This window comes from Alosa pseudoharengus, unplaced genomic scaffold (assembly GCF_046254945.1).
Source record: "Alosa pseudoharengus isolate Yale_2024_CS ecotype anadromous, Long Island Sound unplaced genomic scaffold, YU_APseudo_1.1 YU_APseudo_1.1_scf_8, whole genome shotgun sequence".
Classification (NCBI taxonomy): Eukaryota; Metazoa; Chordata; class Actinopteri; order Clupeiformes; family Clupeidae; genus Alosa; species Alosa pseudoharengus.
The window spans coordinates 35,110,558-35,248,057 of record NW_027468870.1 but is presented as its reverse complement, the minus strand read 5'-3'; the positions used below and the strand labels follow the sequence as shown (position 1 = coordinate 35,248,057).

The following is a 137,500-nucleotide window of genomic DNA, read 5'->3' as shown; positions in this document are numbered from 1 at the left end:
CCCGAACCATATGGGCATGGACAGCAGCACAGGCTTTGCCTTTAAGATGAAGGACTATACCACTCGGGCCAGATTGATGGGGGCGGTGAGCTTCAAAGTCTCTGCATCATCGCTTCTGTAATTGCACAGAGCCACGCTCACCACCCACCCTCCTCCTCCTCCTCTTCCTCCTCCACTTCCTCCCCCACCTCCTCTTGGTCGTCATGCCCGCTACACCCGACCACGGAGCAATGGTGCAGCAATAAAGCAATTCTCAATGATGAACACATTCCTATTCCCCCAGGGTGAGGGGGAGGAGGGCCCAGATCCAACCTGCAGCTCGAACAACACACCCACACACATGCACGCACACACACACACGCACAGTCAGTCCCTTTCCCACTATAGTCACTCCCTGTGTGATGCACGCATGCACACACACACACACACACACACACACAAAGTCAGTCCCTCTCTCTCTTTACAGCCATTCTCTGTGTGATACACCAAATTAAGTACACACTTAATTACGTTCACATTAGGGGCCTGGCAAGCACTTTGTTCCCACCACATCAGCCTGCAGTGGCATCCAGCCCTTAGCAGCACCTGGGAAAACTCAGATCAAAAGAATAGTCATCTCTTCATTTCTGTGGAACTGTCTGGCACTCAATTCTCATGGAACATCATGGTTAGCCAAGCAGATATAATGAAAAACCGTTTGTGGATTTTCTGCATTTCGCATCCAAGTGAAAGAATGCAGTAAATGTGGGAACTGATGAGGATTTTGAAGATATTTCATGGATACAACGAAAAAACGATGAAACTGCAGAGAAGAAATGTCTCAGCGACCTGGGCTGGAGAAACCTCCCATTTATGCCAGTCAGCTTTTTAAAAAATAATCTCCTACATCCACATCATACTGTAAGTGGCACATGCTGTGAACTCCATAAGTGGCGGAGACATCCCGCTGGCCGTACGCATGGCTACCTGCTCTGCTGCTAAACCAACGCTGCTGATGCCAGCGCCTTTTTACGAATGCCCATGACTAAGGGGACGCCTGGATGCCTGGTTAGCAGTGGACGACTTTCTCTGGCAGTAGATGCCCTTAATTGGGCTGACCTGTTTAGCACTTGACGCCTCGCTCACTCGCATGTTACGTAACGAGCTCTAGTGTGGTAGGATACTGTATGCTGTGTGGCGGCTGGAGCCGTGGAGAGGGATGGTGCGCCGCCGGCCTGGGCTGCCTGGCGAGGTTTCCTCAAGGCAACAGTGTACAGAGAGTGCCTCAAGAGTGTCTCAACTCGCTCTCTCTCTCTCTCTCTCCCCCCTTTTCTTTTTCCCCCTTTTTCTTCTTCTTTCAGATTTCACTCCGAATTGGCCTCCTCAGCAAGCAAGGCGAAGTCCAGATGAAATATTCATGGTCACTAAATTACAGCAGGAGTGAGAGACACACAGAGGCATGGCTGGGGTGAAGTGTGAACACAACGCAAGGGAGGGAACATGAATTATTAACAGGGTGACAGACAGACAGACAGACAGACAAGTGTACACTCAGGCCTGTAAACACAGCACATACACACAGGCTCACACATGCAGACACACACACATGCACGCACACATACATACATACACACACAAAACAAAAAACACTGTAGCCCAGAAAAGCAATAAGCTAGTCATGGGGAGGCCTAGTCGGTCAATGGTAAAATCCTAATCAGCATGGTTGACCTGAGTGACTGGTCAAGTGTCCTGGTTTGATATATGGCTGTGAAAATGTACACTTACTAAATATTTAGCACAAACTCAAAGAGGTCAACTATTTTAAATACTAATATAGCTGCAAGCAGCAATGTGGGGGCTTAGCAGTGAGCTATAGCAGGAATGGCGTTGCCATGGCATGAGCAAGCACTCACAGCAAGTTTGATGGCAATTGAATAAAGAATGGCTGAGAAATAAGCTAATTTACTTTGTTACAGTGCCCCTAGAGGCCAAATTACACCAATGTCCTTGTGCGTTCTCACAATCAGCTACAATGTCCCTCTACCAAGTTTGGACTTCATACACCAAAGAGGTTCTGAGATGTGAGCTCACTTTCCTTATTACAGCAACCCTAGAGGCCAAATGAGACGGCTTTCCTTGCATGTCCTCACAATCAGCTACTTTGTCCCTGTATTAAGTTTGGCTTTAGTACATCAAAGCTTTGCTGAGATATGAGTTCACTTCCTGTATTGCAGCGCCCCCTACAGAGGCCAAATGATGCCAATTTCCTAGTGCGTCATCACAATCAGGTACCAAGTCCCTATACCAAGTTTGGACTTTCTACATCAAAGCATCGCTGAGATAAGAGCTCATTTCTGTATTGCAGCGCCCCCTATAGAGGCCAAATGATGCCAATTTCATAGTGCGTCATCACAATCAGGTCCCAAGTCCCTGTACCAAGTTTGGACTTTGTACATCAAAGCATTGCTGAGATATGAACTCACTTCCTGTATTGCAGCACCCCCTATAGAGGCCAAATGATGCCAATTTCCTAGTGTGTCCTCACAATCAGATACCAAGTCCCTGTACCAAGTTTGGACTTCATACATTAAAGTGTAGCCGAGATGTTAGCCCACTTCCTGTTAGGTGGTATCGTCGACATGTGTGATTGACTGTCACAGGCAAATAAACTTGAAATTAAAAAATCTGACAAGTATCGTTTGTGCAGCTCGGTCTGAAGATCTCCGCCAAGTTCTGTGAAAATCGGATGAAATTTGTAACCGCTGAAACTTTTCGTAGAGTTTGGACTAAATCCAATATCGGAGGTCCAATATGGCGGAAAGTGACATAATAGGAGTCATTGAACTCAGGTCGGTCCAGAGATTCCAACGGTGCTTGATCATTGGACGGTCCTGAATCAGTGCGCCGAATTTCATAACTTTAGACCCAACGGTTCAATTTTCGGCCAAATTTTTACCCGTTGGTGGCGCTAGACGGCTGGTTTTAGAGATCCGTAAATTAGCGTGAGTGGTCAGTGGAGTGTCCCGAAACTTTCTGCCAAATTTCAGCACTTTTTAGCCAGGTGTTCTATGGGCTGCCATATATAGACTCCAATGGCAGAGGAATAATAAAAGGAAAAGCTAGTAACTCAATGAGAAGTGAAAACAGATGGCCAAGACAGTCCCATATTTCAGCTTAAAGGCTAAAACAGCTGTATAAAAAGAGCTAAAACCATCTACGGTTCTCAGGATCAATATTCGGTACTCTCAAGTCAACAAATTCACTGCCTCCCCATTTGCAGCATCTCCGATCAATAAGAGGGGTTCTCTTACTGGACCTCTGGCACTCATCAGGTTTCTTACCCAGAGGCCAGGGGCATTATCAACATATCAGATCCTGAAATCGGATTGACACGAGGGAATCCAAGTGTAATTCTCTAATTAAACAAAAAATATATAGTGGCTTTGGCTTCAGATAATGCACACACATATGTTATGGAGGTTGTATTAACTGACCAAGTTCAGCTAACATGTTCCTGCTTTCATGAGGATACTGCTGAGGGTAGAGGGGCAGTCTGCTGGTGGACCTGCAGCACCCTCTTGTGGGCGCATTCTGTTACTAAACCCCAGAAAGAATTCTCTGATGCAATGCATATGCCAAATAAAAAGTACTGTTACGCCATGATGCCATTTTACACATATTCCTATGACATGTAATCTTGTGCATATTTCCTTTCTAATGAACACCTGACATAAACACAAAAACAGTTATAAATAAAATGAAAATGACCACCATAAATACACAATAATTATTATTGTAACATATTCCTGTGGTTCAACTAATTGAGCAAGGTATAAACACCATATAGCACAGATAATTCATATACTTACTTGAAGTGTTTAGGGTAGAAACAAAAGGTGATTTATCAACTGTGGCAGTGACCTAATTCAGAGATCTTGAAAGTGGACCTGCAAAAAGAGTGCGTTAAATTGGATGCCCTACTAACACTACAAATACACATCCACTGAATCTAACTTCAAAATAACATACCTGTCTTGTCTTAGGAAGGAGAAACACTTGGAATTTTGTTTAAAACACCAGACAGAAAATTACGGTACTCCAAATGCTGATTACGCCCCCTGCAGGCAATATGTAGCACTTCTACCCAGCCTTGCATTCCTCAAAATGCCATGGGGAAAAAGCCAAGGGGAAATACACTGCATGCCCACATGTTCATAGGGGCAAGGCCAACACACACGGTGGTAGACCAAAGAGCAGGAGTAGCTTTTACTGGGAGGCTGGGGTATGCTTCAATGCACCAGGCTTCACAATTAATTAAAGACATTGATTGGCTTTAAAATTGCTGCCATCTGCCACAGCAGCCCTTAATTACCAGATGTAAGATCAGCCCACAAACCAACTCTCTCCTCAAGGAATGGCTGCTCTCCTCGCTTATGAGGCATACTGACATACAAAGTGTTCATTAAATAGTCAACAGTGAAGACTACAACTAGTGATCGAAACTTTAGGTTTATACTTTCTCCTGTCACCCACTTCCCTTGTCACCTATATTCAATGTAATGTGTCATATTGGTTCTCATGTCAAAAACCAAAATAATAAATTCAATGTTACATAATGACCTTCATGAAATGAAGCTATAGCTAACACTAACTTCAGAATTGAATGGTATGAAAAATTACTTCATAACTAAGCATGTAAAAAAAATACAAGTCTCCAATTGAGATTATTTTTATTTTCAAAATCATTTTTTTATCGCCTCTTCAACAGATAGAGTGCATCAGGTCAGACATTGACCTAATTTGAAAGACAAAAGGTCTTATTTCTCACATTAAATTTCCGACAGACCATTTCCAAAAATTTCATGTTAAAAATAGTCTATAAAAATGTGACCAGCTGATTCAAGGGCAGTCTCACACACACACCAAAGACATGTGAGCCGTCTGTGTGTGTTTATCCCAAGTCAGTGCAAATTGAACGGTGGAAGAACAAACGATAACTGTCAAAGTCTTCCTGGAGGCTCACATGAACGTCTCTGGAAAACTGAACACCCAACTCAGTGCTCTTGTTTCATATTTAACATTCAAAATGTCCATCAAGCTTCTAACCTTCGTCTAAATATCAAATCAGTTTTCTTCCTGAACAACAAAAACACAACTCTCCATGTCATCAACTGTCAGGGAGTGGACCTGCATGCCAAGGCCGTCTTGAAACCAAAGCGGCAGTCGGTGATTTGGGGGGTGGGAGTGTCAGAGCACAAAGAGTCTGCTTTATTTGCTAATTAAACAAAGCAATAGTGTGCTACTGAGAAAGGGTCAAATGTCGCCACTGCTAGCCGCTAACACACCAAGGCTTGGAACTGCTGCACCTGTTCAATTTAAGGTTTATATATGATCAACATTGAGTATTTTAAATACATCTGGAAATTGCCAATTAGAATCATGAAATATTTGGAATAAGAAAATATAAATGAACTGGGCATTTAGCTATTCAACTATTATCCATATTTTTTTTTAAATACAAAAACATGCAATTGGATAGCTGCTTTAATATAATACTTTATCCGGTCATGTTCATGGCCAAATGAGCATATTGCACTTGAGCCAGGTGATAATATATAGCTCAGCTTTTATGATGGATAAGTTATAGATATGTTGGCTTGGTGGATTGTGCTATAGTTGATGCACTTTGACGACCTTACGAAAGTTATTGTGAAGTACTGTAGAATGCATGTCTCAAAATCTTAACCGTAAAAAGAGTTTACTAAAATGATCTAATTATTTGGTCAACCATGTTGCTTTAAAATTTGCTTTAAAGTGTACATCTGTTAATTTATAAAAACAAAACAAGCACTTTGTCCTGGTATGTTAAGTAGCCTACTTAAGCGTTTTTAGGATGATGGGGGGAAAATAAAGTGTCCCTGCATCCACCCATGGTACCAGCCATAAATAAACGCTATTTTAAATTTTAAAATGGTGGCAAACTTCTCATTATCACTTTAGACTTCTATAACAGCAATTAACTTTCTCAAAATCAACTAAACACAAAGAACCACACAAATGACTTTCACCATCAGCAAAAAAAATATAAAATGAAGTGAAGCATGTTGATCACAAAAACAAACAAAATTGAACAAAACAAAATTGAACATGACAAAAAAAGTATTGGTAGGATTACAAATATTTGATAACTTGAGGGGGAAAGGATTAATAATTTTGAGTCTGTGCTTGTCACTGGTCTTCAGGTCTGTTACAAAAAAGCGACAAACAAGTTCAAAACAAACTGATTATAACACAAAGTATGACACAAAAGGAAGAGACCCGTTTGTCTCTCATCCTTCCTTTAGTCTTTTCAAAAGCTCCCACACATTTCAAAAGTTGTCCCTCCTGTATATCTTCACAGAGCTGAGTTAGCCATTTCCTTTCAGTGCAATAATGTAATGTTGAAAAGATGTCCAATTACAAAGATTTGCTTGACTTCCTCTTTTGGTCCCCGTTTCCAAATTTTTTTTTAATCTGTTGTCAACCAATCTGATGTCCCAAAACCTGTGAAGACATGATGTAGCCCAAACAAATCCAATGTCTTCTCCAGGGTTCTTGATTTTTACCGATTTTTACGGTCACTTCCTAGACGGTCCTTTGTGAAATAGATAGATCGGCCTCTGAAAACCTAGGAAAGGTAAAAAGATATTTATAAAATGGATGAAACAGATGACAGAATTCTCGTATCTAATTACCACAAAGTGACATTAAAAGGGCAGTGGCCACTGGCAAGTCAAACTTTGCCAAACAATTAAGTGAAATATTTGACTGCATGGGAGTAAAATTGAGTCTTCTGCCTGCCCAGTTTTACAGGATAGAAGATAACTTCATTGCAGTCTGAACCAGAGGTGGAGAAGTACACAATTCCTTTACTTAAGTTTTAATAAGAGACTTATTGCTTATTGCTTTGAAAAATACTTTAGTATTCAGAAGTACAAGTATTTGTCCTTTTTTAATGTATTGTAATTAGGGCTGTCAATCGATTAAAAAAATGAATCTAATTAATTACATACTCTGTGATTAATTAATCTAAATTAATCGCATATATAATTTTTGCTGTGAAAGTATTTTAAATATTTAAATTCAAATGAATCATTGAATAATCAGCATTAGTGACATTAAAGTTCAAAAACTCTTTCATTATTATTTTCACTGGCCATAATAATCTATGATATGACCTAATATATATGCTGAGGAAATAAATTCAACAGTGCTTTGGGAAGAAGTATAACCTAGGGGACACAATGAAAATAAATTAACACTCCCCTCAATGTCAACACTTATTTCTTTGCATTGATGTGCGACTATAGAGTTGATGAACTCCGGTGATATGCAAATTCCTTGCTGCAGACATTGCAGAGGACTTTATTTTCAACACTTTATTTAGGTATAAGGTATACATCCTTTGGTCAGTCATAGGACATACATTTAGTTCCTTACATCCAACAAAAACATTTGACCTTTTTTTCATAACTTTGCAACTGTTCAAATTGATGCAATAATATAATTTAAATCATTATTCATTCATACAGTAATCAGGTAAATGTACTTAGTTACTGTCCACCCCTGGTCTGAACAGATAGACATCTTCATCTTCTACATCAAATGTACATCATCTTGTTTTCTAATGTACCTTTACCTCTGTAGAGCACCACCCTGAGAATCCCGTTGGCCATACCAAGTGCCACCCCACCAGAGATGTGATAGTTGGTCTTGTCAGCATGGTCACTCAAGAGTCACTCTAGCATTGTAATGAAGTTTTTCTATCCATGAACATCTAGCCTATATATGGTGAAGATTTTTATTCTAATTGGCTACTGCTCTACTTGAAAAAAGCTTTCTTTTTTTTGCATTGCATCTATAAAGTTATTTGCTTCAGATGTTCAACATAAAGTTATTTGCTACTTGATATGTCAAATTGTTTATTTTCAATTTGTCTTTAACATTAAGAGTTTGGATATTAATAATTCATAATTCAGTGTTGAATCTAAGGATTACACATGTATTGTTTTACTTTTAACGTTATGTTTATGTGCTACCCCTCTGAGTCTGTGCCCCAACCTGGCCAGCCCATCAACATTTTTCTAGAATCGTCACTTCAAGATTCAAGATTCAAGAATTTACAATTGTACATTGTACACTGCAATGTTGGTTGGATGCACGCATCTTTCTCTAATTATGGCATCAGTGAGACATTTGAATAATTGAGGGTTATTAGACATTTATTATATTCATTTGTGTTTTGTTATACATATTTGCATCTAACAAGGATTTAGCTTGCATCTACAGAATTGTTTTTAATATTTTATGTGGTGTTTTTAGCTGTTTAAGGAAATTGCATTGTACAGTATGAGGACCTATTTGTTTCTTAAAGCAGGAAATTACCTCAGTAAGTTTGGTGACACACACAGACACACCCACACAGAGACACACCCTGTTGCACTTGATGATAAAATATGAGTGTAGGCTAAACAATTTCAGCATTCAGCACTGTCATTTAGATAATGGTCGCTCTGTTCTGTGAAATACCCCACCACACTGTAAAATAACAAATACAATTATCAAGAACTCTGGGAGTCATTGGAATAGCTTACCTCGTGACAGGTTCATCGGTATTCCGATGAGCTCATAGCTGTTGAAGCCCACCTCTGAGGTCAAGTACGTGGAGAAGTCATCTGGCTTTAAGCGTATGTTTACATAATTCTTATAGATGGTGTCCTGGAAGACAAGGTGGAAAAGTAGGCTGTGTAAGTGCTGTGGAAAGTTACAAAAAAAGAACACTGTGCAGATTTTGTATCCTTAATCAGCAAATGCAACACAGACTGAAGAGACAAAATTATGCAATCCTGACTTCAAAAAGCATAAATTCTCTGTGGATAGCAGCTTGGTCCTGAGCAATCCAGGAATGAAAGGCTCTGCGGTGCTTTGAAAGACTACCCACTAGACACCGAAGAGGGCCCATGTTGCCACCAGACATAGCTTGCACAGAAACTACAGCCTGTTCCAGTTTGGAATACACTGACTTATTGATCCTTTTTTGGCCTACACTGACTTATTGCATCTCCTCCAAGCTACCACAGGAAAGAACATCCTCTTTTTCATATATTTTGCACGTGTTTTTTGGTAAATAATCTATTCCTCAATTTATGAAAAATGCATGCACTTCATAACAAACAACATTCAAGACGGCAGTTTTTCAACCTCAACAAATACCTGCAGTAAATCGCTACTCTTACTCATCGCAGCACTGTTGACTGAGATGACAATGTACAATCGTTTCTAACAGTCAAAAATGATGATTGGCTGTCTGATCAGTTAGTCTGACTTGACTTCCTCACCGTTAGTCTCTTCCTCCTGCCATAAGAGCTCCAGGGCTGCGGCTCCAGTATGAAGATGCCCCCGGGCCGCAGGTGTCTGTAGACCCTGTGAAAGAGCCTCTTCAGGCCTGCGTCGCCCCAGTTCAGGTGGACCCACTTAGTGACACTGAGACAGAGGATCACGTCATACTCCTCCTTCTGAGTGAGCAGAAACTGATCATTCTCGACCACATAGTTGCCCTGTGGAGAGAGGAAAAAAGATGTTGGGCCCAACCAAAAACATTTCAAACAAGTTAATGTACAATGAAAACCATTTCCATATCCGTTTACAAATACTGAGGGATTTTAATCCCTCGTCTCAGTATGTGTACAATACAAAATTAAATGGCTTATTAAATAGCCTGTTTCAGGAAATTAGCACTGTGGTTGTCAAAACAGCATAGCGTGTGCAGTGGGACACAAAAAAAAGGCACCATGTCTTACTGTGACAAAGGAGACGTTAGCAGGGAAGCTTCCCTGCTGTTGGCTGGGTGATTTTGGGAGAGGCGGAGCAGCAATGGGGCCTCGGGAGATGCGAAGAGACACAGGGAAGGTGTGACTCCCTTTTGGGGGTCCTCCTCCTCCACCATCGCCCCCCTCCTTTTTATCACTCGTTCGCTCGTTACTCCTCTCCACCTCTCTCTGTCTCTGTTCAAAACAGTTCCCGCCACTCTCCTCTCGGTTTGACTTCAAACCCCTATCCGCCCCTGGCCTCCCTCGTCGGCCCTCCTCCACAGCATCCTTTCTTTGCTCTCTCTGCTCTTCGAGCATGCCATCCTTCAGGTCATCCATTCCGCGACTCTGCGGTTGGTCCTCGGTGCCGTTGCGCCGGGCCTCGCGGGCCTGGATCTCTGAGAGGTAATATCGGATGTTCTGCCTGGCCGCGTGGATCAACCCACCATCAATGTCCAGTCCTACAATCCGGCTAGGTAGACACTGCTTGGCGATGAACATGGTTAGGTGGCCAGTGTTGCATCCGAGGTCCAGCACGACTCTGCCTTGGAACCACTCGGGCCTTAGGAAGTCCATCCGTGGGTCATCGCTCACCCCTGGGTTGCGGTAGCCATAGTATTTGGTGTAGTTACCGTACTGGAACTTCTTCTTCGGTTGCTGGTTGGTGCCACGGTGATTGGGGGGCATCCGCCGACTGATTGTCCTTGACCCTGAGGTCACCACCGGGGTTTGGAAAGGCTGGCCGTGCTTGACCGGGCCAGGCGCTCGCCTGCCTTTCTCCGGTCTGGCTTGTTTGGCTGGGGTTGTCGACGACGCCCGAGAGTTGTCAGACCTGCTGGATACACGCCGGCGCTTACGCTGGCGACCGGGCAAATGTGGAAGAGCCGGGCCTGCCGCGGTGGGTGCCAATGCGACGTCCGAGCCATCAGCTGGCACAGCATGACCGCCACTGAGTCTCTGAGCAGGCTGGGGCTTCACACTGGGCCCGCTGGAGGTCCTCAGGTCCTCACCGGGGTTGTTGACCGTGGAGGGGTTGTGGTCTGTGGACGGCGAGGTGTTCAGCAAGGCGGCGCCCTCGGGGAGAGTGCTGCCTGCGGAGACCCCAGGCAGAGGGTGCGATAAAGAGGACGAGGGCACGCCCTCTGCGGTAGCGGGCGCCCCCTCTACTGACCTCTCGGCCTCCGAAAAATCCAGCTGTGCAACGCCCAAACCGGCCGGCCCTCCTCCGGCACCTCCGTGGTGGCGGTTGCGGTGTCGTCTCCGCCCGCTGCTCTTCAGGGGCGATATCAGGTCACCCGTGTTTCTTTTGGCCCCGCAGTTAAGATTCAGGGGGTCTGTGATGTCCCTGGGGATAAGAATCTCCACAGGATCACGGCTCTTGAGCGGCAAGGGGGAGGATTTAGGCGTCTCCGCGTTCAGTGCTCGGTTCACTTCCTCGTCCAGCAGGCTATTGAGGTTGAGCGGGTCAAAGATGTTGCCACCCAACTGGAAGTTGGTGGGAAGGACGGGATTGCTCTCTGAATTGGCACGTCGACGCTTCTTTCCAAAGATGGGGTGCTTGAACCCAGTGCTCATAGTGCTGCGCCGCTTGTTGACCTTAGGCTGTTGTGCGTTGTGCTGCAGGCCGCTGTTAGACTCCTGGGCCTGAACGTCACTTTGTTCCAGATCCTTGGTGTTCGAGGTTTTAACCTCCACTGTGTTTGCTGTGCTGCCCATCTCAACTTCTGTAGCACTGCCATCCTTGCTAATGTGTTTGGCAGGAGTCTCCCCTGACGAATTATTATTATTAAAGCTACTCATGGATTGCTGATGGGAGCCAACTGATCTCCCCTGTGGTGGCAAAACAGTCTCTTTGTCAACAGACATCTCTATCATCTTCCTTGCAACACAGCTGACATATGGTATGACATTGACCTAAAACATAAAACACAAATTCACACAATCATCAACATGATGTAGATTCCGAGTGGACACATCTCTCATGTTATCAGTAAAAACAATTATGCTAGTATTGCAATCTAACAATGCACGGAAGAACCATAAAAACAGGAACACGAGTGTAATAGCATCAAAGCAATACAAGTCCCGACAAGTAACCAACTCTTCTAATACAGCAGTGAAAATGAAAACAGGTGGTGTTGGCTCTGAAGACGTTATGGTAACGTTGTAGCTATGTGGCTACATTACAAGTGTGAACAGTAGTGGATACCCACCTTCTCTATGCGTGAACCCGCCTCCAGGTCAGTCTACAATGTGTATATAAATTACCCGCCTCTGCACGTCACGTTCCTCTCACAGTCATGAATAAATCATGAAACATCGAGACAGAGTTCCATTGAAGGAAAAAAGCACACATACGGTCAATGTTGTAGCTAGAATACCCAGCACTCTCAACACATCAGCGGCGCTTTCTCCGCCTCCTCTTAAAGCGACACTACCTTTAGACTCACTCGACTTATACTCAACATCGACAAGAAAAGCAGTCGACTCTGAAGGGTTACAAAATCACGATAGAATGTATGCAAAGCTAACGTTAAAACCGCCAGCGTCACTTCAGTTAGCTAGCCGTGATGATTGTTATCTAGCTAGCTAACGTATTACAAAATCAAAACATATGTTTGGAGGAGAGATTCCTCTCGATTAAACTATTTTTCGTTATAAATGACAGTATCAGCAACTAAATATTTCTGTGTGGTAATGTGTATGTTAGTGAGCGTTATCAGTTTTTTCAACTCCTTTCTTCTAGACTGCACTGGCAACTTTCAGCTCATCTGCAGAATCTCACAGAACGGAGGGTTTCCTTGCTTTATATATCCCAAGCGCTTCATTGTTTTGATTGACTACTTTTACAACCAATTCTAGTGGAAGTTGACGCCAGTGAGCATACAGTTGACCAATGGTATGTGTTCAGAGGACGGCCCGGTCTTGAACAGCCCAAAGTCGGACTGTATAGTCGCCCCAAATATCGCCTGACAGTAAATCAATCTTCCTGAACAATCGTGTTATTGGATTTCACAGACATTTTCTGTTAACAATGACTTTTAGCTGAATACAAATACTATACAGCTGTACAGACAAGTCATAGCAACGACATCAGTAAGGAAGAGCGATAGTCACATTATCAGGCAAGCTCGGTTGTATCTTGAACTGCCTTCACTATCTAGTAAACAATCGTTGATCTATAAGGGCTCTACGAGGGAGTCGAACCTAGGCTATTACTTTCATTTGTGTAACTGTATTTCTCGTATTTTGTAACGTGCTTTGGATAACAGTGGTGCAAGAAATTGTCACATAAATTGTAAGTGCTGTCTCTAGAGTCTCCACTAGGGTAGCTACATGTGGTCAGGAACTAAGTGAACATGGGAAATGAAGTTTTCCTTCATTTGCCAGAATGTCAGACCCTGTTGGCCATCATTGTATTGTGATAACAGAAGTTATCTTAATATCTGCGTAGCACCTTTGATGCTCATAGTTATTGGTCTCAAATGTGTGTGTGTGTGTGTGTGTGTGTGTGTGTGTGTGTGTGTGTGTGTTTGTCATGACCACATTAAGCTATATTAGGCCTAACTGAACACATTTTTTGTAGGATTTTTGCGATTCTCCACTAGTGAATAGGTTATTTGTTGATCAAGCTGAACAAAGAGAATTTTAGTTTTGCACCCCTGGTGTACATTGAAAAACTGAAGAGGCAGAGAGGTAGGCCTACTAAGTGAGTAGCCTACAAATTCATTTTTGGAAGTGCAATCTGATGTGTATCCTCCAGTCAAATTCAGGTTATAACAATTTTGTATCCATAGATTAACCCAAGACAAGACGATTAGTATTTGATTGTAATTTGATTTGATTGTAATTAGGCTGTGGTAAGGCTAGCTGCAGCTATTATCTTGGTGGGGTTTAATGGATTATTTTACACATAACTGAAATAAACTGTAAGTTTTCTTGTCCACTGCCATAGACAAACAAAATCTTCTGGTTTACAGGACAGTTTTCTTTTACTACACTACACACCTTTAGATGTTCAGATTAACCTTTTCACAACTTTAAATGTCAGATTAATTTACAAGCTTTCTTCTAAGGGAATTGGTCTTCAGTTTGATTAGAATTATTGAAGAAAAAAAAATTATTAAAAAAAAAAACACTCTTTCTTGAAGTTGTTTTTATTGTGTGTTTGTATGTGGGGGTGGGGGCAGTGTTGCCATGGAAGCCATTCAGTGGTGGTTACACAAGAGTGTGAAGCCCTTCCATACCTTCTTTCCAACACTGACACTTTTGTTTAGTGACGCCATTAAGCTACATTATAGTGCAGAACTGACACATTTAGCAGAAAATGGTCCGCCCAAGAAACTGATAACTTTAATACTTACTGTAATAAGCTACTTACATTTTCATTGACGGGTGTGGGCCTATTAATTGGAGGTCTGTCCAGTTAAGAAGGAGTTAAACACTGGACTGAACTGGACTTTGACTACCTCATGTCTGTTTCTCTGTTGTTCACTTGAGTCAGTGCTGAATGAAAGACTGCACCATGTTTTTTACTGCTATTTTGGATTGGTGTGACTCAAAGACCTGTTTGCTAATGCTTGGTCTGCTTTTACTCTTTATCAGAACACGGAAGAAAGGAAATTCAGATTTTCCTCCTGGACCATGGGTTATTCCTTTTTTGCATGATATCCTCGTTGGTTTTGGTCATCACACTATAGATAAGGTACTGATATCATATTGTTCTTTTTTATGTTTATTTTGTTTATGTAAAAAGCTAATGATGTAAAAACTGATGGTGTAAATTACATGCTGAAAAAAGGTTTTCCTATCATACAATACGTGTTTGTTCAGAGTTCAACAATTAATTGAATAATTGTCTGTCTGGTTAAGATATTACATTTCATATTAATTATCATTCATATTCAATCAAGATAAATGGGGTATTTTTTATTGAATTCTGAGGGCTTTTGTCAATACATTGACATGTAGTTAAGGAAGATTAGTGGAGTGTAACGATATTCATATTCATTCATTATTTATTGGGAAATGTCTCGAGCACACAGATTTTACCATTCCCATTTGGTACAGATAACATTATGTTTCTTCATATAATATACTACAACCACTTTAAACATATGTTGATGTTTACAGATTTCTCAATGGTATGGACATATTTTCAGCATCAGGAGAGGTGGCATCAAGATAGTCTATGTGTCAGGATTCAAGATGGCATATGAAGTCTTGGTTACCCAAGGAGACAACTTCCTTGATCGCCCTGTGTCTCCTCTCCTTAATGAGGCCTTCAAAGGCAACGGTGAGTGATTGCAATTTGTGTTACAGTATAAATAGTGTTTAACAATAAGCCTTTGTTAATGCAGTAGATTAATAGATCAGTGTTTTTCAACCTTTTTTGTGCCACGGCACACTTTTGACACTTAAAATGTCCCACGGCACACTAACATCCTGTGTGAAGAAAAAATAAAACATACCATAGCCTACAATTTCAAATAATACACAGATATGGCCTTATTATGGCTTCTATGCAAGACCTGCTCAATAAAACAAGCGCCCTCTGTTTCATTTGTAGGTGACTATATCTAATTTAATTGTTGTTATGAACTGGATATGTGATGATTCTGTGAATACTGGATATGGGGCCCCCGTTGTACAATGCCTGCATACCACAAATAGTGCAATCATACAATCAATGAGAGCATGTGGTTATAAATTCTTTGATGCAACAGTTGCTTTTCTGGACCAGTGAGTGACATTTGGGTAATTTTCTGCGGCACACCTGATGATCTCTCACGGCACACTAGTGTGCCCCGGCACAGTGGTTGAAAAACACTGGTATAGATTACAAAACCATATTTCATTCATACTGAAAAGGTCTGTATGAAATACCACATGGAAGGTAAATAATCTGTTGAGTATTTTCTTTTAATTAAAGGAACCGTATGTAAGATTGTTGACAAAACTGGTACTACAACTACTGTAGAGCGGTGTATCCCCCCCGACTGGCAGAGCTGGCAACCCGGATGCCGAAACACTACTGACTTTGTGATTAGTAGATAGGTGGAGGGTGGCACATTAGGCCAAAACACAACATGAAAACATCAACATCAGTTGAGGGCTGCAACTGCAAATGATTTATTAATGTCCAGTGACATATCAGGGCCATTTTATGATTAATTGAAAACCATTTCTTACATACGGTTCCTTTAAACTTGTTTAATGATGTTTCAGTTGATTGATATCTGAACATATTGTGTGTTTTATATTTTTTGAGAAACAGTTTAACAATGTAAACAGAATATCATTACACTCTAGTGATCTTCCTTAACTACATCTCAATCTCCATCATAAGGTCTGTAGGGAATTGTCTCTTGTTAGATAATATGTTTTTGACATAGAAAGAAATTGATTGTTTTTTAGGGAAGCTGAATTAATTCTTAAGAAATAGTTTCCATGTTGAATAACTAAGACTTGCTTAGAATTAATATTTTTCATTATTTGCATTAATTGAATTTTCTCATCCATCTCATACTGAAGGGATTTCTGCTAGCAATGGGTATAGATGGAGAAGGCAACGCCACTTTTCAGTCAGCCATATCTATCCCTTTGGTGATGGCAGAAGAGCCCTGGAACTGAACATTCTGCGGGAGTGTGCACTTCTGACTGAGGCCATCCAAGAGGAGATAGGTCAATGAATATATTTCTAAAATATAGCCTACAGAAATAGTCAATATTTACATGAATGAATGTATGTATGTAGGTATAGGATTATAAACGTATTTGTTCCTCCTTACAGGTGTAGCCTTTGATCCTCATACCAAGATCACCAATGCTGTGACAAATGTTATTGGATTTTTGGTGTTTGGAAAGTGCTTCAACAACAGTTCCAGCGACTTTCAAACACTTCTTAACCTTAATGCAGAAACTGGTTCACTCGTGCGTACACCCCTTGCTCAGGTAGGTTTTCCTATTGTGCACAGAATTAATGTATACCAGACCATTTCAAAGAGATGTATAAAACAGGCATATCGCCAGTTTCTAGGTTATATTGACCATGAACCATGACCATGAAACCATTGTGCTTTTTTTGGTCAGGTCTGTTAATATTTGTCGTGCAAACATTCCTTGGTTGTTAAAGTGACACATCACCAAATCTCCACCTCTTAGTGTTGGCTCATTTCACAACAGATGTGTTTTGGGGTTCACACATGTCACACAAGATCAAATCTGTTGTAGTGTCACAGCTAGTCTAAAGCTGTTAAAGATATGATTGTTATAACTACATGAATGCTTTAAAGCAACACTAGGCAGCAATTTGCTGCTTTTTGAGGTATGTTGTTGGCAGCAAGTTTTGGTATCGATCTCCAACCAAACAAAAACTCCCTACTGCCGCTTTAGTTGCAAGGCTGATTTTGGTTGAAATATTTTCATACCAAGTACTATATACTGCAGGAATGTTGAATGAATATTTCCTTTTATCTTTTAGCTTTATGATATTTGTCCATGGCTCATGAAGCGATTCCCAGGACCTCGAGAGACAATACTGAGCAACTACTCAAAGGTTGCTGCCTTTCTGAGAAAACAAATCGAGATACACAAGAAAGACTGGGATCCTTTTCATCACAGAGACTTCATAGACTCCTACATAGGAGAGATAGATAAGGTAAGACAAGTAATTTCATGGTTCATGTGTAGGTGGATGCAAGCTAAATCTATCTCTGGAATCTATTTTAAACATGTAGGAAATGTCTGTCTGTGCGTACATGCCTGCATGAGACATCCTTACAGATGATGTGATCAGTCCGCAAGTCACCCCCTGATCATCCTGACATCCTCAACGGCTGCCCTACTGAATTTATCAATCTTTTTCACTCAGAGAAGGAAAGACAGAGAGGCAGGTTTCGGGGTTGAAAACCTGGTATACTGCACCTTGGACATGTTTGAAGCTGGCACTGAAACCATGACCAGCACACTACGATGGGCTCTACTCTTCATGATGAAGTATCCAGAAGTGCAGAGTGAGTACCATGTGACACCGACTCTGTTTAGACACATTCTTAGAAGCCTATGCAAGACATGTGGGAATGTGACGCTATTCTGAAATTAACTTTGTGTTTATTTTTACAGAGGCAGTCCAAGCTGAGATCGACAGAGTGGTGGGACAGTCTCGCCAACCCAGCCTGGCAGACAAAGTCAACATGCCCTATATCAACGCAGTTCTCCATGAGACACAGCGGGTTGCCAGTATCCTGCCGTTCAGTACACCCCGCGTGGCACGGCAAGACACAATGCTGGGAGGATATCTGATCCCAGAGGTCTATACTGGTCACAGGCTCTAAATGTTGTCATCATTTGTGCTAGTATGCACTGAGCAGTGTCAGACAGACATTCTTTCAGTTCAACCAGAAAGACTCAGGGAGGCATGATGGAAATTAACGAATATCGAAAATCAGCACCTGAAAGCAGCAGGGCGGGTGCAGGAGTGATGTCATTATAAAGACCGACGTAGACTGGTGATTGGTCAGGAGTAATGATTGAGTGACGTAGCATTGAGTCTTCCTGCCAGAACTAGCGTTGGCACTTCCATTTTTTTGCTCCTGTTACCGGGTTATAGATGGTTTGCTGGCGGCCATTTTTGTACTGCGCTGAATCATGAATGACCCAATGACAAGGTCAGCTATACTTTCTTCTTCCAGGGGACCGTGGTCATAACCAGTCTGTCCTCGGTGCTGCATGACAAGTCTAAATGGATGACTCCAGACAAGTTTAATCCAAACCACTTCCTTGACAGCCAGGGATTATTTTGGAAAAGAGAGGCCTTCTTTGCTTTTTCTGCAGGTATTTCACTACTGGTCCTTCTCAAAACATGATTTTCTATTTAATTTTTTTTTTTTTAACACCAGCATACTGTAGGCTCCATAGGTGTATGCAAAATCCTCTTGATAGGATGGTGTGCCAGTGTGACATGGCATCATTGTGTGTGTGGTTATGTTCAGGGAAGAGGATGTGTCTGGGAGAGCAGCTGGCCCAGATGGAGCTGTTCCTGTTCTTCACCTCGCTCCTCCAGAGATTCACCTTCTCCTCTCCACATGGGGTAGAGCCCAGTCTTGAGACCCAAGGGATGACCGTGATGTCCCCCAAACCCTTCAAAGTCTGGGTGTCAACTCGCTAGTAATGCTGTGAAAAAAAAATGTCTAGAGCCTACTTTATTGTTTGATAGCCTGTGTGGAATTATAAGGTAGAATGTTTCTAAATTATTTGTAAATACTATTCATTTCCTAATCATTGTACATGGCATGTTTTAAATAATTTGTTCCACTGAACTTGTGGTATACATTTGCTATTAATAAACTTTAAACGAAATGCTTCTATTGAATTTATTACTTTTCTGATCAAGTAGAAAAAAACTGAATAATCAGCGAGCATTTCCACATATCTGCCACAGGGTGGCACTGGTAGTACCTTATTTCGAAGAATTGTAAAGTCTTAAACATTTTGTAAACATTTTATGAAACTCTAACCTGGCGGTGGTAGACCATTTCACAATGTGGTGAGCAACTTTATTTACTTTATTAACTTGACTAAATACTCCTACTGTGATTCTTGCATTATAGGGTAGTTAGCTAATTCGCAGCATAAAAAGGACAAAGATACAGGACCAACTTAGCCAACTGGAATCAGTATGGTATCATTTCGCTCAATTCACTGAAAATGCATGAAGACATGACGCTGGAACCGCCCAGTCTTTTGTAGTTTTGCATTGCAGATGTATGTAGAAACATTTTGCATCATTATCAAATATTCCGATCAATAAACGTTATATTTGTGTGTGATAAAGGCTATCTTTGTCGTTGGGCTTTGCTGGTAGCCTAAACCAAACTAAACAATTAAAATGATAATTGAAACCGTTGATAACATTATGGTAGCCTACCACTTTTATGCTGCTGACCAAGGCTGACCTCTAAAAACGCGCAATTAGGTTAGCTACATATTTACATTACACCTTCAGAGAATCTCGGCTCAAAGATCACCTTCTCACCGTTGAACTTTGCAAGCGGTGAATTGTCATGGATTTGTAAACTAGTTTTTTTTAAGCACAATAAAACCGTCGATTGTAGCCGAAGTCGAGCGACATGGCGAAAACAGTGAACTTTTTTTCTTTCTACAGTATTCAGCTGCCACGTCTTGAAGACCTTTGGCGGACATCATCATTATCCTGAGCTGTGTCGATGACTGAATGCCAGCATGCCTCTTGTAGAGTTTGCTGCAGGATGGGTTTCAGGTAAAATTCCTGTCAAATTGGCCAAATACATTTCTTTAGCTGTTTTTCAAGAGATTCCGCAACAGTCAGGCTGTGTAATGATAGAGCAGTTTCTTAATTTAATACACAGTGTTTTCAGAAATTCTAAAAGTATTTTTGCTTACATCTGGAATTAATTAATTGCAGGTGCTTTAGGATTAGCTGTGGGACATCCAATGGACACAGTAAAGGTTGGGACAGCCATTCAAATCACAAATACAACCTTGAATATGTATCATTTAGTCTGCCTCCAGTAAAATTGTCATTGTATGTTATTAGGTACGCATTCAGACCCAGTCCAAGTACAAAGGGATATTTGATTGTGTCAAAAAGACATACACACATGAAGGGGTAAGTGTTCAGCAGTGCATTCTCAACCCTTTTTGCACAGTAGCAAATTTTACTTAAGTTCCATATAAAACATTTCCTGAATGAATGAATATTTGTGTTAGTTTGTATTTTCATTCAGAGATAGGTTGGTTATGTTGCAACCAAGTCATCATAAAGGTTAATAAATTATTAGCATGTCCAATCTTTCTTAATGCTGCTTTGTTCCTTTACAATCAGGTCCATGGCTTTTTTAAGGGCATGGCATTCCCTGTCTTGTCTGTTGCCATCAGCAATTCCGTGCTCTTTGGTTCCTATAGCAATGCCTTGGATTACCTCACCCAGTCCCAGAGGAATGACCGCAGTCAAGGCAACCATGCATCAGCAGCTGCTGTCTTTACAGCTGGATGCTTTTCAGGTGTTGCACAGGTGAGATGGAAAGATGGGGCGTGTTATATACTAATACACTCTTGTGGTAAAAACAAAAAACTATAATATTATGGGTCCTAATTTAAATGGCGGTCAAAGTGCAAAGTCTATCAATAAGAAAAGCTCTTGTGCATGAACTACAGCTATCATGTGACATTTGGGAGCGTTGAGCCCACTCATCAATGTTTGCGGCCAAGGTCTTGTCCATAGTGCTCACATACATGCCCAGAGCTAAATGTGTTCAAGAAATGTGAATCCCCCTCTGCTTATGCTGTCTTTGTAAGTAGCAGCTAACATGTGTGATTTGGATTACAGTCAGTCTGTCTCTCCTCTTTTAGGTTCTTATAAATTTGCTTAAGGTTCACATGGCCAAAGCAGGAAGATAGTCACACTATGCTCTGTTAGCACAGGGCCCTAGATATTTTTAGCAGGTTGGAATTAGCCACCCTTTAATCCTAGACTGGTCTGTCTGCAGGTGTTTGTGACGGCTCCCATAGACCTGGTGAAAGTGCGCCTGCAGAGCCAGACTAAAGGACGGGCTGGTTTGGGAGGGGATAAGTACCGAGGCCCTATGCACTGTGTCTCCATGATCCTGAGGGAGGAGGGGGCCAGGGGGCTCTTCAGGGGAATGTGGGCCCTGGCACTGAGGGATGTGCCTTGCTATGGACTCTACTTCCTGCCTTATGAGCTTACTGTCAGGATGCTGACTGACAAGGACAGAAAACCAGGTAACCAGTCACAGATAGTCAAAGGAAATGAAAAACCTGATCTTGGCACATGCTGAGAAATATTACAATTACCATAAAATTACCATTGTTTTGTTATATTTATATAATTGGAATAGTAGTGTATTTTTGCAACACAATGGTCACAGTGATATATTTGCTTTTCCCCAGTATATAGCATGGCTTGTACTTGTTCCTTCCCTACAGGTACATTTGCAGTATTGATGGCGGGTGGTGTAGCCGGCGTGGTGACGTGGGCCTTTGCGACCCCGATGGATGTGGTGAAGGCACGGCTGCAGATGGTGGGTGCGGGCGGCCGAGTCTACCGGGGTGTGCTGCACTGCATTGCCGTGAGCGCGCGCGAGGAGGGCATGCGTGTCTTCTTCAAGGGCCTCCTTCTCAACAGCCTTAGGGCCTTCCCGGTCAACGCGGTCACCTTCCTCAGCTATGAGAGCCTCATGACAGCTCTAACATCAGGGCCAGCAGACGCCTCCCACCGCTGACACACACACACACACACACACACACACACACACACGGCTGTCAGGCTGCTCCAACTTTTCTTTCCCGTCAGTTGAGCCATATCCGTGGACAGTATTGCCTTAACACTCCACTGCACTGAGTCACTTAGTCACAGTCAATAGCCAAATGGAACTTGCATGTCTACTTGTGTTTTTAACAGTGCTGTGAGCCAGTCGCTCCATTCCATTTGGTCTGCCTAACTGTCTTTTGAACACTTGCTAGGCTCAGTAAGAGAATGTACTGCCAAGAACAGGACTTTATCAGTCAGTACTGATTTATTCCAGATAAGTGGTTTTTGTGAGAGACTACACCACGGAAATATTTATGGCTGACTGAACAGAGAATGTAGATTGGGGAATGTGTGAAAGTCAGTCCTGTTGTATTCCAGGTGTGTAGTCCCAACAAAGAAATCACCGTGGAGATCAAGTAAAATGGACAAAACTGAGCGGAATATCACTTGAAATAAAAATCATTCCAAAACCTTACTGCTCTCCGTGGAAGAAACATTAAAGAGCAGTTGTATGAATGTTTTCAGTTTTAGTAGTATGTTTACTCTAACTTAAATAAATGAAGTCGCCAAACGCATATGAATCTGTTTGTTTTATTATTTTTATCACCCAGTTCATTTGTTGAAGGGTAGTGCTGACAATAACATCCTACCACCCATAGACCCCACCCCTGTTCTATAGTCCAATTTTAAGCACATTCTTATAATGACATATTTAATACTGTATAAGTTATTCAAAACCTACAAATACTATACTTAACTGCATTTCTTGTGACAGTTTTACGCAGTAAAAGACTTCATATTTGTCCGGCTCACCATTCAATTTTGGTGGTATTTATGTAAAGGGTAAATCAACTGCTTGAGGTAACATCATATGAGCCCTTAAACAAGAAATGAGGTGACATGTTGAACATATAGGAAAGAATGTGCCTCGATTGTGAAGAGTGAGGCCATTATGGTAAAAATATTTTATATTTTAAAATGTCACCCTCATCCTTCATTTGGTCAATTTCACTGCAGGCATCTTCTACATGAGTAGTGGAATGTACACTGCACCTTGTCATCACTGATGTAACTTGATTTCTTGATTTAAAAACTGCCAGTTTATTTATTGAATTTATTTAATTATTACTAAACATTAAATGTCATAATACTTTAGTTTTAGTCACTTAATAGCAAATGTAAACACTTGCCATAAATTCAAGTAAATGAAAATTATACTAAGAACAACAAACAACAAGAACAACAATCCCCAAATCCAACCATTCCATTGGACACAGCAGTTTGTAAGTGCAACCTCTTTTCACATACCTGAATGTCTGAGTGAATTTTATTCATGTGATTCTTTTTTTTCCAAAGGTATGACAACATAATCAAAACAAATAACACTAAGAAAGACATTGTCAAAATCATTTTCAAAGAACTGTTCCAACTTAGATCAAATGGTCCTAAGAAATAGTCTAAAAATGCGGCCCTAGCAAGCTGAAGTCTCAGTGCCTGGTCTCAGGTGGCAGAAGAGGAACAAACGTCTAAAAGGTTAATCCCATCCCCTATGTCTACGTATTTTTTCCTGAATGGACACCTAACTCCAAACTTCCACCCTGTAAAACTGAGTGCCTTTGAATGCATGTGTGTGTCTGAGTGTGTGTGTGTGTGTGTGTGTGTGTGTGTGTGTATGTGTGTGTGTGTGTGTGTAAAACAGCTGTAAGTGCTAACCATTCCCTGCTTTTTACCAGCAGAGGAGGACGTAGGACGTATGCGAGTCCACACTCACAGCCGTGGGCTACCGTAGCTGAATGGTCCAGTCGGCCCCTGCGTTCACACCAGGCTTACGCAGAGAGAGCAGCTCAGTGGCCGGTTCAAACTCAAACTCCAGAGCAGACTCCAAGCCACCTGTGGATAAAAGACAACATCAGCTGAAGCCCCAGACTGGATCATGTCTTTAAATATGTTAAAGAAATCCAGTGCAATAATATTAAAAGCTGACAGATGAGTAAGACGTGTCTGAGTAACTCAGAAACAGCACTAACCAGCAGTCCTGAGAGTAGCAGCATTAGGTTTGGTGACTCCCATGAAGACCACCTTCTCTATCCAAGAGGCTGTGGAGAACTGAGAGTCTGGAGACGGGTTGCTGGAGACAAAAAAAAAAAAAAAAGACTTAAAGCCATCTCTTAGCTTTTATCGTTATTTCATTATTCTATCAGTTTCCGTCTTTTAACAATGAGGTAACAAAGAAAGGAAATCAAACAAACCTCGATGACAATTCGCCTTCAGCAAAGGTCAGACGCCTGTGAATAAACTGCTGCTTTTCGTAATTGAAGGTATGGCCATCGTCAATGTAAAGTTCTCCCTCTGCCGTTCCCTGGAGTAATGCAGAGACATGTTTCACTCAAACTGACCAGTGCTTTGAACAGTCAGTGCTCTGACATGCATTGTACTGCAATGGTTTAAGTTTTACAGGTGTCAACAAGTCACCGATATCGTTGGGAAAAGCTCAAGAAAATGTATGAATAAACCATGGTACAATAATCCCATTTTACTTTCATGTTGTTTGACCCAACTTTTTTCGACCACCTGGAATAAAATACTGTACATATACTCCACATACCTGTGCGTTGACAGCCACATAGAGAGTGTACGGGTCATCTTGCATACACAAGGACGACCTCCGTACACGCTCCTTCCTGCTGATGATGGAGCCGCCTCTCTGAAAGACAGGAATCTGGGGAAAAAAAGATATGGCAGCAAGAAAGCATTTAAGGCCGTTCTTCATTTAGGATACCGGTAAGTGTATTATACTAACAAACAATTGTGCCACAGTACAGCAGTGAGTAAAGTATTTCAATTTAAGAGACAAGGCGTCTCAGAGCATTAGTAACTGTAAAAACTACTAGCTTTAGATTTTCAAGCAACATGTTTTAAATATTTTGTTTATTTTGTTAATGTAAATATTTTTTTTACAAAGCCTCACGTCATTTAATATGTCTATCTTTGCAAACAATCGGATCCAGATAGACATGCAAGCATGACTTACGGAGTTCATGGTGACAGGAATGTAAAGATTTTGGTTTCCCTGGTGCTTCTTGTATGTATGGACATCATACCAAACCTTTTTCAGTGAAAAGAAAGAGTATTCAGCGCTTTAATAATAATAAAAGCATACAAACATCACACATATATACCACAATATATAAAGTGTCTACCGTATATACTGTACATAAACTCACCTCTCCTTCCCCAGGCAAGTGGGCTGTTACTCCACGTGATCCTTCATCAGTGACTGGATGAACAAGCAGGTCTTTACCTGATAAAGAAAGAATAGCATTAGGAAGAATGCTAATCTCAGCTTGGGACCAACATTTTTAGACATAATTTCAATAGTGAGGCTATCTTTACCCAGCAGGAACTCATCCTCAATAGCAAACGTAGCAGCATTTTCAGGGTACTCAACCCACAGAGGTCTGAGAGAAGGCACAATCGAGGAAACAATGAATACACAATAGAACTGTTAGCTAAAAAACATAAAACAAAAAATACATCTATTTGTCTTAATTAATAGTTGGTGAATACTCTTGCGCAAGAATAGATGAGCAGCCATATGTTTTCACTACATGTTTTACTTTGCATCTCCATGTATGTGACAAAAAAAAAACTCGAACATTTGAAGACTTTGGGTCCAAAACACTTTATCTCCATTTTTGTAAACATTAATAAGTAATTTATTCAATTGTGTATTTCAGGTAATATCAATAAAATTGCAGTTGTGTTGTTTTGATTAAGTAACGATAAATGTAGTAACAATAACACAATTACAGTTAGACTAAAATTACTTGTAAAACAAAATGTTAAAAAAAATATTTATGAAAATTCATTAAAATGGAAGATATAGCATTTTGGAACCAAACTCTTCATTTTGAAAACTTAAACTCCTTGGGGCATTACATGACTGCCTCCTCACCAACTGGTGCAAAAAGGATGCAGAGATATGGTCAAGCACTCCTAGAGGTCCTCACCTCATGACGGGCTGGCCGGTGCGGTGGGCGTGGTAGAAGAGCTGGTACCAGTAGGGCAGCAGGGTGTAGCGCTGCCGCACCGCCTCGCGGATCAGCGCCGTGTTCTCCGGGCCGAAGAGCCAGGGCTCGCGCCGCGGCGTGTCCAGGTGAGCGTGAGCCCGGAAGAAGGGCTGATAAGCGCCCGCCTGGTACCAGCGCACCAGCAGCTCCGGGTTGGGAGACTTGAAGAAGCCGCCAACATCAGCTGGATAAAGGAACGGAGAGCAAGCACGCCGGGGTAAGAGAGGACAGTGACGGTTAAAATGATGAAATGGCACATAAACGCCATCCTCCACGCTACCTCTCCATATTCTTGCATTTGCATGTTAACAGAGATTAAAAAAAACTTGACACCAAACATCTAGAAAACAAAGTGGACTCTGGCACAGACGTTGAATACTACTGTATCTTTATCAAGACGTTCAATACTACTGTAGCTTCATCAAGACACTATATGAAAACGCAGTAGTGTCAAACTGTCAGTCTGTTTGCACAATTAAAGTCTGCAAATATATCAGTGTGCTCAAGTCCAGTCTACTTCATTTTCTACTAGTCTGATGACCTTGAACTGAGAAGCCAACGTGAACATACAGGAAAGAGTGACTCAGCTACTTTTTGCTGGAAGACACCCAAAACCCTGTTTGTTCTTCAATGATGTAAAAACAAGCCTGTGACAGGAGGCCTGAGATAGTCTTTGAGGACGGTGCTACGTTTCCTATACGTCTATGTAAGCCCCAGGCCCACTCACCTCCACAGAATGAGATGCCCACCAGGCCCAGGCTGAGACACATGGGAATGGACATCTTCAGGTGGCCCCACTCGGCCGCGTTATCCCCTGTCCACACCGCACCTGAGACGAGCAGCAGTGTCGTCAGCGTCACATTCACTCTCAGCGAATATTATGAATGCAAATAGTTAGATGAACACTTGTGGTATGTGTGTGATATTATATGCACCAGATCTTGGAGAACTTTACATTAAAAAGGTTTGAAAAAAAAAAAACCCGTAAGGTTCTCCATTTTGGGGATGGAAAGAAGGGCAGAGATTCACTGGAGGCAGGACGCACCATAACGTTGGGATCCGGCGAAGAAAGCTCTGGTCAGGACAAAAGGCCTCTCCACTCCGCCGGACCTCTGGATAAGACCCTGGGCAGTGGCCATTTGCTGTGTGAAGAGAGAAGAAAAGTGTTGATGTAAGAGGAACAATGGAAAGTCCAATCCCTTCAGCTCACCACAGGGAACCTGTCACTTCTCCTTGGGCATTTGTATGCGTTCTATTTAACATGTATGCATTTGTTTTACCACTAGCCACTTTAGTTTTTGTAATTCATACTTAGTGCAAAGTACATAGTTCTCTTTTGTCTTAGTTTGTGCAAAGTAATTAGTTCTAACTTCTTTGCACTTCCCACTAGTTTAATTACCATTTATATTTAAAGCAACACAATTGAAGTAAATATTATCACCTTAAAATAACAGCTTCAAACTGATTTCGATGCTACACTTACTTACACGGACTTACAATACTGAGGATGAGGACACTGCTGATGTGTGCCCAGTACATCTGGTATGGCACTATGGAACACTGCTGTCATGGACAGGTGCACGACTATTTTCATCGGTTACAGACAAATTCTGTGCCCGGGTTGGGAGACAACTTCCAGCCCCTAACGGGTACGCTGGAAGTTGACGACAAGGGGAATTCCTACAAAGTGTGACTTTAATATTATTATTTAACTCTGTAAAGCACAGGTGAATGATGTCGCATCATCATCAAGTACATATACACAATAAAATTCTGAAACTTGAAATTGGTCACTGCGTCCCTCACCACGTAGAAGCCGTACAGGTTGTGGACATCCCTGTGCTCCCACGTCCCGTGCAGCGCATCCTTGTGCATAGTGACCTCAGGACCGTTGAACACGGAAGGCTCGTTCATGTCATTCCATGTGTAGAGGTTTTCCATGGAGCCCTGTGCACGAGATGGAAGTGGAGAAATGGTTGACTGATCTAACAAATCTCTTTTAGTACACAGAGCTGAGAAAGTGGATTAGAACATTATGTCCAATATTCCAATATTTGGTTTAATGTTCTGCATTTCTTATTAGTGGGTCACTTTGATACTAAAAGTATGATTCTATGTAATGACTGTATGACATCTGTACTGTCCCTGTGTATATCTGTGTGTGACTGTGTTTAGAGATAAGCAGGAATATTATGACTTTGCAGTGTTTCACTGTTCTGCATGGCTGCGTCAGTAGCTATCTGCTCCGGATTGCCAGGCTGCCACTAATCAGGGTCTGATTCAGTGTAGTCCACGTGAGATGGGATGACCAACGCCATCTCCCGTCAGCCTGGAAGGATACTTAAACCCTAACTATTTCCTTGTCTAGTTAGAGCAGCTGATAGATCTTTAGGTGAAGTCATGCTGTCTCTCCCTTGATGCGCATCATTGTAAATAAACTCTGTTCCTGATTTTTCATACTATTGGTCTGACTGGGTCTCTATTAAATCTATGGTATCAAAATTACCATCAGTTTATGGAGGTTCTACCGAGATTGATCAGGATTATATTGATCTATTGAATTAAGGATTGTTCTTTTAACCAAACTTACTGTGTGTGATCCCTCAGCCCGCTGGAAAGACGCGCTCTCGGTGAGTAGTACGTTTTGTTACTTTAAAGTGCTATTATGACTGCCATTTGGGCAAAGGGGTATTGCGTTGAGTAGAGCTCCTGTCTTAAAAATAGACAGTTTGGGTGGTAGTCTGTTGTAGCAGCTATCGGCCCGCAAAAAGAAGGAACAAATTGTGTGCGCACACAGGTTGGGCTTACGTCAACGAATCTCCGGAGAGTTACAGATGATTTGAGTACGGGTCTGGGTGAGAGATCACAATCACTGGGTTTGCTAAATTGGAAAATCTGTCAAATTTTGAGACCAGTCACTTTACGGTAACCAATCAGGAACATGAGTTTATGTCTCAACATGTACATCTATGTATGTTTCTGACCTACGGGTTATGTGTAAGTGTGCTTTGCAATTGTCTGCTACTCTCTGATACTAACATGTCTGAGTGTCAACCTGTCTCTGCTTGAACTATTATTTGGCATAGTTTGTTCGGAGCTGCAAAGTTATTTGAATCTAAGAAAACTTCCGCCTCATCTGCGTTGTTAAGGGAAAGTTAACTTACTTGGCAACTATAGGCTACATGTTATGTGTTGCAACTAAAGACTGAGTTCGTTTTGTCTTTGTCTTCCCTCCTGTCAAGTCGACATGAGGCCTGAGTGAGAGTGTGTGTGTGTTGGTCAGCTGATATGCATGAAGGTTACAGATCTGTTACAGACTGTCAGACAATTTGAAGGTATTGCTTGTCAGAGGGGTCTTACATTATTTTGAAAAATTACATTTTGATGTTGATAGCATACCATATTAACTCAGTCAAGAGTGACAACATGTTTTGTTTTGGTTTGTGTTTGGTCAACATGCCTTAATTATTTTATTTTGTTTGAATAATTTCTACTGTCCTAAGTGTTTTGTTTTTTCCTTTGGAACAAAATGGAGGGGGTGATCTTTCAGTCCTGGTTCTGGGGATGGGCCTCTGGAAACACCCGTAAGGGAGCTGAACACGCAGCAACGAGTAAACCAGAGACTTACAAGCAGACCAGGGCTGTTAGGTTGCTACAGCCCATCCTATCCTTTTTTCCCCCTGGTGATTCAGGCCCTAGCCCTAGAATAAGATATACTCAGAGAAGCCTGAGATTCTAATATATGAGAGATCTGCTCACAACAACAAGTAAGGTAACAAACCACCAACATTTGATTAAGTGACTGAGTAGTCACGCTTGAGTTGTATGACTATGGGTGTGGTTACACTTGACTTATGTAGCCACTTAAGTATACTGTATAAGGACTCTTAGAATGTAAAGCTCTTTGTTTCAACCAGCTATGGTTGTACTATCCTCACTCTTTGCAAAGATTCAATATAATTGGATGATTTTGATCACTGGCTCCTGTCTCATCTTCTTGATTCCGAATTGATTTACCTAACAGAATTGCGAGAGGTCCCAGGATTCCAACATCTGGGCTCAGAACGAGCTTTCTGAAAAACCGTACACGGTGAGGTCTGGGACCTTGGATTTGGAATCCTGAAAGCCCTTAGTTGAGACAGCAAGGCGAGATGGCTGATCTTCTGACCCCCGGTGACGGGATCCTACTGAAAGGGAATTCTCCTGAGACGTCGGAGCGAGAACCAGTGATCAAGCAAAAAGGCGAACGTTCGGTGAGTAAAATAAAATAAAAATTAAAAAAATCTCCTTCAAAGAGAGTCGAGGCCATTTTTGTAGTAGTAGTCTTTGGATGAAAAGAAAACCAGATCGAGCAGGCTCAGGGTTGATTCATCCTAAATAGAAAAACTACTAGGAGGGCTATTTTGTAGTAGTAGTCTTTGGATAAAAAGAAAACCAGATCGAGCAGGCTCAGGGTTGATTCATCCTAAATAGAAAAACTACTAGGAAGGCTATTTGGTAGCAGTAGTGCTCATTGGTGAGGGAAATAACAGTTTTGCATGCTATTTGTGATGATCTAAAGTGTATATTTACACGGTTAGCCTCACATTACTTTGATTTAATCAATGACTAAAATGTCATAGGGTCACAACCTCCTACATCATCCTCCAGTGTTTTATATACATTTTGATATCTGATATCTCCGCCTAGGAATATCTGTTGTTGTAACTAAATTTAGTGAAGCTTTGCAGGGAAAATGAAATGCTGTGTGCTGTGCTATAAAGAGTGTTGAATGCCTGGACCAAAGCATCAAGGCCATTCTTGCTCTCTCCAATCCACTACAAGTCACAGGAGCACATATGCGAGATGATGGGTATGTTAATTATATCAGATTACATATTCCAGTTTTGGTTTACATTTTCCAGTTATAAATTTAATGAAGGCCCCATAGAAAGTATGACCATTTTGCTTAAATACAGGCTAATTGTTCCCCCAAGCTCCCTGCTCCCCATGCTAATAGAACCTGACCCAAGTTATCCTGTTCCACGTGTAGGCCGCAAATACTGGAAGCCATGCGGACGCTATGTTCCTGCTTCAAGGTAGACACAGATGTGTTTTGACTGTTGATTGGCTAGGTGTGTAGGCCTTGAGCCCTGCCAGGTCCTGCTTTGAGTGATGCCACCATACACTATGGTGAGCGACTGGCTGTATGGGTGACAGTGGAAGACATACAGGTTCTGAGGGCAGAGAAGGTTCTGGATAAATGAGGAGCACAAGTGGCAGAACTTGTAGCTTGGACATATGTATTAAGCATTGCTCCACAATATCGTGCTTCTGGCAGTGACAACACTGACAAGAGTTGAAGCATATCAGTTAAATTCATATTTAAGGGCCAGTTTAGCAAAGTTGTAATCTTACCAACAGCAGTGAATTTATTAAATTGTTGATGCTATGACGCACTTAGCTCACGGACACAGTGTTATACGCGACAACATTTTAGCTAAGGGAATAATCTTGCAGCCTTGCTGCAGATCATAAGGGGGAGTCTGATTAAGAGTAGTCTGATAACATAGACAGCTAGCTCTTGCAGTGTATAAAGTTATGATTAAAGATAGCTTTTTCTTTCATGGAGGATGAGAGGTTGTTGATGTTCACTTCACTACACTGAACTAATTTCGAACTAATAGGTTCATATGTTTATTAACAACACACCCACTGCAGTTGTTATATTGGTATTATTTTTTTTCTTCTCATCATTGACATGGAAAAGGTTTTACAACGTTTTTGCAGCTATGCAAACCAGTATCAAGATGATAATGTGGTATGATGACATACATACTAGACCATATCGTTTACAATTATTTTGGATACAGCAATACATAAAAATAAAAATAAAATAATAAAATAAAATAAAACACACCTTTCATTTGTTTCAGACGTTCAGAATACAGTATGTTCAGAATAAAGTGCTAACCAAATTCTTTAAAACATTCCTTTAGGCCTGCTTTAAACAATGTGGAAAAAGGTTAAGATAACTTAGCTTTGCTGTATGATAAACAATTCTTGATATGAGGCACACAAGAAAAAAAGAGTATCCATGAAGATCATGATCATGTGAATTTATATTTCATTGCTAATTACTAATTTGGTGACTGATCATAGCAGTATTGCAATTGAAATCTTTTAATAATGTTGGGCCCAGATATGTATATCTATGTGTTTTGTTTCAGGTGCAATCAGTGATCAAAGGGGGGAGCCTTACAGACTCTACTTTTTCCTTTTTCTTTTGTCTATTGTTTTTCCCCCGCCCTTAAACTGTTTGGTTAATGTTTTTATCACTGGTACTCTGTGGTATGTAAAGTTACTTGATGCGCATCATTGTAAATAAACTCTGTTCCTGATTTTTCATACTATTGGTCTGACTGGGTCTCTTAAATCTATGGTATCAAAATTACCATCAGAGCAAAACTCAAGGCATAGTCATTGACTGTACATTGTCTCCAAACATATTAGTAATTTACACACAAATACAAATATAACAAATAATACAAATGATGTCCATCTTTAAATGAGTGTTTTAACTCTCGTGTTGTCTTGGGGTCAAAATTGACCCGCCACTATGTTTAACAGCATAGAAACTCCCCCTAAGTGATCTGTTTTAGCTTAAACATTAAAAACAGTCAAAGATTGCTTTTGTTCATGTTTCAATAAAAGCTGTACACAACTTAGAGATTGAGTTTAAAAGTCAATTAAACAGCTTCATTTCAGGGGTTTAGTGAAGACGGGTCATTTTTGACCCAAGGACAAGGGCAGTATACGGAATATGAAGACAACACGAGGGTTAATATTACTGGTGAGCTGATTGGCTGGGAGCAGGGGAAACTCATTACCTCATACTGGTCATAAGCAAACATACTAGCCCACCAGGCTCTCATTTCAGGTTTGGTGAAGTCTGGGTAGCCGGCATTCCCTGCAAATGGATAAGAGGGGTTATAGACTTTGCGTCAATGGGTGATACAGTAACATCTTAAAGAAACAACACATGCTATAGCTTGATGACTATCAGACAAGGAAGTTTACCTGGCCAGCACCATCCCTCATAGTCACCACCATCTTTATTTTTAATGTAAAAACCCTTTGAACTGATCTCTTTGTGGATCTTGTAACCGCTGTCCACTTTGATGTGAGGGTCCACAATGGTGACCATCTGTAAATGAGAGCAAGTTAATAAGCAAACCAAAACATGACCAAAATAAACATTACTGTAAAAAACTGTCCTTATGAGTGTCTGTGTGTCTGTGTGTCTGAGTGTCTGAGTGTCTGAGTGTGGCCAGGCATGTATACTTTTCTCTTTTTGTCCTTCAGGTTCTGAAGCATTTCACGAGGCTGAGAGAACTTAAGTGGGTCCCAGGTGAAGTAGCGCTTGCCGTCTGTGTGTTCAATGTCCAGCCAAATGAAGTCGTACGGAATGTCGTGCTCGTCAAAGCCATCGTCCACGGCCTTCACATCCTCCTGGTCATTGTAGTTCCACCGGCACTGATGGTAAGCCAAAGCAGCGAGTGGGGGGAAAGACTGAGTACCTGCGGACAAAGTCTCCATTTCAGGGGGGGGGGGGGCACTCTAACATGACAGAAGAAAGACATACAACTCGTTGATGTGATCTGCGTTGTTCTGTGGTTGATTGCTACCTGTGAGGGAGGCGTACTGGGAGAACACGTCAGTGGGCCGGGGTCCAAGCATAACAAAGACGTCAATGATGCCGCTCTCAGAGATCCAACGCACATCTGTCTGTGACTTCTCACTGCCACCCTACACACCAAGAGAGAAACAAGGGGATGCCAAACAAAAACATGAGGTTTTCTTTAGCGTAATTATCCAGATGTTGAAATTAATAATGATTTTTATATTACATTAATAATGGTAACAATAAAACATGGTGACAATAAAACCACCAATGAGTGCACTTAAGAGTCTGTTCAGTGTGTGCAAAATGGCTACCTGTACGGACGCACTGGAGCTGATGTCCACCCAGGTCTCGGCGGCGTTGAGCCAGAAGACGCCCATGGTCCTGTCTGTGGTGTGCGAGAGGAGCACGGGTACGGCGCCATACAGAGCCATTGGGTTGTGGAGCTCGTACTGGAACACGTCCAGATTGTACAGCCGGTACGGGTCCCCTCCTCTGCACAGAAAAGAGCACTTATGGATTACACTGGTCTTAAGGAAGGATGTCAAATAGAGCAGTGGAGCCCATCCACAACTGGTAAAACTACTACTACTACTGTCATTTGACAGGTTATATCTTTTTTAATGAGAAGAAAAACCCGGACATTTAGATGGAAGGGTGTTATGAAGAAAATATACGCACTCTGTTGATTTAAGTTTGAGGGTGTCTGCATGTTCTGGAATGCCATAGACATGTTCAACTCCGGGAAAAGAGAAGTCTAAACTGATTGAGGTTGGGCCTGGAGAATAAGAGGAGCATACACAAAATGGCTTTTAGAGAAGTCACAGTTAAAGTGAAATAAGCTGAACCGGCAAACGAAAACCGTGAGGTCAAGAGACAACCTCTATAGATAGGACAAAGTCAGGCATTAGTGTACCATTGGGCTTGCTGTCACTGTGAGATTTGAAGGTCTCTTCCCACATGCCTGGCTGATCTTCCTCCTCCTTCACCTCCTCCTCACCCTCGTCCTGGACACAGATTGGAGGGCAAAGGCCGTGAATGGCAGAAGGAACATTTCCCAGAAATCCTAAATACCTGCAACCTAAGTAACATAATATAAACTACTGTTTTGTTTTTTTTAATCATACATAACACATACATACCAGTGTTTCCCCTAGAAATTTTTCCAGCAGCGGTGCTGTTGATCGTAGGAAGCGATCCCCCCCCCAAAAAAAAATATATATATAAAAAAAAAAAAAATGACTCCTTAAATAGTGACTTCTGGTGGATTTTATGAAAGAAATGGACAGATTGAGTTACAAATTATGACATAACCATCAACACAAGGTTGATTATTGCAGTACTTGAACGGGATTATTCATGTTTTTCTTTCACCTTTTTCATTTACATTATTAGTAATTAGCCACTGTACAACTGTACACTGTAGGCCACTGTACAAACTATTACTATTTAGAATATACAGTGCTGTGCATAAGTTAAGACATTTATTTATATAATAACATTTATTTATTTACGATACATGATACATAAAAAAATAATTGATCTCCTATTTTTTTTTTTTATTAAGACAAAAGGCAAAATATGTTTTTTATTCCTCCCTTTAGTCAATTTCAGCATGGGTGTCTTAACTTTTGCACAGCACTGTATAAACTATATAAACTTCTCTTTCATGTCATTACACTGTATTGGTGCTGTGCAAGTCGAATTGAGTGCCTGTCACTTTAATGCCGTGACGGCTTGCTTGATTCTCACGGTTTTAAGCTAACTTAGTAGCGTTGTTGTGCATGGTGCATAAGAATATGTGGATGAAATTAATTATGTTTCCCATGTCATTTGGTAAAATAAATGCTCAAAAACTCGAAGAAAATCTATCTTGGATTATAGTAGATAAGTGTCTTGTATCATATCTATAATTTTGGTGAGCTCTACAGGAATTACAAACTATCTCAGATGTAAATGGTTGCGTATCCTATTACTCAAATTCAATTAAACCCACCAATAGGCTAGCTAGACCTTAGTTTCACAGCCTAGGTATGTTTGCAACACGGCTTGAAAGCATTGCCTGAATCACAAACAAAAACGAAACAATGCGTGGAATTTATCTGGGAATAGGCTGCTACCGAAGGTAGGGGCGAGCTATCTCGCTGGCGTGTTTAATTTGGTTCCTTGGTTAACATAATGTAGGCTACATTTTTTTTGCACAAAATTGCGTCTGCTAATAAACTTAAACATAAACACAAACAAGCGTGATCTCCTGTGGAATCCTGACTGCGCCTTCAACGTTAGCCTACTATTATTTGTTGACATGAAACCTGAACGAACGGCAGCTGTTCCTGAAGTTCACTTGCGTCTATTTTTTTTTTTTAATTAGGCAACTTTTTTTGCAGTGGCGCTTGATTTCCAGGAGCGGCGCTGCGCCGCTGATGAATACATTGTAGGGGAAACACTGCATTCAATACAATGCTTGAATACTCTACTACTAACTACTATGATTCTCATTACTGGCTCAATAATTACAACTGCCTATCCAATAATAATGTTTTCATTTCAGTAAGACTATGCAACTATTACAGGGATCTTAAAACCAATTTGTTCAGAAAGATTCTAAAAAGTAGAAGTAGTAGTGAGAGGACAAGTGCAAATAAATACCTTGTCAGCCACATTCTGTTCCACATCCTGTTCAGTGTCTGTCTCACTTTTACTGAGCAGGCGAAGCACACACATAAACAATGAATCAGTGAGGATGTGAACTTTATGAATCAACACAACAGGACGGGAACAGTCAGGGCCATAATCATGAGAGCTGTCATCATGCAGGCGAGGTGCTACGTTACATACATACTACATGAATTTAAGACAGGTTTTTATTGTATCAGTCATAAAACACATTGATGACGTGACGTAAGAGTCATAGCAAAGCCAATGACAGATTCATGAATATGACCCTGAACCCCTCTATCAGCACAATAGACAACATCTCCAATCACAGAGTTGATATTTTTAAGAGGTAACTATTATCATCAGTGTGATAAATTACAGCATGCTTCTGTGCAGATATACCAGACCACCTTCAATTAAATTTAGGAGCAGTCTGAGGTGTTCAATTACATGTTATCAGTCACATAGAAAAATCAACTTGTCAACTTGCTGAAGAAGTCTACAATCACAAGTGTGCTACACTATTGGGCGAGTCCATGATAACCTACAGTATATACTATTTTAGTGAAAGAAAATGGGACATTAAAATGAACAAAATATTAAGTATGGAAAACAAGGGATCCTACATGTGGTAGTCTAGAAAAGAAAGAGTGAAGTCAGTGTTTACTGAATGCCACCATATGGGTTTGCATGCTATCATACCTAGTAAACAGAAATGAACGTAAGTTTTCCGCTAAAAGCTACAATTGGTCTCAAATTCACATCAGTTGTTTTCTGTTAAGTTGGGACATGTCCAACACAGCACTAAGGATTTACATTCTCCAAAGCAAAGACTTTTGAAGGAAATTATATTGAATGGCCTGAATGGCAGATTTTGTCTTTATTCCTAGATTTGTCTAACATCTATTATGTTGTACTAGAAATCCAATTTAACATGATGTTAACAAACGATGGTGACGACATCAATGCTTATTAACCACACTCGATCCAAGCGATGTGGTTATTTAGGAAATTCTATATTCCAGAAGGGGGCATAACTGCCTTTGTTTTCAGCCTATGCTTGGCTGAACAAAGCATGGCTGACAACACAGCAATCAGAACTCCTGCCTACGAAAGCGAAATGTAGAGCAGGGCAAGTGATAGGTGTTGTACTGTATATTAAATGTGCTATAAACTCACACCGTCTTGCCTAAAGTTTTTCAAGTTTACGTTTTATCTATATTACCACATTATACCATGGGTCATTCTGTGTCAAATCAGATAAGGTTGTTGCTGCACGGTCAGAATAAAAAAAACGGGGCCAAGAATAATAAAAAAAAACATAGGTATAATGTGACCAAGTGTATTTATGTGTGAATGAAACATGGTATATAATTGGCACTTTATAAACAAAATTACTATAAACTTAACTATTACCATGTTGATTTTCATGTTCTTACTAGCTACCCCACATACAATTTAGTCCTATAAACATTACCAAAGAATACAATCACACCTTGTTTTATCCTTAATATCTTCATGTGCATTTGTTGCAGAGACCTCAATCAAATATTGGCTCAGGCAAAATAATGATTGGTGCCATGTGGATACAAAAAACGACTTCACAATACCCTCAAGGCCCTAGGGCCTTATGTAATACGAATGGGCATGAAGTACAGACTTTTAACAGTCCAATCATACCAAGTCTGTCTTCCACCCTACAAAGTTTGGGCAGGCTAGGAATTATACGTTTAAAGATATTGATGCCCAAACATGGCCTCCAAGATAAGGCATTTCTGAGAGTGTAAAAATGATGGTGGAAAAAATTATGAAACATTGGAATTTAAGATAGTTTACAGTTCTTAGTTTTTGGACCTAAATATTTTGAGCAAAATCTGACATGGTGAAGCAACCACTTTCCTAGATTTTGTCTGATTTTACATGAAATGACCCCTGTGCATATGGAATAGGCTACTGATCCAAGAACCACATTTAGAATAACAAAATGGAATGATGTCATGCATGCACAACACAAAACATGTTTGTAGAAAGGGGAAGGTCTTAACAGCAGACAGGTTAGTGTGATGGGGAGGGATCAACACACTGCTGTGATAAGCACTGCTCATTGGTTATATAACAGGAGAGGGTACTGCAGCACTACCACCAGGGCCAGATTCAATTCCTTCACCATATTGTTTTTTTTTTTTACACTTTGAAACTGCTTTGATCTACAGCACTGCCTTAACATCAGAAGAATCATGTTGTGTTGAAGCTTCAATGGGAAAATAAATAATATAAGGATGTATTGTATCTGCCCCTTAGTGTGGTGAGCAGGAAAAACGTAGCAATATACCACAAACATAATATGGTATCATTTGGCTATATACAACAAATGCTTCAAGTATCTATCGGGTGGTAAGTAAAGTATAGCTATTTTGCTAATTACAATTAATTTATTTATGTATTTATTTTAAAAAAACATATTGAATGCATCAATCATCATAATTGTACAGTAGACGACTTTGATCTAGCTCTTGGAGTATAGAGCCAAATGACCCATCTAGTAAGTTTCTCAACAACAGACACGATCAAGAACTAAACTGAGCAGTTACCTAGAGAACACGTTCTTGATCTTATCCCACATGCTACCGACTGTGCTAGTTATTTTATGAGAGATACTGGAAGGCATGTAAAGACACAGAGAGAGAGGGAGGGAGCGATAGATAGATAGAGATAGATAGAGATAGACAGAGTAGAAAAAGCGGAGGAAAAAGAAGAAACACAGAAATGATCATCATATGGCAATGGTTTTGTGACAACATATGCACTAGATAGCTTACAAAGAAGACAGCAATTTCAAATGTTTTATCTACTTAGTGGATACCATGTGCAAATACGTGAAACAGACACCATGTACTGTGTATTAATCAATATAGAATTGTCACACTAATTGACAGGTGTAAGGCGCCAATCAAACATTTACTGTGCATGTAAACAGAACTCGCATTTCATGCCTATCACATAGAGATGTAAAGTCATCGTAACAACGTTGGATAAGTTCTATGCTTAATTGACCACAATATTTGATACATTTTACCACTTTATTTGCTACATTAGCTTACTTTACACAATGATCTGATACTTGTTTGCTGATCGTTTTCTGCCACTTTGGATGAGGCAAAGCTACTGCACATCCTGCTCCTTACTCAAGGGTATTACGATCAACAGTGAAGAATGCAGGCTTCAATGTAACTATCAGCAGCGATGCTGTCAGCAAATACGTTCTCACTCTAAATCTGCAGGAAGGTTCTGCGAATGGCCATCTAAGGACTAGGGCAAATAAGTCAGATAATCATTAGCCAGAATTTGAAATAATAGACAGTTTTGCAAGCCATCCCAGAACCGAAGAAAACAGTAAGAGGGAGTGAGTGTCACGTTAGTATGCCTATCAGTGTGTGTGTGTGTGTGTGTGTGTGTGTATCATATTACATCATGTGTGTGGACACACTCCAGTGTCTGGCAGACTCACGTGTCCTTGCGCAGGCGGAGGTGTTCAAACACCAGCAGGCCTCGGGAGTTGATGGACAGCAGGACGTTCGGCCCGTCCACAATATCGAGACGGAAGGGACGGGCGCTGATGATGAGCCGCTGGGAGTCCGCCCCGAGGGAGAGGACCATGCCATTTTCATCTCGATTTAGCACCGAGAGACTGCGCATACAGTACACAGGGAAAAATCATTAGGGGAAAACCATTAATGAATCTAATGATTGTGTCAGTAATGAGGGGATGACTAATGAGAAATGCACTGTGCTCTTGTGATAGGCTCTGAGCATGTCTAGCGCATGAGGTGATGTGATGATCAGAATCAGCTGTTAGGTATTGACTGAAGAGCACACGGGGAAAAGGGTCAACTTGCAAAGTACAGATATCTTGCATGACAATGACAACACATAGCCATAAGACACCATGACTGATCACATATCATTTGTGCACTTAAAACACACATTGGACATCTCAGAAAAGATGCTAACATATAATACAATTGAGTAAAACCAGTGAGTATTGTGCTTAGGCTAGACTTTGTTGAAGACTATGCAACATTTAAAGTAACATGATGTAGGAATTCCCCTTTTGTCAATTTTCAACATCCTGGGTACCCATTAAGCTCTAAGAGGGTACCAACTTTCTCTAAAACTGACGAAAAGAGCATACTCAGGCGTTCTGGGCATGTTGCTCTTGGGTGCTCCTTGTTGGTGACACCAAACATAATTTCACTGCATTTCTAACTTGCAGTAACTATATGCATGTGACAATAAACTTCCTTGTATCCTTGTATCAAAATGTGTTTTACACAGTCATTTTCAGGATATAAGAATTACGTTGCACTGCTTTAATGCACCATGTTATACTGTCCACGTATGTGCTAAAGAAATTGCTCAATTGCCCAGTCTGGCTCCTCAAAACATTTTACTAGCTTTGTCACTGCATCTCTGTGAAGGGAGACACATGGAGAAGAAGAAGGAAGAGAAGCAATAACAACGTCAAACTATGAAACAACAAACTGCCGCTGTCAATCCACCCAGCTGCTCATCAGCAAGATCGCCCATGACTTCAGACTGTGCTTCCAGTGCTCTCCAGACTGCCAATAAATCCTCCAGATTAGTCAGTTATGACACAGCTGTGCGCGGTTTCACACAAGTCATCATTTCCCTTAGACATTTTTCAGCCGGTTAAATGCAACCAATTGGACCAATTTAACTTGATTTTTTTTTTTACATTTATTTTCTTTTTTACTTTTTATTATTTGTTTGTTGTCTGTCTTGGTGTCACAGGTACGCTGGCGACTACGCCGCTCCGTCCGGCATCTTTTGTCCTGTGTGTCCATGTCTTGTACAGTATGTGGAGCGCTTTGGGTTGCACTCTGTGCATACAAAAATGTGCTATATATAAATAAAAGTGACTTGACTTGACAATAAGAACTTTGGGGATTACAACACCCATAGCTTGTTTAAGCAGACATGTGTGGTTCCTGACAGAGTAGTTCTGCTATTATTTTCCTATATGACCAATACTGCATGTCATGACATGTACTTGATGATAAAGCAAATGCCGCTATGGCCAAACTCACGGTTCAGTAGGGGGGTCTTTGACAAGAACATCAGGCACCTCATATCGTGGCTTGAGCGGTTTGAGCTCATTAATTTTGACCCGTGTCATGTTCCCCTGCAGTCTGTAGAGCTCCAGCAGTAATCGCACCTAGTCCACAGAGGATTCTGTTAATATCAGCTCATATGAATCTGAATAACTACTGATTTGTGTGGGGAGGGAGGTGAGTTTTCAGACCTTGTTGTTGTCGTTGATCAGCTGCAGTGTAAGGCGTGTATCACTGAGCTCCAACGTCTCCAGCAGGGCCCTATAGGGAGACTGTCCAGGCTTCACATCTTTCTGACGCCTGCAGCAAAACACACAAGATCACTGAATGAAAAACTGCTCATTCTTAAAAGATTCTACTCTAAATAATCACTAATTATACAAATCTGACAATATAAATGGCAGATAACGATACGCAATAATACCGGTAATCTTTTAATGATTTTCTCCGATTCTCATCAGACCACTCCATTAGGCCACAATGTCATCCATTGCAAAACAGTGATTGGATAGACAGATTAAAATCAAGACTACATTTAATTTAATTTAAAGATGCAGTATGTTTCAGTTCTTCTAAAGGTTGTTGTTATTTGAGCCAGTCAATCAATTTACATCTCTCTCTTCTGAGTTCTGGAAGCACCATGTTGTCTTTTGCTTATGGCTTAGTTTGACTATATCCACTATTTTCTGTTTCTCATTTCCAGAGCAAGAAGTTTTTCCAAGCAGGGGATTAGTAAGAAACCTGAGTACGGTATGTTAACTCAGTGTACAAGCTAAGGCTCCTGAAAGGAGCCGGGCGCTGATGATGAGCCTGTGGCTTCAGTAAGTTTAGATACTTAATCTGTTAGTTACTTACTGAATTAATTTATACATGTTTGTTACTATGCCTTGTACTTGGAATACCCTCAGGACTGTGTATTAAGACCTTGAGGTTTTCCTGGACAAACTGAGAGGACAGGCAAAGGGCTGAGATGCAATTCCCTGAATTTGACAGAGAGCATAATATTAAGTTAAAACAGTGGTACTCAAACTTTTTCTGTCATTTGCCATTTTGGAAGAGGGAGATTTCCAAGCTAGGCTGGAAACCAGACTCTTTGACTTCGCAGAGAGTCTGGCCTAGATCCATAGGCAAACGTTTATTTCCGGGTGGGAGGGCACAGTTTGAGGTTTAAAATCATTGGAGTTCCTTTGAACCAATCACTAACAACCGGCGTTTCGTCATACAGAGAAGTTTCTCTGCATCACGCCCATAACAAGCAAGCGTGCATCTTATCAGCAAAGTGTCCCACGTTTTATCTGCGTAACTCTCGCCAAAATGCCTCATATGGTGTTTTGTGAATGTACCCAAGTCAAACTTTCATATAAATGCATAAGTACGTCCAAAGCACCACTTTTAAGCTTGTATGCGTTGTCGTTTTCGGGTGAAATTACCTTTTGAATGGGAATCCTACAGGGCCACTACTTTTTTGATACAATCGCGTCAAAATCGATATTTTTCAAACACTAAGAAGGCGAATGTGTACACGAAAAATGCTCGAGTTCATGTGTAGAGACACTGATGAAGTTTAATGTTATGTCGAGCCTTCTTAGTGTTTGAAAAATAGGGATTTTGACGCGACCATGTAGCCTACTAAACTGAAGTTTGACTCAGGTGCATTCGTATTTCAAGTGACAAAATTAAGGTATGACTAAAGTTTAGCTGACGATATAACATCCTACTCGACTGTGACTTTGTTCGTGACACTCCTGTTAATAGGCTAAACTAGAAAGAGCTAAAATAACTCACACCAACCTTATTTGCGCCTTTTATTCACATTTTCTCAGATTTCATAAGTATAAGCCCTTTTCGCTCCCTACATTGATGTATTCCAAGCGGTCTGCTTCGGGGGCGGGGACATAGTAATTGAAACACCATGCCTGTGTAACGTAATCGCTCTCAGGGACGCCCTCTGTTCGCTGGTTGGATCGGCTGCCCAACTACCGAAGTAAATGAGGGCGAATCAACCTATTCCAGACGGAATACTGTAGGGAAAAGAAATCGAGCGGAAGTACGTAGGCAGGCAGAGGCCAGGCTATTTCCAAGCCCCTCCTGAGTGAGCAAAATGGTAACATTATCGCATTGTGGTTCTGGGCATCTGTTAACCTGACTCTCGCCAGATGAATTTCGTTCCGCTTAGCTCCGCCTAGCTTCACTCACATCCATCTGGGACCTCTTCCATTGAGTGATTTCAGCACGAGATTGTATGGTAGAGCCAATCAGGACGCAGGGCGGGAGTTTCATAGATGTGACATAGCGTAGAAGCGACTGTGAGACTGTTATCAGCGTCACGGGTTGGCTTCGATGCGAGTGGTTGAAGTAGCACGTCAATAGATGACGGACAAATGGCTTATTCAATCATATGCAAGCATTTTTTGATTAGGCCCAGCCTTCTGAAGCAACACTCCAATGGATTGGTCCCAGATGGATGAGTGGTGCTAGGTGGAACGAAATTCATCTGGCGAGAGTCAGGTTAGGCATCTGTGGTGGCCTACTGGTTAGGAAATCCCACTTGTGACCGAAGGGTGGTCGGTTCGATCCCTGACTGGTAGGAAAAATGTGGGTAGAGGGGGTGATTGAACAGCGCTCTCCCACATCCACATCCACAGATGAGGTACCCTTGAGCAAGACACCGAACCCCCAACTGCTCCCCGGGCGCCAGGATTAAGGTTGTCCACTGCTCCTAGCGTGTGTTGTACACTACCCGCGGATGGGTAAAATGCAGAGAACAAATTCCTTGTATATGCAAATACACCTGGACAATAATCCTGATTTAAATGTACATTTTACATTTACATGTAACATTTCCTGTCTTGGTCCCCTGGATCTGATGTTTTATAAAGGCCTGCTTATGACTTATATGCTTGTGTGTGGCTATTTTGTTTTGAATGAATGATCTTCATTGTCAGAAAAGAAAGGTATTAGTAAAGCTGGACACTAAAAGACAAATATCCTATTTGTTCGTGCCCCAAACGTTGAGAGCCACTGTTAAACCGATGGGCAAAGTTCCTGGGTAAAGTTTTTCCGTATCGGCCACATTCGGCAACATTTCCAGCCAGAACGCATGTGATTTCCAAGCAAAATTGCTCAAAAAGTTGCCCCACCAATCAAAACCCTTTGAAACGATCCGGATAGGCGATTAACAAACATAATACTGATTCAAAGTACTATATTTGAGAGTGCAGTCAGGTCTTACTTGCAGAAGGCACTTTGTTCACATGTTTTGAAGTTACTACGATCCACAGCGTCAGAGATGCTAAAAAGGACAGGCAACAGGGTCAATAAGAGCAGTCCCATCCTAGGAAATGGAGAGAAAGAGATTTTCGGTTTAGTTGAAACAGACAATAAAGTGGTCTCACATCAAGTACTTTAACTACAAACTATTTACAAACACATAGTGGTATTTCTGTTTTTAATGGGTATCACGGAACATGCAAGCAAGTATTTGTATTGAAATCGATATGGTTAAGTGCTCACACCGACAAACGTTAACGTTAACTGAACAAGTATTTTTCGATGGCGAAGTAGGCTATGGTTATGAACATCTTCGGTACAATGTATTCGCTCATCGATCGACAATAAATCGGGGTATTCTGTAGAGCACAGCAGTAAAGAGTAAAACACTGTTAAAACACTGAGATACACCGATTCCTTTAGTTAATCCTATTAACTTCGCAGCTCAGTAACGTTACCTGTCAATGGGAGCCGCCATGTTTCTCATCAACAGGGTTGACCTTTACCCCCTCATATGACTGGAAGGCGGGCTCTGCCTTTACTCAGATTATACTTACGTTTATTTCCTACCTAAAACAAATCACCAATATTAATATTACTTAAATATATATATTTGTCTCAGTGATCCTCGTAATCTCGCCCATGTAGGCAAAAGTTAAGCTATTTTAAATTGTTACAGAGTCTTTCACTGATTGGACATCTTTCGATGACGACACACAATAAGTTAACGTGGTCCATACACATTTTGCAGCACTTTTTAAGCGTTCTCTTGCGAGGGTAAGTATTTCTTTAACGTTATGACATTTCTAGGACTAATGTTGGTAATATATGTAGTAATCGTTGGATAATTAAGTGCGTAATAATGCGTTGGTACCAATCGGATGGATATTTAGTGAGAGTCGCAATTACAGAGTTAACTTGGTAGTGATGTTAGCCTAGCTCACCGGCTAATTTTTGCCAGCTCATTTGGCTAACTTAAAACACTGTCCTTATCATTGAAGTATAGGCATTTTTAGCTTTACATTGCATGAAGAGATTCCTCTGAGAAATACTTATTGTGTTTCCTGAGTTTGGTTTCACTAAGTGTGCGAACATGCAATTAACGTGAGCAGTCTCAATACCCCAATGCTGACCACGTTGTCAGTTATGGTGATTGGAAAGGCCCATCAAGCCTAATTCCCATTTGTTTGTCTTTTTCAGAGGTCTTACTTACGAGTGTTAATCTGTCTCGGTAAGTTCATATACTTCACTGAGTCCTGCATCTATTGTTAACCTCAAATCCTCCTCATATTGGCACAGATGGGATCATTTGTACCCATTTGTGTAATCTAAAGGAGGGACAACAAATTATCAATTGTAAGGCTGCTCACAGATAATGTATTCTGTGGGTCTGTTCTTATCCTTTGATACAGACAATCTATGAAATGAGATGGTAAATTCAATTTAGCTGTAGTTATCCGTGAAATGACACAAACGTGTTATATTTATTTATATAAGTACATTTTATTTATGTAAATTTACTTAACATTTTACCTGTTACTTCACAGGTACATGGACACTTGGGAAAAGGACCACCTCAGCTCTTAAGTATAGGAGGATTGCAGGACTAGTACCACACTGTTATGATATTGTCTGTCACCAGAGGGGTATTTCACAAAGGCAGAATTAAGACCTCCAAGATAAGTGATTTCTGGTGCATTCAGGGCACTTCGGAATGACAAGGACCGCCCCCATGGCTACTTTGTTTTTCCGACAGCAAGTGTGTGAATGTGTGACAAACACGGATGCCACAACAAAGGTTAAAACATACTCACTAATCCTAAACAAACAACTGTTGCTTAAAATATAGTGTAAGACGCTCGTGAAAGAAAGATATACAGCTTTCAAGTGACAAAAACGGCAAATTCCCAAGTTCACATTAAAACTGTTGGACATGAAAGGCCACATGGACTACAAACGAACTACAACGTGACGACTAAAGTGATGACGAGCCCCTAACTGGGCAACTCTGGGCAAGGTATATCATACTATGTGCCTCTGCAGTGGCAAGCGCTTTCCTAATGACGTTGCGTGCCAAGACGAGGAAGCACTCACACGTGGGTGCATACGTAAATTTGCATTCAGTTGGTCTACCACGACTACTCCTGCTGTTTTACAGAAATACAGGGTGTCCGCGCGGTAGTAAAAGGTAGTAAATAGAATCTACCAAAATTAAGGCCCTTGAAAGGTAGTAAAAGGTAATAAATGCAATTTGACTTGGTAGTAAATTTTTCATCACCACCTCAATATATAATGAGTTTAAATTTTTTGCTTAATATTTGTGTCTACATGGTTTAACTTCATCTTGCCTAATTAAAAAATATATACGTGCTAACAGGACCTGAGTGAGTCGGAGTCGATAGCAATGACATAGAAGTAAACTGTGTAGAGTTCCGTGGTTGACAGCCTATCAGCGACGCCAACAAACAACATTTTCGCCTTTTCAGTTGTTTTACAGGGATACAAACAACGCGATTTTCGGTGTCTCCTTCACGTTGCTTTGGGCGACTTATATGAATCGTGCAGATCCGAAGAGTTTGTTAGGGGCCGGGGATGCAGGGATGCTTTTCGGGGACTCTCGCGTTTTCACGTCATCTAGGCCCTACCGCAGGCTACCAGAGCAGCGTTTATCATATGGGCCTGCTTGTCCGGTGCTTCTGTCACTCATCTGATAATATTTGTTCATTTAGCAAAGGAGCGGTAGATGTAGGCCTAGGCTAGCCTATCACTCTGATAGCAGCTAAGAAAATATAGGCTAGCTGCTACACTCACTCCGTTAGGAGGCAACTCTCTCAGTTTACACTAGGCTACTTCAGCTGGAAGTTTTAACAACTGTGGACTTGACTAGTGTAAGCTTTCGTTCAGCTGACGGTAGCGCTGCCATCTGACTGTGATCATCCAGAACCGTGCAATAAAATTCCACCTAGCCCATCAGTAACAAAGTTCGAACTAGTCACTGACATAGTAACCGACAACATTTTTTTAACGTAACCTAGACCTAGTATCTAATATTACGGAATTGCAAGAAAACAAGTGAAAACAATTCCTTACTTTTAACCACGCAAGTGCGCGTGTCATTTATTAAAACGGTAGAAAACTGAATCAAAGACGGCACTGTCCATCAACAAAAACAGCATGCAGTTTAAAAGTCCCGTTATTTAAAGTCCCAGACATTTAAAGGGACAGCGATCACTCAAGACAGACCTACACCACAACTGAGTGATGAACGTGAAATTCTTTGAATAGCCTATAAAACACTGCATTTAGATGACAACTGCGTGAAGAACTACGCTAATCTAGTTAATGGCGAATTAAGTTTATGGCATTCACATTTAAATCATTCAATAGCCTATGAAAACTTGATCAGTTAAATTGTTCTCATCAAAGGAACAGCAGGCCTACAAAATATTCCAAATAGGCTAGTTTTATTGCAGTGACGGAAAACTGCAACATATGAGTTTTAAAACCATGTTAAATTTGAAAGCATCTAGCTAGTGACAGGAGGGTTTAGGGGGGAAAAGAAAAACTGTAACCTACTTGATTCCACAGTCAATGTTCAGTATTTGGCCTATAATTTAGCCTATAATATTGGCATTTGAATCCAAAATCTATCATTTCCTATCGACAACAGACCCCAGTAGCGCATCGAATCGCATTGCTACACATTTTGAAGTATTGAAAAGAATCAAATCATTGGCTTAAATAATCTATATTGTATCAAATTGTGATTAAACTTGATTTACACTCCTAAATGGCATCCTTACCTACCTACCTAACTGTTGTTTTGGGAAGTATTTATCATGCAAGCATCGTGCATCCATGCTGAGTAATGCAATGAAATCATAGTTTTCAATTTTGCATTAGTAAAGCAGTCCACTGATGTGCATGTTTTCACGGACTGCTTTAGTGTCAAATGTGCAACAACAATACCATACCAATAATAATGGCTTTATATATCCATAGAAATAGATTTCTGGGCCTATCCTTAGACTGGAGTTGTTGTTTTTTTATTGTTTTTTTTTTTGGGGGGGGGGGGGTTGTCGGTGGTGTTTGTTCTTCATTTTTCACCACACATGTTTGGTGTTTTAGCGTAATTTGTGCCAAGGTTATCATTCACCTTATTAAGGCTAAGGGCTGGTTAGGATAACTCAAGGGCTAGGGTTAAGGTAAGGACAACTGAAACTGAACTCGACACTACAAAAAAACATTGTCATTGACAATTACCATACTTAATGATCACAATTAGAAATTATTAGTGTACCTAATATTTATGATGTATACTTTATAGCAAGTAGTAAGTGGTGCTTTGCATAACCCCCCCCCCCCCAAAAAAAAGGGCTGCTGCTTGATGTCGTGTTGGTAGTAAAAAATATTGTGAAGGTAGTAAAAAAGGTAGTAAAAAGTAGTAAATTCAACTCTATGATTCCTGCATATACCCTGAAATAGCCATGATTCCCCATTCCAAAAAGGACAACTTTACTTCATTGTTAGTCTATATCAAAAGCGATTCACTCTGTGTGAATGACACTATTTTCCACGTCTTTTTTATTCCAACCATAAATCACTTATCACCAACCGTGGGCACTTTAGAGCAGAAACGAGAACGCGCACACATCCTGATTTACTTACACCTGGCTTGACATAGTCGCTCCTACTCATCCTGGATTGGCATGAGTGAAACGAGTTGAGCTAGGATGACCAGACAGCGCTATGTCAAACCTCGCTTTATCACTTTATATTGGATGTCTTAATTCTGCCTTTGTGAAATACCCCTCTGGTCAGGACCAGGCTAGGTGCAGAGAATAAATCCCCATGGTAACTTATGTGCCATCTCTTTTGTGAAACCAAGTCAAGGCTAAATTAATCATAATTCATCCAGGATAACCAAAAAATCCCAGCTTAATCCCTTATCTAGGTTTTGTGAAATACCCCTCAGGTGAACTTGCACCGATCAACCATAATAACATTATGACCACTGACCATTATTTCACGCAGGAAAATGGGTGGTGACTCTGACAAAGGCCAAATTGTGATGATGGCTAGATGACTGCAAAATTGCAGCTCTTATGTCGTGTTCCTGGTCTACAGTGGTCAGTAACAAACTGATTCACTGTGTTCTGACACTTTTTGATCAGAACCGACATTAACTTGTTCAGCAATTTGAACTACAGTAGCTCTTGGTTGGATCGGACCATGCGGGCCAGCCTTCGCTCCCCACATGCATCAACGAGCCTTACACACAGGTGCGTTCCGTCAACGCATCCAAGGATTAAAGTTCTCCGTCGTAGGACGGATTTCCGTCAATTTGATTTTAGAAATGTCATATTTGAGATCGATGCAGATCCGATGAGAAAAAAAAATAGGAGGGGGGCGACTGTCACCTTTGCTTTTCCTTTTTTAAGGCAACTACAAATATTAGGGTAAATGTTTAAAGACCTTAGCCTAGAAATCTAGACGCACAATATAGGATGGCCCGCCAGGCTATAAAGACCTAATAATGTTCTTGAGAACTTTCTGTGTCTCAATCAGTGACCGCTCAAGAAGATAGCCTACGTCAGCCATGAGTTTCGCTTTGTTTATGTTGTAGCTACACATCTCAAGCGTTTGCTTAAAAAAAAAAAGAACACGTATGGAGGACTATAACGGTCTAAAAGTTGGATTATAGTGACACAATCGAGACAGCTGATGAGGTTGGCCAATCCGTTTAACTTTTTTGGATAAGAGAAGAAGCGTAGGCTGTGTTCTTTCCGTGCATCAATGTACACAATTTCTTACTATCGCGAACTCTCAGGAGAGGTCATTCGTTTTGGATGTCACATATGACTTGAACAGATAGCCTGCTATGCCACCCGATGTAGGCTACTATTATTGTTACAGTTTTTAATCAGTGCAACCAGGGTAGGAATTTCACGACGGCCATGGCCGTCGTAGCCCCTTGCGTTGGCCGTGAAGCCCCTTTGAAAATTATAGGTTTACAGGCCACGGTGGCCTTGGTGCCCCCTTCTTTCAATATTCTGCTTGGTGTCCTACTAATAGCGATTTTTATTTAGCCTGTGGCCTATCAAAATAATCTTAGCATTCACAGCGCAAATTAATTTAGTCTTTTACGCAGTGGAGAAAGTGACAGCGCAAGAAAGTGCGTCCAAATTCACCCATTCTTCTCAGTTGAACTATTCGCGAAGTAGCCTATTCATCACACAGACATCACAAGTATCACATGAAAGAGCTTTTCTCAGCTTTTAAACGATGTTAGCCGATAATTGCTGTGTTGAACGGTTCGCGAGAAAAGTAAATAATATAATTAAATTTAATCATACATTCTACTGAAGGTTTTGCGTCCATGATCTCCCTACCCATTCATCTCGGTGGAATACTTCACGAACCCTTCTTTTAACACATGACAAACCACATTTCAGAATAAACAGCAGACCTTACCGAACACAAAGGTGTAAAGCAGTCCCCTGTACAGTTAGCCGTTCCAGAGTAATTCAGTTTTGAATTTGCAGTAGGCTAAATTTCGACATGCATGGATGTCTCCAAATTTGGGCTTTAAGTTTTACAATGTGTTTAAATTGTTCCACATGATTTAATAACGGGCCAAATACAAAATGAATGTTACAAATATTGCCTAGATATTGGTAAATCAGAGGACAGCTGACTAAGAGTTTGTGAAAGTAGCCTTAATGATCACAAAATGCTAAGCATGCATCTAGGCTATTTGAGTTTCTTAAAGCTGAGCTGTGCTACATTTAAATTGTTCAATACATGATTTCATAGCAGGCCAAATATAAAATAAATTTTATATATAGCCTAGATATCTGTTTTTATTAGATGATCAGATGATTTACAGTTCTATGTATGTCATGTTTCATGTTTTTGTAATGTTTCATACAGTGATGCAGGTCTACTGCAGTGAATAGGCTAAATACAACTTTGATCATTTTTATAGCCTACTATTGTATAGTTAACTTTGGCCTTGGTGCCCTGACATGTGGCCTTTGTGCCCCCCACCAAATATGCCCAACTGAAGGCCAAGTGGCCTTGCCCCCAGAATGGTGAAATTCCAAGCCTGAGTGCAACTACATTATGTGTAAAGCGACGCAATATAAACCTTAGCCTATGCAATTTATTATCCCGTCTGTTATGACAACAATGTTTTTCACAATTTGCGACGGAAGGTTTTAACTGAGCGTGTTAACATAAAATAATAATAATATTGTCATCATTGCGAACTGTCGAGTAAGGGGGTCATCGTGTTTGTGACGCACAGCCTTGTAGCCTATTTTGCTTAGGCCTCACTTTTAACGACAGTAGGTTGTGAGTGTATGTTGACAAAAAATAATCATGCAATTAAAATAGTCAACTTAAAACTTTGCTATAAAATATTATTAATTTATAGCACAAAACCATAACCAGTAGGCCTACCAGAACCTCGCATATTAGCGTTATGATTTGTGTGCGTCTGTTTGGCAAGGCCACTAGCTGTCATGGATGCGTTGTTGCTAAAGGAAGGCAGGTGTCAAAAGTTAAAAAATAAATGGAGATGGGCAGCTGTTGGACACGGAGGAGAAGCCATGGTGTAAAGAAATTAAAGTGCCAGGGGTGCTTTTGCGCGGTTCGCTGCAAGAAAATTGTTTATGGATGCAATAGGAAAACGTTTTAGCACGCCACCAATCAGAAGACCGCCATAAGGTTAACGTTCGTGCACTTCAGGACATCTTCCCTACCTGGTGCAACTAGCCACCACGACAGAGGTAGGCTACGTTTATCTATGGCTGACCGTTTTTACGTTTAGAAAGTAGGCTACGCATGTTCTTTCATAGCGCAACACGACCTGTCCTTCACCATATCGCAACCTCTTGTCAACCTTATACAATCTGTTGCTGAAGACAAAAGCGCCGTCTCCCGATTGTCGTTATCAAATGCGCAGACCTCCTGCATGAGCACACACAGTATTGCTGCTCATTGGAAAACTGAGTTGTCTGTAAAACTCAAAATTACCATGTTTTCATTAAATGCGGATGAGGCAACAAATGGAAATATGAACAATATCTAGAATGTTCTGATTTGTTACTTTGATGAGGAAATGGGAAGTCTTGCAAACTTGATTTTATAGATTTTACTTGGTGTTGAATTGCATATTAACAAGAAAAAAATCTCCCCTTTAAACACTTTTGGCCTGAAGTAATTAAATAAGAGTGTGTTAAAGCCTTTCTACAATATTGCTGCAGTAGAAAAGAACAGTAATGGCTAATCAGCAATGGTCAGGGATGGTACTAAAATATATTTTTGTTCATCAGGAAAACTCAATCTCAATCAAGAACACTCTCAATTCGCCTTATTCACATGGTGGCCATTGGCGGCTAAAACGAGGCTACAGAGTACACAAACCATAGGATTGTTATGTTCTATGCATTCACCTGTAGGTGGCATTAATTATATAGTAAGTGTACCCTGTAGCCTCGTTTTGGTTTAAACAATGGCCGCCGTGTGAATAAGGTGAATACTCCCTTTACTTTGCTGTTTGCATCCAATACCAATAGGTCGCGACCGCAAAAGGGGTGCTATCTCTATAGGTAGATATGAACAACGTATGACTTATGGCCTGAAAAAAGTTCAGTCAAACGATTTTTTTTCACTTTAATCCCTGCGCATCCCAGTGGGTGTTCCCGACGGTAGCTATGCAAATGACTTAAGGGTTTAACCGTAATTTGATTGGCTGGTGCCGTCCGTCGGTGCAGCAACAGCTGAACTTCTCAACGCGAGCGACCGGAGCAACGCGATGCCACGGACCCACAATTCAGTTCGGAAACGGATCACGTGAGCCCATGTAAAGTGAACGGGATGAGTCTCCAGCACTGCAACGCACGCAACTGTGTGCGGGAGCCTTTAGCCATCTAGGACCCTATAGCTGGTTCCACCTGTTTTCTTTTCTTGAACCACTAGGCATTTTGCACTACAGACTGGGAACATCCCACAAGAGCTTCAGTTTTATTTGTCTAGCCATCAGCTTGGTCCTTTTCAAAGTCGCATCCTTATGCTTGCCTTTTTCAACCGCTTCCAACTAATCAACAAGATATCCATTTGCTGTCTGATTTATCCCAACCACTGACTGATACCACTGTTACAAGCCAATGTTATTAACTTAAGTCATGTTGTGGCTGATCAGTGCAAGTTTTTATAGTCTATATTAGTATTCATTGTGAAGAAACCTGAATGTTCTGTCTTCCTCATGGGACCAACACTGAAGAATGCCTAAGTTGTGTGTTTTTTTTTAAATATATATATACACAAAAATAAACTAAATTAGTTTTGAATGTTGTCATTTGACCTTTTTTCATAGACGTGTACTAGTTTGTTCCTGAAAACCATGGTACATGAGAGAACTGCTTTCTCCTCATTCCTCATTATTGAAAGTAATTGTGGTGAATAATTACTTAATATTAATCTTAGACTGGCGAACTTTAGGAAAAACTCTGGAATCAAGTTTATTCTGTTACAAGCAGAGAGGGTACAAAAAAGGTATATGGTCTATGTAGGCCTAGCCCAGGCCTGAAAGGCCTAGGTTGGCCTGTAGCCAACTTCTCCTCTCTTCCGTTCTACATCTTATAAGTCCAAGTCTAAAAATCCAAAATCTGACAAACATTGCAATTTAGTTACTTTTAAATGCTTTAAACAAAGAAGAAAATGGCGCCAAAAACAAGCCCACTTGGTTGGCTCTCCACTTGGCATCAGACACACCTACTCACACCCACTTCACACCTATTCATTCTTATCAGAATAGCATGAGGAGAGACATCATATATATCAGAAATATCACTTATAGAATGTTCCAAACATTCTCACAATCAAATCATTACAATCCTTGTACTGAGACTATCAGAATGATACCAAACATTATTATACGGCTCTTCACAATGCAAGTAGAATGCTCCATTGACTTGAATGGGATTTCCGAAAGTTCTAGCGGTCATTATTTCTTGGGAAAGGACCTCTGAAAACAAGAATGACCGCTGTCAATGGCAACGGAGTTTGCGCTTGGAACTTCATTCAAAAGTGAAAGCAGACGGTTGATCAGCTGTGTTCTAAAGAATGTTTGATTCAAGTTCAGCGTGTGTTGCGAACTATTTGTTTCTCAGCAAAAGCCACGACGAAACGGTAGCAAATAAGTGTAAAGAGACATATCATGGAGTTTATTTTTTCGTTTTGGCAAGTAGCCGTATAATAAGCGGGATAATGTATAGAACGCCGGTCATTATGGGAAAATAAGTCCCTTCAGGGCGAAACAAGACCCCTCCGCTGGCGCGTCGGGGTCCGGTTCGCCCTGTCGGGACTTATTTCCCCCATAATGACCGGCGTTCTATACATTATCCCTTACTGAATACATTTCATGACACATGGATACATTATATCAAGGTAACATCCTTTGTCCTGTGTAACTGATAGGCCTTGAACCAGCACATTAGCATTCCATTGGGGGAGGGGATGGTGTCTGTTTAAAACCAAGAAGGGTTACATGGCTAACTAAAAGTAGTCTTGAAGTTAAATTATTATCCATTCTAACCATAAATGTATTGCTATCATTATGTCCTCTTGATCTAATTGCTACCCTCTACAGTCTGGCATATTTGGCTGGGTAATAGTTATTCTTCTGAAGCATATTTGCATGAAGGGGATGCATTTAACCATTAAATATGCCTTAATTAAACAATGCGAAAACACTTTCATACTTCTCAGTCTGTCAATACATGAACAGTGAATGTGTATGTGATACACTTTAAAGAACACAATAAATCAGAAATGGTTTTAGCATCTTTTTCCTTTAAGACAATTGGTTTAATAGTGTTTGCTATTGGCAGATGGTTGTAGCACTTAAACCCTCATTCAGGAGCAAAAATGGTTGACGTAAATCCAATTACATGGCCAGAGCCTATTGACGAGTGAGCCTATTTAAATCACTTGGAAGTGGACAACAGCAAAGGTTACAGCAAAATCTTTGATGTATACATGTCCTTAGACAGTTGCTTTAGTCTTGCTTTCTTGGAAGTGTAATTGCTCATGTGCATAGGAATTGCTTGATTGAGTGTTTGACTGAATGAATACTGTAAGCTGCTCTAAGAAGTAACACTTAACAAGACGTCTCTCCCGGAGAGAAGGGAAACCCATGTTATACAGAGGATCTGAAACTTGGATATAGGAGAAACTGATGTCAAGGTGGATTTCTCTTGGATGCAATGTTGTTCCGATGCACGGGAGTAGTGGGGCCAGCCTATGTAAGTAATGATCGTTTTAGCTGACCCATTGATTGATTTCGATTTCAGTTTTGATATATGGTACATGTGCAATCTGCACTTTTTTTTTCATCTTGTGTTCTTAGTGTCAGCCAGAACCCGGAGACTTGATAGAGATATTCCGTGGAACTTATCAACACTGGGCCCTGTACATAGGAGAGGGTGACATAATCCATCTAGCTCCTCCTTGTAAGCACTGTTCTCTTCACAATATTGTCAGTATACATATCAGTGCAGATTAGCTCACTTGTTTTTCTCTCTACCATTATCAATGACAAATCGAATTTTTAGTCTGAGACTACCAACAACACTGCAAGAAGGATTAGCTGAAACCAAAATAGCCACATGCACCTGCCCTTAATTCTCCATGTGTTGCTTTCTTTGTTTACTTCCTCATTTTAATCCATTCACATTTGTTTTAGCTGAAATTACAGGGCCTGGTCCAAACCGATTGATGTCTGTGATGTATGATAAAGCAACCGTGCTAAAAGAGGAGCTAACCGAGGTGGTAGGAAAGGACCGATTCCATGTAAACAACCTGCTGGACAAGAAGCATGCGCCGAGGCACGTGTGTGCCATAATGAGGGATGCCCACCGCCTTCTGGGCCTGGAGTTGCCTTATTGTGTGCTACGGGGCAACTGTGAACACTTTGTCACTGAGCTACGATATGGTAGGGCAGAGTCTCAACAGGTAGGTTGATCCATTGGCTGGCCTTTATGCACTTAATTCCACATTGGTGTTTTGTTTGTTTGTCTTATGCTCCATTTAAAGTGATGCTTACATCACAAACGCTGTCTTTTTGTCCTCCAGATTCATTATGCTGTGAAAGTAGGTGTCAGGGCTCTTGCAGTAAGTATGAAGATTCTGACAGAGGCGTGGAGGCGTCGAGGGAAAAAGGGACAGAGAACGCTTCACTAACATCTTAGAAACCTATAATAATGTCTATGTTGTGCCTTTCATGTTATGTTCTTTAAAATATATATTTGTTTTTATACACACATGTCACATGTAATATGTGTTAATGTTATGATTATCAGCAGGGTTGGGTAGTAACGGATTACATGTAATCTGGATTACGTAATCAGATTACAGAAATCAAGTAACTATAATCAGCCCAGATTACAATAAAAAAATTGTGTAATCAGATTACAGTTACATTGTTGGGGATTACCTGATTACATTTTATCATGCAAACAATGCGACTTTTTTTATGATAGCCTAGCTATCTTTTAATTTGACAAGCAGTTAATTCGGATGTTCACTTTTTAGACTTTTTAAAGATATAGTTAAGATAAAAATTATTCATACCCCTGGTATAAATATTAATTTTCTCTTTACCATTGATTTTCTCTTTACCAATATGTTTGTTCTTACTTAAAATGACACTTGCACATGCCAAGTTTTGCACATGTTTTTATCTTTTTAAAAAATTTTCATGAAACATTGCGTGTTCAAAATTATTCATACCCTTTTTAAACAATCACTGGAAACATCTTTATTTACCACCACAACTCTTAAAATTGTTCATATAATACCCATCAAGCCTTTCATGTCTCCACAATGATTGTAGACTGCACCTTTTTAGCAGCAATCTGGGGTTTGAGGCAGGAACGATTATTTGCCATCACTTTGGCCCTGTGCTCACTTTTTTGACGGATTGAGGTCTGCTCTAAAACATTGATATTGTTAACCATTTCTTGCCTTGTTTGGCTGTATGTTTTGGATCATTGTGTGGTTTAATGTTCAAATGCTGCCTTTTGGGGCAGCCATGGCCTACTGGTTAGGGCTTCGGCCTTTGGGCTTGCCGGTTCGACTTCATTAATTCACGGATTGGGATAAATGCAGAGACCAAATGTCCCTCACGGGATCAAAAGATCTACTTACTTACTAACTTACATACTATTGGGGCAGGTCTCTCAGCACACTGCCTGAACTTTTCCTCCTAATCTTAATGTAGCCTCTTGTTTTAGTGTTACCGTTTACTTTGAGAAAGTCACCAGGTCCCCCTGGTTGAAAAACATCCCAAAATAATAATTTTCTCACCCCCACAATTGAAATGGACATGGTGTCATTTGGGTTTAATGCTTCCCTTTTTATGCCAATCTCAGGCCATGTCCCTGGGTCACAAAAATCCAGCGAAAGCTAAATTCTTTGTCCAGGTGTGCCCTTATAAAGGTTAAGCTGAGTTGTGCATGTTTGGAGAAGAGTGGAGAAAAATAGAATGAGAATTCTTTCATCAGTTCTGTGGTGGTGTCTTTTACTTGATGGCCATATTTATTGAAGTAATCCTAAAGTAATCAGATTACGTTACATGTTTTTGGTAATCGAACTGATTACGTTACTGATTACAAAAATTGCCATGTAATTTGTAGTCAGTAATGGATTACATTTCAAAGTAATCTGACCCAACCCTGATTATCAGCAATATGCATACCTGTACTCAAAGAAAACATGTATAACAATATTTTTATATTCCATAAGCCTAAAAAGATGAAATGTCATTGGTCATCTGTGTGAGTGGTTTGAATACGGCGAAAGTATCCTCCCCATCAATACATTTCTGAAATTTCTTACTGTGTATCCATCTTACAGCCAACCAAGTAAAAACAAACTCACAATTAAAATAATGTCTAAAATAATTGCTCTGGCCTATTGCTCAGTTTTTTTGTTTGTTTGTTTTTTGCTATAATGCAATGCATGTTAAGCATACATCTGTCACATTTTGGGCCTATCTAATCTCCTGCTATTCTGAGCTTTTCCTGAAACCATTCTCCTTAATCACTTTGGTTTACAGCTTTGTCTTGTGCCTTAATTAATCCTTTATTGATACGTATTAAGTCATTCTTATGAGTTAAGGTTTGTATTGTTAAGGTTTGTAGGCCTGCTGTGGTGGTGGGATGTAGTCACCAAGTGGTAATTTATGAAATGGCAATCGTAAATTCAAGAACTCAAGTCTACAGAAACGAAATCAACACGGTGCTAGAGGTGATTATGACGTGGACAATATAGCCTATGATCCAAAAATAGATTGAAGTAGGCCTAGCTGCAACCAACCATGAGGAAATAGGCCTATAGCAAAACTCAGCTTTGATGCTCGGATGTAATAGCCTATTTAAAGGTAAGCCAGAAAATCGATATTCCCGAAGTTTAAATTCGGTAGGCCTACTAATATATGATTTATAATACCCGTTTAATTTAATTTCCTAGGCTGAGATGAGTTATCAGAAAACAGTTGCAGGTGACGACGAGGACTCATTTTTTGAGCATGTATGTGAAGGTTTTCTCGTTCACGTACGATTCATAAAACCCTTGCAATATGCTAGCCTGGAAGAAAGCCAAAACGTACCCCGTTCTCAACATTTGAGGTTCTGGTTCTGATAGGAATTAGTCTGATTGAGCCAGGCTGGCAATATGCCGTATGTTTTAAAAAAATTAGGCCTAAAAAATGAAACTTTTATGACAGTGGTAGGCTCAATAAAAAGTAAAGAAAAATCCGGACACTCAAGTGTTTGCAAACAAGTTTTTTTTACTCTATGTAAAAGCTTTCGGTCAGATGACCTTCTTCAGGCAGAGTAAAAACACATTAAGTGAAACAGTGCTGGAGGTTACATATAATCATTGATTCATGACACCTGTGTCAGTTTCAGTGCATTCTAGGAATTGTAGTCTTTTACAGAGTCATGACATCCAAAAAAGCATCATGGGAAATGCAGTCCATAGATAGACGATGAAGCTTATCTAAAAACAGGAAACAAGAAACAAATCAATGCAATGTACACATCAGGCTTCAGCCGTCATAAAAACAAAGCATAAAAACATTTCATTGTTTATAGGAATACACTCATATCGAAATCCTCATTTAGGCCCAAAGGTTGTAATGTCTCCAAAGTATGGATCCAAAAAAACTCTCGTTGGCAGAGCTTTCTGTGAACATCACCCCCTCTATGTAAAAATACTTGCTGTATACCTTGGAATCTAAGGGAGGAGATAGGATGTGAACAATCATTAAAATGGCAAGCGACTGGATAATTTTCATCTCTCCGTCTAATTGAACTTTTGTGTTCACTTATTCTTTGTTTAAGTGGACGGGTAGTTTTACCAATGTACATTTTATCGCATGGATATTTTAACAAATAAATTACATTTTTTGAATTACATGTAATAACTCCCTTGATTTTAAATGTCTTTCCAGTTAGAGGATGTTTAAATGAATTTGTTTTCTCTGAATTATGACATTGGGCACAATTCCCGCAGGGATAGTTCCCAGGTTTAACTGGGGCTAGCAGTGCCTGTTTAGGGGGGCAAAATAGAGGCTTTAACAAGTTTCACTCTAAGAAGTCATGTGTAAAATGACACATTGCTGTGTGTGCTCAGGGACAACACATTTTTGTGTCAATTTCAAAACAGCAATTGTGTGGCTGAGTGAAAGGTTAAAGACAAATTTCAGCTATATTTTTTTGTATTTTAACATTTTAACCCACCCAGCCAGTCAAACAATTCGGCTATCTCCACATACTTGCGGTGTTGAAATTGACACAAAATGTGTTGTCCCTGAGCACACACAGCAATGTGTCATTTTAATGCGTAGGTTAGGGCCTCTTTTATGAACAAAAAGAGGTGGATCCTGAAAGTTTTTGGACAGGGCTGGATCTGTGGCTAAAATGTGCAAATGTTTTTGAATGGTTTTTTTTAATGATGTGAGCCTGAGGAGTGATACAAGAAACTGAGAAGTGCCTTTCCTTTTTAATATTTTTTTTCAAAAGGTCAGCTCTAGACTTAGAGAGTGCAATATCATACGCTTCATCAACACACTGAGCTGTATAGCCTCTTTCTAGGAAGCGCTGTTTCATTTCTACTGCTTTCTCTTTAAAATCCTCATCAGAGTAGCGTAGTCGGCGCAACCTGAAAAAATGACTTTTTGGTAGGCCATTTTTTAAGGCTCTGGGGTGGGCACTCGTAGCTAAAAGGAAGGTATTGCGTTCAGTTTCCTTTTTATACAGTGTAGTAGTAGTAAGGCTACCATTACTTAGCTCAATCCACATGTCTATAAAATAAACTCTTAATGAGTCATATTCCAAAGTAAACCATTGAAATGAAGAATTACAACCATTCAAAAATGAAACAAATGCCCCTAATTCTTCACTTGTACCTTGAAATAGGCAAAAAACATCATATAGGTATCTGTACCATTTGAGGATTTTTTCACTATAAGGGTTGATATCTGGATTATAGACAAATTTCTGCTCGAAAAATTAACTGAAGGACTAGGGAAGCCAATTCAATAATAAATGAACTTGGAGGGAGGTCTGTATGATCTTGAAGATAAAAACCCAAGGCATCTAGTCCCCTTTCATGGGATACATTTGTGTATAGGCTTTCCACATCCAATGTTACTAATAAGATGTCTGCAGGTAACTCACTTATTTCTGAGATTTTATTGATAACATCAGTAGAGTCCTTAACATAAGAAGGAAGTTTGCTGACATATGGCTTGATGTAATAATCAACAAAATTGGACAAGGGTTCTAACAGAGACTCATTGCTAGCCACAATAGGTCTTCCCTTTGGATTAACAAGGCTTTTATGAATTTTTGTAAGCATGTAAAAAGGGGTCACAGGATGTTTACAATTCAAAAAGCAATGTTCATCTTTAGATATCCAGTGCATTCTCAAAGCATTGTCAGTAACATTGGTGATCTTCTTCTGAAAGTCTGAGGTTGGATTTGCCTTAAGTTTTTTATAGAATTCATCATCATTAAGTTGGCGATAGGCTTCTTTCTTATAATCAGTCATGTTCTGCAAGACGATTGCACCGCCCTTATCTGCCGGTTTGATGATGTCAGTGTCCCTGGAAAGTTCCTGAATAGCCAATTTTTTCATCAGGGCTGATGTTTGAGTGATGGGCATTCTTTTCATATTTCTCCATAATTTCTCCCTCAACAATTCTGCAGAAGGTTTGAATTGAAGGGTTTGGACATAGAGGATTGAATTTACTTATTTTCTTAAAGGGAGATGGATTGTATTCATTTTGTGTTTTACAGTCCCCAAACATATATCTTAACTTGATCTTTCTGAAAAAACGGTACAAGTCTGTTTTAACTTCAAAAGTGTCTACTTCACATGTGGGAACAAAGCTCAATCCTTTAGAAAGTACAGAGAGTTGATGTGTAGTAAGTACCTTGTCTGAGAGGTTTATCACTGGGCTTTCGCCCACTGGCGAGTGTTGGGCCTGCCCCAGATGACCCCGGTGTTTCTTCCCGCGCCTCGTTTTCTTCTGTTTCTTCCTCGTTGGCCGTTTTTTGGAGGATGATATCCCACTGGATGGGCGTAGCTCTTGGAGGAGTCAGAGTCACTTGGAAGATCACTTTCAGCTGTTGTCATATTAGAGTGAAGAGCGCTCTCTGAAGGTTGTGGAGTCTGTTTCTTATGAAGAAAATGGTAGACTTTGCCAAGCTGATAATCAGTTGAATCCCTCTTGTACTTTCTAATTTTAGTTGTCATCAATTCATCCTCAAAGTTCTTTAAAGTTTGTTTGATTGAATCATGAATTTGAGAAAAATTATCACCAAGTTTCTCTTGCATTAGTGTTTCATGATTTTTAATGTTTTGCAGTATAGTCTCTTTTTGTTTGGTTGTCTCCTCAATAATCAGTAGCATCAAATCCATGGAACATTTGTTAAGAATTTCACACCATTTCTTAAGGAAGTCTTTAGAATCTTTTCCAATTGTTGGTGCCTTTTGTATGCGCAAGCCTTGTGGGAAGCGTTTGTTGCGCCAATGCTCACTCAAGGTGTAGCCATGTAATTGATGCCGTATTTCCTTCATCTTGAGTCGGATGAGTTTATTTTTCATCTCCTCTGCTGCGAGTGGATAATTTTCCAGGGAGTTTGTTGTTGGGAAAAGTATTTGTTCAGCATCCGATGTCATGGTTGCTTAATGCATAGACCCAGAGGGCTGGTGAAATCAGAAAAGAAAAGATTTTTCGAGCAGAAATTTGTCTATAATCCAGATATCAACCCTTATAGTGAAAAAATCCTCAAATGGTACAGATACCTAGATGATGTTTTTTGCCTATTTGAAGGTACAAGTGAAGAATTAGGGGCATTTGTTTCATTTTTGAATGGTTGTAATTCTGATTTGAAGTTTACTTTGGAATATGACTCATTAAGAGTTTATTTTATAGACATGTGGATTGAGCTAAGTAATGGTAGCCTTACTACTACACTGTATAAAAAGGAAACTGACTGCAATACCTTCCTTTTAGCTACGAGTGCCCACCCCAGAGCCTTAAAAAATGGCCTACCAAAAAGTCAATTTTACAGATTGCACCGACTTTGCTACTCTGATGAAGATTTTAAAGAGAAAGCAGTAGAAATGAAACAGCGCTTCCTAGAAAGAGGCTATACAGCTCAGTGTGTTGATGAAGCGTATGATGTTGCACTCTAAGTCTAGAGCTGACCTTTTGAAAAAAAGTATTAAAAAGGAAAGGCACTTCTCAGTTTTTTTTATCACTACCTATACTCCTCAGGCTCTCATCATTAAAAAAAACATTCAAAAACATTGGCACATTTTAGCCACAGATCCAGCCCTGTCAAAAACTTTCAGGATCCACCTCTTTTTGTTCATAAAAGAGGCCCTAACCTACGCAACAAACTTGTTAAAGCCTCTATTTTGCCTCCCCCTAAACAGGCACTGCTAGCCCCAGTTAAACCTGGGAACTATCCCTGCGGGAATTGTGCCCAATGTTATAATTCAGAGAAAACAAATTCATTTAAACATCCTCTAACTGGAAAGACATTTAAAATCAAGGGAGTTATTAACTGTAATACAAAAAATGTAATTTATTTGTTAAAATGTCCATGCGATAAAATGTACATTGGTAAAACTACCTGTCCACTTAAACAAAGAATAAGTTAACACAAAAGTTCAATTAGACGGAGAGATGAAAATTATCCAGTCGCTTGCCATTTTAATGATTGTTCACATCCTATCTCCTCCCTTAGATTCCAAGGTATAGAGCAAGTATTTTTACATAGAGGGGGTGATGTTGACAGAAAGCTCTGCCAACGAGAGCTTTTTTGGATCCATACTTTGGAGACATTACAACCTTTGGGCCTAAATGAGGATTTCGATATGAGTGTATTCCTATAAACAATGAAATGTTTTTTATGCTTTGTTTTTATGACGGCTGAAGCCTGATGTGTACATTGCATTGATTTGTTTCTTGTTTCCTGTTTTTAGATAAGCTTCATCGTCTATCTATGGACTGCATTTCCCCATGATGCTTTTTTGGATGTCATGACTCTGTAAAAGACTACAATTCCTAGAATGCACTGAAACTGACACAGGTGTCATGAATCAATGATTCTATATAACCTCATGCACTGTTTCACTTAATGTGTTTTTACTCTGCCTGAAGAAGGTCATCTGACCGAAAGCTTGCACATAGAGTAAAAAAACTTGTTTGCAAACACTTGAGTGTGCGGATTTTTTTTTACCTTTTTACATGACAGTGGTAGGCAAAATCAGAAGTCACCTCACATCATAAAATAAGTATTCCCAGTATTGGGAATATATTATTATTTGTAAAAAATTTTTTTTTTAAATTACCACTTAAGGACAAAGGAATACGGGGTATCCTTGTGGTGTTATCATAGTATTGCATCAAACAGAAGCTCATTCATCCTTGGCTTGTCTATTACTACTACCACCATCAAAAAATAAATAAAAAAGTTAATAATAATAATAATGATGATAATAATATTTTAAGGCATATGGGATGTGAGGTTTCTGCTATTGACCACAATGCTTTCGCTTCCAGGTGCAGACATCGATATTTATGACATGGGTACTGTCAACCACTCTGACAAAGAAAAAACTGTTCTACATTCTGTCAGTTCTACTCTGCCTATTCCAGGCGGCCATGCTGGCATCAGATGTTGCGTTTCACTTTCATCTTAAAAACCATTGCTTCCCCAGTCACAAGCACACAGAGAGTCTACTGGTAAAAACTCTGTAGAACCTTTCAAACTGATATTATGATTCATGATAAATGTAATGTAATGATAAGACATGATGATAATTCACACATGTACTCTGTTTTAGTAGAAGACTACAATATAATTATCATTCATACTGATATAATCATATTATCCTTGTACAGATTATCCAGGTTGTGACGTTCTACTGGGCATTACTAGCTTCAGTGTATTCCCTTCAGGCAGGGAATCGCAGAATGGGCTACTTATCTTTGGCATCAGTCTGTGAGTTTCACATTCCAAGTCAAGTATTACTCACTTCTTATTATCTTAACTGTAATTATATATTACAGTTTTCTACCACATGATGCAAAATGGCTCTGAAATAATCACCCAACTCTTTTCCTCTCCATCCTAGTTCTTAACCTAGGTGTTTTTTCCCTCCGGATCGGTTATGAGTTCATCATGATGAGGTTCAGAGCAGAGGAATACTGAGGCGAACTGGCTCTGAGGACTATTATAGGCAGTGGAGTCTGCCTGGTCAACTCTCTGAATCCATGCAAGCTTATGATATCACTGTCCAGTCACAATAAGTAGTACACCCAAGGCACTGTACACATTCTTTTTCCATGCTCAAGTCAAAATGATCAAATAAAATGTTTCTGGATTGATACCTCCTTTGATTTAAAAAATGTAAGTATACCTGTTTCATATTTATAAAGATCATTATTTAATAGTCAGAAATGTAAATAAAGCAGTCTTGTAAGCTGAGGGTCAGCTGCTTTACAAATGTCACTGTACAGATGAGTTGTTCCTCTAAAAGAAACATTTTGCAACAACAGCAAAATATTTTTTTTTTTTTTTTTTTTATGATTTAATATGTTGAATGTATGAAGGGCCAATCGGCTGGAACAAATTAATAACCGTTTATACATTTTCAATGTCCAACTATCAAAAAAGAAAAACGCAAGATAGTGTTAGCTCTAGATAGTGACGGCTCTATTAAGAGTATTTCCAGTTTTTTTCCATAAGCAAACTTAAAAAATAAAAAAAACCTATTTAAATTAAATCACTCAGTAAGATCGAATGTATGGCTTTTTATACTCATTGGGGCAAGTACAAATCCAAAAGCCAAAAAAGCCATTCAGTCTTATTTTAATGTCCTTGTGTATGGTTACACAAAACAAGATTGTGTTTGTTGCATATACTCTGAAATAAGTTATACATGAAACCAAATACCTTGGTTAATTGTGGTTGGTGCACAGGAAATGCAATTTAGCAATTGATATTGCTGTGTACAAGTACTTTCCCATGTGGTGAGTCAGTTGGGGAAAATATTGTCTTATATTTCCAAGAATTTCATCTATGTAAGAAGCAAGAACAAAAAAAACCAGAAGGCAACCCAAACCTCAATAGGCATAAAATAGTGCTCAACAGCACAAGGAGAGTCTAAAAGGGGGTCTACAAGTACTGCATGTGAAAAATATATGATATATTAAACTATATTGACCAGAGAAGACATTGCTAAACCAATCATCTTCTGTAAATTAAATCTCCGTGTGTACAGCACACATAATCCAACAAGGGGTAGTGTGAAGACATTAAGGTGTTGCAAAAAAAAAAAAGGTTGCGGAAAATATTGGTACACACATTGATAAATATGTCTGCAAAGTCTGTGGAGGCAGCGCTGTGCTCTCACCATGTCCTGGCCGGGCTTTATATTCCCATGTACAGTCCAGGGGTAGAGGGTGCTGCTCAGCTGGTCCCACCACAAAAAGAACAAAGAACTTGGAAGAACACCTACGGCTGCCCACGTGTGACTCCTGACCGTTTGGCTGAGCTGAGCAGAGCGGAAGAGGAGAGGAGCAAGAAGAGGCAGTCACATGGGGCCCACGCGAATGTTGGGGTTGAACATGGGATCCAGGTTGGGGTCTGAATCTGCAGAGGCGCGACCCAGTTTGGCCATGATGATGATGAGGGTGAAGAATCCGATGACCCCCAACACCAGCAGCAAGAAGATCCTCTGCTTCAGAGTCAAGGCCTTCCTCTTCCCACCTGTGCGATTCCTGGTAAGAAATAAAATATATTTGTTCACACACATGTATATGCTCACACAGTATATATAAGTAAAGTTTTAGGTCTTAGGGAGCCTATACAATGTGACTATAAACATCAAATTTAGACCAGCAATGAACATAATTATCTTTCTAAAACAAGGCAAAAAATTTGAAAGCGTTACTCAACATAGAGACTTACTTGAGAATCTGCGCAAACCAACTCAGAGTTGGGCGCCGCCGATACTTATCATCATCAAAGTCAATCTGAGTCACAGTGGAACCGGATTCTCTTGTGTCATATATCTTTCTTGGAGATGAGGCTAAGCACACATAAATCATTTTAAATTATTTTTAAAATTAAATCATATTTTTTACAAAAATTCTTACAGGCAAGATGCTACATAACACTAATATAGTTTGGATAACAGTAGCTACTGAGATGTATTTGCTTATAATTTATCAAAATAATAACAGTCACAACAGGATATTAAGGGTAGATTACCTGAACTTATCGTAACTGAGTCATTGGTGGTTGCAGCAATCATATTAACGACTGAGTGCTCCGCTGTGGTAAGTCTTCCATTGTTGTGACTGACTACTTCTTCCTCTAGCTGGACCGAGGTGGGGGTTGGGTCAGGGCTGTATGTGTGTGTGGGATAAACCGTCTCAGCATAGGATACAGAGGGCTCACCTGCCGCCGCTAGTATGAAAAGGACACAGAGCATCTTCACACAGAGAAACCAGACCAGATGCTGCCCTTGTGCTACTGAATGAGCAGGAAAGGAGCAGTCAAACAAATCTGAGATGTAACTGAGACAAACCTATTGAGGTAGCTGTGGACACCCATGTGTGGACAAACCTTTTATCCAAAAAGACCTAAACACCTGAGGCTGATTTTAGTTTACAAAATGTAATTAAAAACATAAATAAGCTTAGGTTTGACAGGAACTTCAATTACTCAGACAAGAAAAACAGCTTGTGTAATCTCCCTCCCTTCCTCCAATTACATCAATAGTGGCACAGTGACTTAGTGCTATGTTTGGCACGCATTATCCCTCTGCATATTAAATAGGATAATGCTCACATGCAGCATTGGTTACTTGCAATACTCCAGTGAGTAACAGCCGGATATGGAGCTCATTAATAGCTTGGACAGTAGCTGTGCTTGTTTAGTCCATTTCAGGAGCATATTTCAAAGGCCATATTCACACTTGCTCCTTACAAACAGATGAGCATTTCACGCCTTGAGAAATGTAGCACAGGCCATAAGAAAATAACAAGCTAAAAACACACAAGTCACTTACTGTCAAACGTGGACCAGTCACTGTAGTCTGTAACATCATGTGTAGTGCTCTCTTGTGTCTCTGGGGCCTCTTCAATCTTGAGTTGAACAAGAAGCACAAACACAGCACACAAGTAATCACAACCCATCAATCATCACTCATCTATGCTTAACATTGGACCTACACTTTAGAATCAAGAGCTCATTGTCATTGGTGTGAATGTTGAGAGAAAATTATGTTTTATAAGTTCTGCTCATTTCTGCTTTTTTTGCTGTACAAAACTATTTATCCAAGACTTTACATCACATTTTTAATAGCATATAAATATTATGTTAGTTTAATAATAAAAGAGTCTCCACTCTTGTTGCCTACCAGTGGCAGGCCCAGTCCAGCCCTGGCCCAGTTGACAGAAGAGAGTTGCTCCCTCAGCGTGTCTGCAATTGGACTGGCCAGATTAGAGGGTGGGAACACCGGACCTTGACAGGAGGGGCACTGGTAGCCGGCAGGGGCTGTATACAGCGGCAGCCGGGCCGCCAGGTCATTCAGACATGACCAATGAAACAAATCTGAAATTGAGAAGAAAAGCTGCAGACCGGCAAGAAAAAACACCCTACTCACACACAGATAGAGCATCAAATGTATTTTATCATATTTAACTGAATCATTACTATTATAATCAAAATCAGCTCTCAATGGTAAAGAATGTATTGTAGGCATAGATAGCCTACAAAGGAATTGGCTCTGTTCATGGCTCTCTTGAAGACAATAGTGTGAGACAAAAGTATTCAGACATATTAAACAGACCAACAGTGTACAGTTTACAGAAAACAAGCACTATACATAAAAATTAGCCATGCATTTTCCATGAAGATGTAATAATGAAGGTCCATTTTGAATCTTTCTGCAGCACAATTGAATCTAAAAAATATCTAAATGGAATGTTTGGTGTTCATATTAAGTGCTCATTAGTGTGAGTGCATGTGAGTAGATGCTGCTTGTGTGCCTACTGGTTTTGGCTAAGCTCTGTAGCTGGTTGGAAGAGGTATAATGCATTACTTTAATCCTTGATCATTTGCAAAAAATAATGACAGGAAAATACCAAGGACTTATCATTAGTCGATAAATGATCACTGATCTTACCATAACAAACCAGTCTCACGGTGTCCTGTGCATTGAGTGGATTGTTGCACAGAGAGCAGTTGGGATTGTAGTCGCTATCCTGTAGCCATTGTAGGTATGACTGAACTATACACTAGTAACAACAGAAGGGGGGGGATTAGTTATTATGCATCCCCTCCAGGTACAAATTATTGACTTTATAAGGGGCTACTAAAACGCATCTTTCACCGACCTTGTTGTGATTAGACACAAGACAGTGTTCACAGACGTTGACACGATGCTCAAAACAGAATAGGTTGGTCACCTTCCTTTTGGGACACTTGCAGAGACCCATGACCTGTCGTTAAAGCTAAGCAAAGAAAATTTGATTACTGGTGAGACAGGTTATAGGAGGGGCAACAGGGATAGCCTACAACTTAGCTAACGTTACAGAATTGCTTTCAACTAAACGTGATAGATTAGTAACTACGTCATGTCTGTCCCAACGTTATGACTGACAGCGATTCATGAACACCAATCATATTAATATTATTAATATTTACTCTAGAATGAAGGCAAATGCCATAATAAAACACAGGATAACTTTGTTAGCTGTAGCTATTTAGCCAGCCCTAGCAACCTAGGATAGCTAACGCTAACTTCATATATTAGGAAAGACATATGACAATTTGGAATAATGGTATAAAATACTGGTTTTCTGTACCAGAGGAATGTAGGGTCTCCGTTGGTCCCGGGCAATTCCCCGTTAATACAAACACTAATCCAGTATGTACCAGTTGTACGGAACTAGCTGTTAGGCATTTTCGCATATTTTGCCACGTCTCTTCCGCTATTGTCGCATGTCAATGACGTAACCAACACACGGGTGTTTTGGATTAGACCTACTTTCCACCCCAAATGTACAGCAATTTTGTGGTGAATTTGAGTCTTTTCTTGACATTGTTAAACGATTGGATAACAAAAAACTTTGCAACATTGCTTAAACATTACAATAATGTGCTTGTTAATTCCCCTGGGATGTACCAGTGTGTATGTCTGTGTCTGTGTGTGTGTGTGTGTGTGTGTGTGTGTGTATGTGTGTGAGTGAGTGAGTGAGTGATAAAGTGAGAGTCCTGCCTATTATCTCAGCCCTGCCTGTTATCGCAGAAAGTACATTTCAACATCCACATCTCAAATTCAACATCTCCCAGCAACCCTTAGCTCAACACCACCACAGACTGATAGGTGTACAGTCACTGAATGTACACATATAAATTCATTAAGGGGGTGTAGTATACCCATGTGTGTGTGGGGGGGTGGGGGTGTGTGCATAAGTTGAAAGGTTTTCATGCAGGTGGTGCCCCCGGCTGATTACTCATTGGTTGAACAGACAATTTGTTGCTGCAGTAGGCTATACAAAGCCCTGAAAGGGCCATGGTGGGAATCATTTGGTTTATTTAGTGCTCCTTCTTCCCGTCGTCTACAAATATATATTTTTTCCATAAGGATATCATACAGTGGACCATAGAGGGTTAATTGTGTTTTACCCTACTTTCACCTGTACTGTCTCATCTTAGTACTGGAATATTACATATATATTACAATATATTGCATATTCACAATTCACAATTTTGTTTTGAATAAGATTTACAAGGATACAAGGATACAAGGAAGTTTATTGTCACATGCATATAGTTACTGGATGTAAGAAATGCAGTGAAATTATGTCTGGTGTCAGCCTATTTGTGCATTTATGGGGGGGGGGGGGGGTAGTAGAAGAGGGGTAGACAGTGTAGTAGAAGAGGGGTTTAGTAGATTAAGTGGCAAGGGCTGCATAAGAAAGGTGGGGAGGATTGGGATGGGGGGGGGCACCAACAAGGAGCATATTAACATAACATTATTAATTTGAAGCTATTTTATGAAATTTACATATGTGGTCCTCATAATCAAATAATCAAATCAAATATACCCATTGGTGCATGACATCCACTACATTTTCACTCATAGGGAAAAAAGTACAAAACTTATATTGATAAAACTTTGATGAAAGTACTCCCTACAACATACTTAATGAGAAACATTTTTTTTTACCTGCATACCATGTAGAATAAAATGAATTAACTGATATCCCAGAGGTTGTAGGGTCATGACCACTATCATCCGCCATTTTGGGTTTATGATCCAATATCTCAAGTTGCAAATATTATTATGACCGCCGCTAGCGAAGCTAGCGAAGCGGTCATATAGGGATTGTCAGCTTTTTTTTTGTTTGTTTTTTTTTCCCGTCATCTACTTCCTGAATTTTTGGTCAACGATACCCGGGACACCGAAACACCGGGGCACATGAAATTTGGTGGGTATGTAGCCCCACTAGACTTTTACGGAAAAAGTCTTAAAAAATTTAGGTTATGTGTACATTTAGTGACTGTACACTCATTGGCCTGTAGATGGCGGTGCACACATATACACATGCACACACACACAGGCATGCACATACTATCGTTATCGGCAATTAGAATGGCCGATACATAATTACAAATTTAGTAGGATGAAAGGAAAGCCAAATATTCATCATCATCATCATGGCTGCATTTCCAGTATTGGCGATACATAGTCGTTTGTCCACTAGATGGCGCATCGTTGCAGTGAGACATAATTTTGTTGGAAGTTAAAAATGGGTTGGAAAAACAGTGGACGCTTCCTACAAGGACTATAGTTTACCGCAGAGAACGTCTAATAAGGATAGGACGATTTCCACATGAAATGTAATTCCCATTTCTTCTTGAAGCCGAAATAAATCTGAGAATGTTTATCGGACATGCTTGGTTTTTACTGCAGGTAGGCTACGTTAATCTTATACAAGTTATATCCTAGGACGTAGGTAAAATAATGTTAGGCTACCGTTAGCATTGGTTGAGTGATGGAGGCCAATTTGATTATTGATGTATTTGTAGAAAACCATAAATGCGGTTATAGGCTACCAAGCAAATTGATAACACCACTAATTGTATCTTTCGACTTTCACCTCATTTGCTTATGACCATAACCTAGGCCAGTGTTTTTCAACCTTTTTTGTGCCACGGCACACTTTTGACACTTAAAATGTCCCACGGCACACTAACATCCTGTGTGAAGAAAAAATAAACATACCATAGCCTAAAATTTCAAATAATACACAGATATGGCCTTATTATGGCTTCTATGCAAGACCTGCTTAATAAAACAAGCGCCCTCTGTTTCATTTGCAGGTCACTATCTAATTTAATTGTTGTTATGAACTGGATATGTGATGATTCTGTGAATACTGAATACCACAAATAGTGCAATCATACAATCAATGAGAGCATGTGGTTATAAATTCTTTGATGCAACAGTTGCTTTTCTGGACCAGTGAGTGACATTTGGGTAATTTTCTGCGGCACACCTGATGATCTCTCACGGCACACTAGTGTGCCCCGGCACAGTGGTTGAAAAACACTGACCTAGGCTACTAACAGGAGCTAAGTGAGTTAGCCACAACACGTTCGCTACGTGATGGTTTTCTAATGGAAAAAATATATGGGCTTCCTGAAAGATAACCTGTCTATGATGCATCCTAAACACCGAGCTGGACATTTCTGCTCAAAGTCTCAAAAAGCATCTGAGTCAACGTTCACTCCCTAACACCCATATAGGCTACTTCAACCCTTTATTTTCAAAGGTGATTCAAGTAAGGAAGAGCATGGCTCAAAGTAAAGTAACTATGACTGAAACTACATAAATTCGTCAAAGTGAATCATTTGTGTCAACTCGCCGCAATGTAGATTTATTAACGCACCGGGGATGATCTACATCTCCATTTAAACCAAATGTTTTAAAGCGCACGTTAAGAGATTTATCCAGGGCAGGGCAGTACCTACACATATTTGTTGCACGTGCTACAAAAATCATTCTTTGCGATGGATGATTTAGTACCAACGTTACACCGGTCCGATACAGTTTTGCCTATACCGTGAGACTGAGACGCTTTTTGTTTGTTCGAAGTGCGTGTTTAGGGAGTGAGAGGGGAGTTGATGTGCTTTGATTCCAGCTTGTTAGTTGTAGTCTATGCGATTAAAAACATGTGTGAAGTATCCAAACAATGATAGCGCTTTCATTGTGGCTGCTTTAGCCACAGACCTTGAGCTACTGTACAGTGGATTAGGTTCCATTTAGAAGTGTCCACTTAATTTGCGCTTTCCGTGATTCACACAGCTGTGTGAAATGTATTACTACTGATATGCAAAACTTTTAATATATAACTTTTCGCCAAGAGATGTTTTTTTATGGTATGTGGTCTCAAGGGCCCACATCAACCTGGCCCATAATCACTCATTTGTGATTTGCACAGGCTGGGTGAACTCAGCCTGATCTGCCGGCAATTTCTTTTTCGACTTCTTAAAAGATTGAGCTTGGTCTGGCGAAAGCCAGACTAACCATGGACCTCATAGTTGCAAAATGCAAGGGAACATGAATCAGCCTATTATTTGCACAAACAATAACGGACAGTAGCTCTTCAACTTGGCCCATTAAGATGTGTATGAATAGTCTAGCAAAACATTTCATGAATACCCTTTTGGACATGTCAGTTATTTGCCCCACTGGGTAAAACTGCATTTTGTTTTAGACTACTGGTATTTAATTTGTGCATAGACAATAAAGCTGAATATCATATGAACTAGATGACTAAACATATGCATATGTAGAAGAAGAAACATTCACAAAAATCCATGACATGACCTCTCTTCTTGATAGCTGTTGAAAACTGCATGGAACTGACGGATTGTTTTGTTTAATAATAATAAATAAATAAATACATTATGCTGCTGCTTTCCCAAATACAATGTAGCCTACAGGTGTACCTTTCATCAGTCCAGTTGCAATGGATGGACTGTGATGAACTGCCCTACTTGTGATTGTTTAGAGATTGTTTAGAAAGTTTTTATAACAATGCTACAAATTTTTTGGCAAGTGCTACAAATCTATTCACCTTTGCAGCGCCAGTAGGCTACTTTGTGTGCGGCTGCAAACACACATTCCAAACAAGCCTACACAAAAGTTTCAAGAGTGGGGGATGGAATAGAAGATGGAGACAAATTCATTAATATGGTTTATTTTCGCGGCATGAATGTACAGGCGGTCATATTTTGTACCGCTATGCGGTACATCTAGTTAAAGACAATGTTTATGCACACAGTACATAAAGGTTTTAGGAGACACTCCACTGGTGGTTTGAAGTAAATATTGCAAATCCAGTGGTTTTAAATTAAGTTTAAATATACGTCCACTGTAGAGAACACCATGCATGAAGAATAGAGCATTAAAAAACAATAATAATTAGACCTACTGTCTATGGATTAGACACAGATCTCTAAAGAAAGATATCAAATTCCTACAACTGTCAAGGACACTGTTGTTTTTATAGGCCTATAATGCAAGTGGAGCTTTCTAAGGGGTAATATACTCTCACAACTGCATCCTCATATGACCCAATTATCTGTTAAGACTGCTGTGGGAGGTCTATGCTTTGCTTCTCAGTAGAGAAATATAGAACTATCAGAGCTTTATTCCAGAATGGTATCGCTACTATACCTTTTCCCTTGCTTTGAAAACTGTAGGACTTCAACGGACCTCAACGAGTTTCAAAAACCCCCCCCCCCCCCCCCCCCCCTTTCCTTGCATTTCTCTTATTTAAGTGTAGGCTAGACAAGTTTTTATGATTTACTTAATGAAATTATTCATGGAAAATATTAGTTCTTTTCTTTGTTTTTAAAGAGTGTTACACTTTCATGATAGCTGCAATAGTCCTGTCATCTGGGTTATAATCACATGAGTGTGTTTAGACATGAAGTTGCCAACCTGTCTGTACTAACTGGAAGAGGAGCATAACCTTCCACTCTCTTTAGAGGGTCACGCTAGTGCAGTGGTGCCATTGATTTGTGGAGGAGTCCTCTGGTCTGTTGCACCATTCAGAGTTATTTTCAAATGATCAGCAAACCGTGTAAACAGTGTATAGCATTTGAATGTTAGTCATGCTTATTTTGATTTTTAAGTGTCAAAATGATTAGTGTTGTTTAACAGTAGAATTGGTGTAGCTTTTTTTGTGGTATATAGTAGTTGTCAGAAGTAAATTTGCATGTGTGTGACTGTGGTTGAACCTGTCATAGTACTTATTGGAATTCAATGAGACACACAATTATTCCATCTCCATTATGAGCTATCATGAACCATCGCATTGACATAATAGGGGCACAGAGGTCAATAGTGAACACGTGTCCAGTACACGTAGAAGCCCCCAAGCAGCGGAAATACTGCAAAGATTTTTTTATTTTAGCTGTTCATCTAAGCATGGTATCACAGAGAGCTTTGACTCTCAATAGTGACTATATCAGAAATGCAACTTTCATTTACACTTTTTGAAGAACTTACTTTATCCTCATCAAAATCCTTAACATGCCAATTATACAATGTCCCTAGCCAACCTCTGCTGACAAAAACTGTATTAAGCTTTGCTCTTTTCCACACAAAAACAACACCCACATGTTCGAGTCAGAAATCTGAGCCCACCACCATAACACTAAAACAGCCCAAGTTGTAAATTATCTACTGCATGTGATAATGGAAAGATTTGCAGCATTTTCTGTGTAATTTGTAGTTGTATAATCAAAAATAAACTAATATTTGACGTTTCTGAAGGTCCTGGCCTCATCTATTCTCATGTTGCTGTGTGTTGTGCTTCGGGCTGTTGGGTCTATATTGGCTTTATTGACAAATGTCCTTCACGCCTTCCTGGACACTGGAAAAATCAGGTCTATTAGATTCAGGGGGATACCTCTTTGAATAAAACACTTGGAACAATTGCAGCCTTTGTCATTTTGTGGGATCTGTTGGATTAATCAGAGCTCTTCGTAAAGCATGTAATGGCTTGTTTATGAGAACGAATGTTTATGAGAACGAATCTGTTGTTGAATTAAATGATTTATTAGATAATTAATTACTAGATTTGTCATACAGTATTCGTTCAGGTTTTTCCTGTTTTGGGATTTTCCAAAAGATTTTCCATGGTGAAGGTAAGAGGAAATTGTTGTTTCAAGTCCACTTATTAACATATATTTGTGACTTTTTAAATCTCTGACAGAACTTTTTCAGATATGAAAAACTATTTGACATATAAGGATGAGCATGTTGTAGTTGTTTAGTAAATGTAATTGTATTCATATAATTAAATATTAATAAGTTAAATTAACTTATTAAATATGAATAATGTTTTATGCTTAATTTATAATTTACAAAATGTATCATTTTGGGCACCAACACAAAAAACAAAGGTGATGAATAATTTGAACAGACTGGAAGATGTGGTTTTTGTTCTGTTTTAACCAGGTAATGTTGTAAGCAAAGTAGCAGTAATATATCAAAACAAAATAAAGCAAGACCAAACTTCTGTAGCCACATTTTTCTTCAATCAGAAAAAAAGCCGTCTAGGTCCGCACAAAGACGTGTTTGAGGACTTGGGAATTGGGAAGCAGCAGTTGCTGGAGAGGTTTCTAACCCCTGTGCATGATCATCCCAAGAGCAAGCGCGTGCCTGCGGAGATGGCCCAACCACACCAGCACCACCACCACCATGGCCAGCACCATCACCACTCTCACCACCGCCACCATCCACACCACCACCAGCAAGAGCATCACCACACACATCACCACAGAGATTCACACTGGGAGGACAACCAGGAGAGTCAGCTGTAAGTAACATTTTACATCTTTAGAAAGAACGTCATGAAGACTGCACCATTTCTTTCAGTAATGACACAGGAAATACCAGGGGGACTGTCACAAAACCAAGCCTTTGCATTGAATGACTAGCTACTGTATGTGGTATGACAGGAAGGAGGAGTACATGTATGAGTACCTTGTGAAAACACTGAGTCAGTATGTGGCAGTATAGATTTTCTATTAGATAATACAAACCCTCAACTCTAAAATGATTTTAGGTTTGAATATGTGAAAAGCAACGTACAGAATATGAGGAGTGCAAACTGTTATTCACTTTTCTACGCACTTAGTTATCCACATTCTGACAATTTGAGTAGTTGCCAAAACTGCAAAGAGAATGCAGACACTAAAGGCTAAATGAAATGTCTTGATAAAAATCTATTTGGTTATTATTTTGCATTACTAGAATCTCCATATCATGCTACTGTAGATAAGTCTTGAGAAAAAATGAACCTCATCTTTAGAAGATTATCTCTGGCTTTAAAAAAAACAGGACAGCTTGAATCTGAATAATAAGGTTCAAGGTTTATAGATTTCAGTAGATGTCCTTGCCCACTTACAACATGAATGTTAGAAACGTAAAATGAAGACGAACAGAAATGTTTCATGGCATTGATTACTTCACATGTTTTATTCAGTATTCTTCATAGCTCAAATATCTTGGCTGACTCTTTTGCATACAGCACTAAGCAATAAGCACACAACACCAAGCAATAAGCACACAGAGGACTCTGCATAGCATGGCTTTAATACTCGCTGAATAACACAGAGATAATCATTTGAGTGTGGTAATGTGGAATGTCAATTTCAGGAATCACACTTAAAACAGTATCATTGTGGTCTTAATCATGTCCAATGAGGAGCTGTACATATCACACACCAGGAAGCTAATTTAGAGGTGCATTTTGTTTTTATTATCATGTATTTATCTGTTATCTGCTTGCTGTTACGGCCATACTATATATGTTTCAGACAGAAGGCAATGTTTCTAGAGGCCCAATAGTTCCATACAAGAAATTAAATTGTATGAAAACATAAGGTAAAGTACATTATTGGTGGTTAATTATAAGTGTTGGTTTGCACAAGAACTTCTAATAGCTTTAATACTCATGCACAAATGAATCCTATCTGCGTGTGCAATAAGTTATGTTATGACAGTCAGTGTAACTTCTCTATTCTCATTGCAGCCATGTGAAATCAGAAGGTGACAGCATTCACCACCATCATGGCCACCACAGCCATGAACACCACCATGATAAACCCCATCATGGATCCTCCGACAAGCCCCTTCACCGTCATCACCATCGTCACAAACAGCATCATCGCAGTCAAGAGGTCGCCTCCCATCCTAAAGCTTCAGTCACCTCCTCCAACTCTTCTCTCAGCTCATCAAGCTCATCTGACTCTTCCAGCTCTTCAGATTCCTCCGATTCATCTTCATCCTCCTCCTCATCCTCCTCCACAAATTCCAGTTCCAGCTCCTCCTCCTCAGGTTCTTCTTCCTCCTCCTCTTCCTCCTCTTCCTCATCGTCCACCTCTTCGTCATCCTCTTCCTCCTCTTCATCATCCTCACCTTCCAGCTGGTCCTCAGAGAGCAGTCTGAACAACGCAAAACTTCCAAAGAAGAAGAAGAAGAAACAGGGACGAGGACCCCAACACTCACTCTCCTTGACAGACATCACCAGGGGTAAGAGAGGCTTTGAAGAAGATGATGCTGAAGATTCACTGCCTTTACTGGATGACGGGAATGAACACAGGAGGCACAAGAGAAAGTCCTCACGCCATGCCCTGGCGAAAAGCAACTTGAAAAAAAACGGCAAAGGAAATATGCGAAAGGCTAAATCAATGGAAGTTCTGTCCCGTAAGCGCGATAAACGAGAGGAGGACGACGAGGCCCATTATGATGAGCATGCGACTCGGAAGAGGAAGGACCAAACCAAGAAGGACCTTTTGAAGGAGAAAAGCAAGTTCTCTGCTTTCCTGAATGAGATCACCAGGCAGGTGTTGAGTCCCTCTCGGTTAACTTCTCTTGGAGTTCCCAACACCCACAGGTCGCCTAGTCCCGGCCGGGCCTCCAAGTCACCCAGGTCAGAATCCAAACCAGGAAGTAGGCCAAGTAGTCGTCCAGTTAGTCGCCCAGAAAGTGTCAGTTCTTTGACATCCAGTGCTCCCACTCATACGAGCAAGCACTCACGCTCTAGCAAACACCCTCGTTCCCGTAAACATTCTCACTCCAGCAAGCATTCTCATTCCAGCAAGCACCACTCAAAGCCACACCACCACAAGCACCATCAACACAGCCTGAAAGGTCATCGTCAACATCGACATCACAGTCCAAGCAGCCAAACTGATGCAAGCACTAGTCCCTCGCGCAGTCGTGCCTCCAGCGTGAAGCATGGTCGCAAGGGACACAAACATCATCACGGAGGCGACTCGTCAGACGGATCGAGCTCTGAATCAGAAATGACTTCTCACCCACCGAAACACCACCACTCCCGCTCCTCAACGCCCCACAGCCGCCATCCGTCCCGCCACCCTTCCCCTTCTCCATCTCGTCACCATCATCACCATGGACACCATTCCCCTTCTTCCTCCCATCACCACCACCATCACCACCACGGCCATAAGGGCCACCACAGCCCAGGTCAACACCACCACCATCACTCTGAGCACCACTCTCGCCACGGCTCCCATCACCACTCTCACTCTCACCATCACTCGCCCCATTCTCACCACTCCTCCTCTCATTCCCACACTGTGTCTTACTCTTCCTCTCACCCTGATCTGGAATCTGCCCTGCACGACCATCACAAGGCGCACCATCACAAGTCACACCACAAGCACCCGCACCACTCTGAGCATCAACACCACCATCATCACACAGAGTCTGACCAACACCACGTGGAGACTGAAGACGACCACTCCCATTCAGGTAACCACCCCCACCACCACACCCATTCAGATGATCACCATCACCACCACAAGCATCACCACGGACATGAACACCCTCACTCCCCCTCAGGTGATCATCACCACCATGAGCATCACCATGGATCTGAACACCATGGCTCCCACTCAGGTGATCTTGACCATACAGAATCTGAACACCACCACTCCCATTCAGGTGATCACCATGGTCACCACCACCATCACTCCCATTCAGGTGATCACCATCATCACCACCATGAGCATCACCATGGATCTGAACACCATGGCTCCCACTCAGGTGATCTTGACCATACAGAATCTGAACACCACCACTCCCATTCAGGTGATCACCATCATCACCACCACCATCACCCAGAATCTGAACATCACCACACCCATCACCATGGATCTGAACACCATGGCTCCCACTCAGGTGATCTTGATCATACAGAGTCTGAGCATCACTCCCATTCAGGTGATCATCACCAACATCACCACCACCACCACCCAGAATCTGAGCATCACTCCCATTCAGGTGATCATCACCAACATCACCACCACCACCACCCAGAATCTGAGCATCACTCCCATTCAGGTGATCATCACCAACATCACCACCACCACCACCCAGAATCTGAGCATCACTCCCATTCAGGTGATCACCATCATCACCACCACCATGGATCTGAACACCACCATTCTCACTCCAGTGGTCTTGATCATACAGAGTCTGAAAACCATTCAGGTGACCATCACCACCACCACCACCACCATCACCCTGGATCTGAACACCATCACTCCCATTCAGGTGATCACCATGGTCACCATGACCATCACCATGGATCTGAACACCATCACTCCCGATCAAGTGATCTCGATAAAACAGAATCTGAACACCCTCACTCCCCCTCAGGTGATCACCATCACCACCACGAGCATCACCACGGACATGAACACCCTCACTCCCCCTCAGGTCATCATCACCACCACGAGCATCACCACGGACATGAACACCCTCACTCCCCCTCAGGTGATCATCACCACCATGAGCATCACCATGGATCTGAACACCATGGCTCCCACTCAGGTGATCTTGACCATACAGAATCTGAACACCACCACTCCCATTCAGGTGATCACCATCATCACCACCACCATCACCCAGAATCTGAACATCACCACACCCATCACCCTGGATCTGAACACCATCACTCCCATTCAGGTGATCACCATGGTCACCATGAGCATCACCATGGATCTGAACACCATGGCTCCCACTCAGGTGATCTTGACCATACAGAATCTAAACACCCTCACTCCCCCTCAGGTGATCACCATGGTCACCACCACCATCCCTCCCATTCAGGTGACCACCATCTTCACCACCATCACCCTGGATCTGAACACCATCACTCCCATTCAGGTGATCACCATGGTCACCATGGATCTGAACACCATCATTCTCACTCCAGTGGTCTCGATCATACAGAATCTGAGCATCACTCCCATTCAGGTGACCACCATCATCACCACCATCACCATGGATCTGAACACCATCACTCTCACTCAAGTGATCTTGATCATACAGAATCTGAGCATCACTCCCATTCAGGTGACCACCATCTTCACCACCATCACCCTGGATCTGAACACCATCACTCCCATTCAGGTGATCACCATGGTCACCATGAGCATCACCATGGACATGAACACCACCACTCCCATTCCGGTGATCACCACCATCACCACCATCCACATCCTGACTCTGAACATCACCACGGATCTGACCACCATCACTCCCACTCAGGTGACCACCATCACCATCATCACAATCCTGACTCTGAACACCACCACCACCACCATCACCACCAAGATTCTGAATCTCATCCTGAATCTCATCACCATCACCATTCCCACACAGATTCACTCCACCATCACCACCATGAAGGGGACCATCATAGCCCACACAGACACTCACCAAAACACCACCCCCCAAGCCATAGGGCATCATCACCCGGTGCAGAGTTGGAATCACACTCCAGTAAATCCAGCTCCTCTAGAAATACGGCTAGTCCTACGAGCCAAGATGATCAGCCAACACCTACTTATGTGGGTCCCCCACCTGCCTACAGAGTAAGTGATGCATTTAGTAATGTAGCAATGCATATGCTGCTATATCTTATTAGGCTCTCCAGTCAACTGTGAAATATTTTTTTTTTTTAAATCCAGCACACTGGATAACCTATGTATTCATCAGTAATGCGCTCATATTTAAAACTTACAACTCACAGTGTTCAGTAATTTCTACCAAGTGTGTCTTACTTCTATCAGACAGATCATCTGTCATGAAAATAAGAATCTATGTGCAGTCTTTAAATAGCTACATACACTAAAATATTTAACTGTGTCTCTATAAAAAATAATTCCAGTCAGTGGAAATTTCGTAAATATTGGCTTCAAAGAGTGAAATAATCATCATAATAATTAAATAATACATAAATAATAATTTATTTATTACAGGACAGTGGATCAGAAGTGGAAAAAATAAGGTGAGTCTAGTTGATGGCTAAATTAAATGATATTATTTAAGGAGAATTCCAGCCATTTTTCACATGATCTCTATTTCTCGAGGTCACCAAGTAATGACGGTATGAAAAAAAGATTATGTTTATGATTATGTGTTTCTTTTCATAATGACAGTCCTTGGTGACCTCGAGAATCAGGGATCTATGTGAAACATGTCCGAAATTCTCCTTTAAGCATATTAAAAAAATCAGTGGAATAGAAATATCCTTTGCACCAGCTACATGTACCTGTCTCAAATTTATCTTTTCGAAACAGAGCTCTGCAAGAGCAGAATGAGGATCTCCAACACACCTTACTTCAGACCGCGGTTCGCATGGAGTGCATGGGGGCCGAGTTCAAAACCGGCCACCAGGTTCTGGAGAGTGAGCTCCAGAGGACTCGAATAGAGCTCAGCAGCCTCATGGACAGGTTCAAGAGGTAAGTCTTATTGAGATGTTGTTTATTTTGTTCCATTGCCATGTAAACATCTCATCTCGTTTCTGTGGCTGTTACTCAGTCGTTCTTTGCTTCATGGACTCTTTGCTGCTTTTCAGTCTGCACTCCAGCTACTCCTACTCGCAGGACAATAATCACCTTCTGGAGAAGCAGCTTCATTGTGTGGTAAGACCTCCTTAACTAGTTATCTTATCAGAGAACAATATAAGTGAAGTGCCCTTGAGCAAGGCACCTAACCCCTCACTGCTCCCCGAGCGCCGCTGTTGTTGCAGGTAGCTCACTGCGCCGGGATTAGTGTGTGCTTCACCTCACTGTGTGTTCATTGTGTGCTGTGTGTGTTTCACTAATTCACGGATTCGGTTAAATGCAGAGACCAAATTTCCCTCACGGGATCAAAAGAGTATATATACTTAATACTATACTTATAAGAAAGGGTAACCTCAGTTGATACCAGAGGTGAAGATACAGTAAATAATTCAAGCTCCAAATGTACTACAAGAGAGGTAGCTTGAACCATTAAGTGTCTAGTGAGAAGTTTTCTGGCCTGTAAATGTATTACTGATTAGACTATGTCCATCTTACTTTTTTTCTCTGTCTCTCTCTCTCTCTCTGCTGGTCATTAGGCTGGAAATGTAGATGTGGAACGTGATCAGATGAACCAGCGCATCACACAGCTGACAGAGCAGCTGGCTGTTGCTAAGACGACCATTCACAGCCTGGAGGCTATTAACGTGAGAACTCGATCTCCTCGTGATGAAAAGATCTAGCCACGAAAAAAAGCAAAAAAAAAAAAGAAATGTGCGCATAATCAGAACAGAGTACGGGAGAGATTCATGCGTACTGTTGAAATGAAATGAGCTTCGTCTTCATCCCTTTTCTCTTCCCTGTGGGTGTTTGTCAGGGAGTACAGGACGAATCCAGGTGTTCCAAAGTATACTAAACCATCATACCAAAAATCCCTGGACAGTTTCTCTACTTTTTCCACCAATAATAGAAAAATCTGAGAGAAACAAAACAGCAGTCTGTGTATGTGTAAGACTGTTTAAGATTTTCTTTTTTGGTGAATGGACATACAAAATAATTTTCTGTCACACATGTAGATAGACATATGCCAAATTGTTACTTTACACACACACACACACACTAATAGTCCTCCTTATCTGTCAGTGTATAGTGCTCAGTCTCTGTCAATGTCTGTCAGTGTCTGTCCACTCATTTCATTTCACGGTCGAATCCACCATGAATATTTGCTCTAGTTAGTGACATGGATCGATTTGGTGGTGGTGTCACACAGTACCTGTAGCCTGGTTAGATTATTTTAGTCATGAATTGTCTAGTAATGACTTCAACCATGCATATTATAAAAAATGTAACATACACTGCGTGTCCCTACAGTAGTTCTCTAGGTGCATTATGGGCTGTGGAATTATTGATTATTCCTTATTGAACTGTACATTTAGACAATTTAATTAGTTAGCCTACCTCTTCATCACCCCCCATAGGTAACACCCATGTTGCAGGGAGCCATGGAAAAACAATTACAATCAGATGAAGCAGCAAATCAGATCATGCCCCCAGCCGCACCCCCTCCCGTCCAATTCATGGACCACAGCCGTTATGACAAGGCTGGAGACGACCAGCCCCTGGGACCTGTTCCAGAGGAAGAGGAATCTGATTGGTCAGAGATGGGAGACGAGGAGCGCCACTGCGTGCCGATTGGCCACCGCGAAGGCACGGCCATCCTGACCTGGATCAGCAGCCATCCGGGCCGGTGGGTGGAGGGCGACACGGAGAGCGAGTCGGGTGGCGAGGAAACGGTTCGCCAGTACCCGCCTCGCCCGCTGCAGATCCCCCACCTCCAGTTCACCGTCCACCCGGAGACCCTGCCCATCCCCACGGACGACGTCAGCCCCACCTCCTTCCAGACGTCTCACGGCGACCCCGAAGACGACGACCGTCACTCCCCGCCGTCCCGCAAGTTCGGCTCGCCCATACGCATCCTCTCGGCCAGCATGGAGAAGATCAGCGACGCGGGGCTTGCGCTGCACGAGCTCCAGGGGCACATGAAGGGCAGTGAGGCAGTCATGGACCTCCACGGAGGCGCCGCGGAGTATGTCGAGGAGGAGGCCAAGATCGTCCTCAGTTGGAGGGACGGCCACAGGCATGGCATGGTTGGAGGTGGAGGTGGAGGAGCAGGAGGAGGGGGAGTTGGTGCAGCCAGACTGAGCACCCTCCAGGAGGCTGAGCGGTTGCTCCACCATTACATCAGCCAGACACCGTCAGGGGTGGCAGAGGAAGTACTAAACGGGGAGCGGACCAAACTGTGAGCTGGGGTACAGCCTGATCGTTTTAGACTGAAGGGATATGTGAGTTATGAACACATCCAAAAGTCTGATCCATTTGAACAGAGAATGCACACTGGCTTCAAAGGGGAAATAATGCTGTACAAAATCCAGTCAGTTTCACCATTTGAAGCAGCTTAAGCAGGTAAAATCCACATTTTCAGCCCAGTCCACCATGGAGGGCTTGAGAGACTGCCACTTTAGTTTGCAGATATGTAGAGCATAATGATTAGGCCTCTCTCTTCATAATCAAAGATGCATCCTTGCAGTCGTTCTTGGCTCTGCACTGAGGAGCAGCTTTGAAGTCCTCCAGAGACAACATCAAACAGGAGCGCATCACTTTGATTCAATCGATCACCCTTGGATACACAGTTCTACTTCGGCCGCTCATGTCATTTGAGTGGAGATCTTACAGTGAAGTCTCTCACAGTTTGCCCCCGCAGAGAACAATGTAAGCCAAGATACTGTAATGAAGAGCTCTCTCTCTCTCTCAGTGGATATACAGTGGAGATGAAAGTTTAAAAAAAGTCATCAAATGTACATGTTGTGTACGTAGTTGTAACTTTAGCTTCTTGAAGATCTGATTCCCACTCAAATATAAATGTGAATAGCATAGTGAATAGTAGTGAATACTAAAGTATTCAGATCAAGATATGTTTAATGTACAAGAGCTGAGCAGTACATTAACATAGTCTTTTATGACTTTGAAGATTGTGAAATAGTTCATAAAGCCCTTATTACTTATATACCCCCCTGGCTACAGCAATTGTGAACTTAGTTGTAACTACTATACAGAGGTGTGTACAGTTGGGGGTTAGAGAGTTTAATCTTCTTTTATCAAAGAACATTTGAGAATTGATTGATGTGATTGATATTGATTCACATGAGTATGTGATACACTTAATCTCAGAGAGTAAGTTTGCGCTTGTAAATGGCTGTACATGTTCTTATATTTAATTTGTGTTTTGAGTAGAACATGTATACATGTACTATTAAAAGCTTATAACCACACAATCCATTAACATTATAGTGATCTACGTAGCAACATATTTACATACACACTCACAAATACCACGTAATGCTTAAATAATGTATTATTAAAAGTGAACTCCAAATATACAATGGGTTCTATATATGGATTTATGTGATTTTAGGGAATGAATGTAATTTAGAAATGTGTGAAAATTAGTGGCTATAACTTCAATGTGTAACTCTGCTGTTCTCATTTTAAAAGAATTAGAAAAATTAGAAAATATGGAAATATCTTTCTAAAGAGTCCACTTTGCTTCACTTTAGAGCCACCTTAGCAATAGAGGTAAACTATATATTGTGTGCTTTCAGTCAGTCTGAAGAGGGCTGTTTTAAACACTGGGTTCTTGATAAAACGAGAACCTTGTGTTCCCAAACCGAGTGCTGCTGCTGTTTATGTTATAAGGCATAACACTGTGCAATGACATCATTTCCTGCTTCTTTATTTCTTTGTTCTTTTCTTTTCCTCACTTCCCTTCTATTCCCTGACCATCCATCTTCAGTAGCCATATGTGGACATGTTCATGGACATGTGTTGAAAAGTACAAAGAAATATAACCATTGTCTTCTTCACAAAACTGTGAAAAGGTTTGAAGGGAGATCCACTGCTCTTTAATGATCCTGTGCTCATTTTGTGCTTATATGTAATTAGTTTTCCCAGATACCTGCCTGTATAATAAAATATTAACTATTGTGTGTCATTGCTGCATATTAAGCATCAATAAACAAGATGAAATATGTCTGAATTCAGTCATTTTGGTTGCTAGAACTTTGATTGCCAAAAAATATTTTTATGGCTTCAATTCAGTTATCATTCACTCACACTAGAGACCACAGACGGTATACAACACAATCTGTTAACTCACTCTAATGAGCTCGTTACTACAGCTTTACAGGATTATCCTCACTTTCACTCTCATGTTCACAGTCACCACTGCTCTCTCTCTCTATCTCTCTATCTCGCTCGCCCTTACTTTTTATATGTTATTAATGAACACACAATGAAAGATTGTGTATTTGGGTATTTTCAGGCACAACCAGAATACCATAGATGTGGTAATAAGACATGGTACTCAGGTTTTATGCAGGGAGCTATATGATTTATAAATCCTTTTCCTAAATACACATCTGAGGCACGTCCCCCATCACTGAAAATGAGCTTGCTAGTTCTCTTCTTGTTTGCTCTTCCTACTACTTTGTCTTGGTACCTTTGCTTGTCTGATGGTCAAACTCACGGCCTCCTCCCTTACTACAGAGGTGGACGGGCTTAGTTTGCTGAGCAGACAGTGGCCTGGATTCCCATTGGAAAGGGGCGTTTAATAGGATAGGTAAAGGATTAGAGGTAAGATGCCCAAGTCCTGCAGCTTTGGCCCAATCCAGTGTGTCTCACCCAAGCATGGGCACAGAGATGCAAGGGTAACACACTCCGGGCCGAGGGGCATCACTTCCGTGTTTTTGGCAAGTGCTTAGGGGATTCACCAAACGGATTGTGGAATATCATCAAGAGTGGAGTACGGATTTAAGAAAGGAAAAATTTCCAGGAAAAAAGAAGAGCCTACTTTTTTTGAGCATTTTTTTAGCTTGTGATTCACTTTGTCCAATTGGAAGAATCAAAGCCAATAAATAAAATTTATTTATTTATTGTCAAGCTTTTGCCTTCACTACTGGACAGACGTGCGTCCACCCAGTCCTCCGGCTCCTGTCCTCCACTGAGTCGTCTGATCGTCTCCCCTTTAAGTTCTCCTCTACGGGACAATCTCTTACGAGGAGGCCTCCAAAATGGTGTTGATGCCGATGAAGTTCACCTTCCAGAAGAGGGTGAAGCTAGCCCAGAGCCTATGGCTGCTCTCCTGGGCAGCCACGATGGCAGGATCAATCATCTTCTTCCTGGGTTGTTTCCTCAAAATTGAATTACGCAAAAGGGCTGAGGTAGCATATCAATTCTAAGGTTTAATTCTTGGCCATTAACGGCAATGGTGGATGATATTTTTTAATTATTATCTAGATCATTTTGATATCTGGATATAAGTATTTAACATTTAATCATTTTGATTACAATTGTGACTGTGATTGAGAGTATGAGGTATATTATGCTAAATGATATCATTACATCATCCTCATTTGTCCTTCAGTTATTTATCCCCATCCATTGTTTCCTTTTAGGTGAAGTTCAAGAATGTACAATGTTACTATAATATCAGGATTTGAAAACTCAATATAACTGTCAAGTGTATAATGTGAAAACATAAAGAATGTAGAATGTGTCATTGACATTAACCAACGTGAATATAAATATTGTTTAAGCTGTTAATGAGATTATGGTGGAGCTGTCCTCCATGATGAGCTGTCATATTGGGACGGCTGTATTATAATCAGCCTGCATATGAAACCCATGTAGAGGCCTAGGCGAAACGAGCTCACAGAAAGGAGGTTACATTTAGATTTGTTTAACTATAGTGGTTGACAAGTTATTAAGAACCATCTTCAGCAATAGTTGCATGTTGATTTACAATTTACATATATTTGAATTAATATTTTTTTCTTTTAAGAAATTATATGTCAGATTCCATTTCATTATGATAAAGAAACACTAAAATACTTAACAGGAAGTTATCCAGGAATGCATTAGGCTCTGTAACCAACAGCCACAATGGAAACTGTGTTAACATACTAACCAACCAAATTTTAATGGAGAAGGGCATCCATGCTTCTCATCCTTGTCACATGCACAAACCACTCATGAAGTTCTTATTAGAGGGCTTTGCTGATGTTGTCTGGCAGAGGACAACAACGCTAATGTTACTCTAAATTTGATCAATTTGAGGACAACTAATTGTCTATCCGTTTTCCTACTACATTATGTAACTTCAATGGAAGTAATTGAAAAGCAGTTGTATTTTGACAGAATGATATTTCAGAAAAGAACAACAGAAGCAAACCCACCCCTTATAATGATACCCCCCTCTGACAAATTGTCAGATATTCATAGACAGAATATATATTTGCATCTGATACTGCTATGGAAATATATATATATATTTATTTAATATATATTTCCATAGCAGTATCAAGTGAGATTAGTGCTAAGTGAGAAATTGTCTCTTATGAATGGCATATGTAACATAGTGTAGATGTTTTTCCCTTGTAACCTTCTTAGGCTCAGTGGTCCTGCAGCAGGCCTGATGAACCACGTGGTAGTACTCATTAAAGCCCATAGATGGAGTGCCTGGTTGCTAACGCTAAAACTTCTGTGTTCATTGTTCTGTTTAGATATGACTGTGATGTTTATATGTAGTAAACAGTGTTCTTAAGGCTAAGTGTTTAAAGAAGTTTAAGTGTAAATGTAAAGCAACAAAAAGCCATAAGCCCACTGTTGTTACAACAAAGGTAGCCACATATTCCATTGTAAGAATTAGGTTGACACTAGATTTTGGATTAATCATTTCTTGCCTGTAGACATGACCCAGTAAATTGTTGGTGCTCCCTATCTGCAGGTAATGGAAACCACTACCATTTACATCGTACCTCACACCCTTATGGTGGTGGGCCTTGGCGGTCTGGGAATAAACTACTTTGCCGGACGAATCTGTCAGGATGCCCTGGACCCGACTCGTTTCCCAGCGTGGAAGACCTTCCTGAAGCCCTACTACGCTTTTTCCCTGTTCATCTCCATTCTCATGTTCGTGGCGATGCTCTTGAGTTTCATCATGAAGGGCTCGCTGGAGTCGTCCCTGAAGACCGGCCTTAGGAACGGCATCCGCTACTACAAGGACACGGATACACCTGGCCGCTGTTTCCAGAAGCAGACCATCGACCACCTACAAATGGATTTCGAATGCTGCGGCAACGACGACTACAGGGATTGGTTCGAGGTGCAGTGGATCAGCAATCGTTACCTGGACTTCAGCTCCAAGGAAGTCAAAGAGTGAGTGACAAGGGTGTTGAAATAAGAAATATGGAAGAAAGAAGACAGGCAACAAGGGTGCACATAGGCAAACAGGCAATGTAACAGTCCGTGTACTGTAACAGTCAATTAAGCAATAGTAGCTGTAGAGTTGGATGGCCCACAGCACATGCAGCCATTCATATTCCTGAGCACATTCAATCCACCTATCACATACCAAAAGCCTAGACTATTCATCACCGGCTTATGTGTATGCAATGTGGTGTTTCCAAATAGAAATAGACTCTATCCCTAAAAAGCACACATGCAACGATTACTTCTACTGAAGTATTTGTTAAGAATATTTTGAATATGGAGAATTTCAGGATTTGTTGGAAATTTTCATTCATTCAAGATTAGCCACTTGGATAATATGAATGCTATACCAACATCTAGAGATCAAACAAAATGTCAATTCATCTTCTCAACCCATTCAATCTTTTCTCTGGCAGCCGCATCAAAAGCAACGTGGATGGACGTTACCTGATCGACGGTGTGCCCTTCAGCTGCTGCAACCCCAGCTCCCCTCGACCCTGCATCCACGCCCAACTGACCAACAACACTGCCCACTACAACTATGAGTACCAGACGGAGGAGCTCAACATCTACCTCCGTGGGTGCAGGGAGGCCCTGGTTGGCTACTACGCGGGCCTGATGAACACCATCGGAGGAGTTGTGCTCTCTGTCCTCCTGCTTCAGGTGAGAGTAGAGAACAAACAGAGTAAAGTGTGGTACAGTGACAATGGATAGAGACAAAGAATTCAGTTTTGATCCATGTTCTGGAAAGGAGATTTTTGTTAGATGTGCACACAATAAGATAAGACATAGTGCCAAAACCCCTCTCCAGATGAAACATTTTTGTATTCCTTGTTCAGCATTTACGATACGATACGATAAAGTAGTATCATATCATATCGATACGTATCGTATTGTATTGTATCGTATCGTATTGTATCATATCGTAAATGCTGAACAAGGAATAAAAAAAATGTTTTATGATGGAGCAATCAAGAGTCAAGCAAGAGTTTGTCAAACATAATTTGTCACAGTCTCTCCTAAAGGGTTGTAGCATTTTTTTCAAACAAAAAAATAATCCAGATGTGTTTTTTAAATAAATATACATTTTAGATGTACAACTTTGTGAGACTGCTAGGTAGTGGACATGAACATGAACATGAAAAGCTACATTGTAGTGTAGACACTTTCTAAAAACTACAAAAAGTAAACAAATGAATACATATACAGTTTTGTAAGGTTACTCAGATTGTGAATTTGTAAAAATAAAAACAACTAAAAAACGAATCATTGAATAATTACTTTCACCAACAAAGCCCCGACCTCTAATTATCATAAAATCACGTCACCTTCTTCCATATTTATCTTGCCCTATACAGAGCTCAGTCCTGGCCAGTCTCAGGTTCCTGCAGACATCTTTGGAGGCCCTGGAGGGCCAGGAGAACGTAGAGGCCGAATCAGAGGGGTACCTCCTGGAAAAGAGCGTGAAGGAGACAGTGATGGAGTATTTGGAGCCTGTGCTCAAACTCCTTCCGATGAACCAGGTGTCCTCTGAGGATGAAGAAGGGTCTGCACCTGCCTGAGACTCAAGATGGCCATCATCTTTTATGTTTCAATAGTGGAAGTGATGTTGTGATACCCAAATGAATATTTGAATTGGTACTGGTAAAAATTGAAATGCAACAACCTCCTGATATCACTTAACTTAAGTGAGCATTCCTGTCTGGAAAGAAGGTGCTGTACAGTTTGCCCAACATATACCGTCTTCAGTGGAGCCTGAGTAAAATGTTGACTATTTCCCCATAAAGTAATTTAATGTCAATGGTGAAATAAAACAAAAAATAATGTTGAAACATTTTATACGCAGTTGATGACCTACCTTTTTATGCAGTTTATTGACTTTGTCTTTAGCACCAATCAAACTGGGATCACAGTGAAGAGAATTACTGATCGGGCACAAAGTCTGCTCCATTTTTATACTTCATTAGTGTGGTTATTATCATCATTATTGGGGAAACTAAATTGGCCAATATTCATCTGGCTTTTAATTATGTTCATTTTTCAACCTTAGCACTGACAACAACACCAACAACAAAAATCTATTTGTGTGTTAAGCAACACAAGAATCCTGTTAAATTATAAAACGCTGGCTGTAGTGACTCATTGCTCTGCTATGTAACTGAAGAAAAAATACAGTACTGTATTCTTGCATAATAAATGTTGAGGTTTTTAAACTGCCTTTTGAGTCATCTGCTTTTTGAAAAGAATGGTAAAGAATTAAGAGATAGTGTGTGGCGACAAAGTTTTTTTTTTGTTTGTTTTTTTTAAATTTTATTTCCCCTTGCCAGCACCTCAGAGGGTGTGCATTCTTTTCTATATTTATACATCTGCTTTTTGTACATTTATTTTAATGTAATATAAGGGGTGACATTTTTCCCAACAGTATGTCAGGAGCCCCGAACTCCTGATTATACTATTGATTTACTTCCATTCTATATCTCAATAGCAGGAACACACACAAATCACAAATAGTAAGATTCTCAGGTCTACTGTATGGCCAGACCCAGACAAGTACACATACATACAGAGACGCATGCGTGCACAGCCACACACACACACCTGAATGTCAGTAACAGAAATAGGATTATGAAGATTGATGATTGATGTCAGTAATGCAGTGAAAGCCCTGTGTGTCTTTGTCCTCTGCCTGACACCCTTCAAAACTCTGCTAATCCCTGTGGTTAATACCTGAACATGCTGCTCCAGCAGACATTTGTTTAGTGGGGTACTACTATGGGGTTCATTTTTTGACAGAAATCTCAAAATGTTTTCTCAAAATTTTATACATGATTAAAGTAATAATATATAGTAATAATATGACACTTTTAAGATACCTTAATATTCACAGAAATTGACGGAGGTTTTAATCATAGCGCTATCCCTCTGATTAAGCAGAACATTGGGCCTTTGTCATCTGCGGTCCGGCCTAGTCTGAGGAACCTTGACATTTGACAAATCCCTATCTTTTGAAACTCACATCAAATCACTGACCAAATCATGTTTTTTCCACCTACACCTGTGGTAGGCTATCTCAGTCAGAACTGGAGATGATCATCCCTGCCTTCATTTCCTCCCGTATTGACTATTGCAATTCACTCTTCTCCTCAATCAACAAATCTGTCCTTCACTGCCTGCAATACATTCAAAATGCTGCTGCTAGGCCCCCCGGTCTCTCAGGTCTATCAACCAAAATCTGCTATCCACGCCACACACTCGTCTGAAGACGTGTGGGGATAGAGCCTTTGCTGCTATGGCACCCAGACTCTGGAATGTTCTGCCAATCAGCATTAGGTTTGTTGTATTTTTACTTTATTTTATTTTTTAGACTATTTTACTATGCCTATTGTTTATGCACATTGTAAAGCACTTTGTGATCATGTCTGTGAAAAGCGCTGTATAAACAAATTTTATTGACTTACTTACTTAATTGATAACCTCTATGGGCCTCTAAGGCCTAAGGTCTATGATTAGGCCTAGACTATTTAATGTGATAATATTAACATTTATGATTAAAAAAAATAATTACAAACAAATTTGAAAGTTGATTAATGAAATGTTGAACTTTTAAACCTGTAAACACAGGTAAAGAGGCTGAAGGTAAACCATAGAACATGTCCCTTTTCATTTCAATTTAAAAAAAGCCACAATCAGATTGGATCACCCCGGCTTCCGTAGTCAAAGTAATCCAGTCTTTACAACAGTTTTTAAAGTCATTTTGGTGTAAAATTTGTTTTCTTTTAGCAACGATATTTTCAGCGCGAGTAACACAGAAGTACATCCGGAAGAAAGGGAAGGGACGATTTTATATCATCTGATGTGCGTCACTGCGATAATTTTATTGGCTCATAGATAGGGAGTTTTAATTAATGTTAAGTGTCTGTCATTGTTGGTAGTAAGCGAGCTAGCTGGCTGAAATCAAGCTAGCTAGCTAGCTTGGAAAAATAGTCCGCCTTGTCATGTTCTGTTATGTTCGCTTCGCGCAGCTGATATAATAGTGTAGCCAGGATACGTATTACAATATACGTGCGTGCGGGAAAACAAGCTTGTAAACAGACAGATACCTTGTTAGCCACTGATGCTGAAGAACTCTAACGTTAGCTAACGTTAACCCTACAGGTCACTGCAACTGAGTTGTTACAATTGTATCCAGTTGCAGATTGCTAGCAACAAGCTAGCTGGCTTGCGACAGTTTGTGTCGAAGTAGAAAATACGGAAATGGCATCTACGTATGGCCGACACCAATTAATTGACTGGAGTTAATGGAAAAGAAATTCAAGTTTCGGGCGGCAATGATTGTCTGATACACAGCATTTTGTTGACTTTATATACCTAGAAAGAAAATATTACAGATAACTTCGCTGATATTTTATGCGAGTCTATTTGGGTCGTGTAACCCTTGCAAACAACGAGACGAGCTTATGAAGATTAGTCAAAACAGCAGGATGTCAAAGGGATTTACGGTGGTCATAAGTGAAAAACAAAACAATGCCTGCCATCAATACCAGACAATTCGAGATGATCTCCTGCACTTTATGCCAAAAAACTAGTAATCGGTAGTGTGCATTTCTACTGCTTTACTTGGTATAGTTTAGATGATAGGGTTGTACACCGGAAGAGAAATCTATTCAGCTTGCTGTTCGATTGTGAAATATAAGTTACTTTACATTTCATAAGCACTATGTCTGGAGACAGCAGCAGCAGCAGCAGTAGTGGAGAGGACTCTGATAAAGAGACCAGGAAGAAAGTATGTACTGTCAAACACGAAATCACTAATGGTAAGTAACAAATGAGTTTCACCCACTATCATTAATCTGTCATAAATCTGTGACTTTTCGCTCACTAATGTGCCTCATATTCTGTCAGTGCGATGAATGAGGGCTACACTCGTCTTAGCATTCTGCTGCCGTAATATGTTGCTATTACTACATTACGTTGTATGCCAAACAGCTGCAGACCCACCCTGTTGATGGCATACATGAGAAACCAATATTCTGGCTTTTATTGATATTCTGCATTGATGCTCTTTGGTACTGAGTGGCATCTCGGCTATCTGGGGAGAGCCTCAAGTAGCCTTTGTGTATCTGTGTGTCTCACTGTATTTTTAACTTTGCCCTACAGCAAACCTTACAGGGTACACTGAAAAAGTGGGTGTGGAGAACTTTGAACTTCTGAAAGTGCTGGGCACTGGAGGTAAGATACATAATACTGATTCATTCTTGCTGGGTTTTTTTTGTGTGTTTTAAGATCTAAAGCCACCCTCAACCGATTGATCAACTTTACCCTCAAATGGGTGTAGCCTATGTTAATTTGGGAATGTATGCTGTAGGACCAGGCCTGTATGTACATGTGCTTTCTGCTGTGTGGATGACTGATAACTCTGTGGGGCCGGAATGAGAATCAAGCATGCCAATGGAAGCAAGAGTGTTGCTCCTGTACTGTCCCTTTGTTTTTTCTGGTTGTTTTCACATTTATCATCATTTTTTTTTATGTCTTTTCTTTTCCTGTGCTGTGCAGCTTATGGAAAAGTGTTCCTCGTGAGGAAGACAAGTGGTCATGATGAAGGGAAGCTTTATGCTATGAAGGTCAGTACTGCAGCTCCAGTCTGATTATCCAGTGTTGTATACACACAGTGGGCCCTTCTTCAACACACACCTGATATTTTATTATAGAAATCTTAATGATCCTAAAAGGTGCTGTTATTACCCAGTGTGGTTTAATCCTAATCACGAGGAAGTATATCGCTCAGTGTTTCTTGGCCGACGTTCAGATGTGCACTCCCTTTATGCTCTCCCTCATAAGTGGACGCACCCATGTTCAGTTAAAAGTGTAATAATGGGGAAGATCAGACTAGGTGGATCCCTTTTGTCATTCTGTCCTCATTAATTAGAGTACCTTCATCTGTAGGTGTTGAAGAAAGCAGCCATTGTACAAAAGGCAAAGACTGCCGAACACACACGGACTGAAAGACAAGTTTTGGAGCACATTCGTCAGTCTCCCTTTTTAGTTACACTGCACTATGCCTTCCAAACGCAGACGAAATTGCACCTTATACTTGGTAGGTACTTTTTCAGACATAAAAGCATGACACATTTGACATTATGGTTTTTGTATTTTTTTTTTGGCTTTGTTTTGAAAATGATGTGTCTCGATGCACGTTTCAGGTGCTTGATTTACTTGGTTGTGCTGCAGTACTGTGTTGCAGGGATATTATTAAGATATACCATGCTGTCTCTTCTAGACTATGTTAGTGGTGGGGAGATGTTTACCCATCTTTACCAACGAGACCACTTCTCTGAAGATGAAGTTCGGATCTACATCGGAGAGATCATCCTGGCCTTGGAGCATCTGCACAAGGTAGGACCCTCAGCAGGTGTTGAATGTCTGTCAGACTTGTGCAACAGGATAATCTTTCTTGGACAAACTGAATTATACTATAACTATAAACGTTTGACTCTCTGCTGTGGAAACAGTGCAAAATTCTGTTCTGGGCTAAAGAAAATGAGTTTGGAAATGATACATTTTTGGGTTTACAAGTCCCGGTCTAGCGTCCAGGTATGCATGTATTGTCTTTCCAAGTATGACATAATTCAGATGTAATGTCAAGAACAAACAGTACAAACAGCAACTCTGCACGAAGACACAATCTTTGCTCCTCACTTAAGTTCAATTCATTGAGAAAGAGCTCTCAGGATTTGTTTCTGTTGGATAACTAGGCTACTTTGTGAATCTTCTGTATTGGTGATGTTAATTTCTTAAGTCTGAGCTTCATGTTAAGGGTACCAGCTGATCCTGAAAAGTGTTAAAGGTTCTGAAGGCCATTGTAAAAAGTCCATTGAATTCACAGGCTTGTGTTCAGATTCCTCAGGAGGTGCAAGGCATGCATTAGGGCATGCACCAAAATATCAACCAGAACCATTTGCAAGGAGACTGACTGAGCTTGCCCGCTCTGTGTATTTGTGGCTGGCAGATATGCTAATGGGATTGATTATATCTTGTCAGTAGCACGCATGGGTTGTAGCGTCACATTTCATTTTGTCAGAGCAACTGAAGGCCTTGTAGGTCCTCAGAGACCCTGTGTTTTCTGATTTTTTAAAAACATCCTCAGCTTCTCCCAGGGCTTCAGTACTGCACATATTTTAACTAGGGGTTTTAAGCATGCAAGTTTGGTAGTCTTTATATGTTGTCGATCTCCATGTTGTTTGCAATTGACTGTTTTTATCTTCTTTTGTGCTACATTTGACCGTGATATTATGTCAAGTAATTTATACTGCCAAGAATTGAATCTATTGACATACCACTCAGAGTTTGTAAGTGTTGTTGTCTTTACACAATGGGGCTTCGGTTGTTGTACGGTCGGTGTAATTATGAGCCTTTCTGCACTTGCGATGCATTTCTACTTACAGATGAAAATCTCTTGAAACACAGATGGAAATATGTGGACCAAATGAGTAGAATTTACATTGAATTGTAACCAAAAAATAATGAAGTCATTCTTGTCCACCTGAATCAGTTTTAGAAAAAATGAGGAAATGGACATCATTTGTAGTCTGCAGAAGCAGCTGGTGAAGGCTATTATAAGGAAACTTGCATGTGTGCACCCACCTAGGTCGTGGCATGAGTTTTGTACAAGCCTTGCTCCTTGACTATTCTGATAGGGGGAAAAAAACTGCTTCCAGGCATGTCATGGTATTCCAGTTTTAGTAACTGGATGAAAAAACACACACACACACTGTTCACTCTGTTCACTGTGCAGCAGTGCTGTGTCCACATGGAGAACTCCATTTTGATGGTTGAACACTGAACACAGAAAACAAATTTGCAGCCAGCCTATATTGTTTTTAATCGGCGAAAGGTTGACACACAAATATGACACTAAAAAAATCACCATGTCATCATATCAAGTACACAACGTGATCAACTGAAACAGGTGTGGGCCGGCTACATTGTCTATTGATAATGGCAGTTTCACTACAGTCAAAACCAGTGTAAGATGCGTAGAGCATCATGGGAAATAGGAACCAAGACGTGCACAGTACCCCATTAGGCACCCTGTCTGTCTTATGTGATTTGCAATTCAACAACCTTTTTAAATGAAAGTGTGTAAGCTGACTGACTTTCGGCTTGTTCCTGTCACCTCTGTATGAAATGTTAAGCAGTTGTGCTGTAGCTTGTCCATTTCGAACAAGCACACTGAAAAACGACACGATGCCTTGGCCAAATGTGATGATGTGTGGTGATTTTGAATGGCTGCTCTGAGAATGTGTTTTTAAGCTTTGGGGGGGAAATGTGTCTGCATGATTGAGGAAAACCTGTAAGGTTGTCAAGCTGTAAATGGCTCCACTTTAAAGGAATTACGGAGCACAAATTAGCCATTTAAATGTAATGGCCTCGCCGCTGTTCTGTCAAGGCTCCCCAGCAGAATGCCTTTATTACAGCTTTGGGTACTGGTCAGTGTTGTAGTTGTACGGTCTTCTTTATTTTGATTCTGTTTGGCACAATCTTTTTAGCTTGGCATTGTGTACCGGGACATCAAACTGGAAAATATCCTGTTGGACAACGAGGGGCATGTGGTGCTGACTGACTTTGGCTTGAGTAAGGAGTTCCTGGAGGAAGAGGTACTGTTGTCTTTGTACTCAGATTATGTGATTAAACTGACTACAGCTAAACCAAACCAACCTAGTGAGACATCTCTGCTTGGATGGTGGGGGAGGCTGTATCTGTATTCAATATTTTGTCAAGCAAATACACATATACACTCGATAATAGCATCATACAGTCAAGAATAAAGACACAGAGAATTGTTTTATTTAGTCCAGTTGCCCAGATGTCTCCAAGGATGTAGTTATCTTATACATTGGAATTTTTAAAAATCACTGATCTTTTGGACCATTTGTTTGCGTTAGTTAGAAAAACCCCTCCAGCCTCTCCACAGATTATGCCTCTAATATAAGTAATCTTGGAGGTATGTGACAAAATCTTTATACTTTATACCCGATGAGTCTATATCAGAAACATTTGTAACTGCAATTCACAAGAAAACATGGTCAACATGAGCTTTACCAGACAAATATTAATGAGACTAACATTAATACATCCAAATGTAATGATGATGAGGCAGTAGAATGGTGCCACCCTTTTGAAACAAATGTTACACAAATGGAATTTAAAACTCTGACCTTACTTTGAAGAAAGAAGAAAGCCAAAGACAAGCTATGACAAGATAATCAGTATTTTTATCATGCATATAGAATAAGGTGGCTTGAATTTTTACACTAGACATTTGTTAGATTTGATAAGAGCTAGTGCCAGTGTAAAATCAAAAACTAGCATTTCTGTCCACTATGTTTATTTTTGAACCAGACACTCATGTCCACTATGTTTATTTTTGAACCAGACACTCAGGCACACAATGTATGCCATTTTTATTTAATACCTCCAAATTGGTCATTGGTTCTGACCTCAGTGTTCTAATGGAACACTCTGTGTTAGCAGAAAGAGAGGACCTACTCGTTCTGTGGCACTATTGAGTACATGGCGCCTGAGATTATCCGCGGGAAGTCGGGACATGGCAAGGTAAGGGGGCTTCCAGCCTTTCATGCACTCTGAATACAAAGTTATTCTCGGCTTATGCCCACCTGATCTGGTGTATAACACTATACTGTATGTCCTCTCTGCTATAAGCTCAGACTACAGGACCATTGTGGTGTTTGTAAATGCTGCATCAATGGGGTTTTCTATTATACAGTGAACAAAATAATTTTGATATCTCATTGAGTTGTCACAAGACACACAAATGCATAAGAATGGCTGCCAGTTGAGCTTTCTTACTCGTGACATTTAGTTAGCTTTGTAATTGTGGTGTTATTAGCGAGTGTCGGGCTGAGCTGCATCATGGGAAATGGAGCATTCGTTGGCAATTATTGCCGTCTGTGTACTCTAGAGTGATTCTCCATCCATGCTAAAACATGGCAGACAATTGACCTCAAAACCTAGACAAAGGCTGTTTAAGCGGGTAAAATTGACTGAACAGCTATGTGCAACTAATCAAGGGCACCATTGATGAAGTGTCGCCTAGACCTGCTCCAATTTGGGTCTGCTTTGACCTTCTGTGTCCTGTCAATACTGTTTTTTGTCCTTTCTGTTCCTTGTCATTTTTGTGCATCCTCACAAACTCAACCCTGTTTCATTCCTGTCTGTGCTCTACCACTGCTGTGCAGTCGGTGGATTGGTGGAGTTTGGGGATCCTCATGTTTGAACTGCTGACTGGAGCTTCGCCGTTCACCTTGGAGGGCGAGAGGAATACGCAGAGCGAGGTGTCCAAGTGAGTCACTGTCTGTCAGAGCCACTTCCACAAGCTTCCCACGGTCACTGAAATCCTTTGTTGTTTTGAAATTGGAATTTTCCAAAAGTCATTAAATTCAGTAGAATTCATAGAATTTGATTTTGTCTTATTCACAATGAAATAATCATACTCTTCCATGGATAATTTTGCAATTTTACTTGAATTGACATAGCCTCACTAGCCTATTAGAAAAGGAGTGAAAAGGTTGCATTGGGATTAAAGTATGCAATTTTGTGCACTGGGTTATTTAAGGACATGGACATTTCAGTAAGGTCCTTGAAAAGACGTGGAAACATTTTTCAATGCTAATGAAAATTGGCAGCAACCCTGCTCCAGTCATCTGTCCACATATGGTGTACTCATTTGTCCTGCCCTGTGTCCATCTTATCTCTCGTCCCTCTCTCTGTCTGTGTCTCAGGCGGATCCTGCGCTGCGAGCCCCCGTTCCCGTCCATCATCGGTCTCCTGGCACAGGACCTCCTGAGGAAGCTGCTGGTCAAAGACCCTCACAAGCGACTCGGCTCAGGACCCAAGGGTGCTGACGACATCAAGACTCATCCGTTCTTTAAGGTCCTCACACCACCACTCTTCTATCTATAACACTCATTAACTTCTTTAACACTAGGTATATAGAATACCGTAATTACCCAACTATTAGCCGAGGTTTATACATTGATTTTGCAAAATTTCTTCAGCTATGAGGTTAATACACGGGGGCAATTAATATGGTATTAATATGTTTTTTCGTTTTTTTAACTTGCATAAAACACTGTCCTGCAGTTTATACACAATGTGGCTAATACACAGGAAATTACTGTAGATGTGACTGTATTCCGTGATGTATAGATTTTTCAGATGCTCAGTGTCAGAGCAGATGTTTAGAATGAATACCCCTTTATGTAGAGAATAACAATACAGCTTATCTAAAAAAAAACAAGTTTCTTTTACTTTATATCCTTTTAAGGGAATCAATCTTGCCTCACCGGATTAGAGTGTTCTGGTTTTAAAAAGAAAGAAAGAAAGAAAAGAAAGCTGCTGTCTGCCATCTTGAGTGGAGGGTTGTAGCCAGCCAGCATACTAGTGAGTTGGGGGGGTGGGGGGGGGGGGGTTGGTGCAGGTCGGCATGAGGCTCTCAGAGGTATTATATGTACTGAAGAACATGAAATGAAATGTACGGTCATACATCCAAAATGAGGGGGAGCTCTGTTGAAGCCATTTCTCTTTTTTCCCTGATGGTAATTTTGATACCATAGATTTAATAGAGACCCAGTCAGACCAATAGTATGAAAAATCAGGAACAGAGTTTATTTACAATGATGCACATCAAGGGAGAGACAGCATGACTTCACCTAAAGATCCATCAGCTGCTCTAACTAGACAAGGAAATAGTTAGGGTTTAAGTATCCTTCCAGGCTGACGGGAGATGGCGTTGGTCATCCCATCTCACGTGGACTACACTGAATCAGACCCTGATTAGTGGCAGCCTGGCAATCCGGAGAAGATAGCTACTGACGCAGCCATGCAGAACAGTGAAACACTGCAAAGTCATAATATTCCTGCTTATCTCTAAACACAGTCACACACAGATATACACAGGGACAGTACAGATATTACATAGAATCATACTTTTAGTATCAAAGTGACCCACTAATGAGAAATGCAGAACATTAAACCACATATTGGAATATTGGACATAATGTTCTAATCCACTTTCTCTCAGTCCCCCTTTTTCAGCCTTTATGGCTGGAACATTTCATCAAATAGTGTCACTGGGAAAATGCACAAAATATAAATGATTATATTTTTGAAACAATTGTTTCATCAAAGTTAGTCAGATCCAAATAAGCAGGTACATGACTAGATATATGATTTAACTGATTTCTTCATAAGTCATGAAAAATAGATACACATGATTGGTGTACAATAACAACGACAGTAAATCAAAAATAATTTATTTGGTCAATCCCCCTAAACTATTCAGAAACTCGTCTATATAATTTCAGGTTGGGATAATCCCATTGGTGTACCACCTTTTCAGATTATCAACCGATTTAGAGGCATCAGGACATAAATCACATGTATATAAAAATAATAAGTTCTGAATCAAATACTCTCAAGTTCCCCTTTGACACCAAACAATAGCACAAATCTGATTGAATCAGAATGAGCCTACTATTTAACTGAGAGTAATGCAGTAATTGTGTCTCTTTACCATGTGTAATACTTAGGCAAAGCTGAATATAAAACCAAAATACATAAGAAATGTCTCTCAGCAATTCTCAAATAGAACCCAATAAAGGAAATGAATCAAATGAAACAACATGGCTACATGTATAAAAGTGACCCTGACTGTCTTGATTTCTCACAGGGTGTGAAGAAAAGTTTATATACCACAGAGTACCAGTGATAAAAACATTAACCAAACAGTTTAAGGGCGGGGGAAAAACAATAGACAAAAGAAAAAGGAAAAAGTAGAGTCTGTAAGGCTCCCCCTTTTGATCACTCATTGCACCTGAAACAAAACACATAGATATACATATCTGTGCCCAAGGCCCCAGTAGTGCTTCCTAAGTTTCAGCTAACATTATTAAAAAGATTTCAATTGCAATACTGCTATGATCAGTCACCAAATTAGTAATTAGCAATGAAATATAAATTCACATGATCATGATCTTCATGGATACTCTTTTTTTCTTGTGTGCCTCATATCAAGAATTGTTTATCATACAGCAAAGCTAAGTTATCTTAACCTTTTTCCACATTGTTTAAAGCAGGCCTAAAGGAATGTTTAAAATAATTTGGTTGGCTAGGTGTGTGTCCAACATGTAATAATTTTGTTGTGCAGTAAAATGTCTCATTCAGCACCAAACAAGAATTTTTGCCGACTGGTCACCTGATAAACTAGTTAGATGAAGCTAGATAAAGTTTTACGCTGTAGCCCAAATCAATGACAGATAACGTGACTGACGACCACGATAATTTCGGTAGATTTTGCAAATTTATGTGTTAAGAAGAACGTTTTCTGTTGTTTATGTTTTGTTAGGCAACATGTATTAACACATTCATTTGTGACAGAAGAAACGGGAAGTTCCCCATTACCTGTGAAAAATGCCCATCTGCATTCATGTAATGACAACAGTCAGTAGCCCACTATAACTCCTTCTCGTACTGTTTGGTCTCTTTATTGTCTTACAGATCAAGTAAAATCGTACAGTTTGCCCTCTAAGCCCAACGTGTAATCATTTTGTTGTGCAGTAAAATGTCTCATACAGCATCAAACAACTAAGCATTTTTAGCCGACTGGTCACCTGATAAAGTTTTACGCTGTAGCCCAAGTCAATGACCGATAACGTGAGGACGACCACATAAGCTACAAATAATTTCGGTAGAGTTTGCAATTGCAAATCTCTGTGTTAAGACAAACGTTTTCTGTTGTATAGGTTTTGTTAGGCAACATAAATTAACACATTTTGGTCTCTTTATTGTCTTAATTGTATATTGATTTACTAATTGCAGCACAAGTCAAATTTCATTCAACATGTGCGTGTAATTTTTCTTTTATAATTAAGTGTTCCACGTGTGCTAAAAAGTGCCCCCCCCCCCCCGAGCACCTGCCCCCCAAAATGTCTGTGCACGCCACTGTCAAGCGTAACTACACCCATAGTCATACAACTCAAGCGTGACTACTCAGTCACTTAATCAAATGTTGGTGGTTTGTTACCTTACTTGTTGTTGTGAGCAGATCTCTCATATATTAGAATCTCAGGCTTCTCTGAGTATATCTTATTCTAGGGCTAGGGCCTGAATCACCAGGGGAAAAAAAGGATAGGATGGGCTGTAGCAACCTAACAGCCCTGGTCTGCTTGTAAGTCTCTGGTTTACTCGTTGCTGCGTGTTCAGCTCCCTTACGGGTGTTTCCAGAGGCCCATCCCCAGAACCAGGACTGAAAGATCACCCCCTCCATTTTGTTCCAAAGGAAGAAACAAAACACTTAGGACGGTAGAAATTATTCAAACAAAATAAAATAATTAAGGCATGTTGACCAAACACAAACCAAAACAAAACATGTTGCCACTCTTGACTGTTAATATGGTATGCTATCAACATCAAAATGTAATTTTTCAAAATAATGTAAGACCCCTCTGACAAGCATGCTGTCCATGTGTGGCTGCCACAGACAGACAAAGGTCCCAAGTAAGTTAACTTTCCCTTAACAACGCAGATGAGGCGGAAGTTTTCTTAGATTCAAATAACTTTGCAGCTCCGAACAAACTATGCCAAATAATAGTTCAAGCAGAGACAGGTTGACACTCAGACATGTTAGTATCAGAGAGTAGCAGACAATTGCAAAGCACACTTACACATAACCCGTAGGTCAGAAACATACATAGACGTACATGTTGAGACATAAACTCATAAACTCATGTTCCTGATTGGTTACCGTAAAGTGACTGGTCTCAAAATTTGACAGATTTTCCAATTTAGCAAACCCAGTGATTGTGATCACTCACCCAGACCCGTACTCAAATCATCTGTAACTCTCCGGAGATTCGTTGACGTAAGCCCAACCTGTGTGCGCACACAATTTGTTCCTTTTTTTTGCGGGCCGATAGCTGCTACAACAGACTACCACCCAAACTGTCTATTTTTAAGACAGGAGCTCTACTCAACGCAATCATAATAGCACTTTAAAGGAACAAAACGTACTACTCACCGAGAGCGCTTCTTTCCAGCGGGCTGAGGGATCACACACAGTAAGTTTGGTTAAAAGAACAGTCCTTAATTCAATAGATCAATATAATCCTTATCAATCTTGGTAGAACCTCCATAAACTGATGGTAATTTTGATACCATAGATTTAATAGAGACCCAGTCAGACCAATAGTTTGAAAAATCAGGAACAGAGTTTATTTACAATGATGCGCATCAAGGGAGAGACATCATGATTTCACCTAAAGATCCATCAGCTGCTCTAACTAGACAAGGAAATAGTTAGGGTTTAAGTATCCTTCCAGGCTGACGGGAGATGGCGTTGGTCATCCCATCTCACGTTGACTACACTGAATCAGACCCTGATTAGTGGCAGCCTGGCAATCCGGAGCAGATAGCTACTGACGCAGCCATGCAGAACAGTGAAACACTGCAAAGTCATAATATTCCTGCTTATCTCTAAACACAGTCACACACAGATATACACAGCGACAGTACAGATATCATACAGTCATTACATAGAATCATACTTTTAGTATCAAAGTGACCCACTAATGAGAAATGCAGAACATTAAACCACATATTGGAATATTGGACATAATGTTCTAATCCACTTTCTCTCATCCCTTATCTGTATTTTTCCCTCTCTCTTTTCCTCTCATTTTTTTTCTTTCTCACTCAATCATTCACTCACTCATGCTGTTAATTGCTTTTATTTCCATTCTTAAATAGAGAGACACACACACACACACACACACACACACACACACACACACACACACACACACACACTGCACTGTACACTTCATTAATGAAATATTTACATACATGCAGGGGCTCAACTGGTCAGATCTGGCCGCCAAAAAAGTTGCCAGCCCCTTCCGTCCCGAGCTGCGGAATGAGCTGGACGTGGGGAACTTTGCCGAGGAATTCACCGGGATGGAGCCAGTCTACTCACCCGCCAGCACCCCTCCCAGTACTGACCGTCTTTTCCAGGTACATTCTGTTCTCCCTCCCCATCTCCCCACAAGCCCTGTGCTGTGAACTTAGACACCTGCAAGTTGGAAATAGAACTGGGTTTGCGAGGCACTCCATTATTTTAGCACCTTAAATATGCTGTGTAGGTAGATATTTTATTCTGTCAGGAGCTGTTATTAGGCCCCCTAGAGATTTATCTTAGTTCTCTTGATAAATGTATGATGCATGAGGCCGATTTGTCCTCTGTAACTAAGAAAGTTTAAAACCATGCAGCTCGATTAATGGGGAGCTGGCTTTGAGAAATCACCACACACACACACACATACACACTCACACTCACACACCATCTTTTGCTTGCTCTCCCTCTAGGGTTACTCCTTCATCGCACCGTCCATTCTGTTCAACAAAAACGTTGTCATGGGGGACTTCCTGGAGAACCAGGTGAAGGTGGACAAGCCAGGGTCAGCCACGGTGCAGCGCAGTGCAATGCTAAAGGTAGGGCACGCAGCTGATCCCAGTGCAGTGCAATGCTAAAGGTAGGCCACACAGCTGATCCCAGTGCAGTGCAATGCTAAAGGTAGGCCACACAGCTGATCCCAGTGCAGTGCAATGCTAAAGGTAGGCCACACAGCTGATCCCAGTGCTGAGATTTCTCATAAAATCTCTTTTAAAATCTCATTTAAAGGTGATCTAAGCGGTTTCTAAGCTAAAACATTTTTCAGTCACATACCTGTACAGCAAACATCTCCTCACAATCCGCTAGCTGTCTATCCCCAGAATACACTGTAAAAAACACAGTCTCTGTAGCCAGCCCAGTTTCAGTTGTACAGGAGGAAAGGGAAAGGAGAGGCAAGCTAGCTCTCTGTTTTGTTTGAACGTCAACAGAAGTGACAGTACTCAACATCGCTTAGAGCACCTTTAAGAACATCAGTGGTTCAGTGAGATGGGGGTGGCGAGACTTGGCCAATGCTTTTTATGGGGGTTCACCAGGCAAAAGGAAGTCATAGTCTTTTGGTCCTTCCTCTTTAAATCTGCTGTATTTGAGCGCAACAGCCTGCCAAAGGCCTGCTTCTCAAGTAGCTGGCTGTTTGTATAGCTCTCTAAAAATGATGGCATTTTTGCAGTAATCTCACCATCTTAATATGATTTAGATTTTTTAAGAAAAAAAAAAGATGAATTCACATTTACAGATTCATGCTTATGTGTGCATATGTATTATATGCTGTGCACACACACACAAGGGTCTTCAGCTCCATTAGTGAAGCTAGTAAATATGCTCTGTGCTGAAGTGTGCCCCCCCCCCCCCCTGCATCTCTGTGCCTGCAGGACTCTCAGTTCTTCCAGCAATATGAGCTGTGGCTCCAGGGCCCTCCGCTGGGGGAAGGCAGCTTCTCCGTGTGCAGGAAGTGCCGACACAAGCAGAGTGGCCAGGAGTACGCCGTCAAAATCGTCAGCCGTAGGTGAGCCAAAGGACCCCAACACACACACACACACACACACACACACACACACACAGACACACACACACACACACACACACACACACACACACACACACACACACACACACACACACACACACACACACACACACACACACACACACACACACACACACACACACACACACACACACACACACACACACACACACACACACACTCTCCAAACACTGCCTTTAATACGGATCATTTACTGTTGGCCTTCGGCACTGCTGGAGAGGCTTATCTGGATGGCGCTGTTGGTTTGTTGGTGTCGTTGTCACAGTGTGTGTGTGTGTGTGTGTGTGTGTGTCTCATAAATGTGTGTTACAGGATGGAGTCGATGACACAAAAGGAGATAGCGGCCCTGAGGCAGTGCGAGTCTCATCCCAATATTGTCAAACTCCATGAAGTTTACACCGACCAGGTAAATAAAGACACACACACACACACACACACACACACACAACAGCAACAGACACACAATCTTACAGTACATCTTACATACGCTGTGTGACAGCAACGATAAACACAGAAGCAAATGCAAAATGATCTTCAGTATCACCAACACTATTCCTTCCACACCCCTGTTTGTATGTCCTGTCGCTTGTCATCTGATGAGCTCATGTTACCCCACCCCCCCTCCTCCACCCTCTCCACAGCACCACACGTACCTGGTGATGGAGCTGCTGCGTGGCGGGGAGCTGCTGGAGCGCCTCAAGCGGAAGAAGCTGTTTGCGGAGTGGGAGGCCAGCAAGCTGATGAGCAGCCTGGTGTCGGCCGTCAGCTTCATGCACGAGGCCGGCGTGGTGCACAGGGACCTCAAGCCAGAGGTGGGTGGGGGCGCCACTCAGGCAGCCAGCCAGCACACAGGGAGCTACCATCCCTTTACGCCACAGTGTGGTGTTTGTATTGTACGGTTCATACTTGAATTATGTTCACAATATTTCATTGTGAAAAAAGGAAGTAATACACCAGCTCAGGTGAAGAAGAATGCAACATTCAGGAAAAGATCTGTCGGCTTACTTAGATGTTCTGATGGCTAAGTGTTGATTCATTTCTTGTGTCTCTGCTAGCAGAATTGATTGGTGAGAGTCTGAAATGTTACTAGGAAACACAAAACTGACATTGATGAGTGTTGTTCCAAATTTGCGTCCAATCCGCTCCATTCCCTGGTCTCTTGCATAATTCTAGCAGTGTCACCCATTTCTGTGTCAAACCCTAAAGAAAACAGAACAGAAATTGTACTGCCGGTGAGTTTCATCTCCACCTAAGACAGGCACTGTAAGGTGGGGGGTGGGATCTCTCTTTCACTCTCACTTACACTATCTCTGTCACATACACACAAACACACACACACACACAAACAAACACACTCTCGCCTGACAGAAAGACATTTGAATCAAGAAGTGGGGTGGGCGTCAGAAATGTTTGTGCTTTCACCGTGGCAGGTTGACGCAGGCATTGTGTGCGGTGGTCGAAAATAGAGAGCGGCTGTCTGGCAGTCGTGGAACGGGGAGGCGGCGAGTCGGCAGTCTCCGAGGCGGGCAGCTGGTGCGAGACAGCTCTGTGTGATTGTAATGAGAATGTTCTAGTCGTTGATCTGGCTCACTCCTTCGATTGCCATGCTTTTGTTCGGCTACGTCTGTCATCTTCCAACTTCAAGCCACCGCGGGGGGGGGGGGGGGGTAATTGAGTAAGAAAAATAAAAAATATGTGTTTTTCACAGGAAATGACCGGTATGAATCACCTCTTCAATCAGACTGATTAACAGCTACTGAAAGTGTGTATGCAGATGCCACACGCTTCCTTTGTGCCTGCAAATAATGCATTCATTCAGACTGTAAAAACGTTTTGCTGTCCTTCCATTCGGTTGCAGGGTCTGACAGTCCCAGTCCGCAGCATGTGTGGTTTCCACACACACACACACACACACACACACACACATACACACCGTCTCTCCTGCCTACTCTCGTCTCACGGCTGCCCTGTCTGTAATGTGCTTGTTAAGCGGGCCCACCGTGCCCCTGGCATGTTTGTCATGTTTGCTCCCCAGTGCCTCCCAGGCTGCCGCGCTCAATTATTAATTTAGGTCGCTTGTCGCGCGGCGCACGCCTCGGCGTCGGTGCGTTTGTTGCTCGGGCTCTCCGTGTTCAGATGTGCTGTTAGTCGGGGAGCAGTGAGCTGATGGTAGTGCGGTCGCGCTGACATGAACGCAGAACTGGAGATAAGAGGCGATTAGACGACCACAGCCAGTGAGTGTAGAAAACAGAACAGTGGAACGGTTGAATTTATGAAGACTGGCCCAATGTGTAACCTGTGACCAAACACTGTAGCTATTTTGCTAGTTTCACTCTTATTGAACCTTCAGATTTCACATACAGTGAGCAAACCGCACGTTTGTCATACAGTATTTAGGTGAGCGTGAATACGAAGGGGGACTGGTAATCCACTGTCTCACTGCTGTCCCTCTGTTGCACGCAGAACGTGCTGTTTGCGGATGAGGGCGAGGACGCGGTGCTGAAGGTGATCGACTTTGGCTTCGCCCGGCTGTTCCCGGCGGGCAGCGCTCCCCTGCAGACGCCATGCTTCACTCTGCAGTACGCCGCCCCGGAGCTCTTCCACTCCACCGGCTACGACCAGGCCTGCGACCTCTGGAGCCTCGGCGTCATCCTGGTACGTACCTCCTTCCAGACCGACCGCTGAGAACCAGCTCTCAGTTGTATTTCACTATAGACCTCCACACTGCTGAGAATGAACTCTCTTCAACTTAACTATTTTTATAGACCTCCAGACTGCTGACAAACAAACTCAAAACTCTAGACTCTAGATAGATAGATAGATAGATAGATAGATAGATACTTTATTGATCCCCAAGGGGAAATTCAAGGTCTCAGTAGCATACAGACATCACACACACATTCACTAACAGCAGAAAAAAGTAATTAAAAGTATATAATATAAAAAACACAGCTAAGCAATAAGGACGGTAGAAGATAAAGAATATACTAAAATACAAATTATACTAAATAACACAAAATCTAAATCAAGTTTAAAAACAGTATCCACATAGTGGGTGATTAATCAGGAGGCGCTTGCAATGACTGAGACTCTAAACTCTAGACTCTAAACTCTAGTTGACTTTACTCTAGTTCTGCTGGAGGGCAAGAGGGAAGAGGAGGAGCAGGGGAAGGAGAGGGAGGGCAAGAAGAGGCATTACTCTCTAATTATAGAGATGTTCAATAATTACTGGATTCATCTGGAATACTTTTGTGTGTGATTTAGCTTAAGCCATTAAAAGAAATCATTATCATGCTCATCTACCATGTCTCTCCATACCCCTCTCTCTCTTTCTCTTTCTCTCTCTCTCACTCACTCTGTGTGTGTGTGTGTGTGTGTGTGTCTTTCAGTATACCATGCTGTCGGGACAGGTTCCCTTCCAGACCGAAAAGAAGGGCATGACCTCGTCACACGCCGCTGACATCATGAAGAAGATCAAAGAGGGAGACTTCTCATTGGATGGAGAGGCGTGGAGAGGCGTGTCAGAAGAGGCCAAAGAGCTTGTGAGAGGTGAGAGGATATCCGGTGCCGCGTGTTTAAAACCCATCACAGGGGAACTGAGCTAGACTCTTTAGATCATGATGTGACCCACCATGGCACCATGTAAAATTACAAAAAAATACATCCTGATATTCTCACATCATCATTTGATAATATTTTTGGAGAAAAGGGCAATGAGTTCTTTAACTTCCTACTCTATGAAGTCAAAATAAGTGTATACTATGTAGTGCACATCTAGGTCAACATCAGAAACTCAGAATGTTCTAGAATGTTTTGCAGTGATTAAACCCGTCAGGCCATTATCCCCTATGGTATGACAAATCAAATCAACCCAACAAGACACTGATGATTAAGCACTTTGCCCGTGCGAAAGACAAAGGCACACTTTTCCCATGACCACGCGATTGTACGGCTTCCACCTCGGCCCTGCTGGCCAGTCTGCCGGGCTTTTGGCATGGAGGCTACAGAGGAGTCCACATTTCCTCGATTTGTAGGGTGGTGCTTGACCCAGTTTGTCATTTGCTCCTGATAAATGAATGCATAACTAGCTTGGAGTTATTGGCACACATACACACACACACACACACACACTAGTAAGTTGTGCAATGTCTCCCAGCCCCTTTGTAACTCTCATTTCCTCAAATCACACACTTCCTCCGACAAACTGTCAGCTCCCTTCACCACTTCGCACACAAACTCGTTGTGAGTTGCGCTTGCTTGCGCCTTGAAGTTAGTGAGTCTGACAGTTTCTCACTGCTGGCATGGGCAACCTGATCGTACACAGGTTTTCACTTAGAACGTTTTCACTTTGAGTTGGGAGGCTGAGATGTGTCATTGCAGTTGTCCTAACATTACCTCAGGTTAGAACTGTCATTGTTCTATTAAACAGCAAAAAGCCCTTTTTCATGTGGCAGTCTTTCCGAACACCCATGTCTTTCTGTCTTTCTTTTTCTCTCTGTCCCTCTCTTCCACTCTTCCTTTCTCTCATATCTTATTCCTCCTGTTCTGCCCATCTTCTTACTTCTGGTCTGATGTGTTTTTCGCTGTCTTGCATGTTGGGCACTGTAGGCTTATTAACGGTGGATCCCGAACGTCGTCTGAAGCTGAGCGATCTGAAGGAGAACGGCTGGCTCCAGGGCGGGGCCAACATGTCGTCCACCCCGCTGTGCACGCCCGATGTGCTTGAGTCCAGTGGCCCCACCGTGCGCACTTACGTCAACGCTACATACAAGGTACAGATCACCCCACCGCCCCCACACCATAGTTCTACAAAGTTCATCATTTTCAGAAGTTGGGTGTTGTTGCTGCTGCCTGGGTTTTGCTTTAGATGTTGTGAATGCAGTGGGCCTGTTTTGAAAAAGATGACTTGGGGAACTAATAGCAGTCAGTTGGAAGGTCCCTCCATATCCCTCATGGGCCTAGTTGGACAGCTGATATAGTTGTATTGCAGGGCTTAAAGTGTTCAGGCGTGAGCTGGTATGTGTAAGATTTGAAAATAGGCAATGAGACTACAGTATATATGGCGTCATAAATGTCTGGTAACTTCAGGCACAGATATTTGTATTGAAATAATCACTCACAGTGAGCACTGTGTGTCTGTCTCTCCCATTCCCCACAACCTTTTTTCCTTCTGTCTCACACAGGCATTCAACCGGGGGAAGCGAGAGGGCTTCTTCCTGAAGAGTGTGGACAATGCCCCTCTGGCCAAGCGCCGCAAGCTGAAGATGACCAGCACTGGGGTTGAGACCCGGCGTAGCTCCTCTTCCTCATCCTCTTCCTCCTCCTCGTCCTCCACAGCAGCAGCGGCGGCGGCGGCGGCAGCAGCCACGCTGGCCAAGGCCCCGCTGCGGCAGACTGTCCCCCCGAACTCTGACCCCTGAGTCGGCCTATGGCTAGAGGCCTCTGAGCGTGCCCCCTCCCTCCCTCCCACTACTACTACCACCATCACCCAAGCTGAAGAAACCTACAGGGCTCCAGTGTGACTGAATCACCGAAGGAGTCAAAACTCTTTTTAAATCACACCCATATCCAAATTACAGACATGTAATTGTGGCGTAATATGCCGTTTGGGCAGTTACATGGTCTGACCGCAAAGGGCTTAAAGTATGCACTCATTCTGAATGGATATGTGAAGTCTGTTTCTTTTTTGGCCAACCTTGGGGTTAGCAAGAGAGTGGAGACAACTGTTGTATATTTTAAGCAAAAATTTTTAATTGTTCAAAAATTGGTGTCGAATTGTTATTCGCTGTTGTTGACGTTGGCGCTTCTTTAAACCCGCTGGTCTAAAATCGTTCCCGCGCTGATTGTGTCGTCTGCATGTTACCAGTGTTGAACTGCCGAACCCTTTAGTCTCGTTTATTTTTCTTTTAGTTTGTTTTGTATCGTTTGCCCTTACGATTGAATGTACCTTTAAAAGAGTGGAGTTTTTCTATGGCACCGCGGTGCTTTTTAAAAAATATTCTAAAGATATTGTAGGCAGAGTTGTTTTAAAAAGGGACACTTTGAAGATAGATGGGAAAAGAAGCCATGGGAGAGTTGAAGCCATAGGTACTGAGAGGAGAGGACCTTTGTGTGGACCCCAGACTATAGACCATCTAATAGGGGGCAGGGTAAGAGTAGCTATGGCACATAAGCAGCGTTTTACATCAAGGGTGGCTTTCAGACAGTTTCAGAGGCTTGATGACAGATTGTTTTTTTACTTGTTCCATCGACAACAGCAAATAACTACTAGGTCTGATTGTCTGGGTCAGGCGTACAATCTTTCTCCATGTGCCATTGTGAGCTTACTAAGTGCATGCCTCTCAGTATAATGTGGTGAATACTCTTAACAGCAATCGTTAATATTCAGTGTTCCTATGACTGAACCCTTTGCTAACAACTCCCTGCTGTGCTTTCATGGTGCTATCGGATCAGTCTGTGATACCACGAGCCCTCTGTATCCCCCCAGAGTCCTTCGAAGTGTGTGTGTTTGTGTGTGTGTGTGTGTGTGTGTGTGTGTGTGTGTGTGTGTGTGTGTGTGTGTGTGTGTGTGTGTGTGTGTGTGTGTGAGTGTGAGTGTGTGTGTTCGCTCGCTTGTGTGCACCCCTTTACAGGCGCCCTGCCACCCCTCCCCCTGTCCAACCGCTCCCTCACTGCCCTCGCCATGGGAGCGTGAGGCGCTGCCGGACTTCTGCTGCTGCAGGCGGGGTGATGCAGTGCTGGTCACCAGAGTCCAGGCCACGAGTAGACTGGACTCTGCACGTGTTTTTAAAAAATAACAAAACAAAGGGCTCCATCATGCATCCCAGGCTGGGTACAGACAGTGACTCCACACTCACACACTCCCAGTCCTTTTGAACCCCAGCTGGAGAGATGAAGGTCTGAGGGAGAGGGATGGAAAGAAGGAGAGAGCAAGAGAAGGGGAGAGAGAATAACAGAGGGAGAGGGGCTGACAGAGGGAGAGAGAGACGGAACGAGAGAGAGACTGACAGATAGAGAGAGAGGCGGGAGAGAGAGACTGACAGAGGGAGAGCAAGAGAGAAAGAGGAAGAGACTCCACTTGTCTGCCTGCAGGTGACCATATGCCACCAGCCACCCACCCACTGTGTTTAAAATGTCTTGCAACCCTGTTCCTCCTCAATTTAATACTTGCATTAAAAAAAACACAACACTGAATCTGTGTGAGCGCTGAGGGGAGCAGATCCAGGGGTCTCTTCATATGGATGTCTTTCTCCATACACTGATAGGATACCTACTGGAGTTTTTCATTACAAAGGAACACTTTTGCCAAGGACAAGGATATTGTTGTGTGTGATCAACATTTTCTTGAATGTCTCTTTGGAAATTTTAATGTAGTACCTGGTTTATGAGATGATTGCATGCATATTTATAGAGTTATGATCACATATGCAAGGGCGTTTTTTTTTTTTTTTTTTTTTTTTTTTTTAAAGCTTCGGCACTGGTTGAGATGCCTGTATAAAAATCATGAGACAGCATGTGAGTTCACAGGTCAAGAGGGCCATCTTTATCAGAGAGTGCATCAGAGTCGGGTTGTGGCCTGACATCCTGGTCTTACACATGTCAATCATGCTCTCTCGACTGTGGTCTCACCATTTGTATCAGACACCAAATGAATTGTTTTTAGTATTATCGGAAATGGGATTCTCGAGCAAGATGGTTAAATGACACTGGTCATTTAAAAGGCAGTCATTTGTAGTTACTCTTTTTTATTATTGTTCAATCTTCAAGTCGCACAATTTTAATCTTTGAAAATATGTTTTCTTTTTTATCAGCTTAACCTTTAGTATTTATTGCCTCTGTTCTGCCTCCGTGTTCTGTTGATGTTTCGGTAATGGTTCTCTGTTCGGCGCCTCGTGCTCATTCATGTTGAGTAATTATGTAATTCTATGGAATGTCTTGCTGCCTTGTGCTGCATCAGTAAAAAAGACATCTATTGTGAAATTATGGAACTGTGCATTTCTGATTTTAGATAATTTTTCACACATATAATTGTCAATGATTTTATGTCTACAGTTTAAAATATGAGAACGCTACTTTTTTGACTATTAGTAACTGTTTTGTGTTATTGTTCTGTCATGCATGTACTTTTTTCATTTAAATAACCTCTTTAATAAGTTATTCTGCTCTCTCATTTTGCCAAAAACATTTTGTAAAAACAAAAATTTAAATTAAAATCATAATTTTCAAAGTGCTCTGTATTCAAATAATGGCAGGTGGTTTGTGTTGCATCATGGACACAGTTGAAATCGAGTGTCAAATTACAATGCACATACTGAAATGTATCTTTTTTTTCTAGTTGTATTATTCCATTCAATGTGCGAGAGCCTTATAAAATGTCACATATTATATGCCGATGTACTACCCAATTTGTTTTCTTATTGTGAGAAAATTAGGTTTATCTTAAATCCACGATTAATTTGTCATACTGTATTTTAGCCTTCAACATTTTATTACAGTAGTACAGCCATTTGAATCATAGCTGTAGCTTGGCTGGTATAATGCCTTGCCTTGGTTCCTTCATATCGACAGTCATGCAGTTCAGCTTGATTGGCACCAGGGGTCAGTGTGGCGCTTAGCTGTTTTGATTTGTCTGGCACAATAAAGGCAGGAGGAAGCCATTGGATTACTTGGCCATGATGTGACTGCCATCATGTCATTAATCAAAATGAGCTCTGAGTGGAATCATTTGCATAGGAAATTGTGATATATTGAGCATGACACAGATGGATATGGATCGAAAGCTAAATCAAAACGATTCCATCAATTACAATCCCCACTCTTGGTCGTGACCCAAGGTTTGTCTTCATATATGCTCGCCGTACAGACAGCCAATGTGTAATTTGTTGGAAATGGACTTTCGGGAATATTGTCCCTAACCAGCCGGGGCTACGGACAGTGGAACCGTCTCTCTGGCTGTCGCTCACATCCTCGTTGCCTGCCAGACCGCAACAACCGGCTCCCCACCGCACGCGCGCTCTCGCAGCTGCACCGCACACTAGGCCGCGAGAGAGAGCCTGCTAACCTGTCACACATACTGACTTTGTCTTACAGTGTGTTTCCCCACAAGGCCGCTGAATAATTCACAGAGGTAGTGCAGCCTTACCAGTGTCAGTAAGTGCGTCAAGGTTGATTTCATAGCAGATCCTCCACTTTCCTTTTCTCCTCATCAAACTTTCATCCCGCGCTTTCCAAAAACGCTCTCCATTATTAAGCAGCTAAACATGACAGGACCCATTCCATGGAAGACGCCTAGGCAACTTCAGTGTTCACGTGGAGTTGTCCATTTGAACTTGAGGCCCAAAGGGATGGATAAGGCATTTCTTTGCTTTCAGGTACCTTACCTAGATGAAGGGAACCTAAAAGGTGTAGGTAGGCTACATAAAAGGGTATTACTCTACCTGCGCTGGTTGGTCTGCATTTCATCTCGAAAAGAAAAGGGAAAGGCATGCTTTGAAAATAGAAATGAGACCATAGTTGTACAGTTAAGCCCACCTTCACAGAAACAGATTGTAGAACTGAACTGGAAGTGTGTGTTGGAGTTATTTGACTTTTAAATGAAGTAGCCTAAGTGCAATAAGTTTGCACAGAAAATATATGTATATATGCCATCATGACCATTTGTGTAAAACTGCTTTAGAAAGATGCCTATAGTGGTACTTGATGCCTACTGAAAAGATATATCACAATACTTCTCAATTTATGGTCGGAATGATAAATGTTCTCCCATGCTACTGAAAACAAATAATACTGTTACCCTAGCCTTAAAGTGTGACAAATATAAGCATAAAGATAAAGTATATTGCATAGCATTGCATAGATGTTATGGCTTTGCGTTGTTCTTACATGTCATAAAGAATGTATGTTATAGTGACAGAGGAATTACTACAGAGTCCAACATTGCACAAAAGCTAAAGATGTTTCATTTGTGTGTGTGTGTGTATGAGTTTATGTGTTTGTAGAGGAATGACAGACAGTGTCAGTGTCCTTATGCTTTGCTAGAGACAGTGCTGAATACTGCATTAGCCAGATGCCAGCCACAAACACAGTCCAGGCCAAGTACTGTGGGTTATTGGTGGGGAGTGTCTCCTCTCCCTCGATGTGCACTCTCTCACTGGGTGACATTTACACAAGACATTTTAATATTGCAACAGTCAACATCTGGGACCAGATCTGAGACATCTGACTGGGTCTGTGTATACATGCAAACTCAAACACTTTATTCCAGCTCACCCAGTGATGTGGCACAGACAATCATCTGCTAATTAAATTGTCCAAATGCCAATGATATAACTCTTAACTTATTTACGCCCAGAAGGAATGCATGTGTGTGTGTTTTTTATTTTTTATATTAATGTCTTTTTAGTTGCTTGTAAATATGTCTCAGGGGACTTTTCGGTGAGCCTGGTGCTCTTTTAATTAATGTTCATATTCTTGGAAATTAGCAATTACCCTCCACGTGTGCCCCTTTGAAATGTTCAGTGGAGGAGTTGTATTTATTTGGCATATTTAATAGGTCTCGTTTCAAACACCGTGTGTCAATAGATCACTGTGTTCGTTCCAACTGGTCCACATGAATTAGTCAGCTCCAGTGAATGTTTTTAATATTAATCAACTCAAGTACATAATTGTAACACAACAGAAAGAATCAAGTTTGCGACAGCTTAAAAGTGTTTACTTTTTATGATTTGCAGTTTTTGTTTACATATGCCATTACACTGCAATAATTGCATCCAAATACTTCAAAGTCTACCTGTTCTGGGGGCTTAAATATATTGGCTTAAAAGCAGACATTGTCATTGTTATTTTCTCTAATACTCTTCACAGACACACATAAAGACCCATTAGTTGCTTTATTAAGGTAAAAGCCATTAGAAACTAATTAAACTTCAGTCTGCCATACAGTACAGAATGCATTTGTGATTAGTGAACCAAATTACACTCGGTGTCAACCCCATCAGCAAATGACTGGCAAAGTGGAGCTGGAAGCAAATGTCTTATCATTAACCCCCGAGAATGTCACATCTGAATCAGAAATAAATGGATGGCACAATCAAACCAGGCCACGCGATGCTAACTATACCCTTGAATATTGAACTCGAACAGCGCAGGGTTTAAAGTGGCTTAGACCTCTGGCTGCGGCAGCGAAGTTTCATGTAATGAAATAAAGTTAAAATGAAACAAGGGGACATCGAGGAATTTGGCCCACTTTTTTTGGCGTACACCCTACCCCCAGGATCCCTAAGGCTCATGCCCACCCACCCACCCCCCACAAACTGCTGTGCAAGCTTTCAGACAGACAAACGGTGAATCGATTCACCAACTAGAAAGGCCATTTTCAGTTCGCATGCCATTTTAACCCCCTACTCTTCTCCAATTCCATTAACCTCACCCTCCCCTTTGGCTCCACACCCCCCCCCACCCTCTCTCGGCTCCATGTCTTTCGCCCCGTCCCCATCACTCTCATCCCTTCATTTCTGGTTCATTTGAGAGAGATGACCCCCATCCGGCTCCCTCCCTCCCTCTCTCTCTCTTTCTCTCCCTCTCTCTGCCTCTACCCTTGGTCTCTTGTGCGGCTCTGATGCAGCGCCAAAGCCTCCCTTTTCCAATTATACCTCCTCTCTTCTCCCTGCCTCTCCTCCGCGCCTTCCTCAGCTCGTGCTGATTATTGAATTGCACTCCAAGTGAGTGAGAAACAAACACAAGCCGTCTTGGAGACACTGCCATTCTCGATCGAGCGACTCAAGCGACTGCCACAGACCACAGCAACAAGAGCAAAAAAAAAACTTCCACTTGATAAGCACAAATAACCCTGCACACAGAGGGACTAGCACACTGACCCAAATGGATCTGGTGATGTCGGGCATGTAAACCAAAAAAACGCAAAAACAAAAGTATAAACCACCCGGCTTCCATGTGAGAGTGATAGGTATGGGCTCCTGTTCAAAGGCTTACCACGGGATCTGTGGAGTCCAGGATTATGGCCTCAGATCTGAAAAGAAGAAGAAAAAAAAAACTGAGCAGACGCTTTAGATGTCAAAAGTGTCAGAAAACTCATAGCAACTGTGATGGGATGGCAAGGAAGAAAAAAAGGGGGGAAGATTTCAAGTTCAAGAAATAATGACTGTTTCTGTCTCTCTCTCCTTCCCTCTGGCCTTTTCTCTCCATCTCTCGCTGCCTGTCATTGTTAAGTGTGTGCCTTCTCGCCATGTGATCTTCAGGGCAGTGTGCACTGTATTAAAAAATGAAAGCTATTTTAAATGAGCTGATAGGCCCTGACCCCTGCCCCTCCCCCATTCTGCATCGACTAATGAACCACACCATGGAACAGACATAGGCTATGGGCAAATGTCTTTGAGTTTGTACATTTATAGTTGCTTTGTGGTTATCGTTATTTATTTATTTTACTATAAACACACAAGTATGTGGGTTTAGTCATTTGTTACTATAGGCTATGGTCTGATTCTCAAAATGTTCACTTTAGCTGACAATCAATTTGGTTCATCAGGCCGACGAATTGACATTTCCCACTAGCCATTCTGCCCCAGCGACACCACTACATGGTTGTTACCCATCTGTCCTGCACACAAAGGGAGCTCCCTAATGTGGCTAAGTGTGTCAAGGGGAGTGTGTGTCCTAATCAGTGTTGCCACAGTTACCTTGAAAAAGTAATCTGATTACTGATTACTGATTACTCCTTTAAAAAGTAACTTAGTTACTTTACTGATTACTTGATTTTAAAAGTAACTAAGTTACATTACAAGTTACTTTATTAGTTACTTTCAGCAGCTGCCGACAACACCCCCACCACCTCAACATAAAAATGATAACCGGTTTTGCCAATACTCACTATACAGGAAGTGCATTTTAACAATAATGTCAGCAATGTATAGCAGACATACCAACCTAACCTACTTAGATACTGAAATTCAGATGTTTGTTCAATAATGTCTAAGTACACCAAATAAGGAAGGCCTATTGATAGAAATTGATGTTATAGTAAAATATGTTGATTTTTTTTTTCATGTAGCCTTGGCAACTAGCCATCTTGAATAGGCCTGAGTAATATGCAAATGAAATTACACTTGTTAAACTCACCTCAACAAGTCTTTTTCAGTCATTTAACCCGCCGTGAGCAATGCTAAAGTCGCTGTTACAAACAGTGCAGTGTGCAAGACTATCATTATGTTTTAATCTTATGAGACAATTGGGTACACTTTTGTGTAGTCTGATGTGAAATGGGTCTTAAATCGTCCTTTTTGAGGGGCACTGACGCTGCCATGACGCTCCTGTTTATAGATACACTGACTGAACTGATTAATTAAGTTTGGGAGAAAAGAGATATAAGCACGTCTTACACTGAAAACTGAATGGTTGATTTAGCAAAACAGACCAGGATGCTCTCTGTCTTGGATGCGCTTCAGGCACAAACGCACCACTCCTCTCTCCCTCTCCCTCTCCGTTGTGTGCGCGTTAAACTCATATACACACGCGATTTGAATCCGGTCTGGCTTGCGTGATCTTGTTCGCTCTAGGTTCCGGGAGATTTTATGTAATTTGCGGGCGTCAGGAAGCCGCTATCAATATGTGGGAGACTCCCAAAACTTCGGGAGACTTGGGATGTCTAGCTAGTATGTGCAATGTACCTTAATGTTGTCATGTTTAGCTGACACAAACTCAAAGTAATGACTGATGAAATGTGCATCTCTCTCTCCCTCCATTGTTGTTTACGTTTGTGTCGCTGCGGTTTTACACGTGAATTGTGCTCATGCTGAAAACGTGAGCATCGCCTACATGACATTAATCCCCAAGACAAGAAGAAAGAAAAGAATATATGTTTTTACTAAGGAAAATTACAAAAATAGTAACGCACAGTAACTTAGATAAGTAACTTTAATCTGATTACTGGTTTGTAAATAGTAGCGCGTTAGATTACTCGTTACCGAAAAAAGTGGTCAAAATAGACTAACGCGTTACTAAGTAACGCGTTACTGGCATCACTGGTCCTAATCTTGTCCCGGAACATCAGCCAGTGACATTGTCATTGCCTTCGGGCTACCTTTATCCTGTGACCCCACCGAGGCGTCTTCAGTTCTCGGTATCCTGATGGGTGCAGCGAGGGCCTCATATCCTGTCCCGTGCGGATCAGACAACGCAGCTGTGACGTGCCCGGCCTCGCCAAGTCAGCCCCGCATCAATAGGGGACACGCTGTCATGAACTGTCACATTCATCCTTGATTTAGGTCATGCCTTTCGCCTCTTCTCCCGTGTGTGCATTTCTACCGCGCTTAACCAGACAAAGCGAGCAGGGAGGCTGTGAAGGAACCCTGACATCACAATTGTGGCAGTCACATTTAGAATTTTTTTTTTTTTTTTTTAGCTGTTCCGGAGCCGTTGACGCAGCAGCAGCAGCAGTGCAGGCAGGAGTAGACAGTGGCACTGTGAACTGTGTGCTCTGCTGTCACCGAGGCCAGGCCGCTGTGCCAAGCTGCTGATGAACGTTTTGTTCTGTGTGCTAATGCAGTCCCGGGCCGGCAGTCAAAACTGAGCTCCCCGGAAAGACGCGTCTGCGCTCTCATGCGGCAGACAGCGGTCTTCTACACAGCATAATGAGCATCGCTGGAATGATTCACTCTGTGATTGAGAGGCCAAAGAGGGATTGGGGAAGGGACAGGGCGGGGACTGTGTGTGTGTGTGTGTGTGTGTGTGTGTGTGTGTGTGTGTGTGTGTGTGTGTGTGTGTGTGTGTGTGTGTGTGTGAAAGAGAGAGAAAGGAGGACGGGGGGTGGTATGGTCACGTCATGGAAACCAGACAGAGAAAATGCATATCAGCGTACAGGCATGCGTACGACAAACAGGAGGTTAGGCGAGGCACATCGCTCAACAGTAGGCCACTCTCTCACCATCATCGCCGTCATTGTCATTATCATTACACCGGGTCTTCCGCGTTATCTGGATGCATTTGTCAGAGGACGTGCCGTTGGCTGTCGCAAGCAGCTGTAGCTTGTATCAGCAGGACAACAACAGACTGGGGAGAGTCTGTTATCAGTGCTTAGGTACACAACAGCTACTACGCCAGAGCATCGCATTCAATTAGCAGCTGTCAGCTAGTGTGCACTGGGCCGATTAGAGCAGCTGGGACTGTCAATGAGAGTCCATCATTCAGTCACTGGGTCACTCCTAAGGTTCCCAAAATGTTTAGATTACCCTGTTTACATTTATGACTAAGACGTTTCATCAGTTTTTACACTATTTTATGGTGTTACTGTATTGTGAAAGGCTAGTTTGGATTAAAAAAATCTTGACACCCAAGATTGCTAGTTGAAATAGCTACAGTTCTCTGCATAAATCAAGAGTTATGGTACACTTTTCCTTTCACTGGACTAATTTAACGTGGCCATGCATGCCAGACCTTTTGGGCTCTGGCCACAAGTCATGAAATTTCTCCCTTCTCTGTGATGAGGCGTGGAGAGAGAGAGAGAGAGAGAGAGAGAGAGAGACATAGGCCCGCTGCACATCTTTAGCCAACAACAGATTGGCTTTGTTACAACACCGGGGCTGAATTACATTACCTTTGTTGGTTTTTACGGTCAACTCTTTAAGTAACGGCTACTCCCAGAGGATGTGCGGCGGTGGCGGCACCCTGGACCATATGTATCTATGGCAACTCCTTCGAGTGCCTCTCCTCCACTAATATTCCGCTCCCCTATGCTCTGTGACGGGCTGAGACGAGGCAGCCAAGTAGAAAATGAGATCTCTAATTGGGAATCTTTAAGAAGGAATCCTTGATTAGTAATTTCACACATCTTTGGAGCCTGCGGAGGATGAGCTGAGAAGAATGCACACCAGCAGCGTCCAAGGAGAACACAAAGAGAGGAGAGAGAGAGAGGGTGTGGTCATTCAAGCATTTCTCTGTCTCTCCGTCTCTCTCTCCTCTCTCCCTCTCTTCTACTCTCTCCATTCTGTGCTGATGTGCTGTGTGTCTCCTCCTGGTTCCTGCTGCTCTTTCCTCCAGAGGGTTTGTGTTAGCCTAAACTCCAGCCCCATGAGGCAACAGTGCTGACTCAACACCATTCCCCTCGGAGCCATACTCCCCGTGTGGCGTCTGGTTCGCCCCCACTTCACATTTCCCAGCCTCCCTAAGCAACTACATCCCAGATAAGGAACCTTGGCCAATCTGCAGGATTGTGTGTGGGTGTGTGTGTGTGTGGGTGTGTGTGTGTTTGTGTGTGTGAAAGAGGAGGGGGGGCAGCCTTGCTTTGGTGCAGTCTACTTGTGGATTTACAGTCCCAGGACATAAAATCAGTGACGTGTGTTATATGACTGTGTGTGAGTGTGTTTATGTGTGCGAATGTGTATGTTTGTGTATGTGAGTGTGTCTGTTTAATGTGTGTTTGATTGGGAATTAACCATAATATTGTATCTGAATGTGCTATTGAGACAACCAGTACAATTTCAAACACGTGAAACTATTTGGGGCATAATCCTCCATTGGTGTGCAGTATAGATGGAGACTCGAGTAGCACTTCACCTTCATGCTGCAACTCCCCATAGCCACATCCACCTCCTGCACCAGTGGTGCATCAGAGTGCAGCAGCCATGGTCCCGCTGCACGTGCACAAGTGCAACACTCCTTTATTGGCTGCATTGACAGGTAAATGAGATATTAAGGCGGCAAATGAAAAAATGAACTCCTCTTCCTCTCCGCCCCCTTCCCTCGTTCCCGCTCTCCTGCCACCATGGCTTATTTACAACCTCGTTCCACTGCTGTTTACAGCATCAATTGGCCCAGTGTTTGTTTTACCTGTCACCTAAGCCATATATCAACAGATGGAGAGAGGGAGAAGAACGGAGTAGGAAGTGGAGAGAGGGGGAGAAAGAGCAGAGCAGGGCGAGTTGAAATTGGTTGCATGTCTCAGAAGACTACTGAGAAAGAATGGGGTGAAGAGAGAGCCGAGCGGCAAAGCTATCTAGGGAAAAGAGAAGAGAAGAACAGAGATGGGGGGAGAATCTTATTTAGTCATCGGTTTGATTAATTTGATTCTGCATTCGGTTACCATCTCAACCCCCAAGGCCTTCACCTTCGCTAATATTAATCAAAGAATCTCAAGGGCCACTGCTCTGCCAGAGTTGAGAATTTCTTTGTGATTGGCTGTGAAGGTCTTGTGAGAATTAGAGTGATCAATTTTCAATTTAAACCATTGCATTTCTTCTACAAATATCCATAACAAGGTCCCTTTGTATTTGTGTGTAAATGTGCACTCTGACATACAGCATGTGCTTGTGTATGTGTGTTTGTACATTTACTAAAATAGAATTTGTAAAGCATTTCACTTTTTTGACTTTGATAGACTTAACACTACATACATACTTAACACTACAAACATGTGGCCAGTTTACTGTGGGATAATGGCATTTCTTTGCCACATTGTCCTATGGTTTCTAACCTTTATATAGTAACCTAACAGTCTGATTGAGCCGACCTTGTGGAACCCTCAGAGGAGGAAATTACATAAAATGTCATCATACTAGCCTACCAAATACCCTCAGTGACACGGACAGCCTCTACCACAGCCATAGCATTCACTGTCAATGTGAGGATTTACTATGATTATTCACTGCAGTCTGAATTATAATACAGACTAGGCATGATGTGATACTGGCTGGACTGAAGCAGCATTGAAACCTAATATGGTAGCGTGCTATTTCTACAGTGATCACACACAAAAACAACAAAAGGACATAATCTGTCGTTCCCTGCCTGCAGGGTCAGCTGAAGCATAAAACGAGCAAGAGCAACTACACTGACCACCTGAAAGCAGAGCACCTTTGTCTAACTCACCTGGTCGATAAACATCTGGGCCTCTAATTAGCACTGTAATATAATTGTCAATAGGAGGCTTTGACATTCAGATCTACTGCTGACTCATATCATTGCAGACACCCCCAACCACCACCTCCAATTAATCTCATTTACTCAATCATGACTCACCACAGCAGAGTTAAAAACAAGCCCACATCTAAGGCTTCATGGCATCGTGTACTCACAACTGTACATTTTTGATAGACTATTCAATTAAAACAAATGAGGTAAACCTCTTGCCTACATACTGTTATGTCTGCACAGTGGGGCTACTGTTCTATGGTGATGCAATAGCTATAGTACTGAGCTGCGGTCACAAGGTCATTTTATAAAAAGAACACATATCTGACACAGTTTATTATGTAAGATACAAAGCTATAGGACATATCCTAGAGCAGCCATGTCCTGTCTGTCTGCATGGTGTCCTGTGGTACACTGCATTGTTAGCAGTTTCAGTTGGTTTATTCAGCCCAGGTGTTGAGGCCAAATTCCCAAAAAAAGCACCATTTAATCATTCACTGCCCGGTCATTAGCTTCTTACCTCCCCGTGTCCTCTCAGGCAGTCTGGACCTGTCTTCATCAGGAGGTGACAACTCTAGCCAGTCTAAAGAGGGCAAAAGAAGAAATACATATTACCAGCCAGCCCACTTTCAAACCTGCTATCATGTCAACCCTTCTCAGCGGAAGGCGCTAACAGCTGTGCTAACCTTGGCAACACCTTGTCCTCATGCATGCACAGATGACAAGGTAAACATTGGACTCTCCAAGGATTTCCACAGCTTGCAAATGACCATCGACGAGTCTCGGCATAGAACAGCACACCCAGCATTTCAAGTGAAGAAGAAGAAGATTGAAGCCTAACCAACACTATCTTTTGATCAACGCTGTCCTGGACGGTGTTCCACACGTGCTCGGGAATCAAAGTGCTTTTATCTGATCAATGTGGGAATCTCCTGGGGGTTCCGTTCCGTTGCAGGCAAGATTCCCTCCCGGAGGCAATATTCCCTGGCATGCTAATGTGCAGTAACAGCATGCACAGAACTGCTGCCCATGACAGGGGATTTGGAACCACATTGCAATTTCTGTCTTCTGTCTCCCAAAACATTCTCTTTGAGCAAGAAAATGGGGGGACATTTATAGTGAAGAGGTTCCTCTGGTGCTACCATGGGTTCAAAAGTGGGAGAACAATTTTCAAGTGAAGCATGTTATGTAAGATCATCAAGATTGCCATCTCTAACAAAGAAAGTGGATGCTACAGATATTTCCAGAGATTAGCATTGTAGCATTTATATCCTCGACAGCCTTCGGTAAACTCCATGGCCATCTGTCCATTTAGTAAAATCCAGACTCCCCCCAGGGTGAGCTGTCAAATTAATCTGATATGATCAGTGAACAAAATGTGAGTATTTGTTTACTGCTTTGTTTGGGCATTCAGCTTCCCAGAGCAGAGCCCCCAGTTTATAAAGGACAGTTTATAAACAGCATTACTGCTTTGCTTGTTTGTACTTTGGTGGTGGTAATCAACTGATGCAGTCAGACCCCCACTCCACACACACACACACACACACACAGGCACACACTTCTCTGCTCTCCGCAATTCACCCTGCAGTGGTGACTTGGAAAAGGCAAGGAGAGCCCACCAGCCTCCTGCCCCATTTGTGCTCAGCCGAGCGCGCAGACACTCTGCCAAAGAGTCCCCAGCCTCCTCGCCTGTGGACATGCATCCCAGGGGCCCCAGCTGTCACGGCCACTCCATTCTACCCGCCAACCCCCCCTGCTCGCTCAGGTGACCAATGGAAAGGAGGAGGGAGAAAAAGAGCAGAGGAGATGCTCAAGCCAAACGCCCCCGAACCAGAAAGTGAAAAGGATGACAATAATTACAATAATAAAAGGAGTGATTGTGTGGCCTTTTTGCTGTCCGTCTGGGAGATTTTTAAAAAAAAGCTCCCATCAGCTCTGCCCTTTTTTCTTCATCTCTCCCCTGCTTTACTGTCTGAGTCAATTCAGAGCCAGGGCTTTTGTGCATGAGGACTCTTAATGTGTTTGTGGAGAGGGTTTCGCTTAAAGGCATTACCGTTGACAAAGACGGCAAAACCATAGGAAAAAATTCAATAACATAATGCACCTTCAGTTTTTTTTCCCTCCTCTTAGTCAAAAACTGCCAAATGAATACTAAAAATATCAATAATGCCCTCTCCAGCGTGGGCAATTTTTCTAAATGAATGAACTGAATATACATGCCAGATCGGCAAGTTACCAGTCAGAATGCCTCAGCAGTTCATGACATGCATACAGATGGAGGAAAGGAAAGGACACATGAGTACAACAGAAATGCATCAGTAGGGATTCTCAGGGGCGGACAGCTCAGGCCGGCCGAGCCCTCCTCACAGACAGTAGAGAACAGGCCTTACATTAATCACGGCCCACAAACAACTTGGTGATTGGTGCAAACACCACAGATTAGAATGTATATACCAGTAGCAAGAATCTGTCAAACTGTGTATAATACTTAAAAGGTCTTTGACAAAAGTTGTTGTAATTTGTTGTAGTTGCTTTATTGTGAAAGCTGTTTGGGATGTACTGGGATTAACAAACGCTTGGACTTTCTTTCAAATAGGCCCATTACCATGCAATCGCACACACACCTTAGCTGTCTATCACAAAACTGTCCCACAATATGCCAAAATATCACCTTCAAAATACCACATTTTACAAAAATCCAACAGGGATGTAATTAAGGTAATGTGGGTCTATCAATAAATGGACTTGAGTGTGTATTTATCTTTTTTAGACTTTAACTGACATTTGCACAATTTGGTGAGGTTAGTGCACAGTTGATCTCATCAAGATGTGTATGGATCTCGGGGCTGTCAACTTTTGAGTTCAGCTTGGAGTGAGATTTGTTAATGGAGAATGTGTGCACATTGAAAATCATCATTTTTTAACACACCTAAATAGGCCCCATTACGTAATAGACCATTTCAAGGCATTACAAGGCTTACTGGCACACTGTGTTATAGTGTGTACATGAAGTCAAGTAGCCAACTAAAGGTGGGGAGCTGAAGAGGCTGGTACAGAGTCCCCCACATTTTTTAGCCCTGATAGCATGTTTTAGTAGAGCAGTTATCAGGACCTGCTATGTGGCTCAGTCTTTCACCCTCTCCTCCTCTTCCCCTGCCTTCACCCTCTCCTCCTCTTCCCCTGCCATCACCCTCTCCTCCTCTTCTCCTGCCTTCACCCTCTCCTCCTCTTCTCCTGCCTTCTTTCACCCTCTCCTCCTCCCCTGCCTTCACCCTCTCCTCCTCTTCTACTGCCTTCTTTCACCCTCTCCTCCTCTTCTCCTGCCTTCACCCTCTCCTCCTCTTCTCCTGCCTTCTTTTACCCTCACCTCCTCTTCTCCTGCCTTCTTTTACCCTCACCTCCTCTTCTCCTGCTTTCTTTTACCCTCACCTCCTCTTCTCCTGCCTTCTTTCAAAGGTCCATCTGTCTCTCCTCTCCACAACTCTATTCAGGATAAACTATTCCTCATGTCCTCTTGTTTCTAAATTCATAATAAGTCCATCAGTTTGTACTAAAAACCTATATCTATGTTGATGAATACTATGATGAACTACTATGAAATATGTAGTTAATCTATCCATCATTGCATTTGCATTTTCATTACACTGAGATACTAGTCTGGCTCCTGTCAATAGCTGCTTTTAGATCTACGTATCTCTTGTAAAGGTAAGGTGAAGTAGGAAGTAACGTTATGTTATTACTTGGCTAATGAAGCACTGAACCGGGCAGATGGCCATTGGAAGAACAGCCATACTGGTCTTTTGCCCTTGCCGCATATAATGTATAGAAAATATACTCCCGTGCTGCATTTGGGGCAGTATATATTTACGCAACGCAAGGCCAAGGATAATTGGAAAGGACAGTCACAAGCGAGAAGAGTAAGCAAGAGAAGAGAGAAAAGAGCAGGATGCAGCTTAAGGCTGCTTGGGCTGTTGTGTTCTTTTTTCCCCTGTTCCTGGCAGCGTGGAGTTGACTTCATATTAATTAGGACGCAGAGGGCAGTGTGGCCCAGTGATAGGGCCTGGCACGGATGGGTGGTTGGCGAGGAGGGAGGTGGGTGGTGGAGGGGGCACAGCGCGCGCGGAGAAGGCAGCGGCAGCGGCAGCTTATCTCTGCCCGCTGACGCGCTGCCCGCTGGTTTGTTTATCATCTCCCGCGCCTCCACCTGTGGGTGGACTCTTCTGCTGGTAAGCAGGTCGGCTCTGAGACCGTTATCTCCCCTCAAGGCTTCTGAGCGCCACCACCACCTCCACCGCTGTCGCTGTCGCTGTCTCATCTGTGCCACATGGCTCCCGCAGCACTGGGACTCCGCAGGGTGGCAGAGGCTCCAGCACGACAGCGTAGGGAGGGCAGGGCGGCTTGTGTGTGCTCACGCCATGGTGCATGTGAAGCCCAACCCACACACACACACACACACACACACACACATACATACCCCCCCATTAGTGTGTGCGGCTCCTGTGCACAGTTTAGGGCATCTTTATCATCAGCACACAGGGGCACTGGGTATCTCTGGTGTTGGCAAAGAGGTACAAACAAGCATGCACACAGAGAGAGAGATACTAACTCAAACTCTGTTTCTTCGTCTCACACACACACACACACACACACAAACACAGAGAGAAATATACTAACTCAAAATCTCTTTCTGAGTCACACACACACACAAATAAAACACAAACTCTCTCTCTCACACACACACACACACACATACACACACACACACACACTCACTCATAGCTTGCAACCACCTGCAGTTTACAAGCAATTCTGGGACATCACACACACAGGGATTCCAGGCCCCACTCCCAGACTGCCTGTGGCCTCTCTCCGCTTGCCTGCTCCCTCCCCCACCGCGTGGTGCCTTCCGCCCGGCTCACCGCAGCATCTCGCCAGGGTCGCACCGCGTGTGGAGAAAGACACAAAAGCATCATGGCCAAGCCGACGCCTAAAGCGTGTGATCTCGCTCACGGATGCATGAGAGACAGACAAATGTTATGGTAAAAAAGAGCGGAAGAAAATTGCTTCAAGGCAATCCCGACAGGAGCCAAACACACACACACACACACACACACACACACACACAACACACGCACAACACACAGGCACACAAACACAGCCAAACATACACACGTAAGCAAAAACACACCCATAAATGTAAGCATGCATACAAGCATAGCCACAAACAAACACAAAGGAATTGGCAGAGAGAGAGAGAGAGAAAGAGTACACACTTGATCTAACTTTAATGGACACAACCACTCACAGAGGGAGCCAGTGAAAACATGCATCATGCTCATAACATGGACACAGCTTCAAGAGGAGACGAAAGCTCTCACCCTCTCTCTCTCTCTCTCTCTCTCTCTCTCTCTCCCACTCTCTGTCCCTCTCTCTCTTTATCTCTCTCTCTCTGCAGACTTTATCAGCCAGCTAAAAGGATGCCCTCACAGGGAGCCAGTCCACTTAGAGGCCAGACGGGACATGGTCTGGGGCCTCGTGCTCAACTGCCCAGCCGTGTGCGTCTGCCGTAAATATTGAACATGTGAGGGGCCGAGTGAGTGCACACGGTGTGCAAAAACTTCAACCGGCAGCAAGGCTCAAGACCAGACTGACGCGCCGGCCTTGGTGAGAGAATCATTGACTGTCTGAAGGTCACATTGATCATGTTCGGCTTGTCAATATGCCATCGCACTTCTTCATTATGGCTATGCAGCTTTGACCTCCCCCTGAGCCAATTTTTGTTTTCGATGAAAATGTTTGTCTGAGATGATGATGCCGAGCATGTTTCGTGACCGTTAAGAGTTAATCGTAGCCTGGATTTCACCCCCCACCAGCACGAACCCCCGCCAGTGCCCCATGGTGCAAATCCCTCTCTGCATGCATAGATTGATTTTTGCTAAATATGGTTCATAATGTCACCTGGCATGTCATTGGCCCTCCATGTCTCTTGCCACACTGGAAGTGATGCTGCCCTCTATTGATGAGCTATTAGCACTGGCTCCTGAGCCGAGCGTGCACTAAATAACAGCATGAGGGGCCAGACAAAGGTCACGTCAGCCAGCATCCTCCAGCACACATTCACGTGTGATTGGGAAAGACATAAATGCCGCCATTTGGAAGACTTAAGGGATCATTTTTTTCTGACAAAGTAGATAATTGAAAGCTGGTAATGCACCTGAATCAGAGCCTATGGAGTGGAGGTGCCATCAAAGCCCATGATTTTAGTCCCCCAGTCAAGCGCGCCTTCAGTCAAAGCAAATTCACACATCCCTTTTTCAGAGTCTGCCTCGCTTCCCCCACACAGCCAAGTTTTAATTGAAAAAAATAAATAAATAATAAAAATCTCGCATCAGCCCTTGAATTTTCTAGTATGCAGAAATCACTCAGTAGACAAAAAAAAACCCTTTGGCCTACATACCAGACGGAGCGACGGGTGAGAGTCTGGTGAACGTGTTTGGTGTGCAAGTGCAGATTGTAAAGCTCTGGGTGCAGGTCGATAAGGTAATGCAGGCTCTCGTCCTCATCTCTCCCTCCTTGCTCTCGCACACTCTCTCCCCATGGGGTGGGGGAGCTATAAATTAAAGTGGGGAATTACTGCTAACCGTTGGAATAAATTAAAGCGCTTTTGCATCTGTAAACACAGTCTGACTGAATAATTACTGCACACTCCCACTGAGAGACAGAGCTAGAGAGAGAGAGAGAGAGAGAGAGAGATGGAGAGAGAGAGATGGAGATGAAGGAAGACTGAAAGAGAGGGAGAGTAATGAAGACATAGAGACGGAGAGAATAAGAGAGGGATGAGTAAAGATTGAGAGAGAGAGCGTAAGGGGTGAGGAGAGTGAGAGACAGAGGGAATCCAATGAAGAGAAAGAGAGAGGGAGGAAGAGTAAAGAGAAAGAGAGAAGTGGTGGAGGAAAGAGAGATGATGAAAGACCTGTGTTTGGACAGGCTGGGGCTCTGTGGCTTAGTGGCGCCTTTTGTCGGCGCAGACCTACTCAGTGTATTTTTTTTTATTAGCTCCTCACATCTGTGTGAATTGTGTAAACTGGTGCGACGTGAGGTAATGGGGCCCGCTTGACATGTCAGAGTATACAAACATCAGGATGGGCACGTTTTATATTCTACATGCCCATCAGTTGGGGGCATAATTTGTCATGCCTGTAACTGCCACATTACGGATCCCAGTGCCAATGTGCCCTTTAGACTGCTATTATTGTTTGCATTACTAGGCCATTAATCTTTTCAGAGCATAAAGTCCTTGGAATACACTTTATTTGTATAGCTGATGTAACAATACCATTGATTTTTGACTTTGAAAACCTTATGCATTGCTAAGACCATAACTTTAGCAATGAACAGCTTTTTTTAACCAGAAACACAACTGAGATATATCATGTACTCACATTTGGGTCAATTCTGACTCAAGTCATATACACGCACACACACACACACACACAATCACACACACACACATCTTTGTGTTCGCGATATGAAAGTGCTTAGATCTTAAAGAGAGTTTGCTGGTTAACTACAATGAAGAGTGTGGCATCAGATCAGATCAATTACACTGCAATATTTTCAAGTGTCTCATTACCCAGCTCTGTGTAATATCAAAATAATTTCTATGAGACATAACATTATGAGTTTGTGCAGATTGCAATATTAAACTATTTCCCCCTCAGTTCTTACAAATCTGTCAATTTGACATGAACTCAAAGAGGTCACCAGAGAAATCTAACATGATGTGTCTGATCCCCCCCCCCCTGCCGCCTTTCTCAGCGAAACAGACTTCAATGGCTTCAACTCAAATCACGGAAAAGCTAAACAGGCTTCACCGCATTCAATCAGTCATCACCGGCAGTCCGATGGAACAAAGGGAACCTCTCCAGCCCTTTCTGTGCCAATCACCGGCTCCTTGGCGCCTTGACTGACGGTGCGGCGCGATGCGGCCAGGGTGATTGGAACCATGGCGACGGTGACTGGGGTAAGAGACATGAGGTGGAGGTGGGGGGGGGGGGTGACTGATGCAAATGAGGGGCAGCCTGGAGTATGGCCCTGCATGGAGATGGAGAGATAGCCACTGCATAGGAGGAGGAGAGAGGGAGAGGGAGAGGGAGAGGGGGGGGGGGAGAGAGAAGGTGGGCTATAGGAAGATGAAGCTTAAGAGCAGACACAGAGAAAATATGCCAATCAAGAAGATATGAGAGATTGTGTGATATAGTGAATGAGAATGAAAGGGGGGGGGGGTATTAGGGCCAGGGATAGGTAGTCAATAAGAGTGAGGGAGAGAAAGAACAAGGGAGAGAGAGAACAAGGGAGAGAGAGAGAAAGAGGGATAGTAGCAGAGCAACAGAGCTGTCATACTGCTGGTCTCATCAGCGCTCACTTGATAGAGAGGATGTGCATGGGGTAGCAGAGTGACTCAGAGACAGACGGGCGAGAGAGAGAGAGAGAGAGAGAGAGAGAGAGAGAGAGAGAGAGAGAGAGAGAGAAGAAAAGAAAGATAGGCTTGGCTTAAGGGACCATTCCGCCTGCCTGTGTCACATAGCCCACACCTCCTCTTTATGCGGTGACTAGCTTGTTAGCAGGTGTGAACAGGCCCAGAGCTACAGTAATATGTGCACCCAGGCAGGTGCCGAGAACAAGTAGTGCGAGCATGTTTATAGAGTGGAGTAGAAAACACGGACAGGCAGTCCCCGCTGACTACACACACTTAACATTCTTCATTTCCAGTCGCAATTGCAAATGAGGCGAAACCGTTGATATCCCCTCCATGGGACTGTTAAGTTCATGCTGTACACACTGTTTTTTCCCTCATATTTGCATTCTTATTCATTCATACAGCAGATGTTTTCTTCCCTAATTTTGTGACTCGGGGCATTCCCAAGGAGACATGCAGTCCAGCGAGTTCATCCATTTGTTTCGCGGCCTTCTTCGTCCCCCGGGGGAATTGACACAGTAGGCATATGGTGGTGCTAATGTTTATGTATATTTATACGGCTTCAAAATAGATCAGCGTCTCAGTCACAACATGACTAACGAACAAAACACCCGATGGGCGGTTGCTAATCCAAGGCAGCACGTCTGAAGAGCTGGTAGGTGATAACTTCTGACAGCTTAGCGTTTGAGTTTTTCGATCGGTCATCTAACTTACCGGCGGTCAGGATGTGTTTTTGGAGCCATTGGTCTAAAGTAATTATTGCACATCTGTTTCCCAGGTATAATGTCCCTGGATAAAGGAGACCCTCATTTATATCAATCTCATTACAATACACCGAAGACAGCTATCGGTACTTGTGCAATTACCCAGTTGTGTGCAGCCCATCTCCAGCCAGATTTAGTGAGGAAGTCCAGGCAAAATGTTCTGTTATTGTGCACTGTGACTTATAAAGGGGAGAGATGGATACATAGGCTGACCTGAGTATTGACTCTCTTTTCCTCTCACACACACACACACACACACACACACACACATACACACATACATCAACACTCACACACACACACACACATACATCAACACTCACACACACACACACACACACACACACACACACACACACATACACACACACACACACACACACACACACACACACACACACACACACATACATCAACACTCACACACACACACACACACACATACATCAACACTCACACACACACACACACACACATACATCAACACTCACACACACACACACACACACACACACATACATCAACACTCACACACATATACACACACACACACCAAATATACACACAAAAAAATTGAATTTAAGCAAAGTTTTATCCTCAGAGGTTTAACTGTAAGGTCTTTTGACCCTGGAATCACCCATCATTCATTTCCTGCTGACTGCCTCTCTCTCTCTCTCTCTCTCTCTCTCTCTCTTGCCTTCCCTCTCTCGCTCCATCAGTTACAGGCTATATACTCGTGAAATGATCTTCCTCTCTCTCTCCTCTCTGGGTCCCTCAATAATTAACACCAAGGTTCTCTGCTTGTCTAGTCTCAGCAAAACCCATGAGAGCCATGGTAAGAGAGATGGATACACACATGTAGGGGGGGGGGCAAAACCTCGCAGAGTTTAAGATAGACAAATAGAGAGAGAGAGAGAGAGAAGGCAAAGACATTGATGAGGATGAGAGGTGAAAAGAAAGACACGCTGTATAATTCAAAGTCTTCGTCATTCATAATTCACTCATTTTGTCACTACGGGCCAGGAGATTGGGATGTGCTGCAAAACAAATCCACCAACCATCGGTCATTCTCTCTCGCAGTCATTTACCCCCCATGATGGCATGGATGATGGTGCATGGCGAGAAACAGGGGTCCAGACGTGAGTGGCACTGACACGCTAAGTGCTTCCTCTGACAACATGCTCCACCACAAGATGCTCCCCATTCGTCTTATGTAACCTTGCAAGAGGAGAGGACCACACACTGCGGCACATACACCTCAGGAAGCTTTCCCTCCCACCATTAGCGGAGAGCTCACCCCCAACGCATTTTCCTCCCCAGTAAGACCGTGTAGTTTTGCCACAAAGAGAGAGAGCGAGAGAGAGAAAGAGAGAGAGAGAGGATCCCATCCCATTCCGTGCAGAACAGTAAAACAATATGCAAGGACAAGAACACAGCACCACAGCCACGGCTTTGTGCAAAGGGTCTACGGTCACACTGCAACTTATGTGTTATGTCATCCTCCATAGACATGTGCTCTGATGCTCTGACATGAACCACTGAGGACTGTTTAGTTGGCATCTATATGGATCCATTGTGCAGGTTACAAAAGGAGTGCACAATAAACAAAGCTGAAATTATCATATCTATTATCTGTCTTATCAGCATCCCATGAATATGTGAGTGAAAGCAGAAACTAACGAACTGAGGCACAATTACAGAAGAATACATCAGGCCCTATCTGCAGCAGATGTTAAACGAGCAGAGACAGAAAGAGCACAGAACGTCAAGCGGAGAGAGAGAGTGCTAACAGAGAGAGAGTGCTAACAGAAAGCTTTTGAGACCTCTCCAACTCAGCTGCTCAAGAAGCACCATACTGCACTTTTAAATAAAAACAAAATATGATATAATAATTAAAAAAAAAGAAACAGCTGGGAAAATAATGCCGGCCTCTCTGAAAAAGCCAGATAGCAGCAGTATCACTCCGGTGAAAGATGGCATTCAATTACTGGATGGTTCT

The 137,500-nt window shown here is 41.7% G+C and overlaps 7 protein-coding genes and 1 long non-coding RNA gene across 9 annotated transcripts; 5 read left to right on the top strand and 3 right to left on the bottom strand.

Moving 5' to 3' along the window:
* Positions 1–6,064: 6,064 nt before the first annotated feature.
* mepcea (methylphosphate capping enzyme a) lies at positions 6,065–12,593 on the bottom strand. The gene is made up of 5 exons (XM_076273973.1): positions 12,041–12,593; positions 9,819–11,741; positions 9,357–9,575; positions 8,613–8,736; positions 6,065–6,646 (listed from the first exon to the last, which is right to left on the bottom strand). Exons 2-5 carry the CDS (start codon positions 11,700–11,702, stop codon positions 6,597–6,599), a joined length of 2,277 nt encoding a protein of 758 aa, XP_076130088.1. The 5' UTR covers positions 11,703–11,741; positions 12,041–12,593; the 3' UTR covers positions 6,065–6,596.
* A 2,376-nt stretch (positions 12,594–14,969) lies between these two features.
* LOC143111304 (cytochrome P450 2J2-like) lies at positions 14,970–19,114 on the top strand. The gene is made up of 8 exons (XM_076273512.1): positions 14,970–15,123; positions 16,362–16,511; positions 16,621–16,781; positions 17,311–17,487; positions 17,701–17,842; positions 17,952–18,139; positions 18,521–18,662; positions 18,821–19,114. Exons 1-8 carry the CDS (start codon positions 15,036–15,038, stop codon positions 18,994–18,996), a joined length of 1,224 nt encoding a protein of 407 aa, XP_076129627.1. The 5' UTR covers positions 14,970–15,035; the 3' UTR covers positions 18,997–19,114.
* Positions 19,115–19,287: 173 nt separating this feature from the next.
* slc25a45 (solute carrier family 25 member 45) lies at positions 19,288–22,669 on the top strand. The gene is made up of 7 exons (XM_076274832.1): positions 19,288–19,374; positions 19,993–20,106; positions 20,272–20,315; positions 20,404–20,475; positions 20,692–20,880; positions 21,356–21,608; positions 21,813–22,669. Exons 2-7 carry the CDS (start codon positions 20,070–20,072, stop codon positions 22,106–22,108), a joined length of 891 nt encoding a protein of 296 aa, XP_076130947.1. The 5' UTR covers positions 19,288–19,374; positions 19,993–20,069; the 3' UTR covers positions 22,109–22,669.
* A 45-nt stretch (positions 22,670–22,714) lies between these two features.
* On the bottom strand, positions 22,715–45,485 carry LOC143112551 (neutral alpha-glucosidase AB-like). 2 transcript variants are annotated; one of them, XM_076274830.1, is made up of 25 exons: positions 45,389–45,485; positions 44,893–44,994; positions 41,852–41,960; positions 41,637–41,764; positions 40,037–40,216; positions 39,120–39,185; positions 36,520–36,571; positions 34,787–34,877; positions 34,552–34,648; positions 34,185–34,365; positions 33,875–33,995; positions 33,531–33,766; positions 33,267–33,393; positions 33,077–33,156; positions 28,014–28,154; positions 27,253–27,349; positions 26,935–27,036; positions 26,148–26,391; positions 25,531–25,595; positions 25,362–25,438; positions 25,169–25,243; positions 24,743–24,856; positions 24,387–24,496; positions 24,165–24,265; positions 22,715–24,027 (listed from the first exon to the last, which is right to left on the bottom strand). In XM_076274830.1, exons 1-25 carry the CDS (start codon positions 45,415–45,417, stop codon positions 23,918–23,920), a joined length of 2,835 nt encoding a protein of 944 aa, XP_076130945.1. In that variant the 5' UTR covers positions 45,418–45,485; the 3' UTR covers positions 22,715–23,917. The 2 variants fall into 2 exon arrangements, with proteins under 2 accessions (XP_076130945.1, XP_076130946.1); XM_076274831.1 differs by lacking the exon at positions 39,120–39,185.
* An 80-nt stretch (positions 45,486–45,565) lies between these two features.
* Positions 45,566–54,427, top strand: LOC143112553 (uncharacterized). Its single transcript, XR_012984780.1, has 3 exons — positions 45,566–45,707; positions 46,131–46,161; positions 46,478–54,427. It is a non-coding gene; the product is annotated as an uncharacterized LOC143112553 (long non-coding RNA).
* Positions 54,428–66,378: 11,951 nt separating this feature from the next.
* Positions 66,379–70,522, bottom strand: zfpl1 (zinc finger protein-like 1). The gene is made up of 8 exons (XM_076274172.1): positions 70,402–70,522; positions 69,931–70,047; positions 69,720–69,831; positions 68,952–69,145; positions 68,601–68,676; positions 67,799–67,996; positions 67,496–67,616; positions 66,379–67,305 (listed from the first exon to the last, which is right to left on the bottom strand). Exons 2-8 carry the CDS (start codon positions 70,030–70,032, stop codon positions 67,119–67,121), a joined length of 990 nt encoding a protein of 329 aa, XP_076130287.1. The 5' UTR covers positions 70,033–70,047; positions 70,402–70,522; the 3' UTR covers positions 66,379–67,118.
* Positions 70,523–88,569: 18,047 nt separating this feature from the next.
* On the top strand, positions 88,570–92,331 carry rom1a (retinal outer segment membrane protein 1a). Its single transcript, XM_076274992.1, has 4 exons — positions 88,570–88,719; positions 90,285–90,715; positions 91,186–91,432; positions 92,128–92,331. The coding sequence occupies exons 1-4, from the start codon at positions 88,570–88,572 to the stop codon at positions 92,329–92,331; spliced, it is 1,032 nt and encodes a 343-aa protein (XP_076131107.1).
* A 2,165-nt stretch (positions 92,332–94,496) lies between these two features.
* Positions 94,497–116,724, top strand: rps6ka4 (ribosomal protein S6 kinase, polypeptide 4). The gene is made up of 18 exons (XM_076275108.1): positions 94,497–95,583; positions 95,927–95,998; positions 96,323–96,390; positions 96,713–96,863; positions 97,047–97,162; positions 99,316–99,423; positions 100,301–100,381; positions 101,026–101,129; positions 101,569–101,719; positions 106,694–106,855; positions 107,207–107,332; positions 108,164–108,297; positions 108,652–108,745; positions 108,981–109,151; positions 110,803–110,994; positions 111,729–111,888; positions 112,948–113,111; positions 113,523–116,724. Exons 1-18 carry the CDS (start codon positions 95,487–95,489, stop codon positions 113,757–113,759), a joined length of 2,388 nt encoding a protein of 795 aa, XP_076131223.1. The 5' UTR covers positions 94,497–95,486; the 3' UTR covers positions 113,760–116,724.
* Positions 116,725–137,500: the final 20,776 nt, after the last annotated feature.

What these genes read in the sequence shown, in the direction of transcription:
- rom1a (XM_076274992.1), top strand. Translation starts at nt 88,570, where the DNA reads ATGGTGTTGATGCCGATGAAGTTCACCTTCCAGAAGAGGGTGAAGCTA. An exon ending in AATTACGCAAAAGGGCTGAG is followed by an intron (nt 88,720 to 90,284) that starts GTAGCATATCAA and finishes CCCTATCTGCAG; the next exon opens with GTAATGGAAACCACTACCAT. An exon ending in TCTCTGTCCTCCTGCTTCAG is followed by an intron (nt 91,433 to 92,127) that starts GTGAGAGTAGAG and finishes TGCCCTATACAG; the next exon opens with AGCTCAGTCCTGGCCAGTCT.
- slc25a45 (XM_076274832.1), top strand. Translation starts at nt 20,070, where the DNA reads ATGCCTCTTGTAGAGTTTGCTGCAGGATGGGTTTCAG. An exon ending in ATCCAATGGACACAGTAAAG is followed by an intron (nt 20,316 to 20,403) that starts GTTGGGACAGCC and finishes GTATGTTATTAG; the next exon opens with GTACGCATTCAGACCCAGTC. An exon ending in GCTTTTCAGGTGTTGCACAG is followed by an intron (nt 20,881 to 21,355) that starts GTGAGATGGAAA and finishes GTCTGTCTGCAG; the next exon opens with GTGTTTGTGACGGCTCCCAT.
- zfpl1 (XM_076274172.1), bottom strand. Translation starts at nt 70,032, where the DNA reads ATGGGTCTCTGCAAGTGTCCCAAAAGGAAGGTGACCAACCTATTCTGT. An exon ending in CTGGACTGGGCCTGCCACTG is followed by an intron (nt 68,677 to 68,951) that starts GTAGGCAACAAG and finishes GTTCAACTCAAG; the next exon opens with ATTGAAGAGGCCCCAGAGAC. An exon ending in TGACTGGTCCACGTTTGACA is followed by an intron (nt 67,997 to 68,600) that starts GTAAGTGACTTG and finishes TTTTCATACTAG; the next exon opens with CGGCGGCAGGTGAGCCCTCT.
- mepcea (XM_076273973.1), bottom strand. Translation starts at nt 11,702, where the DNA reads ATGATAGAGATGTCTGTTGACAAAGAGACTGTTTTGCCACCACAGGGG. An exon ending in CTAACGTCTCCTTTGTCACA is followed by an intron (nt 9,576 to 9,818) that starts GTAAGACATGGT and finishes CTCTCTCCACAG; the next exon opens with GGCAACTATGTGGTCGAGAA. An exon ending in GCAGGAGGAAGAGACTAACG is followed by an intron (nt 8,737 to 9,356) that starts GTGAGGAAGTCA and finishes CTTGTCTTCCAG; the next exon opens with GACACCATCTATAAGAATTA.
- rps6ka4 (XM_076275108.1), top strand. Translation starts at nt 95,487, where the DNA reads ATGTCTGGAGACAGCAGCAGCAGCAGCAGTAGTGGAGAGGACTCTGAT. An exon ending in GGAAGCTTTATGCTATGAAG is followed by an intron (nt 96,391 to 96,712) that starts GTCAGTACTGCA and finishes CTTCATCTGTAG; the next exon opens with GTGTTGAAGAAAGCAGCCAT. An exon ending in GTCAAAATCGTCAGCCGTAG is followed by an intron (nt 108,298 to 108,651) that starts GTGAGCCAAAGG and finishes TGTGTGTTACAG; the next exon opens with GATGGAGTCGATGACACAAA.
- LOC143112551 (XM_076274830.1), bottom strand. Translation starts at nt 45,417, where the DNA reads ATGAGAAACATGGCGGCTCCCATTGACAG. An exon ending in TGATCAACGACAACAACAAG is followed by an intron (nt 41,765 to 41,851) that starts GTCTGAAAACTC and finishes TCTGTGGACTAG; the next exon opens with GTGCGATTACTGCTGGAGCT. An exon ending in CAGTGACAGCAAGCCCAATG is followed by an intron (nt 34,649 to 34,786) that starts GTACACTAATGC and finishes CTTATTCTCCAG; the next exon opens with GCCCAACCTCAATCAGTTTA.
- LOC143111304 (XM_076273512.1), top strand. Translation starts at nt 15,036, where the DNA reads ATGGCATATGAAGTCTTGGTTACCCAAGGAGACAACTTCCTTGATCGC. An exon ending in ACATAGGAGAGATAGATAAG is followed by an intron (nt 17,488 to 17,700) that starts GTAAGACAAGTA and finishes TTTTTCACTCAG; the next exon opens with AGAAGGAAAGACAGAGAGGC. An exon ending in CTTCTTTGCTTTTTCTGCAG is followed by an intron (nt 18,663 to 18,820) that starts GTATTTCACTAC and finishes GGTTATGTTCAG; the next exon opens with GGAAGAGGATGTGTCTGGGA.